This window comes from Narcine bancroftii, chromosome 7 (assembly GCF_036971445.1).
Source record: "Narcine bancroftii isolate sNarBan1 chromosome 7, sNarBan1.hap1, whole genome shotgun sequence".
Taxonomy (NCBI): domain Eukaryota; kingdom Metazoa; phylum Chordata; class Chondrichthyes; order Torpediniformes; family Narcinidae; genus Narcine; species Narcine bancroftii.
This window is the reverse complement of record NC_091475.1, coordinates 146,350,045-146,494,223: the sequence shown is the minus strand read 5'-3', so window position 1 is coordinate 146,494,223 and position 144,179 is coordinate 146,350,045. Positions and strand designations below refer to the sequence as shown.

Sequence of the window (144,179 nt, the reverse complement as noted above, 5' to 3'; positions counted from 1 at the left end):
ATACGTAACAGGTAATGCGAGGATTTCAACATATCATACCCACAGAAGTGCTTTAGATGCTTGTGAATGACGTGACATTTGCAAGTGTCTGAAAAGCCATTTTAATATTGTTAAAATTCATATCCATTTTAAAATGTTATAAAGCTTATGTAAAGTTAAATTCAAACATCTCAGTCATGAAGGGCAATTAAAAAATCCACATGTTTAAGATGTTACGAGCCCAAATAACTCAAAACCCAGTAGCAACAGAAATTCACCAAGACAAAGCTATTGAAACAAAATTGGTTTTAGTTTCTTAATACAGAATAATAAGATCACTAATTAACTTATTACTATTAACTTAACTTAACCTAACATAACCTCTTCTAATTCTAAGTGCACGTGTATGTAATATTTATGTTTTCAGGAAAGTTCTTTCTCATTGTCCAATCATTCACTTTTCACTTCTCCAATTCATTGGTATTAGACAATTTTCCATACTGTGCAGAGAATGAAACATTTATTACCAAGCTTTAACTTAAGTGTTACCACTCAGCAAGGTCTTGTAAGTTTCAGAGAGATATGCACTGTTTGTTGGAGACACAAACTGATCTCCTTTGATCAACAATTGAAGTGTCTAACCAAAGAAACTTAACTCCTCTTGAGTTTTTCCGAAAGATAACCTCTTCTTCCAGGATACCACAAAGAGTTCTTCTTTTTCCCCTATTTCAGGAGAAACACAATAACCAGTCACAACCTCTGCAAATGACAAAAGAGATTTAGAATAAGGTGCATTCAGAACTCAAAACCCGTCGTGAAATAGGGTCATGCAGCAGGTCTGCCATCTTACAGCCTTCACCACAAACTGCTGCAGAATACTCTCCCAAATAATGGATGTTTTCTCTCTGTTTGAAAAACCATATAGTCCTTCTTCAGACAACAAACTTCAACCAGAAATGTAAAACTCTGGCACGAGTTTAGCAGCCAAAGTATTTCTAGAGCCTGGACACTGTTCAAATATGCTGGTCCATTAACACCCACTTGTGAAACTCTCACAAGCACTCCTCATTGTCTCTGCAAAACCAAATGTAGACATAAAGTTTATCCTTGCATAGCTCTAGCATGGCAAATGACATGTTTATTTGTGAAATGTGACCTAATGACTAAACCTCATAATCTTACCCTTTTAATATATATTTTATTATAATTTTATTCACTCATTCCATAACAAAGATAACAAAAAAACTGTATCACCTGACATGCACCTATTTCCTTCTGACCCTCTACTCTTCATTGAAATGAATATTGGACCAAAACGAGTTCTAATTTTTTAGACAAATTCAGAATGTTGGTGCTCTGTCACTGGACTCCTTATAGAGGGTTCAGGAAGGTGCTAATGAGGACATAGGTTTCAGAGAGTGGCGAGATTTAATAAGAACTTGAGGGGTAACTCATTTACAGACAGAGTGATTAGCTTATGGAACAAGCTGCACCAGGAAGTAGTTTAGGCAGGCACTATTACAATGTTTCAGAAACAGTTGGATGGATACATGGATGGGTTAGTTTAGAGGGATATCAGCCAAAGTGAGAAAGTTGAGCCAAAGGGCCTGTTTCCCTGCTGTATGACTTTGGTTCCGTTTCAGCACTCTGCTTGATTATTACATTTTTAATATTTATTTATTGTTATAATTTAAACACAACACGGCAACAGGCCATTTCACCCCATGAGCCCATGCCGCCCAATTTACATCCAATTGACCTACAACCCCTAATATGTTTCAAATATTGGGAGGAAACCAGAGCCACCAGGGGAAAACCCAGGCAGACACGGGGAGAACATACAAACTCCTTGCAAACAGTACAGGATTTGAATCCTGGTCTCGATTGATGGCACTGTAACAGTGTTGCACTAATTGCTACACCAGGCAGGGAGGTTAAAGCCAGAAACTCGATAAACATGGAAAACAGAAATGAAGGGTAATTTGTGCACAAGAGAATAAGCATCATCAGAACATCAAAAATTCAAGTGGACCTTAGAATTATTTTCATCATGAAGAATGATTAGAATGTAGAATTCTCAGCAATATTTTTATAAAAGGAATGGAACAATATGAAAGGATGGTAGAAAGTTGGCAGGGAAATATGCTTACACCAAGTGGCTCCTTTGGGGGAAAAAAAAACAGAAACATGCTTATAAGAATATCCTCATTCTATGCTGTAACAATTTTTTACCATTTTGATTACACGAAGAGGCATGAAAAAATGGATTGACACCCACTTAAAATTTCTATTTTAGATACATCAAAGCCGAATCTCTATCCAAATAGAAAATTAAATTAGCTGAAACTGGGGCTCTCCAACATTGTCAGAGATGTGTGCGATTATAAAGAGCATTTGGAAAGAAATTGAGACCGCCAATTTTTTAGTGGCAAGCTTACTCTCTCTCTCTCTCTCTCTCTCTCTCTCTCTCTCTCTCTCTCTCTCTCTCTCTCCCCTCTCTCTCTATTTATTTATAGGTAACTGAGTAAAATTGCAGTAATTTCTAGTCCAGTGAATAGGTGAGATAAATGGAGTCATTTGTCAAAGGATGTTCCAGGTGACACTGGGCTCTTTAATTTTCTCTGTATATAAAATGGTCTGAACAAGTTTGTTGTAATTTTGGGTGGAGGAACGGGAGATTGGTGGGAAGGGGTGATGCAGTATCAATAACTCCAAAGTCTAGATTACGATTAACAGAAGGCATGTCTCATGTTGCTGACCCGATACCCAAGCTTGTTCTGAGGAAGGGGTTAGGGTGTTGCCGCATTTATTAGGGGAATTAAGGGACCCATGGGTACAATCAGCAGGGGGTGGGCTAGCCATACACCTATGAACAGTATTAATAGTAGTTCCACCATGAGGTGGTGAGGTGGGGTGGTGGGGGGTGGAGGGGGAATATTTGGTGAGGATTGTGGGAAAGGAATTTTGAGGATTAAGGTTTTCTGGCATGAAGGATGATTGGCTGAGTTACAATTCAATGTAGAACCAGCATTTTGAAGGGATGAATGTGGTCAGAACATATACCTATAATTTTTACAGGATGTAAATAAAACTATGTTGTGGTATAAGTAAATTAATATGAAGCAACAACATTAAAAATCAAGAGGCCATCAGAATTATTTTCAACAATTAGAATGTACATTTCTCCACAACAAATCTTTTCTAAAGAAATTGTGTGCATGCCTGAAAAATAGGGATATGAAACGATTGTTAAGAGTTAGGTAGAAGAATATTCTTGGAACAAACAGTTCTTTTGTGAAAATATCATTAATAGGTTGAATATCCTATTTCAATGCCATAATAATCTTTGCAATTTTCTTTACACTAAGATATAAAAAGGAATGTCAACATCTAAAAGCTTTTTCTTTAAATTCAATCTTAATAGATTTCTATTTCAAGTACTTTAAAACCAAATCTGCATTCAAAGTCTTAATTAAGCTTGATCTGACATATTTAACGATATGCTGAATGTAATAAATCTTATTTTATTATATCACTTCACAGGTATGATTATTCAATGCAGTCAACTGTCATTAAGTTAACTCAATCTGACCGAGTTAGCTTGTTGTGAGGATTGACAGTGCAGGAGGGACACATATCCTTGCACCAAAATGTATGGTGTGATCAAGGGAATGTATGATGAAAAATCAGATAGCTTTTGTTTGTTTTGTAACTCCATATGGATTCAAAATACTTAAAAAAAATAGCTTTCCATCTTGAAGTAGCAAACCCAAACCAAATAAAGAGGTAACAAAGAAAGATCAATCAATCTTACTTTTATCACCCAGCATGTCATAAATTATTTTGCCAATAACAAGAGATGCCCATTGAAAATATGTCATCATTGAAAAGCAGAAAAAAGTAGGGTTAAGATAAATGAAATGAATGAATGAATGTTCTCATTTTGGTAATGTTGCTTAAATTATATATCAAAAAAAAGCATGTGCAGATAAATGTTGAGATATTGATCTTTCATTGGTAGTTGATTTATGTTGAGGTGGTTGATTCAATATGGAAGTGGCAGTGACCCTGTTTCTGATTTTAGTTACATTTTCTAAATTTCGAATGTGGCGACTTTCAATGTTTAGATTTTGTTTAGTGTAGAAAAGGTCTTTGATTTGCTGCAGGCGTAAGCTAAAGGACCACTGCAAGGGTATCTTGGTGATCTATGGGACAGTGTGAATCTGCAAACAATAAGCTCATTATTCTGAAAGAAAATTAGAAGGTAAATTAGAGTAGGCGAAAGAAAAGTGAAAACAAGTTATAAAGGAAAATGAACTGACTGAATTTAAAGAAAATTCAAATGGAAACAAATGAAAAGGAAGTAACAATGCATTTTTCATTCATTATTTCAATATTTTTAAACAATTCAAGTTTGAGTCTCTGTGTGCCTGTTCACTTTCTAAGCAAAAAATAGATTACTGGCAGTCATTTCCAATGGCAACCTTCTTTAAGGGATAATTTCTATAGTGAGTTTAATAGGAATTTAATGTGCAAATGTATCAATGCATGAAATGGCTATTTAAATATTGTTTTTTCAAAACTAATTGGAGAGATACAAATGGCCAGCATCTAAATGAGATTTTCATTGTTCATGGTCTCCTCTTCATTGTCACAACTGGCTCCAATTTACACATTAACAACAATCTACTTCTTTTATAATTCATTATTTTTCAGCAATGTTTAACTGTTTGTTATTCATTGACCTTTACATTAATATCCCAATGGCCACTTTTGGTATCCAAATCAATTCTGGCAATGATTGCGACTTTGACTAAGAAACCAAATGTAAAAACATTTTTCCAAAGTTCCTCACTGTTTCATTCCAGCATCCATAAGAAATAGAACAGAAAAAGGCCATTCAGCTGATTGAGTCTGAAATCGAGCATCCATGGATTTGAACCAGTTTATTTTTATGTCTCCCCTTAAAAGTTTGTTCTGAAATAAAATCTGAGGTGTATTGAGATCAGTAAGGAAACTGGAATTTAGTCGTTAATGGATGTTGGCTTATTTGGTAAATGTGACAAATTCTGTCTGTCACTTTGATTTTTTGATTCCATGAGCATCAATATAATTGCAGTCAGTGATCTCTGTTATAATGTGTTTGATCAGTTTGAGAACAAGTATAAAACAGGGACCCATTGCTCCATGTAGACAGCTGACTTTCAGAACTTAATGTACAGCTGAAGATCTTTTCCTTTTTAGAACAAAGAACATAGAAAACTTACATAGTTGTGCGAACATGTCCCTACCTTAGAAATTACTAGGCTTTCCCATAGTCCTCTAATTTTCTAACCTCCATGTTACTATCCAAAAATCTCTTAAAGGACCCTAACATATCCACCTCCAACACCATTGCTGACAGCCCATTCCACACACCTACCACTCTCTGTGTAAAAAAACACCCCTGACATTTCCTCTGCACCTACTCTCCAGCACCTTAAACACTCATCCTCTTGTGGTAATCATTTCAGCCTTGAGAAAAAGCCTCTGACTATTTACACAATTAATGCCTCTCATCATCTTAAACACCTCTCTCAGGTCACCTCTCATCCTATGCTGCTCCAAGGAGAAAAGGTCAAGTTCACTCAATCTGTTTTTATAAGGCATGCTACTTAAACCAGGCAGCATCCTTGTAAATCTCCTCTGTACCCTTTCTATGGCTTCCATGTCTTTCTGGTAGTGAGGTGACGAGAACTGTGCAGAATACTCTAAGTGGGGACTGACCAGGGTCCTATATGGCTGCAACATTACCTTGTGGCTCCTAAATTCAATTCCACAATTAATGAAGGCCAATATACCATATATCTTTTTAACCGAAGAATCAACCTGTACAGCTGCTTTGAGTGTCCTATGGACTCAGACCCCAAGATCCCACTGATCATCCACACTCCCATGTGTCTTATAATTAACATTATATTCTGGCATCATATTTGACCACTTCACACTTATCTGGGTTGAACTCTATCTACCACTTCACAGCCCAGTTTTGCATCCTATCAATGCCCTGCTGTAACATCTGACAGTCCTCCACACTATTCACAACACCCCCAACCTTTGTTTCAATAGCAAACTTACTAACCCTTCTCTCCACTTCCTCCTCCAGCTCTTTTATAAAAATCACATAAAGGTCCCAGAATAGATCCCTGAGAATTTCTTCTTTGACCTTGATAATGTATCTCAACCTATGTAAGATTCTTTGGTCAGCTTATGTTATTCTATTTTACATCCAATGATGTCTGTAATTCAAACAGTTTTGTTCTGTTCCATGATGAGTTCAATTTAACATTTCAGAATGTTGCTTGCATGCATTGGTATGGCTAGCGATGACTGTCTTAGTGTTTAAAATATTATTGTTTTGGTTGACATAAAACAAAAAATTAAGTAAATCTGTTCCATGTGCAAGCTTTGCCTTTTATACTCAGCATTGGAGGGAAGAGAGAATTAATCTTTCAATGCATTTGACATCCCTGGATAATAGACAGTAAAATCAGTCAGTAAGACTTTAAATTAATTGTTCTCGATTCTTCAACAGCAGAATTTTAAAAAAAATATATATATAATCTTTAAAATATGTTTTCATATATTGTCTGTATCCAGTCATGGGAGAAATACATATGTTTGTTCAGCTGTTGATTTTAGTGAGTTGATCAATTGCTCTTCCAAATTTGGAGATACAGTTCTTCATTATTTGACTTAGTACGTATTAGCTAAGTACATAAAGAGCAATTTATTTCATAAAATAATTAAACTGATTTTAACTATTCCTGATTATTTGGACACAATTCTTTAGTGCTCAGGACATTCATAAATAGAATACGCTGAAATTGTTTGATTTTCTTCATATTTAAATTTTTTTGCCTTGAAATTTCTCTGTGGTTGCTTTCACTCCAAGTTTCATTTCACATGAAGTTCAGAGTCTTCAGAAGTTATCTTTAAATGGGACTCCTGTGGCATTCCTTGGAAGGATTCAGTGGGGGTTACTCAGGCCTAAGTACAAATTATTATATGGAATATCCTGCTGACACTTTCTTCTCAAAAGTTCAGATATACAGTATACGCCCACTACACAAAGCCTCTGTGCTGGAAGAGCACATTTATTGCAACCACCCACCTGGTGAAAAAAAATCTTTCTCACATCACCTCTCAACCAGTCACTATTAACCTCGTTATGACTTTGTCCCCCTTAGGACTCTACTCAAATTTTGAGGGCCTGCTTTTCTGTGAACCTGTTAACTTTAGATTTTTTTTTCCATACATCTCTCTTGCTGGCTACATAAAAATACTTAAATAAAAATTATGATATCATTCTGTGCCCCCACCTCTTAAATGTGCTGTGGCCCCCAGAATGGGTGGGGGGGTGCACATGGCCCCTATTGAAAATGGCTGCTCTCAATGGCATGGTTGACACAGCGGTTAATGCAACAAATTTAAGGTGCTAGCGATCAGGCCCAGACCTGGGTTCATATCCCATGCTGTCTGTAAGGAGTTTTTATATCCTCTCTGGGTCTGCGTGGGTTTCCTCTGGGGGTTCCGGTTTCCTCCTATCCTTCAAAATGTACCAGGGGTATAGGTTAATTGGGTGTAAATTTGGTGGAACAGACTCATGAGCCAAACTGGCCTGTTAGCATGCTGTATGTCTACATTAAAAAAAAACCTCTGACCCCTCATTTTAATTCGATGTCCTTTGGTTTTTGGGGGAAAAATTCCTTATTATCTATACCCCGTTTAGGATTCCCTCATTCCCTCATAGTTCCAATGAAAAACAAACTCGGCCTATCCTGTCACTTCTCATCGCTGAATGTTCTGCCCTTGGCAACATACTACTGAGTTTTTTCCGCATGCTATCCAGTGCAATCAAGTCCTCCCTTTTGTGTGGCAAACAGATCTGTATTCAATATTCCTGCTGGGGCCTAACCAATGTTTTATAAAGTTGTACCAAAACCTTTTGCATTGGTTCTGCAAATAATTAAACAGTCAATGGATCAGATTCTTATTTTAGTTGGCCTCAAAAAATCCTCAAAATCACAGGGAGACTGATTTTCATAGTATTCATTTGAAGTGTTAATATTACAAAATTGATGAATGTAACAAGGAAATTATTTCATTGAATATTTTGAAAAGCAAAACATTTCTCCTGGTCCCTTAATCAATAACAAAGTAAATACTTCCACTATTTGGAGTCAAAGAGGCCCTTCAAACAAGCCCTTCAGCTCACCACGCCCAGTCTGACCAAAATGTCCCACCCTCACTAGCCCCACCTGCTTGGATATCCTTCCAAAATCATCATATCTGTGTGAAGCCATGCTGTTTGCCAAGTTGCCTGCAGAACTTCCTTTATTAGAAAGTGACTTCCCCTCAAAAGAACATAATTCACTTTAATGAGAATGAAAATAGGTTTATTATCATACACATTGTGCAATGTGCATATGCACCAAAAATCTTACTTGTTGCAGCCGAACAAACTCTAATAATAAACTTAATTGAATAAAAAAAATACAATAAATACATTAGATTGATAGATAAAAAAAATATTCACAGTAAGTCTAGTGTTAAAAAAAGCTACTTGCATCGACAAGACCATGCTGTCATTTGAGATATAACTTTTAGGGTCATGAGATACCCTGTGATCATAGTTTGTAAATCTCACTTTGAAAAACAATGAGCAGCTGGAGAAACCCAACGGGTCAAGCAACATTTGTATGTAAGATGGTCGGTCAATATTTCAGGTTAGGACTCTTTATCAAGATGGAAAAAAAAATAAAAGGGGCATGTGAAAGGGAAAAGAAGCAGGGGAGGGGCTAAGAGGTGAAGGAGGTGTGGGATAGAACAGTGGTTTTTCAAAGTGCCCCCCAAACTCACATTTCACCTTAAGCAATCCCTATGCCATAAGTGCTCTGTGATTGGTAAGGGATTGCTAAAGGTGGTATGTGAGTGGAAAGAAAAAGGTTGAAAACCATTGTTTTAATCGTGCCTAATTGACTCGTTATGTGGACGGTTTCATAACTCCAAAGGAAATGAGCCAATGACAATTTTTTTCTAGCAAAATATTTCAGTAACAATTCGGTTTAGAGCAGTGATTCTCAACCTTCCCTTCCCACTCACATACTACCTTAAGCAATCCCTTACTAATCACAGAGCACTTTTGGCATAGGAATTACTTAAATTGGAATGTGAGTCTGGGGCAGTTTAAAAACCATTGGGATAGAAGGTAGAAGAGGTGGAGGTACCGCACGTTGGAGAGACCACTTGGAAGGGAGAGAGAAGTAAGAACATGAGTAGTTAAAGAAGAAATGGATCAGTGGAACCCAGTGGAGATGGGGTACCTAAAATGAGAGGAAAAAAAAAGTTACCAGTATTGAGTTTAAGATAATCCAGGAGGAATATGTGTTTTTCCTCAAGTTTACATTTGGCCTTACCCTGACAATGGATGAAACTGAGTACAGACATACCTGTATAGGAATGGTGTGGGGAATTGAAATAATTGACCACAGAAAGTTCATGCTTAATTTAGATAAATTTATTATTCTTGACCCACTGCAATTCACCTCCAGTCATAATCACTCCATGGCAAAAGCAATGTCACTGGCTCTCCATTCAGCTCTGGAGCACCTCAAAAACAGCAACTCACACATGTGGCTACTCTTCAGTGACTATACCTCAGCCTTCAACACCATTATTCCTTCAGTGCTTGTCAACAAGCTCCAAACCCTGAGCCTCTGCAACCCCCCCCCCCCACCCTCCTCCAAAACTTGCTCATCAGAAGACAACAATCATTATGAATTGGTAAAAAATGTCTCGTTCTCACTGATTATCAACACAGGCACACACAAAAGATGTGTGCTTAGCCACTGCTATATTCGTTATACATCCATGACTGTGTGGACTGGCACAATTCAAATGCCATCTACAAATTTGCCGATGACACCATGGTTGTTGGCAGAATCACAAATGACAATGAGGAAGTGTACAGGAGGGAGACAGATCAGCTTGTTGAGAGGTGTCCCACCAATAATATTGTACTCAATGTTAACAAAACCAAGGTGATGATTATGGACTTCAGGAGGATGTCAGGAGAATGTGAACCAGTCTCATCAAGGACTTAGTAGTGGAGAGGGTCAAGAACATTAAATTCTTGAGTATCAACGTCTCCAAAGATCTGTCCTGGAGCCTCCAAGTCAATGCAATCATGAGGAAAGCTCACCAGTGGCTACACTTTCTGAGGCATTTGAAGAAATTAATATGTCACCAAAGACTCTCAAAACATCTACAGGTATGTAGGTGCCAACACTCATGACAATAAAAATAAAACTCCACGGGATCACTAACCCAGCCTGTGACATCTTGGGCACCAGTCTTCACTCCATCAAGGACATCTACAAGAACCAGTGTGTTAAGAAAGCAGCCTTATTCAGTGACTCCCACCACCCAGCCCATGCCACTGCTACTATCGGGAAAAAGGTTCTGGAGCCTGAAGACAAGAATTCAGTGGCACAAGGATTGCTTTTTTTCCTGCTGCCATCAGATTTCCGAATAATCAATGAACCACAGACACTGCCTTACTTTGACTCTTTCATGCGCAACTTTTATTTATTTTGTCGGGTGGTTTTTATACAAATGTTTGCACTTCGATGCTCCTGTAAAACAACAAATTTTTGTGACTTGTTCATGACCACAAATTCTGATTTTGATACTGATCACCTTTGTGATAAATAGATGCTGACATTAAATATACTGTTTCTGAATGAAGAAATTGTCAGTTATTTATCCTAGATAATGAGTTTGAAATACATAACATATTTTATCCTTCTTCAGTAGTAAGAAGATAAATGGAGGTTCAAACTCTTATTGAATATTCACTCGAATGGAACTTTGACATATCTGCTTCATCATGGTCAACGATCAAGGTTCAAGGTTGCTCTTACTGTCATGAATCAATACATAAAATTGTTATTAAATACTTCAACCATTTTCTGCTGGAAGGCAAAGAGTCACTAAGGGCATTGTCTGGTGCCTCAAGCAATAAGAGAAAGAAAAGCATTAGAGGGTCCCTTCAGAGTCACTATCTGTGGATTTGCCTCCAAAGCTCCCAAACCCACTGCAGCTGCATAAATTCCTCTTCATAATATTGGCAACCTGAGCTCCAGGTCTAAACCTCTGACATGATCAGGAAGCCTTCAGTACCTCAGATACTTTGGGAGCCCTTTTTTGCTCTCAAATTTTGATTCCGATACCTGGTTCCCATGAACAAGTAGCATGCAGCCTATTTGAGTCCTTCAGCTGTTAAGCCCCTCACTGGTCAAATGCCGCCATTACCTTCCTGTAGAGTCATCTCCCATGCTTCTCCTTCTTAACAGGAGTGTGTCCGCATTTTGGGTGCTCTGCACTGCTCTGCTTCTCCACTGCAGTAAAGGCGCTGCCACCTTGGGCATAGATATCTGTGGTTGCAGGATTTTAAAATAAAAAAAGTCGGCTACTTCAACAGGCCATTTAAAGCCTATATGGAGCTGTCAGCAACTTCACCACACAGTAGTACCCCACAGAGCAGCACTGTGTCTCCACTCCCTGCTCTCCTGGGTCCACACCAGTTATATTAGAAGATTAGTACATTTAAATAGTAGGCGAGCTCTCCACTGGCCACCGTGACAGAGGTGCACCAAAGAAAAGGTACAAGGACTGCCTAAAGAAATCTCTTTGTGCCTGCCACATTGACCACCGCCAGTGGGCTGATAACGCCTCAAACCGTGCATCTTGGCGCCTCACAGTTTGGCGGGCAGCAACCTCCTTTGAAGAAGACTGCAGAGCCCACCTCACTGACAAAAGGCAAAGGAGGAAAAACCCAACACCCAACCCCAATCAACCAATTTTCCCCTGCAACTGCTGCAACCGTGTCTGCCTGTCCCGCATCGGACTTGTCAGCCACAAACGAGCCTGCAGCTGACATGGACTTTTACCCCCTCCATAAATCTTCGTCCGCGAAGCCAAGCCAAAGAAAAAAAGCTAAGTTGATAAAGTGAAACCATACCAAACACTGGACTTCATGCATTAAGTTTTCTGTAATATCTATTTTTTAGTTTAATGCTAATATTAAATTGAAGTGGACATTGTCAGCTGCAGCTGATTTGATTTGGCAACAGTATTTCATAATTACTTCATAGTTGCAATTATCAGCTTCCAATAGTCTCAAGATTTTTATTTTTAGGGCTGTCTTATGGGTGGAGTGGGCTTCAAGTGAGGCTTTGTGTCTTTAAGCAACACATCCAAAGGTCCAAACTTGTCAGTCTTTAACAACTTTTTGATGATGAAGATCAGGTTTTTTAAAATATATAGTAAGTATATTAAACCCAAATTAATTAAACATGAAATTAGCATAGTGCAATTATGATAAAATAAACTATGAAACTTAACATCCTCTAAAGCAGTGGTTCTCAACCTTTTTCTTTCCACTAACATACCACTTTAAATAATCCTGATGCCATCGATTGCAAGGGATTGCTTAACGTGGTATGGAAGATTGAGAATCACTGTTCTAGACGCAATTGTTACTGAAATATTTTGCTTGAGAAAAATTATCATAGGCCTGTTTCTTTTGGAGTTGTGAAACCATGCACATAATGAGTCAATTAGGTATGATTAAAACAGTGGTTTTCCAAAATTTTCTTTCCATCCACATACCACCTTAAAAATCACTTACATACCAAAAAATCTAGAGATCTTTCTTCTAAGTAATATAAGAAGTAAAGAATTAGGCCTCGAACTGGATGAAGTGCAAAAATATTTATTATGATAGCCTTAGCTGTAGCAAAAAAAGTGCATAATGTCATCATGTGAGCTCTGTATGAAGTTTGCAGTGTAAAAGGCTAAATTTAACAATTGAGGCAGTGAGACAGTGGCAGTGAGATTTGGATCATTGCAGAACCATCAGATACATCTACAGTTTCAAGAACAGATTTTCTCAAACAGTATCAAGTTCGTAAACATCCTCATAATATCCTCACCACAAACATAAACAATTCTAGGAGAACCAAAAGATCTGTCTGCACTACTGAAACATCATTTTTTTTTCTTGAACTTACTTAACTATTAATATTTATATATATATATATATATATAGGGTGTTATGCTTGGCTTGGCGGTTAGTGCCGCACCTTTTCAGTTCCAGTGACAGGTTTGAATCCTGTGCTATCTGTAAGGAGTTTGTACATTCTCCCCGTGTCTGCGCGAATTTTCCCTGGGTCTCTTATTTCCCCCTACCATTCGAAACATACCGGGGGGGGGGTGTAGGTTAATTGGGTGTAATTGGGCAGCATGAATTTATGGGCCAAAATGGCCTGTTACCGTGCAGTATGTATAAATTTAAAAAAAAATGTATCCTTTGAGATTTCTTGTATCTTTTTACTGTCTTGGCATATTGTAGTAATTTAATTTTTGACTATTGTAGTCGGTGTACATTATGCACATGTTTGACTGCAGCAAGTTAAGAACTTTAGTGCATCTGTTCATTGGAATAATTTGTATCACAACAGAGTGATTGAATTTTTTTTATGGGTTTTGGTTAAACCACAAAGACACATGTAGTTGTCAGAATCTAAAAAAAATCCTCACTCACGGGGAAAAAGAAAAAAAACATTAGAGAGGAGAATATGCTCCCAATTAAAAAAAAACAATTCAACAAGTCCTCTTGTGGTGGTCGAGCCATGAGAAGATCTTTAACAAAATCTTCATCCTGAATATAGTTGATGAAGAAGGCATTCTGCTGATCTGGAATAAAACCTTTCAAAGTAGCTGTGTATCACAACACAAATCTGTAACCTTTATCATAGAGAGTCTTCTTAATTGGATTGAACTCTTTCCTCCTCTTCAAAAGAGCTTGTCTCAGATCTGGATTTTAAAAAAATGATCCTGTCACCCTCGTAATTCAAAGGTCCATGTTCTTTAACTCTTCTAATTGTTAAGCCAAGTATCTTTTCTCTATCTTGATAGTTTAAAAATCTGATCAATATCAACCGAGGTCTTTGATTTGGTCCTGGTTTTGATCGGAGAGCTCTATGGGCTCTCTCAATCAAAATTTTCTCTTTGAAGTTTTATTGTCCAAATATTTGCAATATCCAATCTTGATAAAAAAAAACAAATTACATCTAGGGCTTCTTTATCTTCAGGCATTCCAACAATTTTAAGATTATTCCTTCTACTATAATTTTCCAAAATATCGACCTTATCCAACAATTTTTTATTCATAGAAATCAAAGCAGTAACAGAGACCTCATTAACATTTTTTCATTCTACTATGTGATGAATTTCTTCACGGTCATCCTGAATTCTTTCTTCTAATTTATCAATCTTTTGTGAAACTTTATTAATTGATTTGGTTAGATCAATTTTAAACAGTTGTATTTACTTAAAATTATTCTCCATTGCATTCATGTTTATCAATTTTATCCACTTCTTCTTCTTCTTCTTCTTCCACCCCTTCCCCTTCCCCTTCCCCTTCCCCTTCCCCTTCCCCTTCCCCTTCCCCTTCCCCTTCCCCTTCCCCTTCCCCTTCCCCTTCCCCTTCTTCTTCTTCTTCCCCTTCTTCTTCTTCTTCCCCTTCTTCTTCTTCTTCCCCTTCTTCTTCTTCTTCCCCTTCTTCTTCTTCTTCTTCTTCTTCTTCTTCTTCTTCTTCCTCTTCCTCTTCCTCTTCCTCTTCTTCTTCTTCTTCTTCTGCCTAGTTAGCGTAGCAGTTAGGGTAACACTGTTACAGCTCTAGCAGCTGGGGTTCAAACTTAAATTTTGTAAGCTATGGGAAATACTTGATTAAATTTACTTTACATAATTAGAGAATACAATACTGTTTTTTTTAATACTTTAAATTTTGAACTATCTTTCATCTTTTCAACATTATTCTTAATGTAGGTGCATTAGCTAGGCATTGCAAGAGTGAGTCTCAGTGAATTGTAAAAATCACTAATCCGACGTGCATGATTTCCGTAGCTGCTTGATAATGGTGATTTTACTGTATTTAATTATATAAAATGCATTTTAATCAGGTAATTCCTATAACTTAAAAAAAAATTAAATCTGAACCTTCGTCATTAGCACTGTAACAACATTGTGCTAGCGACTACGCTAACCATACTGCTGTCAAAAATGAGCCCCCTCTCCCAAGTTTACAGATAAAGCCTTACTAATATACCTAATACACATGATGCAGACTAGGCAAGGACAGGGAGACACTTTGGGAGAGTTATCCCAGGGACATTGGCCTGCTCTTCATCCTGGATGCTGCCATTTTATTCAAACGCAACTTTATTCAAACATCTGCTACGGCGGGGCACGACCAGGGTGCTCTGCTGGCTGAATGTTTGCTCCCAATGGGTTGTCTGTTGCTTGGAAGAACAATGAGATAATGGGGATTCTACTGTACTGAGGTATTCAACTTTAAGAAAAAAAACTGCAATAAAATACAGGCTTGACAATGAAAAAGCAATGGGGCAACAGCAATTCATGGTGGCAGTTTGACCGAGAATCGTTCCTCTAATTAAAATGTCCAATGAGAAGATTATTCTATTTTTTTCAGGGAAGACATATTTTTAGATACATGTAGTGCCAAAAAGAGGATAAGCTTCAAAGCCCCAGAATCATGATTTAGTTACACAGTTCACTTATTAACCAAGTCAAGTCGTCATTGATCAGTGTTGTATTAAAGTCAATAACGAGTGCCAGACTTAAGTTACTTTGCAGGAGAAAAATGCAGTATATCATAAAATGAGGTGAAACACAAAAGTCAATATGTCATGCACAGTTTGACATAGGACACTATCGGAATTTACTATCTGAGTTCCTAACAGTTAAAAATAGTGGCAGAACTGAAATCTTGGACTCAAGTAAGGCAATATATCTTACAGGAGAAAACTGCTGGTAATTTTTATGATCTACAACTGAACTTTATAAGTAAGTGTGAGGACTCAGTATTATATAATATAAAACATTTGCAGTGTATTGTGAAAGTTATTTTCTAACATTCGTATTTAACATTCTCAATAGCACCTGTAAACCATTTGATAAAATCAATGTCATGACCCAATTGACTGTGGATTGCTATTACCGACTGTGGACTTTTTGGGGGTGGGAGATACTTCACTTCTAATTTTCATCGAATTAGCTTTTTTTTTTAATAGGTGTTTTTTCTTATTTAAATCAATCTGCGTAGTTAAACAAGGATTAGTTGTAGCAATAAAATATTTGTTTTCCTCTAGACATTTTCAATGTGCCTGTCTGCACTTATAAATGGCAACAAATGCTTTTAAGAACAAATGTTGCAATTATATATTGCCATTTGAGAGTCTTTTTCACTGGACTCAAATTGAATTTCAATTCACCAAAATAAATGGAACATCCTCCTAATCTCATTTGGTAAATTTTCCTTTGACTCTGTATTATTGTTTTCTTTAGCCTGAATTAAAGGTCAAATTTATAGCTGCTATCTATCTTCAATATAGAATTAATTATTGAACAGCCATAGTGTGCATCTAATGACATGTAAAAATGCATTCTAAAAAGGAATTAAGTGCAATATACACATTAAACATGTTACCCCGAACTAACAGCTGTGTTCCTGAATGCTCATGCTTACCTGTTTCAGATACAGAGTTAAGTGCATCACATTCACAAACAGTCTATGGGGAAATGTGTGGGAATAGGAAATAAGTTCCGGGATGAGATTTTTCTGTGTGCTTGTATAGACTCAATTATCTGAAGGCTTTTCCCGTAAGGAAATCTGAAAATTAAAATTGATAGAAATAATTAAGATACCTCAAACATTTTTCAGTTAAAAGGAGAGTCAATTATGAACATGAAGGCAATAATAAATAATTTAAAATATTAAAAAGCGTAGAGGTGCCCTTTTCTCACCTTATTTTTCAATCTTATAATCCCAAATGAAATCAGCCAGTCTACAAATGCTGTGCCATCTAGGCTGGCACAAGCTTCAAGTGCCAAAAGGGAATCCAGCTGTAGAGGGTGTTTTGCCCCATTGTTCTGTTAGCTACGGACCCCTGGTGCTTGAATAAGCATGTCCTGGATTAGTTTGCTTGGAAAGATGCTGACATTATCAAACAAAATGAAGGGGAGCGAGTTGGAGAAAATTCATCTTTGTATTTCACAAGTGATGGATCTTGATGCAGAAATTGGTGGCAAATTCATTCATTTGTTGCCAGTTCAACAGAGAGAAAAAAAAATATATTTGTGGAACCAATGTGAAATAGTTACATTAATGATTTCATATGGAAACAAAAGAAGAAACAGTGGCTAAAGGCAATATATTAATAAATGGAAGGAAATGTAGCCTGCTGTAAAGGACTAAACATTGCAAATAGATGTGATGACATCTGATAAAACCACCTGATAAAATTATATCACACTTGAATACAACTTTTTAAAAATTCAACAGAATTGATCAAGATATAGGTATAATTCTCGTGGATAAATTAACTATACCAAAATTAAAAACCTTAATTTGAATTTTTTTTTAATTACTTCCCTTATCCAATTCACAGAGGAAATATTTTCCTGTTTATCCAATTAAATAAATATCTGAGCTTTTTCGGAGGAAGATCCGTTAACTGACAGCTGAGCCAGGAAGTGAGCTTTGCCACAACTGTTTGCATTGTGCCTTTCACGGCTCAGTGATTAGACCAGGGGTGGGCAACCTTTTTACCGTGCATGGGTTGGATGGTGTGTCTGTGGTTGAATGGTGGGCCACACTGATGCTACCATAAATTAAATAAATACTGAAACACAGACATTATGTAATTTAAGTTTCTGAGTGTCTCTGCTTGAAATACAAAATATACAATGTATGAAAATGACTGATGATAATTTATCAAAAAATAATCCTCAGAAATAGTTCAAGCAACAAGATCAACCATATTCCTTCCAAAAAACTACAATAATGTATCTCATCATCAGGTCAGGGAAGGCATCTTCAAATCTGGAAATGCACAAAAAATCACATTAATCATTAAAATGACAAAATAAAAAAAAATTCATTAAAGTCAAAAAGGAGGAAAATGAGTCACAATGAAAACAAAATAACTAACCTCAAAACAGGGAGTAGCTCAGTCAATGGGAAACTTGATTTGGTTTGTTGTTTGAAAGGATTTTCATATTGGGTGACATAGTTGTTGATGCCAATAGCAAGACTTCATTTCAAGGAGTTGTGCTATCAATCTTAACACCAGCAGAACAAACTACTGAGCAGGAGTGATAAAACCATCCCTTGCTGGATATAAATATTTCAGACAGACATTTGGAGTGCTGCAAACTGTCATTTAAACTTGATTGCATTTTAAATAATTCAGGAGTTTTAAAAATAATAATTAACTATTATTTTTGTGTTAAAATTGTGAACATAAATAAATTTGTGAATACAGCATCTTGAATCTTTCTCAGCAGAATCTATTGTGTATTCTTCTCAAGTACTGCCTTTGATCTAGATCTCCCACTTTTATTTAATTTCTCTGCACACTAAGGGATAAATCCCATTTCCGATTCAACAAATTTGCTTTGTGCAAAATAAGTTTTGTTTGCAGCCAGAGTCAGATGAAGGTAAGATTAGTTGGTTACATACATAAACACATTTTTAAACAGATATTATTTGAATGACTGAAGAATTCATATTCAGTAACATTGCAGGATCTTTGGAGACTTTTATGCACATTTCATAAGTAGGTGCTAAATGAAATGATGTCATGAAATTAATAGACCATTATTTGGAATTGGAGGCGGACTGGATAGTTGGATAATTACAAGGCTTCTGACCTTTCTGCAAGTGCTCACAAAAAGGTCACTTCTTGGTTTTGTTTCTCTAAGACAACAGCTTGACCAAGAGAGGAGAACCCCTGTGGTTTGCTGAAGAAGGTGATTTTTGCAAGTGAGAGAGTCACATGGCCTTTCTAGCAGTTGGCAGTTAAAGAGAGAGAGAGAGAGAGAGAGAGAGAGAGAGAGAGAGGTGTGACCTAGCTCAACAAGCTCTCTCAGCCAGTGTGTGTGTGAGACACTGAAAGAGACTGAACAGTCACGGCTGAAACAAGCCAGGAAAAGCTGGTGGGAAACAGAAAGCTCCAGAGTGATGGATGGTACAGATTCTATCCCCAATGTGTATATGTACAGATTGTAGTGTAGGATGACTGTGATTGGCTGAGAGCATAGCCACACCTACTGGCAGGTCTTTAAAGGTTGCTCCTGGCCAGACTAGGTCATTCTGGACTGGTCGACCTACATGTGATACGCTCCAGTCTTTTAGTTAATAAAAGCCTTGGTTTGGATCAACAAGTCTTTGGTTCTTTCGACGCGCTCTACAAGTGGCAAATGGCTGAATGTGCTATCTGTCTGATATTTCTCTTGGAGTAAATGGAACAGAAAGGAAATCTCTGGTGGCCTGAATGAAAGAGGTTATCATCTGGAGAACCCTGATGGGGCAAGTTTCATCAGCAAGACATTGAGGTGACTAATTATGGAAATCGTGGAACAACATATCTCTCTCTGCAAACCCTACAAGAACCTTCCTGAGCAGTAAACATTTACCTTTTGAGCACCAAAGCCTGGTGAACTTTATACATGTTAAATTCTATGCACAGTTTAAGAATTGCTTGCATCCAGAGAACTTGGAAGAAGGAGAAATGAAATTGAACTGTGAACCAAATAACTTTTCTTAAATTTACACACACATTACATACATGTGCGCTTAGAATTAGAAGGGGGTTAATTTGGGTTAGTTAAGTATAGAGATAAGTTAAAGTTTCATTCTGTTTTCATGTTTAAAGATAATTAAAAAACAACTTTTGTTTAAGTAAATACTTGTCTTGGCGAATGTCTATTGCTGCTGGGTTTTGGGGTCCTTTGGGCCAGTAACACTAGTATCAGACACCTTCAAATAAGTTATTTTGCACCATTGTGACAGAGATCAGGGATGGGTCCCACAAAGGAGTGATTTTGTCCCTGAGCACATCAAAAATGGGCAAAGACACCTTTGCTCTGAAGGTCAATAATTAGTATATTGATAAATCCAAAAAGTTAACCCTCACAATACTCCATCTCATCTTTAGGGCATCCATGTGAATTACTTTGTTCCAAAAAAAGATAGAACCATAGAACAATATAACAGAGGAACACCAGGCTGGAGACTGGCTGAAGATGTTTCAGGTATCTGTTGTTTTGGGAAGAGTAACAAGTTTGGTGGGTTTAGAGAGAGACAAGTCTGGACACAAGTGTTACAATCACATGTAACTTTAATTAACACATGGGAGACACAGGGGAGAACGTTAAATGATATTTGATCACTATTACACTTAGGCAACACTATAGACATTCACTTTGGACCTAGGATGGACTCAGGTAATAGTTAACCTATACTCATCTAGCTCACACACTTGAGAACACACACTACAAATAGGGACCCTTACACATACCCAGTTAGCTGACCGAGAGGGTGTGGGTCTCTACTATCACAATACTATGGCTCAGCTTCAGTCTAGTGCCCACCTTATCCATGACACTTACAGCAATATCCACAGTAGCATCCTGGCATGGAGCGATGTCCAAGGCTTGGACCACGAAGCAGGGAGGAAGAATAAGCTGCCTGTTGGTGTTATACACAGTGCTTATCTGTGCTTCTAGCCAATAACGACCCAAGGTAATTTAAATTAGCCAATGGCAAGGTGTGAGCTAATTGGTGGTCAGAGTCCAACCTTGATAGACAGGTGATGTGACTTCCGAATACATTTCAGACATGGAGGACAAATGACCATCCGCAATACGCACATTCCAGACAGGCAGGTTTCGTCCACACATAACAGTATAGGAACCAAGATGTGAGAGCGTGTCAAGGTTGCTAAGGGGTTCCTGATCACGTTGGGAGTTCCTGATCATGTCGGGGGTTTGGATCTGGAGCTCAGGTTCCCAATGGTTTGGATCGAAGACTGTGCTGCCGTGGCTGCGGCAGTGCAGCAGGTAAATCCATGAGCAATCAGTGACTCTAGGAGGGGACTTTCTTTTCCTTCTCTTTCTCTGACTATAAAGTGTGGTGGTGGATCTTTGCCTGCCTTATGGTAGACTAAAAGAAATGTTGTGTAACATTACATTTTCTGTTTTATTACATGGCAATAAAAGAATCATATGTTCAATCATCTGTTATCTTTGATAGATTTAAAAAAAAAGATTTACTGTATTTTGAATTATACTGAATGTCTCCAAATTGTTTGGTTACAGTCACAACACACACTAGATCAGAGTTTGCTGCCCATGGCACCTTTTTGTCACAAGCCTCTGTTGTAAATATGAAATAAAGGTTCCCAGATCTGTTGGAGACAACGTCCTGCCCAAAACCATTGTGGTTCTAAATACCGAGGTACCACGTGGCAGTGGGAAATTGAATGGCATAATGCCAGAGTGGGCATGGAGTAGGGGGAAGGAGAGGAAGGGTTAGAGGGTTAGGAAAATCCTTTCCTACAAAACAGCTGTAAAAATCTTCACCATTTGGCTGGCACATACTCATGTTAAACTGCTAGCTAAAGCTGTCAAGGATTCTGAATGCTTCTAAATATCTTTAAGATTCAAAAGCATAAAAAAACCCATAAAATTAAGTAAAACAAATTAAATATTGTATAACTTAAAGGAAAAAAGAATGTTATGTTACAAAAAAAAGGACACATATATTGTTATAACATGAGTTCACAAATTGAATTTCATCTGGTTTCATGGTGGTTTTGAACTGATGTGATTTTCTTGCTGAAAATTTCCTTCAAAACTGTTAAAATATCATCACATAAGAGCATAGATTCCCTGAAAGGTGAATGCCACAACATGTGAGTTTGCCTTGACTGAGATGTTTACAAAGATTTTCTCAGTGAAGAGAATTTAGATATAAAGCACGGTAACAGACCATTTCGGTAGCGAGCCCGTGGTGCCCAATTAACCTATACCACTGGAACATCTCAAATAGTGGGAGGAAACCAGAGCCACTAGGGAAAACCCACAGAGATATGGGAAGAACATACAAACTCCTTACAGACATTGTGAGATTTGAACCCCGGTCCCAGTTGCTGGTGCTCTAAAGGGGTTGCGCTAACTGCTACTCCAATCATGCCAGCCCGTGAAATCTATGATCTTTAAAGATGATCCAGGTATGTTCTCTCACCAAAATAAATTCTTTATATCTTGTTGCAGAACCTCAGGTGTGAAAATTCCTGTTCCTGGGTTATCACCATTAATTGCATTAAGTATTACCTGTAACCAGAAATATGTGACATCCATCCTTATTTACGTAACCCCTGTGTGTCTTTTGCACAATTGTGCAATTGTGTCTTTTGCACAATTGTACAGAATATGTAATTTCTGTGCACAATTGTGCAAAAGACCCAGGATTCATGCAAAAACACAAAACACAAAAATACAATAGGTCATACAGCGCCCATAGGAGGAAAATATATTAAACCAATGTTTTGGGCCTGAGCCACTCTCAAAGGTATGGTGATCCATGTGCATTTTACTCATACCTTAAAGAAGGATTCAGGCCCGAAACATCAGTTATATATTTTTACCTCCTATGGATGCTATGAGGCCTGTTGTGTTCTTCCAGAATTTCTGTGTTTTTACTACAATCACAGCATTTGGTGATTCACTCAGTCGTGATCCATGATTCATGATTCAAGATTCCATTATTATCATGTAATTTTTTTTACCATCAAAAAAGACTTAATTTGCAATAAATTATTTACATAGGGAAACTGTTCGAAGTTTATTTGCACCCTTATTTTCATATCCATACTTTTCTATGACTGTATATTGTTACATTCATTTCTATTGACACCATTGCCACCACTGTGGCACAGTCTAGAGTACTCCCCACCCTGTTGTTAGAGGAACTTCCCCTCAGTGTCAGTCCCTCAGTGCCCGGTAATGGGAAGATTTTAGACTGTAGTTTTTCCCCAAAGTACCTTGGCATTGGCTCAGAGCATCCCTCAGCACGTACTCCTCTAGCCTGGAATGGACCAGTTGGCAGCATTCCCAGATTGACATGTCAGTTTGCTGAAAGATCAACAGGTTCCGGGTAGGCTAAAGTGCATATTTCACTGAATTGATGGTCTTCCAGTTGCTCTGGATGTCAGACTTGGAGTGTGTCCCTGGGAACAGCTTGTAGATTAGAGAGTCCTCTGTCACTCTGCTGCTAGGGATGAAACATGACAAGGACTCTTTCATTTGTCTCTACATTCTTCACTGATCTGCATTCAGCAAAGAGGGAGGTGACTGTCTCCTCTCCCTCACAGACATCTCGGGGACAATGTGCATTATGTTGATGTTCTGATCATACAGAAAGATCTGCCTGGGAGGGATCCTCTCACTGCCAGCCTGGCCATTTCTTGGTGCTTGATCATCAGCACTGGTAATGAGTCATTCCACCAGATGATCTGAACGATCTACTTAGGGCACCACTCCACTAGGTCAATTGAGTCCTCATCTCTCAGCGACTACTAGATATTCTGTGCTGATCACTTACTGATGGCCTTGTAATCGATGGTGCTGGTCTGGATAAACATTTTCACGAAGGATAGGTGATGTGGTAAAGTCCAGCTAAATGGGACATTGCATGGCAATGGGGCCAGGCCTATCCTTCACAAGACATGGAATAGGCAAAACCTCAGCTCACAACAGCACTTGATGCCCTCTACACACAGCCTGATGCAACTACACACAAAGTGGTCATCAGGAAGAGAGACACCCTTGGGTTCACCCTTGACCTCATTACATGGAAACATATACATCGTGCCCCTTCAGACCCTATCAATTTTGAATCCCAAAATGGATCAGAAAACTGATCTGGTAACCGCCAGGGCAGAGGTGCAGGGTATGAGCCACACCTGCACCATGTACAGCATTACTGAGAGCACTGTGGACCCTGATAGCCAAGTTCTTCTCCGTTATTGAGAGGGTGCACCATGCAGACAGGCCCAATTTCTGGAGGATCTTTGTGATTTTGTCATGTAATAGTATAGAACATGTAACATTACACAAAATTGCCTTCTGCCTACCATAAGGCAGACAAAGAGTCACCATTATTGTCACCCAGCTCCCGCTACAGTATGAGAGAAAGAGAATCAAAGGAGACCCCCTTCAGAGACACTGAGTGTCTGTGGATTCATCTCCAGTGCTCTCACAGTCTTGCAGCCACACTGACTCCTGTTTGATTCATTGGCAACCTGAGCTCCATAACCAAACCTCCAAAACAATCAGGAAGCCAATGCCCTTTAGGAGCCCTTCTTACCTTCAACACCCTCTCGAATCCTGGGATTCCAATGAGCCATTCTCCAACATCCTGCCACCCATTGGGTCCTGTGACCGTGGATAGCTTCCAGTCTGTGTTGGGGCTGAGACACATGATGGCCCACTGCCAAGGACACTTTCCCTCTACCTCTCTTTCTTAATGGGGGGAGGTGCTGGGATGTTATTCCTCGTGTCTGTTGGCCTGCGCTGGTACACTGCTCCCCCATCTGTAGTCCCTTATGGCTGTTGTTGAACACAAGTACTACTATCTTGGGCACAGAACTCTGTAGTTGCAGGATTTTACTTACAAAACCACTGTCGGCTCTATTAACAGATCATTTAAAGGACATTAAGACTGGACAGCTGAACGCTTCGAAACAGTGCTGTGCCTCCATTCCCCACTCCCCCCAGGTCTGCACCAGCGTGAGCACTGCAGTTACAACAGCTCCAGCAGTGCCACAATTTTATTTTTTTTTGTTATCTATGATCTTGAATTGCATTAGTATGCATTGCCTAGGAAATTGCCAGAATATTTAAGAATAAGAACTTCCATCTCTTCCAATTATTGCATACATTTTTTTTTATGTATGCCCCTCATTTCCAATCACTCTTTTGTAAAAAAAGGAACAGCTTGTTAATTGTTTTGACTTGTGAATTCACTAAGTTCATTGAAATTTCAATGAATTAGCTCACCAATAATAAGGGAATTGCAGTCGTTAATAAGGTGCCTGAGGCACAATCAAGAAGAAACATTTCACGTCGCCAAGTCAGGACATAAAAGTAAGTGATCTTTCAAGCTGTCCATGATTTTAATCAGGTGGTGCATTTGTAAAGCAGTTAGTGCCACAGGCTACTTAATTTGACAATCTTAAATTCCAGGTAAACAGAGTCCTTTTGCTCAGTGCATTTTCAATGAAATAAATATTGTCACTCCCAAACACAATCTGCTAGACCCCTGCTTCAATTTCCAAAATGGACCATTTGGAGCTCTGCAGATGGAGTAACAACAAAAACTGTATCTTTCTATACAATCTATTCATAATGTTTCGACAATGTAATTTGGAGATTCTTCTTTGATAGTAACATATCATTTTCAAAGTCTCCCTTGAGTTCTGTTTTATGATTTTTCAGATCCTATCCAAGAATGATGTTACCCTTTAATAATAAAAAAAACAATTCTTGATGCTAACTCCTCTTTCATTTGAGAGGAGCGACTTAATAGTCTGTGGACATGAGGTACAATAATGTTTTTTTAGACTGTAATGTTGGGAAAATCACTGAAAAAAATTAACATAATTACTGCCTGTGTGGTCATTCACACTGGGCGCCTTTTTTAGACTGCAGGTACCTGATGTCACAGTCCCAATGGTTGGCCGTGCAGTTGAGTGGATGGCTGAGAACAATTTTTTTCTGGTACGATTTACACTGCAGGCTTCCTCTAAAAAGTTGTAGGGATCCTGCAGGATAAATCGCGGTGCAGGAATTGACTTAATATTCTTGCACATTCCTTTTTAGACTGCCCGTGTAGCGGCAAAGTTCCTTGTTTGTACCGTTACATGTCTGCAGTCTAAAAACCATAATTAGCATGTTTGAAGAGATCCCCTTGTTTCTCCTCTCTACCCGAACCAGGACCAGTGTGAAGAAAATAATAAACTATTAATCTGGTGGGAAGTTTGGGATGAAGGGGCAGTTAAAGAGTTGAGCTGGACCCTTCAGCAGTGAATTTAGGAAATACTTGAATGCATTCAGGGTGGAAAACATTTGGAATCTTTTCTTTCTAATGATAAGTGACACTAGGTGAATTCTTAATTTAAACCTGACATTAGTGAGAGTGATATGGAGAAGGGATTGTAAGTAAAAGCAGCTCATGGATAAATACCCTACTCCTTTACTCATGTTTTTAACAATGCTTTTATGATCTTTTAAAATTCCAAATTCTGTAATAATTAGCTATAGGGCAATATTCCACCAGCCTTCCCTGTAATTGATGTAGCAGCTTTCTGTATTTCATGCACCAAGACCTCAAAACAGGAGAGCGTTCTTCAACTTTTCTTCCCTTCAAGTCATACTTTCCTTCTTCCTTCCAAAATGAATGTTCAGATATTCTTGCATTATGTTACTTTACCAAAATATTGCCTTCTCGCTAAATTTATCAATATTTCTGTGTAAGCTGATTAACCTTTTCACAATTTCCCTTCACATCTGCAAATCTAATTACTGTGCATTCACTTCATTCCTCCAATCATTAACTTATACTGAAAATAGTCCTCCATCTATTCTTCCTGCGCGTTAACCAAACACATAATCATGCCAGTGGATACAGGATTGTTTAACAAGTCTTCAACCTCATGGGCTGTTGGAACATAACCTTTCCTCAGGCACCTCAACAAACACCTCCTGGAACATTCTGGATGTCTAAATTATTTATAGTTTCCTGAACAATTGATTTCAACACAATTAAAAAAAAAAATATTTTACTTAAGAATTTTGAAACCACAGCTATAATTATTATTAGCTGATACATTGAAAAAGATTTCAACACAATTTCAATTATAAATTTTCAGTTCCACTTAACCTCTTTTGCTCCTCTCACTTTTTGAATAGGAATCTCAGATTAGTAGTTTTCCAAACTTTTGGCACTTTGTCAGAATCTAGGAAATTTAGAGGAGCATTAATAGTGCATTGACTATCTCGGAAATCATTTCATTCAGCACCTTAGGATGTAAATCCTCTGCCCCAGGGAACTCATAAACCTTTAACTCTTAGCAGTTAGCACAATGCATTTACAGTGGCAGCAATCAGGACCAGGGTTCGAACAATGTGTTCCATTCTGTTTCTCCTATTCCAAGGGAAACACGAGACAGCCAGACCTCTCCTTTGACCAGGCTCTCTCTACTCTCTCTCTCTCTCTCTCTCTCTCTCTCTCTCTCTCTCTCTCTCTCTCTCTCTCTCTCTCTCCAAAGCCTGCTCTGCTTTCTGTCTGCAAAGATCACATGATCTACCAGACAGTAAATGCTCTTATCCAGACAAAGCTGCTACTGTCTGTTATTACACTTGTTGCCTTTTGCAAATAACAGTCCATCATGAGTCTGAAGACTCTTGCAAAAACTCCTGCAAAATATCTGTTTTTTTTTTTAAATTGTGTATGACCTGCTCTAACAAACCTTTCCCAATTTATCTACCAAACACCTCTGTATACTCTCTCACAATATGTACAGTTAGATGATAATAAGTTTGACTTGAAAATCTCCCAGAGGAATGTGTGAAAGTCAGGATTCTGATGGCATTGAAGATGGATGTGCAAGCTTGTAAAGTAACAGTGATGGTCAGAGAATAAGAGCAATATAAATAGGAATAGTTTTTTTAGATTCTGGTACATCATCTACCATTAAACAAGATCAAGACTGATTTTTAAGTTGTCATTATTTTTCTGCAGAAATCCCATATTCATTGAATATCTTAAAAATATCCATCTCTTTCATAAGAATGTTTGCAAAAGTGCCTTCGGGAAATTCTCAGTGCTCTAAATCTTTCTGAAGATTTGCATTATTGTTAAGCCATTCCAGTGCTTTGGAGACCCCAGAATGTCACAATAGTTTGGGGATTGTGCCATTAATTATGCTTGCCCATATCTTCTTAGAACTTCCACAACACCACTCTTATTTTATCAAAAGTTGCAGAAATACTAATCATAGCATCAGAATTTGGTGGTTGTGTCTTTTTTTTCCTGGTTATAAACAAGTTTTCACACTATTGTCAATTAGACTCAAAAAGAAAGGAGGTGTTACAGCCAGGTCATGGTTTTACTAATTAACTGAGATGAAAAGCAAGTTACATTCACACATTAAAAGCTAAATATTTAGAAAGTGACTTGACTCCATATAAAAAGATGTCTGCTATTTGCCAATGAATTCAGGCCATTCTATTTTGTAAGTTGATATCCACTTGCACCTCAATGTTGACTTCTGGAGATTGCTTCTGATGTATATATTATCAAAGAAAAGGTACAAGGACTGCCTAAAGAAATCTCTTGGTGCCTGCCACATTGACCACCGCCAGTGGGCTGATAACGCCTCAAACCGTGCATCTTGGCGCCTCACAGTTTGGCGGGCAGCAGCCTCCTTTGAAGAAGACCGCAGAGCCCACCTCACTGACAAAAGGCAAAGGAGGAAAAACCCAACACCCAACCCCAACCAACCAATTTTCCCTTGCAACCGCTGCAATCGTGTCTGCCTGTCCCGCATCGGACTGGTCAGCCACAAACGAGCCTGCAGCTGACGTGGACTTTTTACCCCCTCCATAAATCTTCGTCCGCGAAGCCAAGCCAAAGTATCGAACTTGAACTCAAGTGGATCATGAAGCACGGCTTCTGAATTGTGACATGGTTTTATTAATTAAATTTCAATTAAATGTAAGGGACAATCTGTTCATATATTAGCTTGCTTGAGCCTAGAAATTGGATTTCACTCATTTGTGGTAAGCCAACTGTCTGCTGAGCAGAATGCTAAATATAGGAATGCATGAAAAAAAGTTGCAATAATTGGAATATCCTTGACCTATAAGGTGCTGTTGTGGCACTATACCACAGCTTGGGTTCGGTCCTGGCCTTGAGTCTTATTTGTGTGGAGTTTGCATGTTCTCCTTGTGATCATATGGGTTTCCTTCCATATCCCAAATGAAATGTGTGCTAGTAGGAGAACTAATTTCTGTAACCAAAGTGCATAAATGAATAGTGTAATCTGCGGGGGAATTGATCGGAATGTGTGAAGAATAGGTTACTGGGAAAATTAATAAGCAACATTGTTGCAGAATAGAGAATGCTGCTGCCTCAGTTTCAGTAATCTGGTTTCAATCCTGATCTCTGGTGCTGTTCCGTATGGAGTATTTATGTTTCTCCTGTAACTGAATTGGTTTTCCCTAGGTTTTCTGATCTTCTCTCACATCCCAGAGTAAAATGTATGGACTGGTTAATCCATTGTAAATTTCCCAAAATGGTGGAACCTAGAGTCAGGGTGGAGTCGATGAAAATGTGAGGAGAATTTTTAAAAATCATTAATATTGGACAAGTGTAGATAGGTTCTGGATAATCAATGTGGAATGAATGGGCTGAAGGGCCAGTTACTGTGCTGTGCTATATTAGATTAGATTAGATTCAACTTTAGTATTGTGGTGATATGTTTCCTCCATTGTATATAGTTATTGTTCGCTACTGTATATACAGAGCTGGCCCTCCCACTGATGACTCATACCCTATTACTCCTCCCCTGTGGTCTTGGGCCATAAAGGTTGAGCCACGTCTCCCTTCCATCCATTCCTATACCTGGATCCAGGCCAACAAGGTTCTTCTGTATATTAAAGCCTATCATTCCCTCGTCTTGGCAGTTACTGATAGTGCACTACAATTATGATTGCACCAAGTAAAATACAAAGCCAATGAAATACAATTAGCATCCAACCAGAAGTTAAAAAAATAATGCGATGTACAAATAACTATGTGCAAATAAAAACAAGCAGATTCAGCAAGCAAACAATAATAAGAGTACTAGAACCACTCAGCGCTGTGATTTAAGGTTCAGCAGGGTCACAGCCTCGAGGAAAAAAGCTCTTCTTGGACTCGCTGGTTCGAGAGTGAAGGCTTCTGAGGAGCCTACAAAATAGGAGAAGGGTAAAAGTCCATATTTTAGGTGTGGTCCATCTTTGATGATGCTCTTCTTCCTGCCCAGAAAGTGTTCCTGATAGATTTTCTCAGTGGTGGGCAATTGAATTATCCAATAATCCACTGGGCAGTTTTCACCACTCATTTAATTGCTTTATGGTCTGATACGATACAATTGCCATACCACACTGAGATGCCACAGGTAAGTATGCTCTCAATCGTACAGTGGTAAAAATCCATCAGTACCCTGGGATAGAGGTATACTTTTCGCATACTCCACAGAAAATTAAGGTGCTGTTATGCCTTTTGGGTCAGGATGGAGTTGTTCAGGGACCAGGTGAGATCATCGGAAATGAGGACACCAAGAAATTTAAAGCTTGATACAACTCCATTGATGTAAATAGGGACATGAGTGTGGCTTCCACAATGATTTCCTTGGTCTTCTGAGATTTAATGGGATTGGGATTGGTCCATGAGCTGGTAGAGACTTACTTTCTGAAATGGCCTCCTTCTGTGTCTTGAGTAATGATGGAAATGAAGAAAGTGTAACTCCTTTTAAGAGATATTAAAATCCAACTTCTGTATTTCTCATAGATTGCTGTTCGAGGCAAATATGCATACTAATATGTTGAGCCATAGAAAATGGGCCAGCACTTTTAAAAATCTTTCCATGGCAGTATCAGTCAGGCACATCAGTCACATCCCCAGGAGACCTCACTTGGGGACCAGATGGGCTAATAATGCTTTGTGGCTTGGTATAGTCAAGGGTCACCCACCAGTAGCAAGAAGCCAAAGCATCTGGAGAGAACCTGAGCAGATATACGGAGAAAGTGCAAACTCCACACAGGCAGCACCAGAGTTCAGGAATGAACCATAAATGTGGCCTCTTCTGTATGGTAACAGGTACTTCTGGTGCATGATCCTGTGTATCCCAAATGTACCAATTAACTTACAATCCTAATACATTTTTGTGTAAACATTGGATCAAAGGTCCTCCTTTCCATTGTGGTAGAGAGAAGATAGTTCAGTGGTTATTTCTACCCCTAGTTTATGTAAAAATAGAATCCAAATGATAAAAAAAAATTATTTGTGACTTAGATGATATTTAGAGCAGTTGCCTTGTTCTTCATTGACAGCTTCAAAGTGAGCATGCAGGATCAAGATTAGCATGAGTTAAATGCATCTATTAACGTCTGGTGCTGAGCAGTCATGAGTGGGCCTTAGAATGCCTGTTAATATTCTGCAAGTGAATTTGTCATAGCTGCAAAAGTGTAATTCATTGAGAGTTGTGCATGTAGCACAAATAGTAATGAGGCATCATTTGACATAAAAATAATGACAAGATTAATGGTGATCTTTAATATTTATGCATAAATGGTACAGCAACTTCCACCAAGGGGCAGAAACAAGGTTAAATAAGGAAATCCATAAGTTGATTGAGAAGTGAAAGCAACATCCCAGTATTCAACTCATTAATGATATGTTTTGAATGGCATTGAATTGCTTTACCCGCATTGTCATTTAAACAGGCAGATACTTCAGATACAGTAATTCCATCTTGGTACTATTTATATCAATATTTATTTCTGGCCATCAAAATCATTGTTGCTGAAAACTAAGTATTACTATAATCTAATCTAATTCACGTTTCCAATGTAAATCTCGATAAAGTTAACTTTTCTTCCTCTTCCAAAATTTTTCTTTCCCTATCTACATTTCTCCCTTTAACGCAGATTTGACATTGACTTTGTCCACTTTAACTTGCAGTTTTCAGGCAATCCCTGTGCTGTTAATTTTGCAGTCAAAATAATTAATGCAGAAAATACACAGCTCCTTGCTCTATTCCCTCAAATCCTGGTATTCTTTTATCTTTCGTCCAATTTTGTCAACTCACACTTTCAGTAATTTGTGACAAAAAAATTGTTGTAATTCACCAAACAAGAGAACAGTTGACCAATGGTGGATGAGTTTTATTGTCCAGATTCAGCAAATTATGGCTCATTAAGTTTATTAAACTGGGTGCTCATGACAATAACCAGTAAAGACTTGCAAATTATTTGGGCATAATCTTGTATTGTTAAACAGAAAATCAAAATATGTAGCTTAAGGTGATCACTGTACCAGCTCTGTGAGAAGGACGAGACAATTATATCCCCTCTTTTGGATGTAGAGTATAATGGAATTGCAACTGGAAGTCCAAAGGGCAGCAGATGAAACTTTCTCTTCACTGCAACGTTAAGAATTAAGCAGCCATACAGAAATCTCTTTAATAAACTTGGCAATCAAAATAAGTCGGATCATGTCTGTAAAAGGACGACATTATGAAATAGTTAAAAATAGAAAATAAGAGAAAGAAAGCAGACAAAAGACAATTATATTTAAATTCTTTATTTAGTAAAAAAGTTCAATTTAAGTATTTTTCAATCATTGATTTGACATGATTTAAGGTGAAGGGGATTGACTTAAGAGGAAAAAAAATCCTTTTCACTCAGAGGGTGGTCCATATCCATGGAAACTGTAGAAGCAGGCACAATCTTAATGTTCAAAAGATATTTGGATAGATTTATGAATTGGAAGGGCTTAGGAGGGTATGGGTCAAATACAGGCAAATGTGACTAGCCTGAAATGTCAACTTGGTTGGCCTGGATGAGTTGGCTGAAGGGCCTGTTTTGTCGTACATTCCAATCATTTTTTTGTTTACATAATCTTTGTCCTGAGTTCAGATATTACTGGCACAATTGTTTTCTACAAGACAAACAGAGAAATAAACATGGTTAAATATGTATATAGATTTAGAATGTCACCTGGAAAAAAATATAAGTAACAATAGATGTTTCATGATATATATTCTGTGGACTTGGCAGGGAAACTGTAATTGTTGGGTTATTTTTCCTCCACTGATCTAGAATTTTTAGGTGCTAGAGATTGTTAGTTTAGATGATGCACCTGCAGAAACCTGAGCCAGATGCAGGTTCCTATCTACACCCAAGTTTTGGAAGGGGCACCATCTAAGCAATCTTTCTCTCTTGGATTGTATCAATCTCCCAGCTTCTGGATTGCTCTCTTCTTACTTTTTAAACTCAAAAGAATGAAAGTAAAACTTCTGACCATCTGATATTTTTTAATGGCCATTTTGTTTTCTGATGATATAAGTGAGTTTCTCTTCTTAGATACTGTTCCCCTTACAAAACTCTCTATCAAAATCATCCTTGAATAAAACTACCCAATTCATATTTGTTTTTCTTTCAATCAATACTGTGTCTACATTTCTTTTTTTCACTGAGTATTTTTTTTAATGAACTGATATTGTACATCAACACTATATGTGCCATGCAGAGGCATTCTGTTTTATTGTGGTCATGACATGTTGTTTCTCTGGAATGTATATTCAGGCTTTGATGGTGGTCAATCATCATTGAATGATCTCCTCTGCAGCTTCAGATTTCAGATGAATTGTCAGAGTACTTACACAGCATCACATATAGCCCTGAGATTCCTTTTTTTTTTCTGTGGGCATGGCAGAATTACCACTAATTGGTAGTGCAAAAAATAAACTGTACACAGTGTAAAATGTAAACAAATTGACTGTGCAATACCAAGAGAACAGAAAGAAAATCAATAAAGTGCACAAGTCAGAGTCCTTAAATAATTCTCTGATTGAGTTTGTCATTGAGGTGTCTGATGGTGGAGGGGTAGCAGCTATACCTCTTACCTGTGAGAACAGAGCATGTGCTGGGTGGTGAGGGTCTTTGATGTTTGCTGCTGTCCTCTGATGGCAGCGTTTTCTATAGATATACTGAATAGTGGGGACGGCATTGCTTGTTTTGTCCTGGGCTGTGTCCACTACACGACTTTACGCTCAGGGGTATTGATTTTTGCAGACCAGACCATGATGCAGCTGGTCAGTACACATTCCACCACACCTCTGTAGTAATTCGAGGGTTCCTGATGTCATATCAAACCTCCGCAAACTCCACCCAAGCTGAATTTCATGTACTTTCTCTCACTGAGAACTCTTAATTCCTCCTCTAACCATTCTCTCAGATCTAACTTTATACCAATGTAATCTTCTGTGATGGCTTTACTTAATTCCAATTAGATCCTCTTTTCCCCATTGGTTAACCTCTTCCTGTTTAAAGATTGGTGGCCTATATTCTTACATCTGGCAGTTTCAGGTGCCACTCCTCTTTTTTCTCTGATTCATATTATTTCCTGATCTTCTAAATATTCTAACTGAAAGTTCCTAGACTTTTGTTCAGTTTTTGAAGATATTTCCTTTTCTTTCTTTGTAGCCTGATGTCGCAAATCTTTCCCTTCCTGCTAACTCTCTGGTGGCATTTTAACTAATCTTCCCTTAAAGGTATTTTGTATCACAAGTATCTTGGTCCAGGGCTAACTTCATATATCCTCCATAAGATTTAATGGGTTGAGAATGGAAAAGGGGAATAACAGCAAAGGAAGAAGGTTGAATTACAGACTGATCAACAGATAATGAAATAAAGATTTTTTCAAAAATTAAAAAATGAATTGAGTGGAGAAAGGAGAAAACTGAGTGAAATGTTTCAACTTTTATTTAAAATAAATTTATTGCTTCCATGGCAATGTGTTCTGGAGCAGATAATTTGAATGGCATTTCAGGAATATAAACAAGGTATTAGAAGTGCCGTCACACTGCATTACACTAGCCATGAATTTCTGCTTAATTGGTAATTAAGGTACAAAATAAAGGACCTTTTCGAACTCACAAGGAATTTGAAGGTGAGCTGTTACTTTCATGTGGCTAATGACGAGACAGGTCAAATTTTCCAGTAATAGGTGGTGATTCACAATTCACTTTGAGTCACATCCTCATCGCAGGGTGGTTTTGCCACTGAAAATAATGTGCACATTAACCAACAATTCTACCACTGAATTCTGCTCCAAGAATTTATGAGCCACCCAATTTTTATCACAACAGAAAATAAAACAAATAAATGTTCATTGAGTAAGTGACTGATGGATTAGAAGAGGTGAGCATGGGTTTTTAGAAAGTTGCTGAAAGCAGAGAAGGAAGACATTTTGCAGAAGATTTTTGTGAGAATGTTACTCAGTATATGATCTCTTGCTTCAATCAAATAAAGATAAGGAAAATGTGTGTGTGTGTGTGTGTGTGTGTGTGTGTGTGTGTGTGTGTGTGTGTGTGTGTGTGTGTGTGTGTGTGTGTGTGTGTGTGTGTGTGTGTGTGTGTGTGTGTGCGTGTGTGTCGGGGGGAGGAACTGTGGGGGAATATAATTAGGGAATAAGTAGATTACAATGTGAGGGTGAAGGCATTTTAGAGAGAAGTTAATTAATAAGGATTTTGAAAGTTACATTTTGCAAAAATGGATGCATGGAATGCATTCTAAATGTTTTGTTTTTTTCTCACATTGCATCAAAACTCATTTGATTTTCAATTTTCTGCATGTTACATGTTTTCATAACCAGACCACCTTGGCTAAATATTTGAGATTGGGGGTGGTGGGGGTGAGGGTGAAGGATGAATCCACTAAACATTATGTTTGTTAGCATAATATTAGTGAAGGGGACTAGCGGGGTGTAAAGAAATGGACAAGCAAGTTATTTACCTTACAGATGGGCTAGTTTAACATCACATTTTTTTTAAGACTAATGATGGGCATCCCCAAGGAAAACTGGTCCAAATTTTGCTGCTTTACTATAAAATAAAAGGATCAATGCATGGGAAAATACATCATTACACATATTCTTGGCACTGATTGCAAGGGTGACTCACCCTGTAGATATCTAGCCTGTTTGGCAAAGGAAAATGTTGCAAATGTGAATTAATATGAAGTTAAATCAAACTTTCATTAGAGCTATGGAAGAAGATTCTATAAAATCCATTTTCTACAAAAAACCGAGATAAGTGAAGAAGAAGGTGAAGACGAAGGTGATGAAACAAAGGAGAACAGATTTGGTACTCAGCTCTCAAACAGTTGGAATGTATCCATTGCAGAGACCAATGAGGAAGATTGTGAATTAAGTTGAGAAACAAAAGATTTCAATAGCATTTTCAAAGATATGGAGTCCATTCACAGATTATTATCATGGTTGGCAGTTTTAGGCTATTTAACTGCCCTGGCAATGCTCTGACAGCCTTCTGGAGGTAGTGATCCCATCCAGTTTCATGGTTTGTTCTCTTCTCTGTGTTAGAGGGAGGATTAGATTAGTATTAGTTTAGTTTGCTTTTCTTGTTTTTTTTTAAAATAAGATGATTAATTATGGTTTATGTATGAATGTCCTAGACTATAACATCATTTGATATTTTACCAAGTTATGAATAGAATGCTTATAATGTAATTCAAGTGAATTTCATTTTTATTTAACCATATTTATTGATAATTCATAATGAAAATTGGAAATTGTTAATTAGTGTGGTTTTATATGTATACATTATGATATTTTCTTTCTGTTATAGTAATGCAACATTTATATGGGATTATTATATTGAACTCAATAAAATATTTTTAAAGAGAAAGAAATTTCAATGACATCAGCTTTAAATGGATTCTTTTTTTTCAGATATTGAACTCTTCCTGAAGGTTTAATGGTTTAAATCTAGCTGGAGAAGTATTGGCATTTTCTTATTAATGTGCAAATCAACCAGCAAAATCAGGGGATTAAGAGAAATGTCACAAATTGCAAATTTTCAGACCCTGGTGATTAATTTATTCAACTTCAACATTTGCTTTGCATTAGCCCTCAGCCCATAAAATTTAATGGAATTAAAAATCAGGGATGATGTACATTGAATGGTTGAGTTAAACTCTTGCAAAGTGATAAACAACTTCACTGAGTCTGAAATAGGCTCTTATTTGCATGGTATTTTCCTGTTATATCTTGACCATCACTTTTTATTGCTGCAAAGTTGCAGATTGATGGAAGTCTCCAATTTTCAATCTAGAATGAGTCTTACAGAAGAGAAGTTGAAGATAGCACAAATTCATTCAATTTGAATGGTTTTTAAGTCTGAACAGCTTGCCACTCTAAGCATATCCCTTGACTGAGTAACTGAATGGAATATAGACATATTCATAATCTTGTTCCAATTGTCCAGTAGTCTCATAGTTCACAAATGGAACTATAGGGCCAAACTATGACTTAATGAAATATAGATAACAGTAAAACATGAAAGACTTCAGGTACTGTGGTTAAAATAAAAAACACAATCCTAGAGAAACTCAGCGAGTCAAATAGTGCACTTTATAAAGCAAATATAACTGACATTTCAGGGTTGACCCCTTCATCAAAGTATGGAAGAATAGTGGCATGTGCTGAAATAAAATGGGGAGGCAAGGGGGGAGGACCAAGGTTGCAAAGGTAGGAGGGAATGGGTGATGAGAGAAGGTGGGGAGGCCACAGCAGCAAACAGGGGGAGGAGGAATGTGTGAATAGAGAGGGAAGGGGGTGAAGAGCTGAGGGAAAGGGGATAGGGAGATGGGAAGGCAAGGGGAAAGGAGAACAGGTTAGCAAATATAAATAGTGATTGGTATCTGTTAAGAAGTTAGACTCAACATATTTTTACACTTCAATCCATTTCATAAGTATCAAATAAAATCTTATTTTTGAATACTTTATTTATACATTTTAAACTCTAATATAATTAAATTATATTGTAAAATATTTTATTCTATTGTAAAATATTAAATTCTATTGTAAAATATTTTTTTTTTAAAATATTACATGTAGTAATATACTCCCATCCCCCACTCCCACCCTCCCAACCCCCCCACCCTCCCAACCCTCCCCCACCCTCCCAACCCCCCCCACCCTCCCAACCCCCCCCACCCTCCCAACCCCCCCCACCCCTAAAAATAAAAGAAATAGGAGGAAGAAAACTGATGAATGCCAAAGATAAAACTGTTATACAGAAAAATCTATTGGAGAAAACCAAGAAGTGAGGTCTTCAGAGAGTCAATCACATGTGCAAACCAACATTTTGTGAATAGGGGCTCCATATTTTTCAAAATATGATATTTATCTCACAAATTATAAGTAATTTTCTCTAATGGTAAACAACTACGAAGTTCAGCATGCCATCTTTCCATGCCTAAATCAATTTCTGACTTCCATGATATTGCTATACACAATTGTGTTACAAGATCAAACCAACAACCACAAAGGCATATCACACAGGGGTAAAGATGAACAATTACTTTATTAACAAAAAAAAATCACATTCAAACTTTAATTCAAAATCCCCCCTTTTATAACAATGCCCACTGGTTACTATGCAAATCTCTATAACAGTGTAAAACTAATAAATTCCCCAGCCTAAATATAACATACATAATCAAAGTCTAAGCTACACTTCCAACCAGCCCAAAGAAAAAAAAAACTTAAACACAAGATTCATAAAACTTCGATCTCAACTGAAGCAAAGATCATAAACAAAATTCAGTTTGTTTGGTAAACTGAAGCCAAAAGATCTTTGAGAGAGGGGGGGAGGGGGACAAAATTCGAAGTTGTCTTCTTGTGTTGCTTGCAGAGAGAGGAACAATGGCTTGGTCCAGATCCTTCTGGCTGCCTTTGGAATGTTAATTCCTTTTAAAATGCCTAACATCCTAAACTGTCTTCCAGACAATGACTCATGGTTTGGGCCTTCTTCAACTCCTCAGCACCCCTTGTGATGATTTATCATCCAAGTCCAGGAATTTTTTTTCATTTTCTGCAAATGCTCAGTCCTTCTCCCACTCTCTCAGCAGTCCACCTTCACTTTGGCTCTTAAAGGCAAACTGTCACTTTTTAACATAAAACCACACAACACATAGGCTAATACAGAACACAGAACTCTGTGACAATCACAATTAACACAAATTCAATTTGATATATATTTAAATGTAATTTTGGCCTTATAACCTTAATATTACTCAGTAAAAATAATATCGAATCCTCTGGGAATATATCAAATAAAATCTTGCCATCAATAGATCAGACTAACAAAACATGACGGGGAAAGATTAATTGCTATTTCTTCTCCCGTTTAGTTCAATCAGAGTAGCAACAGTTGAAGTCATAGAAAATTTCTAGGATTAGTGGATGAATAGGACATATCCTGTCAAGTTGCCACTTTAATCCTATAGGATTATTTCATGGATAGACAATGTAAAACTTACACTAAGATTAAATGTTGTCCTTATTAGTCAGAGTAAATATAAAGAGTGGAATATTTTATGGACTTTTCTAAACATTCAGAAACAAACTATTGAATATCCATACTGAAACTAAAACTGTAGATCTGCAGGCCACACATCAATCCAAGAAGATAAAAGCTATTTTCAATGACTGTATGTATTAATATCGAGCTTGAATCAAATTCTTCAACATGGTAACAGATTTTAGGACCAAGCTCTCACTCCCTTCTCTTTGTTTTCTGCATAAGTGGATTAAAAAAATTAAAGTAAATAAAAAGCATTGCAAGTTCATTAAGAGCTGCTATCAATCTAGAATTATATTCCATTTTACAATTTGCATTATGAAAGCACTATTAATTCTTGGTATCATTCCTATTGGAGTCACACAAATGATACAATCTTTGAGATGGTCATTGAAACATGGAAAGGTTTTTTTTGGATACTTCCCCCCAAAAAACTTCAAAAAGCAATGAGTTAATGCAAATATAAAGTGGCAAAAATTTGTCATCCATTGTATGTGTTAAGTATGTAATCAATGTCACGCATTGGACTCAAATTCTCAAACTCAATTATATTGACTACATCAGAACACAAGACAAAAGAGAAATTTTATCCTAAGTGGTCACTAAATATTCCCTTCATAACTTCCTAAAGAATAAACATTTCATTATTTTCCATATTAATGATTTGGATGTTATCATTTGTGACTTTAAAGTAAGAATAATATGCTGATGTTGAGGCTGAAATATTGTCATTAATGACAGTTATATATGTTTGTCACCTTCATACCTAACTCAGAATTAGATCTATATTCTATCTTAGAAATTGGCATCTTGTGTGATTATCAAAATATAAATTCTTAAATATAACTTCATATTGAAAATGTTCCTACAAATCTTTCCTTTCTGAGACATCCCTGAATTGGACCAAGCAGGAGGGCTTTCCAAATCCTGCTTGTGTTTTATCTATTTTATGGTGGGCTTTCCTATCATGTAGTTAATATTCTATTTTGGCAAATGAAAATTTTAAATCCAATATTATCAGTATCCTTCACATCTTCAAATTTTCTTGCACTTTATTAACTTACCAACCATGGAAATAAACTGAGCCCTTAAATATTCTATTTTCATGCAAAAACAAGCATTGATTTTCTTTTTGCCAGAAATTTTATATCAAATCCAAAATATTCAATTCAGTCCTTTTCCTCTTTGTTTTCTTTGGCTTGGCTTCGCGGACGAAGATTTATGGAGGGGGTAAAAAGTCCACGTCAGCTGCAGGCTCGTTTGTGGCTGACAAGTCCGATGCGGGACAGGCAGACACGATTGCAGCGGTTGCAAGGGAAAATTGGTTGGTTGGGGTTGGGTGTTGGGTTTTTCCTCCTTTGCCTTTTGTCAGTGAGGTGGGCTCTGCGGTCTTCTTCAAAGGAGGTTGCTGCCCGCCAATCTGTGAGGCGCCAAGATGCACGGTTTGAGGCGTTATCAGCCCACTGGCGGTGGTCAATGTGGCAGGCACCAAGAGATTTCTTTAGGCAGTCCTTGTACCTTTTCTTTGGTGCACCTCTGTCACGGTGGCCAGTGGAGAGCTTGCCATATAACACGATCTTGGGAAGGCGATGGTCCTCCATTCTGGAGACGTGACCCATCCAGCGCAGCTGGATCTTCAGCAGCGTGGACTCGATGCTGTCGACCTCTGCCATCTCGAGTACTTCGACCTCTTTGTAAACATCAACAAATTGACTTCTCCTTCCTCATTGTTATTGATGAAGAAATTATGAAAAAATTCAATTGGCATAATCTAACAACAAAAAGGGGAAAGATTTGAATAATTTGTTCAAATTATTATTAGATTTAGTTTTTACATTACACAAGACCATGTAAAAATAGTGGCAATATATTACAAAAATGACATAGAAGCCAACAGTTAGCACATTCCTGCATATCTTGGATAAAATTACTGGCATCTAGTTAAGGCCTAATCTGAATTTGTTTGGGCATCAGAAGGCCATTTTCCTCTCTCAATTCATAAAATTACATTCAGCAATGCAGCAGTGGGTGGAGAATTTTAGTTTTATGAGGGAGATTACAATTTAACATATTTGAAGATGCTTTTAAAATTTAAATTTAGACATACAGCACAGTAACAGGCCATTTTGGCCCATGAGTCCATGTTGACCAATTTACACCCAATTAACCTACAACACCCAGTACATTTTGAAGGGTGGTAGGAAACTGGAGCCCCTGGGGAAAACTCACACAGACATGGGAAGAACATACAAACGCCTTACAGAAAGCACAGGATTCGAAATCCGGTCCTGATCGCTGGCGTTGCAAAGGCGTTGGACAAACCATTACGCCAACTGTGCCTCCCGGCTGTTATTAAATAAGAGTGATGTGCATAAAATTCAAAGTTGAAGCTGCTGATTACCAGTTGCAAAAAAAATCAAAATTGAGAAAGGTGAGCTATCCATGGTGCTGTTCCTAAATAGAGGGAAAGGATTTGATTGAATCGCCTCATGCAAAATTAAATGTGTAGGAAGAGTGGTATGATGAATAGTGGTATGTGGGTGTGGGTGTGTGGGTGTCTGGATGTGTGTGTGTGTGTGTGTGTGTGTGTGTGTGTGTGTGTGTGTGTGTGGGCGTGGGTGTGTGGGTGTGTGTGGGTGTGGGTGTGGGTGTGGGTGTGGGTGTGTATGTGGGTGTGTGTGGGTGTGGATGTGGATGTGGGTGTGGGTGTGTATGTGGGTGTGTGTGGGTGTGGATGTGGATGTGGGTGTGGGTGTGTATGTGGGTGTGTGTGGGTGTGGGTGTGGGTGTGTGTGTGGGTGTGTGTGGATGTGTGTGGGTGTGGGTGGGTGTGTGTTTGCATGCAGAATACCCCAAGCCACCACAGTTCAAGGCACATTTCTTGAAAGGCAGTTCAAAGTCCAAAGTTCCATTTCAGAAATTCAGTGATGACACGCAAGCTTAAAATTGATGTGACACGCAGGCTTTAGATAGTTGAGACACACAGTCCTTAGATGGATGAGACACGCTGGCTTTAGATGAAATTAACAGTTCATAAATTGGGTGAAAGAGACTGGGAGAGACAGAATGTTGATCAACTTACAAAACCCTTGTTAAGGTGCTTCCAATGAAATGCCTTTTTGAACGAGTGTCAACCAAAACTCCCCTCTGGTGTAGGGGACACAAAGCAAGTGATGTTCACAAAGCTTCCAGAACCATTTTTGTGGGTCAGCCAACTCAATCGACTCTCACTCTGGTTACCATCCAAGTGCAGTATTTCTTCTGCACGTACAACACTTTCCGTGGGTCAGTTGAACAAAAGTGACCTTCACACTTTTGGTTACAGAGTGGTATTCTCATTTCTTCATAACAAACAGGAAGGAATCAGACAGATTGTCTATATATTCATTCCTCTATAACTAACAGGATTAAATCAGATAGATTGTCTATTACCATGTATGAGGCCAATCCAGCAGAGTATTTCTTCTTCAGAGAGCTGATTGCGCTTGTGCTAACTCCTTAAAATGGCTCCTGAGCAAAACTGTGCACTCCTTCTTCAATATGCTGGTCACATAGTCCCTGCACCTGGATTTCAAGGGCTTTTCTCCATATGTATCCAATTTTGCAACATGTTGTTCAAAACCTGCTGCCAGTTCACAGTCACTTTCCAAAGCCTGCAGGCTTTTGTTAAATGTGTTCTCTTGAAGTGGCAGTCCAACGCAATAAAATAAACTGTAAAATAGGAATACGTAAAACTTGACAATAATATCACATTTTACTGAACGATGATTCTGGGAAAGGTTTGCAGAAGAAGTTAATATAATCAGCTGAGATTCTGAGGCAACTAAAGGAAAAGTGCTGGTGCTAGGCTCAATGTTTCAATTAAACATTCTCCATTTGTCATACCCTTTCCATTCATAATCAAGATGTTTATTCCGTACTTCAATTTAGTTTCAAGCAGAGTTGCCAAAAAAAATGAAATGAAATTATGCCAATCAACTTCATGCCAGTCACTTGTAGATTGAGATTTATATAAACATAAATATATATGTGGAGACAAATAAATGTTACAATATGCAAACAATGAGAAATTGCTGATTTACTTCTTCATGCATGGGTTCAGAGGAGAAAGAAGAAAGGAGAACAGTGTTCAATTCTTCAGTCTTACAAAAGAGAAAATAGTGTATGTAGAAATATTATAAACTTAAATGTGGGGGATGCTGTTGCTTTGATTAGCATCTCACGAAACCAACATTTTCTTTCTCCTGTCCTAACATGCATTTCCAGAATTTTTTTAATTTCATACTTTAATCTTATGGATTATTTTTCAATTTTAATTTATCACTATCCTGCAGTATTTTTGACTTGTTCGAATTCTTTGAAAATTTTGAAAAACATGCTATATTCATCCCTTCAACATTCAACGTAATGTCCATGAAAAGTCCCTGAGGTTTGTTCGCATCTAGGCCTGAATCCGAGACAATGAAAACCTGAAGCTTATCTCAAGAATGCAAATTTATAGCATTTACATATTCATAAACAACTTTAAATCCCAATTTAAATTATTTCATGAAGTGGCATTAGCATTAGTCAAGCTATTAAGTTGTCATATAAAATGAAATGCCTTTATTTTCCTTTCCTGCACTGATTTTCTTCACTCTTCCTGCTTCCTTCATGTGTCCTTTGACAATGCTGTTTCTTTAGAATTCTTCTCTCCTCTGATCCTTTCTGTCCTTGTCTACAGTTCTTAAAATCTGTCTCTTATCCCCTTGTTAGCCATTCTGTTGTGATTTATCAGCTGTCATTGCATTATCTGCAGGTTTTTTTAATCTTCTTCATGCTGTAACAAAGCTTTACTTCACAAAAACCATTGGTTTTCTCCTGCAGTTAATATCTGAATGGCCCATTATATTCAAGAGCTAGCTGACCTGTGAAAGGTAAGAGTGGGCAATGATATATATCCACCTATCAACTGTATCATATTTATCAGATAAAAATAATAGAAGTTTCTTTTCCACCTCGGATTTTTTTTACTTCCTTTCTATTCTCATATTCTTCAAAATCAACAGCATTTTCATAAAATGAAATATCAAAATATCTCAATATTACATTACTTCTTTAAAGCAGTTTACAATTTGTTTGGTTTCATATGCACTACACATTCACAGGGAAGAGGTTCAAATCTGGTCAGTATCAAATCCAAGTGACTGGAGCTTTGTGGCAACAGTGCTACATCAGTAGAGCCAATATAATTTCTATTCAAGTTTTCTGACACTTGCTATATTCCACATACTCCAGTATCCATCACAATCTTACTAAATGATTTGACCTATCTCTTTCCAAATTGCTTTCCCTGTAACTTATGATGAGCCATTTGCAGCAAAAAAATAAATTATATTTTTATTTTTTATTTACTTTTTGGATTTGGAATATCTTTGGTAAGGCCTGCATTTAACACCCATCCTTAACTTCCCTTGAGAAGATGATGTATGACAACCAGACAAAAGAGCATTTCTACAGACCATGCTGCACACACATACACAACACATTGTTATCATGTACAGTACAACTCCGATTATCCAAAGTCGGATTATCCAAAATGCTCAGTTTATCTGAAATTTTTTTGCACCAAATTGCAGATCTTCTGAGCAGGGTATTCTCGTGATGCTATTGAGTTAGTGTTTCAGGGTTTAGACCCAGTAACAATGAAGGACCAATGACCCATTTCCAAGATGGGGTATTATGTAATTTGGAAAGAAAACAAGAGGTGGTAATGTTATCTTATGCCTACAGTCCTTGTTCATCTGGTTGGTGTAATCTGTTTAACTAACTGTTGTAGATGGTACTCATTGCAGATTACATGAGCTGGATGAGTGGATTATTAACATCATTAAAGTGGTGAGTGGTGTCAAAGAACCAAGTAACTTCAACCTGGATGAGAATGAATTACTTGAGAGCTCCTAAAGGTGCACTCACCAATGCATGTGTCGAGTATTCCATTGTACTCCTCATTTGTGGAGGTCAGGTTGAGTTATTTGGAGTATTAAGTGGTGCTCTGCTAGATGCCTAGACTCTGACCCACTTTATTGTAATGCTATCGATTGTCAAGGGTAGCTGATCTTACTTTCTATTGTTCAGGACTGTCCTTGCTTGGTATATTTAAGGTGTGACTATTACTTGCTACTTATTTGTGCATGACTAAATGATTCCTATCTTGTTGCATGAAGATGTGTCTTCATTATTTGCTATGATTGCAAATTAAATGCAACATTCTGCCATTAGTCTGTCAGTGTCCCCATTTCTGGAGAATCATTGAAAGTGTGTGAGTCTTAGGCTTTGTCCATGGATCCCCTGCACTGAATTCCTGCAGCTAGAGTTATTGATCACCAACAATGACAACCGATTTCAAATTTCCATAGTACTGTTGTGAAAATGATTGAGATTTAATAATTATATCTGGTACCTCGTATTACTTTCAGACCCAGGTTACATATGTTCTGTTTGCAGAAGATTAAGTTTCTTTATATGCATTATTATTTTTTCTGTATCTTCTTCATTGAGACTTACACTTCTTTGCCTTTCCACTCACCATGCCTGATATGCATTTATGTATTTTCTTGACTTTATTATTCACTAGCCTTCTATGTTCTCCCTAGCAGATACTTGGCTGAATGTCCATCAGTCTTTGGTCTTTGTTCTCATTGTTTGATCATCAGTTATTTTTCTATCATCATCTTCTCATCTGTCCTCAATGCATTGTGGAAGTTTTTATTCTAAAACCCTACCATTCCTGATTTTGTTTTATTGTTTTGGAACTCATTGAGGGCTCAGTATTGGAGAGGAGTTCAAATTCCTGGATGCCAATATCTCTAGGGATCTGTCCTGGATCCTCCACATTGATGTTATCACAAAGAAGGCTCAGCAGTTGTTCTATTTTGTGAGGTGTCTGAGGAGATTCAAAATGTCACTGAAAACTCTCGTAGATTTCTCGATGTACCATGGAGAGCATTCTTCCTGGTATGGAGGTGCCAACTCTCAAGACAAGAGTAAACTCCAGAAGGTTGTTAATTCGGCCTGTTACATCACAGGCACCATCAAGGTGGTGTCTCAAAAAGGCAGCCTCTATCCTCAAAGACCCCCACCACCCAGAAAATGCCCTCTTCACTCTGCTACCATCAGGGAAAAGGTACAGGAGCCGAAAGATGAGCACACAATGGCACAAGGACAGCTTCTTCCCCTCTGCCATAAGATTCCTAAATAATTAATGAATCACAGACACTGCTTTACTTTTCATGCATGACTATTTTTATTTTTTATAGTAATATTGTAAGATGGTTATAATGTGAATGTTTGCACTATGATGCGGCCACAAAACAGAATTTCAAGACTTATTCATGACAATAACTTCTGGTCGGACTCTGATTCTGAACTCCTAGAGCTGTGGTTCTCAATCTTTTTCAGTCTAAGTCCACCTGATTTATGGCCTAACATGGCAATGACTGAGGATTAATTTCAAGTCAAAGACAGCTCTGTAAGAAACAGATCTTTATAAAATTTGAAGTATTTTATTTAAAAATTTTTTAAAGAACAAAACAAAACTGCAAGTCTGCACTGAAAACAAAAAAAAAAACCTCTCAAACAAAACCAAAGCTCAAGCCACTTTAATGAAACCCCTAATCCTGAAGTTTCTCCATTAGTTTCCACATCCTTGGTTCTGTGGTATATAATGCACACTTGATATCTGCCTCCATTTCAATGTGATTTCATGCCTTTGTCTTCAAGAGTAGCAACATCAAAAAGCCTGATTTTCAAAGATAAGTGGTTGTGAAGAGCAGAATCACCTTCGCAATGTTGGGGTAGCTAGCCATCATTTTTGGCCAAAACTTAGAGATAGATGAAATCCCAAGCACATCTCTGCATCTAGAATTGTTTTGAAGGTCAACGAGTTCATCTTTCAGATCATGAGGGACTTCGTTGACTTTAACCAGAAAAGGTTCCTCATCAGTCCCAGTCCTTCTTGGCTGATTTCTGGGAAGTAGTGGAAGAATTCTTCTCGGAGGCAGTTGAGGTGCGAGACAACTTCCTTTGCAATATCAGCATCCATTCAAATAACAGCTACTGCTGAAAGAGATTCAAGTTCTTCCCTCAGCTGTTTCCAGATTTCAAGCTTTTGTATAAATGCACTGAGATAATCAACAATCTGGATGATAGTTGTATCACTGGGCTTGCAGCTTGAGATTTAATTCATTCAATTGATCAAAAAAGTATCCACAAGTGAGGCAAGATGAAATTCCCACAGCTTTTCATCAAAGAAAATTTCTAGTTCATACTTTTTTTAATCTTCAAGAGTAACTGTAATTCTTCACACAGTTCAAACACTTGCCCCACAATTTTGCTGTTGATAGCCATCACACTTTGGTGTAGTAGAGCATGTTCCTAAGTTCTGGATCCATATTTTCACACAACTGAACAACCGAAAATTCAAAGGCCTACTTTGATGACTTGACTAAGAACAGCCCGAAGAGAAGATGGAAGGAGTTTGAAGCAAAAGCTTTACTGATTTAGCACACAGTGAGCAACAATGATTTTCAGATTTCAGGTTTTATGTCATAGAGTTCATAAACGATTTTGCATACAACTCTGAGATTCCTTTTTTTTTCCTGCAGGCATGGCAGAACTACCACTAATTGGTAGTGCAAAAAAATAAGCTGTACATAGCATAAACATGTAAATAATTAAAAGAACTGTAAACAGATAAAGAATGTAAACAAACAGACAATGCAGTACAGGGAGAGCAAGGAAAATCAATGAAGTGCACAAGTCAGAGTCCTTAAATGACTCCCTGATTGAGTTTGTTGTTGAAAAGTCTGATGGTGGAGGGGTAGCAGGTGTTCCTAAATCTGCTGGTGCGAGTTTTGTGGCACCTATATCTCTTTCCTGATGCCAGCAGCGAAAACAGAACATGTCCTGGGTGGTGTGGGTCTTTGATGATTCCTGCTGCTCTTCGATGGCAGTGTTCCATGTAGATGTACTCAATAGTGGGGAGGGCTTTGGAGATAGACTAGTACAAGAGTTTTGATAGCACTTTTTGTTCCTAACATGGCAGGAGAATCGTTGGTGCACACTCCACACATATTGTTCTTTTTTGGGTCCTCAGGGTCAAAAAACACTGTGATACCTCTGGTATTTGTCTCCAGTGACAGAAAACACACACTTCTGAATAAATCTGAATCTGTCTGGTGTAGAGGTCTGATATGAACTGTGACTGAGTACTGAACACCAACCCTCTGAAATTGAGAGATGGCCAGATGACCTCACTGACCTCAGTGGCAGATTGCTCGCCACCTCACCCAAGGTCACCCGGGAGGACTGAGACATAACCTCAGACCCACCATGACCTCAGTGGGTTGGGAAGTTTCCATGGCCCACCGCATCCTATTGGTTTGGAACCACTATCCTAGAGAAAAGTAGATTGGATTTGTTTGGAATTCAAACATTAATATTGTTCTTATATTTTAGAACTCTCAGCTGCTACATTCTTCCTATATTGATATGTGGCTGCAAGTCATGGACCATCACAAATGCAATGAAAAAAAAGAATCAATGCAGCAGAGATGTGGTTTCTTAGAAGAATGCTATGCATATCATATACGGACAGTATAACAAACAGAGAATTTCTATAGAGAATGAAAACAAAACATGCATTACTGTGGTGGTACACCACCGGCCTACTGCAGGGGGAAACCTCTGTATCTGCAGGAGTGTACCACCGGCCTACTGCAGGGGGAAACCTCTGTACCTTCAGGAGTGTAAGTGGACAGGAAAACACCTGGCCGGGTGTCAATCAGACAGCCTGAACGGATCAAGCCCCACGCGGTCAGGTGTCAATCACTCTCTGCGATATAAGCCTGCACCTGCCCTGAAGACTCAATCAGAGTTACTGCAGCTACAACCAGCCTGGCTCTGTGGAAGTCTTTGTGGATTAAAACCTGTTGTACAGTCTTTACCTTATATGTGCCTGATTCTGACTAGCAGCGCACCACAATTTAATCCACAAATTTTTCCCACGGCTGCCATGGAAAAATTCCTGAGCGCAAGGAGCCTTGAAGTCGACTTATGCCACCTGGAAGCCCAGACACGCTTTGAGATTCAGCGGCACCTGGTCGAGGCAATCATTGAGGCGCACGCAGATGGCATCCTGGACTCAGATTGGAAGAGGCTGGTGCTACTCCAGTTAAAGCTGAATGCCCACGCCTTCCAGGCAAGCAAAGGCTGCTCCACATACAAGAGCACAATGGACACTCTCGAGAACTTGTACAAGCCCCCCATGAATGCGGTCTGTGCAAGGTACCTCCTCAATACAATACCCGAACCCAACAACTCGGGGATATGGCTGAGTCTTACCTGGGATACCTGTGAGAGTTGGCCCGACCGTGACTGGCTGAACTTGGGGTAGGCGCAAAGGAGGTCGAGAGGCTGATCCGGGATGCCTTTGTCTGAGTGCTACGCTCGAGGGTCATCTGGGAGAAGCTGCTGGAAGACAGTATCTATGCCCTGACCAAAACAGTGGAAGTGGTCTGAACCCTGGAAGCTGCAGCCTTGCACATCGAAGCCTTTGATTCCAGGTTCCTCCATGCTCCCTAATGGCCCTCTCACACTGCAGCTGCAGCCCCAGATTGAGCTGGGGAGGAGAACAGCACTGCGGCAGGTGCCCGACGCCCCTGAAAGTACTTGTGGGTCCTAGTGTGTATCAGATCGACGATCGCGCCAAAACTGCCCGGCTAGGATCCAGTACTGTTCCCCATGCGACAAGAAAGGCCACTTTGCTAAAGTGTGCCTCTCAAAACCAGCCGGCAGTTCAGCAGCCCTCTATGACCTCCCCACCTCCCCGGCAGATCCCTCCACGTGTGTGTGCCGGGTGGCACCATTGACCCGCTATGATTTCCACCTTCCCCGACAATGAAGGTGCAGCATTTGGCCCCTCCAGCGATGAACGCAGCGTGTGCCCTGAGCACCTGGACCATCCCCTGCCCTCGCTAGTGCCTCTCGCCAAGAACTACAGTGATGTCACTTCTGGCTCACGGTGTGACATCTCTTCCGGCTGATGTAATGCATCACTTCAGCCGGCTGCGACAACGTCACTTCCTTCAGCGCAACAAACACAGCTGGGGAAGGAGACCAGCCATGCAGTGGGCTTCCAAGTGCCGCCGCCATCTTGGGCCAGACAACGGCTGGCATGGAGGGCCCCTGATGAAGACGGGAACAACGTGGTCAACATGGGCGATGACCAGGCTGCCCCACCGATGCACCCCATGCCTCCAGATGTCATCGGTTGCCGTGCACCGCACCCCACGGCCGATGCTCCCCTCACTTCCAGATGCTATAAATCGCTGCACACAGCCAGAGAGTGATGACTCTGACCCTGAGATGGTCCTGGCTGTCACCACTCTGACCAGGGACATCCCTCACGACCTCGGGCACTCTATGATGGACGTGCAAGTCAACGGACAGGTAACAAAGTGCCTGTTCGACAGTGGCAGCACTGAAAGCTTCATTCACCAAAGCGTGGCCCACTCTCTGAGATTGAAAGTCCACCCCACCACCTGCTCGATCACCCTCGCTGCCAAGGGTAAGATTGTTGGTACCTTCGGGCGCTGCTCGGCCGATATAACTGTGGAAGGGGAGACAAACACGGGGTTCAGATTCCTGGTCATGCCCAAACTCTGTGCCCCAGTCCTCCTAGGCCTGGATTTCCAGTGCCACCTGCAGAGTGTCATTCTTGCCTTCAGAGGGGCCCCAACCTCTATTCACGTTACACAGCATGACAACCGACCAGCCCTGCAGCCTCTCCACACTACGCATCACCCCACTGGCACTTTTCCCACATCTTACGCTAGGCTGCAAGCTGATTACCTCCAGAAGTAGGCGCTATTGTGCCACAGACAGACTTCATCAAGGCGAAGGTGCAATGACTCCTGGCGGAAGGTGTCATAGAGCCCAGTAACAACCCTTGGAGAGCCCAAGTCCTGGTGGTCAAAGGGGGAATTAAGCTGAGGATGGTCGTGAATTACAGCTGGACCATTAACCGGTACACCCAACTGGACGCCTACCCCCTGCCAAGATAAGCCGACATGCAACAAGATAGCCTGCTACCGGGTTTTCTCCACAATTGACCTGAAGTCGGCGTATCACCAAATTCACATCCACCCAAAGGACAAGCCCTACACCACCTTCAAGGCAGACAGGTCCCTGTACCAGTTCTGCCAAATTCCCTTTGGGGTCACAAACAATGTCTCCGTATTCCAGCAGGAGATAGATCGCATGGTAAAGCGGCACAAGCTAAAGGCGATGTTCCCGCATCTGGATAATGTCACTATCTGCGGCCGTGACCAGCAGGATCACGATGCTAACCTGGGGAAAATCCTCCAGATGGCCGGGGAGCTAAACCTCACTTACAACAAGGAGAAGTGTGTGTTTAGCACCACCTGCCTCGCCATCCTGGGGTACATCGTGGCCTATGGGGTCATCGGTCCAGATCCAGAAACGATGCACACATTAATGGAGCTACTTCTTCCCCCCACGCTAAAGTCCCTCCGCAGGTGCCTTGGCCTATTCTCCTTTTACTCACAATGGGTCCCTCGTTTCTCAGACAAGGTTCACCCACTGGCCCAGTGCTACAACTTTTCCCCTCCCACCCGAGGCACAGGCAGCCTTCATCCACATCAGGCAGGACATCATGGATGCCACGATGCAGGCTGTGGATGAGGACACCCCCTTCCAGGTGGAGAGCGATGCCTCCAAGGTAGCCCTCGCCACTACCCTCAACCAAGGGGGGCGCCCCATCGCTTTCTTCTCTAGGACCTTCCACAGCTCTGAGCTAGGGCATTCTGCCATTGAAAAGGAGGCCCAGGCGATTGTGGAAGCGGTCTGCCACTGGCATCACTACCTGGCCGGAAGGAGATTCACCCTCCTCACTGACCAGCGGGCCGTGGTGTTCATGTTTAACACTACCCACAAGAGTATGATCAAGAACTACAAGATCCTGTGCTGGAGAGTCGAGCTGGCAACCTACAGCTACGACATCCAGTACCACCTCAGAAAGTTTAATAACTCCCCCAATGCCCTCTCTTGGACCCGCGTGTCTATGCAGGATGACAGGCTGCAGGCTCTGCATGAATCCCTCTGCCATTTGGGTGTCACCAGGTTGTACCACTTCATTAAGTACCGGAACCTGCCGAATACCATCAGGGACGTCAGGGACATGACCAAGGCCTGCTGGGTCTGCATGGAATGTAAATCCTGTTTATTCCACCTGCCCCAGGCCCATGTCGTAAAGGCCACTCAGCCCTTCAAGCGTCTCGGCATGGATTTCAAAGGGTCCCTGCCTTCCACGGACCGAAACGTCTACTTCCTCACGGTAGTGGACGAGTACTCACACTTCCTTTTCGCCTCCCTTGCCCAGACACCTCCACAATGCCACTGTCATCAGGGCCCTGGGGCAGATCTTCACCATGAGTGGTTACCCCACTTTCATCCACAGTGACCAGGGGTCTAGTTTCATGAATGTCGAGCTGCACCAGTACCTGACAGCGAGGGGCATCGCGACTAGCCACACGATGAGTTTTAACCCGAGAGGCAATGCGCAAGTGGAATGCAAAAACGCGGTGGTTTGGAAGGCAGTCCTCCTGGCTCTCAAGTGGAAAGAGAAAGCGTTGAGTACTGGCAGGATGCCCTGCCTGATGTGCTCCATGCCATTTAGTCGCTGCTGCGTACGGCTACCAACGAGACCCCTCATGAACAGATGTTCTCATTCCTCAGAAAGTCGGCGACTGGAATGTCCCTCCCAGCATGGCTCACGTCCCCGGGACCGGTGCTCCTGTATAAGCACATACGGACCCACAAGTTTGAACCCCTGGTTGAGCAGGTCTTCCTCCTACACACAAACCATAACTATGCCTACGTTAGATTCGGCAGTGGCAGGGAGGACACCGTCTCAGCCAGGGACCTGGCACCAGCAGGAACACCCATCATTCCACAGCATCCTTCAGCCCAGGACAACACCGACCAGGCATACATCCCTGTCCTCAGGCAGCTGTGGGGTTTGCAGGACCTCCTTGACCATCAGGGGCCCACTTCAGCCCTGGGTGACGAACCTGCCCCACCCACCCATCCAATAGGACTCTCACTCGTCCATCCTGGACCCCTCGGCCACCCGTCCGTGCGGCACCACACCTGACACACAGACCCCAGCCGCCAGTCCACCCACTTCCCCTCCGACCAGTGACCAGGAGCCAGTTCTACGATGGTCACAGGGACCCTGGCGACCGCCGGATCATTTCAAATCTGTAAATATTGTATTTTGTATAGTGGGTACGATTCCTTGTTACTGCCACCCCCGGGACAATTTTAAAGAAGGGTGAATGTGTCAGTACACCACTGGCCTACTGTAGGGGGAATCCTCTGTAAATGCAGGAGTGTACCGCCGGCCTACTGCAGGGGGAAACCTCTGTACCTGTAGGAATGTAAGGGGACAGGACAACACTTGGCCGGCTGTCAATCAGTTAGCCTGAACGGATCAAACCCCACCCGGTCAGGTGTCAATCACCCTCTGGGATATAAGCCTGTGCCAGTCTCCCTAAGTCTCACTCAGAGTACTCCAGCTACAGCCAGCCTGGCTCTGTGGAAGTCTTTGTGGATTAAAGCTTGTTGTACAGTCTTTACCTTGTGTGTGTCTGATTCTGACTAACAGAGCTCCACAATTACTTAAAAGAATCAGAAAACAGCAATCAGAATTCTTTGGACACATCATGCAAAGTGATACATTAGAACATTTAGTTACATCTGGAAAACTAGAAGGAAAAGAAGCCGTGGCAGGCAGAGAATTAAAATGATAGATTGATTAACATCATGGTTAGAAATGGGAGGCAACAACTACAATTCGGAGGGTCAGAGTCCATGATAGATGGAGAAATATGATTACCCATGCTGAATAATTGCAAGCCACCTGAACGAATATTTTGAAGAGATTTTACAAACAATCTAGACAACAAAGAAAACATCTCTTATAGAACATTCAAAGAACTATGATGAAGCTGTGAACATGAAATGCAAATTAAACTCTGCTGCTTGATCATGGTATTTTTAGAAAATCCATGTGTTTATCTGAAAGACTTAAATGCTATATTGTATCTGCTGTCACACAATATTTGGCAGGCTATTCCAGGCAAAGAAGGTTCTCTGCATATCTTCTTCAACCTTACCCCAACACCCAGCTTCAAATCATGTCTTTCAGTTTACAATATTTCTATCCTGTAAAAATTCAGAAAGTCCTCACTATCAGTTTATCTTATACATTTATGAACTTCTATCAGTTCTCCCCTCAGTCTCCAGAGGGAACTACCCAAGTTTGTCCAACCTCTTCCCATAGGCCATATGCTCTAAACTCAGCAACATTCTGGTAAACCTTTTTCTGGAACCTTTCCAAAACTTTTACAATCTTTGTAGTGATGTGACCAAATTGACATAAAACTCCAAATGTGGCCAAACCAAACATTTATGTAGTTGTAACATGGCTTTGCTTCTCTTATACACAATACCCTGACCAATGAAAGCAAGCACTCCTCCTTTTTTGTTTCTTTGCCACCTTATCAACTTACATTTGTGGCCGGTTTCGAGGAGCAATGGATCTGAACTGCCAGATCCATCTGTACATCAATTCTTTTAAGAGTTCCACCATCAATTGTATACTTTCACCTCAAATTTGATCTCCCATAAAACAACACCTCACACCTGCCTGCATTAAATTTCATCTGCCATTTCTCCACCCATATTTCTAACTGATCTTTATCCTATTGTGAATTGACCTCCACACTATCGACAACTCCTCCAATTTTTGTGTCATCCGTAAACATTCACTCATTCATCTATTTTTTCATCCATGAATACAGTATATAGCTCACATATAACACGGGTCCCAGCCTGTGTTCCCCTAAGCTATACTCATGCACAAATGGCCTATGCGCGCATAGAAAGGAAACCATTGCACACATGCGGTCTGTTTTGTGATAGTGTGTGAGCGCACACAGAGCATTTGTGCACACTTGCGGGTGAGATCACTTGTCCCAGCACCGATCCCTGAGGAATGCTACTGTTCCTGAACCTCCAGCCAGAATAACATGCTTCCACCACTAGCCGTTGTCTTGTATGGAAGCTAATTCTGAGTCCAAGCTATCAATTCACTGTGGTTCCAATGTACCTGTACTTTCTGAATCAGCCATCCATGAGGTACCATTATCAAATACACTAATGGTATTAATGGTCCAGCTATCAAATACCTTACTAACCTCGTAGACATCAATCAATTTCCTTTTTTTAAAATTTCTGACTTCTTCCAATGGGAGCTTCACCTGGTATGTGTTGTTCTTAAGTCACAACCCCACTTCCCTGACCCTTTCTCCTTCATATGCTTTAGTATCACACTTTCCAGTTGTTCCAACTTTTCAGCATTCAGAGCTTCTCTATGGCACACTTTTCCTATGTGTCACCAAAGCCTTCACCTCCTACTTCACATGTCAGACTCAACTGCTCTACCCGTTTGCTGTGAAAAACTTAATTGGCAACTTCAACAAATTTTGTCAGATAATTACCATTTATGGGTTTAATTTCAGTTAGTTTGCAATGTTTGTCTAACCATTATTGGCACAGAAATCATCCCCACATATTAATATCGAACTCAGTATTCATTGGAATTCTAACATATACAAAAATATGCCTGATGTGATTAAAAAATCTTTAATACAGGCCAGTTGAGAATTTGAATCAGGATAATGATTGGCTGGCATGGTTAGTGTAGCAGTTAGTGTAAAGCCTTTACAGTGCCAGCTATCAGGACTTGAGTTTGAATCCCACACTGTCTGCAAGGAGTTAGTACGTTCTCCCCATTTCAGTATGGGGTTTCCTTCCATCGTTTGAAACATACCGGAGATTCTAGGTTCATTGGGTGTAATTGGGTGGCATGAACTCATGGGCTGAAATGGCCTGTTACCGTGCTGTAGGTCAAAATGCATGTCTAAAATTAATGTGGTTTGGGTGTAAAAGGACAACATCTACATCAGAATAAGAAGCTGCAGACTCACTGGGGGTTGAAGATCACTATTTATGATCAACAGAAATGTTATTCCTTCCCAGCATATGTTTTTCATCTTTGCAAATGAATCACTTATGGAACTAATGGATGAATCCACGAATAATTGCCTTTGTGTCTGATTGTGAATAAACAGAGAGCAAATACTTATTTTCCTTTCTAAAGCCCGAGTTTTCTTTGACTTATACAATAACACACCTTTATAATGCAGCCAACACTTGACTGCCTTGAATGTTGACATCTTCTTTTATTGCTGACATGAGTTTGATCTTCTCAGTATCCTTTTCAGTTTCAATCATAAAATAATCTTATCTACATAGCAGAGTGACTTCAGTAAATACTCCCTTTCAGGCATTTCCAGTAACACTCATCCGTGGAGATTCCTCACACACACACTCATCTGTCCACCTAGTTTTCATCACCCATCATCCAATTTACTCAATCTCCACCCCAACCCCTGATTCCACCTGCCCATCACCCCCTCTCCATCAAGTTCAACTCGTCACCTACCAGTCTCTACCTCTCCTCTTCCCTCTCAGTTCTGATGCAAGTTTGTAATCTGAAACATTAACTGACACCTTTTGTCATCACAGATACCATTTGATTTGTTTCAATGTTTGATTTACTCTCGCCCTTATTCCTAAATTAATTCAAGATGCTCATTCCACATTATTATCTGCGGATGCAGCCTTGGCAGTTAGTTTCAAGACAAACTCCTTTTAAAATGCTCCTTTGCTTTAAATAAAGATGCATTCACTACCCTCCTCACCATATGCTGCACTTTGAAGAGGTTTGCTGACGTTGTCTTTCAAACAAATAACCACTAGCACATGTTTCCAATGCACATCTTCAATCCACTTGTTTAACACTTCTCTCACTGATGTCTTGTCACAAACTCTTTTTGAATATTTTATTTTAATTAACATATATATGTGATAATTATAACAAATAATAACAAATTACAATATTACAATATTTAGAAATATATGTCGATAATATATAAAAAACAAAAGGAAAAAAAAATTAAAACTTAAACAAAATAACACTCACCCCCCTCAACCTAAATTAATCCCAATGACTAAAATCTAAACATAATATACATAATAACAAAGCTATATAATAATTTGGATTGCTTCAGATGATACTCAAGGATCCAAAAAAAATATTGTTCCAGAAGTTATTATTCATTTAGGAAAATCTTCACATGTTAGGAGGATTCAAAATAATAATAATAATAATAATAATAATAAAGCATTAGTCTCATTATTCTCACATATGGGTTCCAAATAAGAAAAATATGAATATTTACCCCATAAATTATGTTTTTTTTCTAGAGGAATACAACTTTGAATCTCTGTATGCCATCTTTCTAATGCTAATGAAACATCTGTTTTCCATGTAACAGCAACACGTTTCCTTGCCATTACTAATGCTAACTTAACAAATTTCAATTGAAAATCTGACAAAGATAATTTAGGAGTAATACTTTCAAAATGTCCTAACAATAATATTTCAATAGCATATATGTTGTTACAAGAACAAACACCTATGGTTGGTTTGTTAAATTCAAAAGAAAGATCAGAACAAGATTTAAGTGTAGCAATAGATCAGCAGGTCTGGCAATATTTATGTAAAGAAGTTATGTCTAACATTATTAATGTAAAATATAGACCTTTTGTCACTGACAAAAGGCAAAGGAGGAAAAACCCAACACCCAACCCCAACCAACCAATTTTCCCCTGCAACCGCTGCAATCGTGTCTGCCTGTCCCGCATCGGACTTGTCAGCCACAAACGAGCATGCAGCTGATGTGGACTTTTTACCCCCTCCATAAATCTTCATCCGCGAAGCCAAGCCAAAGAAAGAAAATATAGACTACTCCATTATAATTTTTTATAACAATTGTACATTACACATCAGAAACTGAGATGGAGATTAAATGTATCAGATCAATGTTTAGATGTGGAAAAGAAGTTGGAACTTTTTTTTTCACTCTATATGGTCTTGTTTGAAGGTTAATCCTTTTTGGATTTCTATTAGTTAGTTTCTACAACAAACTACCGGTCTTGTCACAAACTCGATAAGTTACTTTCCACTGTTCGGGGCACTTGATGTTATGGATATCTCAATTCTTTTTCTTTCTTGTAGACAAACTTTGTTCACCCCAAACAATAGGTTAACAACTGCAAAAGTCTTCTTATCTCCTAGTTTGTATTATAACCAGCTTTCTGTGTTAATGTCACAACTTTCTTTCACCTCTCAGTCTTGCCTCAGGAGTTTCACCATCACTCATTTTTCTTTTAATGGGTCAGATAAAAAGCTATGTAGATAGTGAAGTCTCAGAGGTTGTAGCTGTACAGAAGAGGTGGTGGGTTCCACTCACTCTAGTCCTGTCATTCTATGGTTCTAGAGAAACAGCACCAGGAATGCATCAGTGTGTTTCCATTGCATCCTTGCAAAACGGCAAGAGCGACATGCAAAAAGTGAATGTTGCGTTGAAGCAGAATGTAAGTAGTGTATTAGCTGCAACAAGAAGCATATTATATCCAGTGCCAAAGAATTATTCTTTCCTTTCTGGTTGTAACTTCTTCTGGATCCTTCATGTCTATTCTACAGCCCACCCAAGGTTTTCGCATTGTGAACAAAGCCAGCATTACCAGTCTAAATTGCCATGAAAGGGTTCACTCTTATCAGTGAAAACTTTCCAAATCAGTGATGAATCGGCACAGCTTGTCACAGATCTTAAATTCAGCCTTGATATCAAGGAGATACTTTCATCCCATAGTGTCAGCATTACACCACATTTCATTCCATGTCATTACTTCCATTCAGTCATCAGACCACAACAAATATCGATTTTCATTAGTTTGAGATGCTAATTAACATGGCAATTCAACCTATCATCATTGTGCTGCCTCTTTAAAAGTAATTCTGTATTCAGTTAGATGCAGTCCCCTCTTCTTTCCCCAGTGGTTGGCAAACATCTCAATTTCTACAATGCTTTTGAGTAAGTTATTATTTAATCTGCTTCTTCCAGTCTGTCAGGCAAGCTATTTCAGAGCATTATTGTTTATTTTTAAATATTTTTATTAACATTGAAATTTCACATCCAAAAATACAGAGTACATGTTAAAAGTCAAGAAAATATATTACACTTAAATCATATCATTTCATCCAAGGTAACCCCACATTTTAATCAAACAGATTATATTGTTTTGATGTTATATTATTTTATTATTATCTAAACTCACTACCAAGAAAGAAGCTGTTTGGCCAAAAATCAGAAAGACAGAATTCTTATCAGAATGATAAGGTACCTCATTAGTCGACATTTCTTCCTTCATAACAAATGAAAGATTTAAAAATAACTCAGAAAGGGTCCCTAAAGTGTTTGAAAATTTGAATTCAAATTGGAATTTCAGCATCTAATCTTCTCTAAATTTAAACATGACATAATCTCACGTAGTCGTTGAGCATAATTAGGCGGGATAATGTCCCTCCATCTGAGCAACACTGCCCACCTAGCCATAAGGGAAATAAAAGCTAATACATGCAGCTTAGATGTCACTGTCTCCAACATTCTAAATAAAGTAGTTGAGGGATTTGGATTAAAATTAATTTTAAAATGTGCAGAGAATATTTGAAATACTTCCTTCTAATAGTTCTGAAGACTCTAACATGTCCAGAACATATGAATGAATGAAGTATCTTCATTGTTGTATTTATCACAAGATCGCTGATTACATGACTGTGGTGGGGATCATAAGCACGAGTGAGGAGAAGGCTTAGAGAGGAGGTTCAAACACCTATGGACCTGGTGCAGAGGCAACAACCTACACTTGAATGTCAACAAAACAAAGGAGATGATGGTGGACTTCAAAAGAGCCCAGGGGCATCACTCTCTGCTGACCGTCGATGGCTCCACCATCGAAGTAGTCAAGAGCACCAAATTCCTTGGCGTGCACCTGGTGGAGAATCTCTCCTGGTCCCCCACACCAGATTCATTACCAAGTAGGCCCAACAATGCCTTTACTTCCTGTGGAAGTTGAGAAAAGTCCAGCTTCAGCCCTCCACCCTCACTACATTCTACAGGGGATGCATTGAGAGCATCCTATGTGACCGCAAAAACGTCTGGTTTGAGAACTCCACAATCCCAGAATGCAAGTCCATGCAACGCATAGTAAAGGCAACTGATGGGATTATTAGGGACTCTTTCCCTGCCACAATAGACATTTATAATGGCCACTCTTTGTGGAAAGCCATAAACATCATGAAGGACTCCACACGCACCTTCCAAAATCTATTCTCCATCCTGCTATCTAGGAAGATATACCAAAGCGTTCGGACCCTCATGACCAGATTGTGAAATTTTTTTCCCCCCAAATCATGAGGCTTCTGAACTCCAGGGACACTGGGCTAGCATATGTAGTATGACATTTATAAGTGATATATTATATATAAAAAAATGTTTATGCTTTAATTTAGCCATGTAAATAACCAGCAGCATGGTCTGGAGAAACACCATCTTGTTTTCACTGTACACTGCAATGGTTATGGTATGGATGACAAATAAATGTGACTTGACTTAATATCTGAATAAAAATAAAATAGTTTGATTTTGGGCATGTGAACCCTCATGACTACATTAAATTGCAGGAAAGAGTGGTGGGCACATAAAGAAGTATTAACCAATTTGAAAATAACATTCCAAGTTTCTTCAGAAATTTTATCTGAGGGAGCCGCTCTTATTCCCAACAACATATCATAAATGTTAGATAATGAATCATTCATAGAAAGGTTATAAATTAAAAATTACATCCATTGAATTCTTATTAGTCCTATTAGAAAATATATCTAATTGAGATCATTTTAAAAATCTCTTATCTGCAGATAATGAAAAAATGAGCATTAAGATTATTGTAAGAAGAAAATAATCTCATCTTCCCTCTGGTTCCTCTGTTAACTGCCATTGATTTGGCTCCTCTTTTGCAAATGGAAACAGTAGCTTTTCGTTCATTGTTTCATACTTTTGAATATAACTGTTAAAGCTTCTGATAAGATCAGACCCAATTTCTTTGGATACAGAACAAAACACAAAAAGGTGGTATGGTTGGCATAGCGGTTAGCATAACGCATTTACAGCACCAGAGATCGGGACCCATGTTCAGATCCTGCACTGACTGTAAGAAATGTATCAGTTCTCTCAGTGTCTATGTAGGTTTTCCCCAGGGGCTCTGGTTTCCTCCCACCATTTGAAATAAATAAGTTAATTGGGTATAAATAGGGTGGCATGGATCATGGGTCAAAATGGCCTGTTATCATGCTGCACGTATGTCTAAATTTAAAACTGAAGTCCTTCATCCCTAATAACTTTTTAATGTAATCCTTGCACCTATTTTGAATGATCTTGCATCCTTGCTAAAATGCTTCCCCTTCACAAACAAACCCAGGGATACTTCTAAAAGATTGTGAACAATTAAAAAATTCCTAGTTACTAAGCTCATATAAAACTCCTGTTAAAGTTTTAAGATGGACCTTGGATACAATTCTCATTGACTTATCAAGGTTGAACCCCTTCCCTTTACTTTTCATCATGGGTGCAAGGTGTGCAAGATAAGGAAAGAATGACAATCAGAGATGTGAAGGATGCAGAGTGAGGGAATTAATCCTCAGAAAAGATTAAAGATGGTAGTCAAAGACTTCATGGACAAGCACATGTCCCGATTGGCTCCCAGAAATTTCTGTTCCAGGTCCATTTAAAATAGAGAAGTAGCATCGTGTAAACATCAACCCCATGTATCAGGAGAACACAGACGCCCTGAGTAAGTGGCAAAACGAATGGCTCACCTCAAACCTACTTGGTCTGCCATTCCAATGTGGGTCTCATTAATGGTATAGTAGCTGCAAAGCATTAGATCAGAAGTTATTAAAGAGGATTATTTAAAAAGTTGAGAAAATCACTGGGGTCTCCCTTTCCTTTATTGCCAACACTGACAGGGACTGTTGTCTAAATAGGACTCAATGAATTATACAAGACCTTTCCCTTCCAGTGCACAGTATCTTTAACCCACTACCATCAATAAGAAGGTAAAGGAGGATCAGAATCAGGACTTCCGGCTGGGTAATAGCTTTTTTCCTGCAGGCTGTGGGGCTGGTACAATCATCCCAAATAGTTACATATATTTATTTTGAGTATTTATGTGATCTTTATGTAGGATGTGTTGTGTGTTTTTTGTGTGTGCCTCATGGTCCAGAAAGGCCCTATATAGTTGGGTTGATGATAATAAACTTGAATCACCACAAATCACCAAAAATCACCACAAATCCATATGTCAAGTCAAGTCACCTTTATTTATTGTTCATACCATCCTCACGTTGTCAAGGTGAGAGAGTGTTGTTATGAGCCCAGAGGACCCCAAAACCCAGCAGCAATAGATATTCACCAAGACAAATGGTTACTTAAACAAAAGTTGCTTTTAATTATCTTTAACCATGAAAACAGAATCACACTTTAACTTAACTAAACTAACTTAACTCCCTTCTAATTCTAAGCATACAAGTCTGTAATATGTGTGTAAGTTCAGAAAAGTTCTTTGGTTCATAGTCCAATCTCACTTCTCATCCTCCAAGTTCACTGTTTGCAGGCAATTCTCATACTGTGCACAGAATTTAGCATTTATAAAGTTCACTAGGTTTTGGTGCTTGAAAGGTAAATGGTTACCACTTAGGAAGGTTCTTGTCAGTTTTCAGAGAGAGATCTGTTGTTCCAGGACAAATGATGTACTCCCATCTGCCACTTCAGTGTCTTGCTGATGAAACTTGGCCCTTCAGGGTTCTCCAGATGATAATCTCTTTCTTTTAGGTCACCACAGAATTCCTTTTTGTTTCTCTTATTCCAAGTGAAACATTAGACAGCCAGTCCTCTCCTCTTGAATGAACCACAGGGCTTTGACTAGACCATCTTCCAAAATGGGGCTTTCCACAAGCTTGCCAGCTTGTCTTATTCTAGTCCCAGCTGCCTCTGCTGCTTCTAACACTGTAGACTGATCTCTGTCTCTGTCTCTCTCTGTCTCTCTGTCTCTCTCTCTCTCCCTCTCTTTTAGAGAGAAAGACTAATTGATTATCTCTGCTTGCAAAACCAAACCAGACAGAAGGCGGCTCTGACAAGATCTTTTGTTTCATTAACATTCAGGTACAAGTTGTTGGCTCTGCACTTGTCTGTTAGTTAAGAATCCAATTGTAGAGGGAGGCGTTTACACTCAGTAGGCTCAATTCCTTATCAGGTACTGAGGCATGATTATATTGAATGCTGAACTAAAGTCAATAAACAACATTCAAACATACAGGTCTTTGTTTTCAAGATGGGTGAGGGCAAGATGGAGGGCGGTGGTGATGGCATCATCTGTAGAGTGGTTGGATCTGTAACTGTAGGGGATCCATTAATGGGGGCAGCAGGAGATTGATGTGCCCATGACAAGCCTCTCAGAGCACTTCATGATGATGGATGTGAGTGTGACAGCATGGTAGAAAATGAAACAGGACACAGATGACATCTTTGGCACAGGAACAATAGTGGTGTCTTCTCAGGGTAAAAATGTCGATGAGAACGTCTACTAGCTGAGCACTCCCCTGAGCACTCTACCAGAATGTTATCCACTCCAGCAGCTTTCTTTGGCTTGATCTTGTTGCTTAACTCTCTCTTCACATCGGCCACTGCAAGACACAGCACCTGATCATTCGAAGGAGAGGTGGTCTTCACCGCTACCTCAATTTTCACCTCAAACACATTTGGAAGTTGTTCAGTGTATCTGGGAGGGAGGAATCACCAGCACAGGAAGATGGTGTAGTCTTGTGATTGGTGATATCTTGAATGCCCTTCCATATTTTTGGCATAACCTTGCTGTACAGGAAGTGTCTATTAATGCACTGGTCATGCACATACTTGGTTTCCCTGATTTCCTCACACAGCTTGGCTTTTGTCACCTCTAGGGAAACCTTGTCATCCACTCCGAAGGAACTGGTCTGGAATGTCTAATGAGTGGTCTGTATGCAGGGATTAGTATTACAGAGATGTGGTCTGAATATCCAAGATGGGGTTGGGGGTTCTGCCCAATATGTGTCAGAAATATTCATATACACAATGTCCAATGTGTTCACCTCTCTCGAGGCAAAGCCAGGTTCGCCTGGTTGAAATCCCCAGCAACAATAATCAGTCTATCAGGGTGTGTGGTCTGCAGTTAGTTTATAGCCCCATGCAGTTCCAAGATTGCTTCATTAGCCTTAGCACTGGGGGGATGTACACTCCAACTTTGAGAACCATGGTGAATTCCTGAGAAGCATGGAGAATTCCCATAAAACTGATGTGAAAACAAGTTACTATCAATCCTTCGAGCTGGTCTAATGAGAAAGCTGAAGAATCTGCATTCTTAGATGTCAATGTTTTATATTCTCAAGCTTGAGAGAAGGAAATATAATCAATGTTGGGTTGGACTTCAGGAGTTTCCACGTCTGTCTCAGCAAATTCTACTGAAAACCAAGATAAAGTTACCGCTACTTGGGAGATTTCTGAATACATTGATTCTCCTCATATTACTTCACAGTTCCTTTCCAATTTCAGGAACAATGCTAAAGAATTCAACAGCAGGCTTATTAAATCTCAGCAGCCAGAAATTTTAATGATGTCTCATGAGATTTTGGAAGGGTTTCTAAGCTTGTTTTAACAAAACCTTGGTACAATCTTGTTTTGGAAATCTTTACACAAAACATCTGTCCAAGATAACCTCCTTTCTATTCTTCCTTTACTGATGGAAGAACCTAAAACATCTCAAATAACTACTCAAAAACTGCTCCACTCATTTTACCAGTTGCAATTTGGATATTTACTTGGTTTCTGCATTCACCCAGTTTGTAGGCCAACATTATAATATTCAGAACACAAATATCTGGATATTTTATTGAAAAGATTAAATTGACATTTTGTACAACTGGATAAATCATGTTTCATTGATATTTTACTCAAAGATTTGTTTTAAAATTTATGTCAAATTCTGTCTTATTCAAATAATATATCTCGATTCTTAATTGTGTGTTTCCTGTCTTCTTAAAATACCATGCATTTTTACCATGTGCTGACTGAATAGGATGGAAGCTCAATTATACAATGAGATGATTGAGACCTTAACCTCAGTTGCTGGTGTGAAACATGTGGGTCTTACATTTCTTCAAGCCACCTGTTTCTGTACCACTGTTTTATTCATTATGAAGTCAAGTTTATTCATGATAACACCTTCTCTATTGACCAACTTAGGTGAATCAGTGACAGTGGAGTTGGACCATATTTGGATGTGAAAATGTATTTCATTGAAATATTATTTTGGGTTCATCACAGCATCACCAAATATACATTTTAGATTATGTACCATCATTTCTTTTGCTGCAGGAAAAAAAAATCCCTGCCATTTTTCTCTTCTGCGACTCAGCTACTCAAGATTTCTTGGCCATATTTTGTCCCAAATCGTGTTCCATTCTGTGAAAAATATGCAGAAGATCAAGTTATTTTTTCTAATGATTTTTTTAATGTGTATTATTTCCTTCTACAAATGCTGAAATAGGTAAGAGGCCAACATATCCTATTGTCCAGAAGTCAAAATTAAAGCATATTAGATATATATGACAACATTTAACGTGCCATTTTCGATTCTCTAAAATTAAGTAATTTCATGTATGTATTGTCTGTGAATTCCACCTTTATTGCTTATTTGTGCAGAAACATAATGGTCTTTGGAAAATGATCTCTCAATGATTTTTTGAGATCTATTACTATGGCCAGGTTACAAGGGATAAAGCTTGTGACACCACCCTGAGAGATGGGTGCCAGATAGCACTCTGTTCCATGAATCAGCTATGGATGATCATTTTCTCCTTAATGTGATTAATGCTTGGTGGCTCTATAATTGAATTTCTTTCAGTATTATTTTATAAAACACTACTAAGCAATTCAAGAATCATTCTGTCATATCAAACCACTAGAGTCCTGCAAGGAGACATGAATGCTTGGAGATAATTAAACATCTAATGGGAGGGAGGAGGAGAGTCCAAAAATATTCCTTGTATATCCCACATTAAAAAAAAGAACAAATATAATCTGGGTAATTGGAATTTAATTAACCTATTTTTGCTCATTAAAATATTGCCACTGTGCTTTTAAGTGAAGCATCTTCAACAGTAGCTTGGACACTGATACCCAGTTTGAGTTTTATCCAGATCACTAAACTCCAGACCTCACTACAATCATAGACTATACATTGAATTCTAAAGGTATGGTGAGACTATCTATGCTTAAGATTAAGAAGTTATTGGAGAATTGGAGTCAGTGAATATCAAATGGAAAACACTCTAATATACCTTGCACATCAGAAGCTGGTAAGGCATGTTGGAAGTTAATCATTCTAGTCCCAGTACATTGCTACCAAAGTTCTTAGCCTGAACCATCTTCAGTTGCTTCATCGATAACATTTTTCCCATTATAAGGTCAGGCATAGAGATGTTCATGGATGATTCAATAATGTTCATTTCTATTCATGATTCTTCAGTAAATTAAGTAATTAATACTTGTAATTGTCAAGAATTTCAAGCATGGTTAATTCTGGAGTGTAATGTTGGCACCATGGGAGTGTCAGGTAATAACCTTTTCCATAAAAAGTGTATCTAACTTCCTACTCCTGATATTCAATACCATTACTATTGGTGACTTTCCCATCATGGTTATTCTGAGGGTGACCACTGAGCAGAAATTCAACTGAATCAGCCACATAATTAATTTGGCGACAAAAGCAAATGAAAGATTAGGTGTGATGTGCCATTATTTTGACTACACAACATTCTGCTAGTATTTATCAAATGCATGCCAGAATATACTGCTTTACTGCAGCATCTAAAACAGTCAAGATGCTGATACTATCCAAGACAGCTTGGTCCATTAAATATGTGCCTCATCCTGTAGTTGAACAATTTACTCCCTCCACCACAAGCTGCAGTGTGCACCATCTGCAAAACCTACAGTTACTCATTCTGGAACCTATTCAAACAAAGAGAACAAGGGCATTGACTGTGTAGGAATATCACCATGTACCGCTTCCATTCCAAGTTATACAGCATCTAACTTGGAAGTAATTATTGCTCTTTCATGCCAATTCTGCAACTCATGAACCAATAGCAACATGAGCGTACCTTTGTCAGAAGGTCTTCTATCATAAAGGAAGGCACTTCTCTGCCACCTTTTCAAGGAAATTAAGAATGGACAAAAGCAATTGATATATGTCAATAACATCCATGTTTTGAAAAATGAATCCAGGAATGAAGCTTGATCTTCATTTTGTTCATTGCATTTTATTAATTACAATAATAAAAAGATCATGAGAGAAATTGTCAGGACCTTTTTCCGGAGTGGCTATAGTCCATACCATTTAAGTTGAATGGTGGAAAGTGTAGGGGAGATGTCAGAGGTAAGGTTTTTACACACAGAGAGGTGGATGTCTGGAATGCATCGCTGGGGGTGGTGGTGGAGGCTGGTATATTAGAGATATTTAAAAGACTCTTAGATAGGCACATGGATGTAAGATAAATGGAAGGTTATGGACTATGAGGGAAGGAAGGATTAGATTGATGTGGAGTCTGCCTGGTTCAGCATCACTGTCTGGTACGGAGGTGCCAGAGCTCAGGAAAAGAAAAAAAAAAAACTCCAGAGGGTTGTTAACTCGGCCTGCGACATCACAGACACCAGACTTCACTCCATTAAGGGCATCTGCAAGAGGCAAGAGGCAGTGTCTATCCTCAAGGACCCCCACCACTTAGACTATGCCCTCTTTACTCTGCTATCATCAGAGAAAAGGTACAGGACCGTAAAGTCAAGCCCTCAGTTGCACAAGGACAGCTTCTTCCCCTCTGCCATCAGATTCCTGAATGATTAATGAACCAAATGCATTTCTTTACTTTGAATTTTTGTGCACTATTTCTTATATATTGTTGTAAGGTAGTTTATCTGAATGTTTGCACTGTGACGCTGCCGCAAAACAAAATTTTTTGTGACTTGTCCATGACAATAAATTCTGATTGTGATTCTGAGCTGCAGGGCCCAGATCCTAGAGCCCAGAGCCTCGAGCCCAGAGCCTCGAGCCCAGAGCCTAGAGCCCAGAGCCTAGAGCCCAGAGCCTAGAGCCCAGAGCCTAGAGCCTAGAGCCCAGAGCCCAGAGCCCAGAGCCTAGAGCCCACAGCCCAGAGCCTAGAGTCCAGAGCCTTGAGCCCACAGCCCACAGCCCACAGCCCACAGCCCACAGCCCACAGCACAGAGCCCAGACCCTAGAGCCCAGACCCCAGAGCCCATGGCCCAGAGCCCAGATTGGGCTGTACTATTCTATGTTCCATAATCTTCTCCCGGAGAAGATCTCCGGGAGATCCAAAATGAGTGGTGGACTAGCCTGGCCAAACGAACACAGCTCAGCGCGGACATTGGCGACTTCAGGGGTTTCTACGAGGCTCTAAAGGCTGTGTACGGCCCCTCACCCCAAGTCCAAAGCCCGCTGGGCAGCTCAGACGGCAAAGTCCTCCTCAGCGACAAGATCTCCATCCTCAACCGATGGTCAGAACACTTCCAATCTCTTTTCAGTGCCAACCGCTCAGTCCAAGATTCCGCCCTGCTCCAGCTCCCTCAACAGCCCCTAAGGCTAGAGCTGGATGAGGTTCCCACCCTGGATGAGACATATAAGGCAATCGAACAACTGAAAAGTGGCAAAGCAGCAGGTATGGATGGAATCCCCCCAGAAGTCTGGAAGGCTGGCGGCAAAACTCTGCATGCCAAACTGCATGAGTTTTTCAAGCTTTGTTGGGACCAAGGTAAACTGCCTCAGGATCTTCGTGATGCCACCATCATCACCCTGTACAAAAACAAAGGCGAGAAATCAGACTGCTCAAACTACAGGGGAATCACGTTGCTCTCCATTGCAGGCAAAATCTTCGCTAGGATTCTACTAAATAGAATAATACCTAGTGTCGCCGAGAATATTCTCCCAGAATCACAGTGCGGCTTTCGCGCAAACAGAGGAACTACTGACATGGTCTTTGCCCTCAGACAGCTCCAAGAAAAGTGCAGAGAACAAAACAAAGGACTCTACCTCACCTTTGTTGACCTCACCAAAGCCTTTGACACCGTGAGCAGGAAAGGGCTTTGGCAAATACTAGAGCGCATCGGATGTCCCCCAAAGTTCCTCAACATAATTATCCAACTGCACGAAAACCAACAAGGTCGGGTCAGATACAGCAATGAGCTCTCTGAACCCTTCTCCATTAACAATGGCGTGAAGCAAGGCTGTGTTCTCGCACCAACCCTCTTTTCAATCTTCTTCAGCATGATGCTGAACCAAGCCATGAAAGACCCCAACAATGAAGACGCTGTTTACATCCGGTACCGCACGGATGGCAGTCTCTTCAATGTGAGGCGCCTGCAAGCTCACACCAAGACACAAGAGAAACTTGTCCGTGAACTACTCTTTGCAGATGATGCCGCTTTAGTTGCCCATTCAGAGCCAGCTCTTCAGCGCTTGACGTCCTGCTTTGCGGAAACTGCCAAAATGTTTGGCCTGGAAGTCAGCCTGAAGAAAACTGAGGTCCTCCATCAGCCAGCTCCCCACCATGACTACCAGCCCCCCCACATCTCCATCGGGCACACAAAACTCAAAACGGTCAACCAGTTTACCTATCTCGGCTGCACCATTTCATCAGATGCAAGGATCGACAATGAGATAGACAACAGACTCGCCAAGGCAAATAGCGCCTTTGGAAGACTTCACAAAAGAGTCTGGAAAAACAACCAACTGAAAAACCTCACAAAGATAAGCGTATACAGAGCCGTTGTCATACCCACACTCCTGTTCGGCTCCGAATCATGGGTCATCTACCGGCACCACCTACGGCACCTAGAACGCTTCCACCAGCGTTGTCTCCGCTCTATCCTCAACATCCATTGGAGCGCTTACACCCCTAACGTTGAAGTACTCGAGATGGCAGAGGTCGACAGCATCGAGTCCACGCTGCTGAAGATCCAGCTGTGCTGGATGGGTCACGTCTCCAGAATTGAGGACCATCGCCTTCCCAAGATCGTGTTATATGGCGAGCTCTCCACTGGCCACCGTGACAGAGGTGCACCAAAGAAAAGGTACAAGGACTGCCTAAAGAAATCTCTTGGTGCCTGCCACATTGACCACCGCCAGTGGGCTGATAACGCCTCAAACCGTGCATCTTGGCGCCTCACAGTTTGGCGGGCAGCAACCTCCTTTGAAGAAGACCGCAGAGCCCACCTCACTGACAAAAGGCAAAGGAGGAAAAACCCAACACCCAACCCCAACCAACCAATTTTCCCTTGCAACCGCTGCAATCGTGTCTGCCTGTCCCGCATCGGACTTGTCAGCCACAAACGAGCCTGCAGCTGACGTGGACTTTTTACCCCCTCCATAAATCTTCGTCCGCGAAGCCAAGCCAAAGAAGAAGAAGATAATCTTCTCCAATTATTTTGACATTTGATTTTTCTTTTGGTTTGCTTCTTGTTTTTTAAGCACTCTCTTTGCACCAGAGGTTTCCATCCTGCTGCTTACTTCAGCGGCCTTAGCATTTAGGTCAGCATTTCTTTCCAAACGACCTGCTGTTCTGCTTGAGTCCACTTGCACACTCTTTGTTCCTGAGCTTGTAAATTTTGAGCCAAAAATGTGGCTTAGTTTTAAGTGAGAGAAGTTAACAGTTGAGAGCTGCTGGCAATCATAATCCTCTGTGCACTCATGAAAAACCATACAGGGAGTTAATTCTAATTAGGGGCATAAACTGCTCTTCCAGATTCTGCCAACCTAATCTGTTGACTTCTGCCTCACAAAGCACTGAGGGAACACAATGACTGAAGCAGTAATTTTGTTATTGTTGCTGGGACTTTGGCATTTATTGATATCTGAGGTTGTAATGTGATCCGCTTATTAATTATATCGATGAGACAACCTGAAACATCCACAAGTGAATAAAATGTGTATATCTAATTACGCCATATAAACCTCCCAAAATTATAATTGACATCAGTGGGAGCATTTATCCTTTCTTCATAAAAGAAGGCCGTGGGTGGAATTCCCAGCCCCAAGGAACATTACGATGGTGCACAAAATAGAAATTTTCACAGCAATACAATGGAAATTGAGCTACTGTGGTGTTGGTGAGGAAATTTCAAATGATAGGTTTTAAAATGGACATTACATTGCGGTTGACTAATTGATAGAAAAAATGTTGCAAGTTATGAAGTCTGACTGAAGGATGAATTGCTGAAAGGAAAGCGTGAAAAACTGCATTGGCACTTCCGGAGGTCCACCTCCAAATGCCCATGGCCTGACCCAAAAAAGGCACAGGAATGTCTTTCAGCAGTCGGACCCTTTTTCTCACCTGCCATTTGCTGTACATAGGGCAAAGAATGGAGGCTGATAAATTTTGGCCAGTGGTGCCACTTTTTAACCCCTCAACCAACAAACAAGAGTGTAAAGTTTTGTCGGTAATTGTTATTGTATTACGTTTACATCGAGCAAACCCAATATATGTAAAATGAGTTAATTGCTTGCATGTTATTATCAATTTGAATCCCATATCACACATAACATCCGGTAGATGGTTGCTATAGGAAACAAAACAAAAATTGTGTTATGCTTCAAAGTCTATAAAGGGTCACCTACCACAATAAAGGGATCTGTTCTCCCTTGGTCCTGCTTTAAATTTATAGTTTACAATTTACATGATGAGAACTCAATACACTGCCACATCTCTGCACTGGAGATACACCAGAGACTGCAGATGCTGGAATCTCAGCTGCTCAAGCAGCGTCAGTGAGAGAGAAAAAAAACTAGCAGACATTTTAGGCTGAACGAAGGACTGAGGAAAGGTAGAAGAGAAACAATGCAAAGAGAACAGGCCCTGGCACAGGCGAAGAAGTAGTTCATATAGGTGGAATAGGTGTTTTGAGGACAAAGTTTGGCGGTGTTGGAATCTCATATCTAGAGAAGGTAAGAATGGTGGTAAATGGTGGTCATGGCAGTTTCTAACCCAACACCAAAATATGGACCTTCAATTTCTGTTATCCCTCTTGCCCTGTGTCTATCTTACCATCATCCCTCTGTCTCCCTTTGCCCAGCTCCCCCTTCTTTTCCTTCATGAACTATGAAGAACTATCTTTACCCTGTGTCCTCTCCCCATTGTATCTCAATTCTATCCTCCCACCTGCAACCACCTATAACCTCTCAAACCACTCACCTGTTAGCCTGTTCTCCTCTCCTCTCCCTTTCCTCTCCTTCCCTCACCTTTTTATTCAGGATTTCACTTGATTTATGACACTCCTGATGAAAGGCTCAATCCCGAAACCTCTACCTCCTTTTAATTGCTTTGGATATTGCATGACCTACAGTTTCTCCAGCACTTTTGCATACCAAACTAAGGCGAGAATAGTGGTGTAAAGAGAAACCAGGAGGAATGATGGGGTGTTGAAAGAGTGGAGAGAGTCAAAGAATCCAGTGGGGAGATGGGAATGGGATGATAAGAATGGTTTTTGTGCTGGGTCTGAATGGTTGGGAAGGGGGAACAAAAGGGAGTACTGGGAAGAGAGAGAGAAAACTCATTACCTGAAATTAGAAAGTGTTGTGTTAATGCCATTAGGCTATAGACAGCCAAGGTGGAATATTTGGTGTTGTTTACATTGGGCCTCACTCTAGCAGTGGAGAAGGTCCTGATGAACATGTGTAGTGGGACCAAAAGCTGGAATGATCTCTCCAGGGTGCAAGCCAGGGAAAAGTTTATATGGAGATCTGTCTGTTGCACATGCAGTGGGATGCCCCTCTCCATCCATGCTAATGACAGGTCCAAAGAAACAATGGAAGTCAATACAGTTTGGTGCCAGCAGCATTGCAGGAGTTGCCATGGTGGTGCTGGGTGCAGAGTAAGTTGCCTTCAGGACTCTGACGCTGGATTATACTTTGAGATTTACTCCCAAAGCTTTTCCCATGAGCGGATGTAGCCACAAGGCAGTGGAGGTTTGAAATTGGAGTTTTCCCTCTTCTACATGAGTTACAATCTGTGATTAATGACTGCCTGGACCAACTGGTTTCTAGGTGCCAGTGGCCCGCCTTTTCCCCTTCGCCTGTCAGTGTGAACAGCTCTGCCGGGCATAAGAACTGTGGCACACATGAAGGCCAGGAATTGGTCCTGGGTGTCAGAGAGTCCCATGCCATGAAGAGCATTTGTATTTCAGTGGGAGCTCATCCCCACTATCACCCTTTGGTTACAACAAACTTTAGAGTTGGGACAGGGAAGGGAAGTTGAAATTGCATGCAACTGAGCCAAGAATGCTCTTCTAAGCATTATCTGTTGGTTTACTGAAATTCAAAGAGATAATCAATCACTTCCTGTTTTGTTTCTGATTGACTCCTACCGAATATGGATTTCTTGATCATAGTTGCAGAAGGCAGATGGAAGATAGAGTGGATGGTAGAAGTGAAACTGGATCCTGTAATCCATGCATCTTCAAACTTTTGTATTGAGGGTTTTGGTAAATGTTGTGATACAAGGTAAATGAAGGGGGAGAACTCATACTGTCAACCAAACTCAGTTAGATGGATAGATAGATAACCTTTATTGTCATTGAACAAGTACAACAAAATTGGCCACACATCATGATGGCACACACATAGATCAACCAATGAAATGTTAACTCTGATTCTCTCCACACATTTTGATTGACCTGCAGAATTTATCCTGAATTTTTTAAATTATTTCAGCTTTCTAGGAAATACAATGTTTTGCTTTTGATGACTCCAATACTGAGAATATTTTTCATACATATAACCCCCAGGAAGATCAATGGTTGAGACTGTAGCCACAATTGCAACCACACATTTTAATGTTCACGTTTTAATGCACATTCTAGAGATTCTCCTGTGCATAGTCTCAAACCCATACCTGATCCAAGATTCGGTGACCACTTGAAAAAGCAGCTTCATTCAACCCACAGGACAACCCTGAACTTCCTATTGACAGTGACTTTAATTTACCAACTCACTCACACTGCAAGGTTATTATCAAGCTCTTGTACCGCCCCTTGTTATACGAATCAGGGACTGCTCTGACATGTTTAAAGGATTTTCTGCACTTTTGCTAAGTCTATTTTTTGCACGAGGTTAACTGGGAATATTTGTCATATTTTTGGTGATTATAATCTCTTTTTAATCTAATTAAGTACATTATTGTAGTTGTTTTTGTGGTTTTTTTTTACAAAGCACCTGTTAGTTGCAGCAAGTAAGAATTTTACTTTGTACAATATAAATGACAATAACTTGTTATCATTATTATAAGGCAGAACCTCATGACTCATGTATAACTACACCTCATCCTCTGCCTGGGCAGATTTGATAATGAATTCAACAATTCAGATGACTCACTTCTTTATTGATTTATATGTTCTCTCTACATCTTGATAGCCTAATCTGAGGCCATTTTTTTTTCCCCCAGCACTGAATTTCACAGCTTGAATGTATTCCTTTCTGTTCATTATTTTTGACATTCCTCATGACTTGTAAATCAGATCACTTCATCAGGTATTTGCTGCAAGAGCACTTCTGGCCTCATCCTACCCGAGCTAGCCCCAGTGTCCTGTCCACCTCTCCGCAATGAAGAAAGTGAGAAAACAAGTTTGTTTTCAGTTCTGACAATTACCTTTGATCTAAAAAATATACTATGTTTCTCATTACATGAATCTTGCCTGACCATGAGTCCTCTTTTGAATGTTTTCTGTTTTTAATTCCAGCATCTATTGTTTATTGATTTTAAAACGTATATCTTGCAGCTTTCACATGCTGCTTGCTGTTCAATTATAATTCCGTCTGGAATGTGTTTGAAAGCAAAATGGTGTAAAATGGATGCAACTTGTATATGAGACATAGGAGTAGAAATTCAGCCCATCGATGCTGCCCCATCATTCAATCATGAGCTGATCCATTTTCCCACTCAGCTCCACTGCCCAGCCTTCTTCCCCTAACCTTTGATGCTCTGGCTAATCAAGAATCTATAATCTCTGTCTTAAATATACCCAGTGACCTGGCCTTCATAACTGCCTATGGTAACAACTTCCACAGATTTACTACCCACTGGTTGAAAAAAATTCCTACACATTTCTATTCTAAGCACATGCTTTTCAATCCTGAAGTTGTGTCCTCTTGTCTAGACTCTCCCACCATGGGGATCAGCCTTTCTACATCTTCTCTGTCTATTCCTTTCAACATTCAAAATGTTTCAATTTGATCCCCCCTCATTCTCCTAAATTTCAATGAGTTTAGGGCAAGAGCTGTCAAACGCTCTTCAAATGATAACCCTTTCATTCCCAGAACCATCTTAGTGAACCTCCTTTGAACTCTCTCCTGTCAGCATATCTTTTCTTAAATGATAAGCCCAAAATTGCTCACAATACTCCAAGTGAGGTTTCACCAGTGCCTTATAGAGCCCCAACATCACATCCTGCTCTTATCTAATCCTCTTGAAATAAATGCCAGCATTGCATTTGCCTTCTTCAACACTGTCTCAACATGCAAATTTGCCTTCAGACTATCCTGCAGGAGGACTCCCAGGACCCTTTGCATCAGGTATATACAATTTTCTCCCCATTTAAAAAAAGTAGTTTGCCCATTTATTTTTTATACCATAGTGCATGACTGGACAATTTCTGACATTATATTTCATTTGCCATTTCTCTGCCCATTCTCTTAATCTGTCCAAGTCCTTCTGCATCCTCCATGTTTCCTCCACACTACCTGCTCCTCCACCTGTCTTTGAATCATCTTCACATATGGCCAAAAAGCCATTCATTCCATTATCCAAATCATTAATACATGAGATAAAAAGATATGGCTTCAGCATCAATCTCTATGGGAGCCATCCTTGCTTTCTGATTTTCTGTTTCCTGCCAATCAGTTCAACCCATGCTGGTATGTTTCATGTTACATCATGGGCTCTTAACTTGTGTAGTAGCCTCATGTGTGGCACCTTGTCAAAGCTCTTTTCAAAATCCAAATTTTAAAAATCCATTGTTATTTCTTGATCTAGCCTGCTTGTTGCTTCTTCAAAGAATTCCAATAGATTTGTCATTAAGTTTTCCCTAAGGAAAGCATACAGGCTTTGGCCAATCCTATCATGTACCTCCAAGTACTCTGTAACCTCATCGTGATAATCAACTCTAATATTTTCCCAACCACTGATGTCAGGCTAACCAGCCTATCTGTTTAGATAGCTAACCAGCCTATCCTTTCTATTTCCTCCCCGTTTCTTGAATAGTGAGATGACATTTGCGATTTTCCAGCCCTCTGGGACCATGCCAGAATCTATTGATTCCTGAAAGATCATTACCAATGCCTCCATAATCTCTACTCTTATCCAAGGATGCAGTGCTAATTTTTTAGGTGCCAGAGTTCATCAAAAATGGCGACAAGGAAGTCTCATGAAACCTGGTCTTGGTGGTCTCCATGATGTATTTTGAGTTGAATAATGAAGAGTGTTGTATAATATAATAATATAACAAAGTATTGCAAGGTTGTATTTACTCAATTTTAACACTACAGAGAATTTGTCTATAACATCCACTAATCACATTAACTATAGATCCTGCACTATTTACAGTAACTTAAAAATATATCAGCTGGAAACATAGAAAATTTATAATTAAGTAAGAAGTCCATAGTCTGAATAAAGTCTGCAAGTCTCTACATCTAGTCTTCTAAATGTATTGAAGGATGTCCCCCTTTCCTGGATCCCCTCATGGATAAAGAACACCAAACCCGAGCATGACCCTTCAACTTTTCTGGAGGTTTTAGCCTCTCTGTCATCCATTGACTTTGCTGGCGCTGTAAAGGCATTGTACTAACCACTACGCCAACCATGCCTCCAGTAGCAACTGCCATTTCAGTCTGTTTTGGCTCTCAAATTTAAAATAATCACTGAAAACATTGAAGAATGTGGAATCATTAGAACTGACAATAAACAAAACAGTAACTTGCATGGAATCAATGGATGACCCCTTTTAAACAGTGCAGGTGTTGAGTAGGTGTGAGGGCCTTTCAAATCCTTCATTGTTGTTTAGCAATGTAAACTTCAGAGAAAAGATCAACTAGAGCATTAAACTTAAAAACACAGGGTGTCTGCTGACAAAGTAGCATGGTGATGTTAATCAAGTTTAAATTCAAATTTATTTTTACATGCACCAAGATGCAGTGACAGACCAGTAGACACTGCATCACAGTACATGTAAGTCATTGTACAGCAGTGATGCAAAATACAGAGAGAGGACAGATGATACAGAGCAAAGGCAACAGAAGTTTACTATTTTGAGGTTTATCAATGCCTGATAATGACCTAAAAGAAATTGTCCTTGAATCTGGTGGTCATGCTCATGAATCTTCTTCCTCTCAGTGGCGGGGGTGGTGAAGAGAATATTTACATCACACTTTTGTGCTCTGCCTTGGCTCCCAATTTCAAGTGGACGTTGACTGCATTTAATAATGCCTTTACCAATATGTCACCTTGTGCGCCAGTTATCAATAACTTGCACCAGCTAATCTCTGTTGCTATTCGTTTCACTGAGCCTGATTCTACCTACTGGTCTCCTCCTCTGGTTACTAAGTAATCCTCCCAGTTTTATCCTTTTGTTCTTTGCCAACTAAAATAATATTAATGCCAGACAATTTATAAAGTGCAAAGATACGAAAATAGTTGCCCAACGTATAAGTCTGCTTTATTCAGCTCTATAACTATACTGTGCAAATGTACATGTATCATTCAACTTTGGACCAATGGAGTGAAACAAAAAAGTCTCCAGATGCTGTGATTGATGTAAAGACACAGAAAAAAAATACTGGAAGAACTCAACAGATAATGCACCATCCAGAGGAGGTAATGATATATAATGAACGTATCAGTCTTGAGCCCTTCTTCAATGTATGATGAACAATCTTGGACCAATGATTATATTGTCATTAAAGAGGATATGGCATGCTATAAAGTTACAACGATGAAAATCTTGGTGATTTTAGGATATATAGTTTTTTTTAAATCAATTTAGTTTCTACCTTCCCAAAAGGCTGTACTGTCATCAGTAACTTTGGAATAAAGTAAATTCAAATGTTGATGGTATTCCTCTGATCTTCTGACAGATCATTGAATTGTGTTTGATAGAAGTTCAATACCATTTGCTTCAAAGGAAGTATTAGATTGTTAGGGCAGAGACCATTTATTTCTGATAACACAATATCCTGGCTAAAAATTCACCCCTTGCAGGAGCAAGATTTCCATACTACGTCAAGTCATCCCCAAATGCTGCTAAATTCCTTGGGTAATGAGCTATCTTCCTTTGGATGGATCATTATGAGAAACATAAGTTTAGAAAGGTAATCGGGGAAACCACATGGGTTTTTGGGGTAAATAATGATGCATTCTGTAGATTTATTTAATCCATATTCATGTTAATCAATGGACTGTTTAAATTTTTATTCAATAAGTGTACTTGCAGCATGGAAAGAATAATTAGTGCAATAAAACAAGTAAAACAATCTGTCCTCCAGGAGCTAATGATTTTTATCCTGCAGCCATTATATATAGAACATGTAAATTCAGGCCATTTTGTTTTACACAATCAACAGAAAAATCAATTAATATCAGCAGCTTTAGCTTTTCCTAATCCTTTAGTTTCCATGGCTCCACAGAGCAGTCATAGGTGTAAAGCGAGTGGACAGGGGGCTATAAACACAGCCCTGTGGTGCTCAGTGCTCCAGTACTGATGAAGATTGATCAAGAGATATTCTTACTAATCCTCACTGATTGGAGGTGAGGAAATCCATGATCCAATTACACAGTGGGTTATTGAGTCCTAGGAATTGGAGTTTGCTAATCAGTTTTGCTGGTGTTAAATGCCAAACTGTAGTCAATAAAGAGCATCCTGATATATGTGTCTTTGCTCTCCAGGTGTTCCAGGCTTTGTGCGGAGCCAGTGAGATGGCATCCGCAGTAGACCTGTTGCTATGATAGACAAATTAGAATGGATCCATGTCGTCACTCAGACAGGAGCTGATACGCTTCAACACCAATCTTTCAAAATACTTTCACCACTGCTGATGTGAGTGCTACTGGCTATATTAATTTAGGCAGAAAACCACACTCTTCATGGGTATCAATATGATTGACATCTATTTAAAACAGGTTGGTACCATACTCTGCCAGACTGAGATGTCGAAGATATTTGTGAATATATTGGTAAGATGGTCAGCACAGATTTTTAATACTTGACTTGGCACTCCATTCGAACTGAATGCTTTCCTCAGAATCATTCTCCTGAAGGCAGCCCACATGTCATTCTTGGATACGGAAAATATAGTATCATGTTCTTGTGGTTGAATCAGGCATAGTGGGCATTGATTTGGTCTGGGAGTGAAACTTTGCCATCCTCCTGCACAGGATTTGATTTTGTAGCAGGTTATGTCATTTAGACCCACTAGAGTGTCAACTATCCATTGTGATCCAGAATCTACATTTTGCCCAGGAGATGGGTTTCAATATGTCGTACCTGTTTGGGGAAAGCCCTGAACAATGTAATGGGGACACACATGCCCACAGCTGTTTTGATGAAGTGTGTGACAGCTGTGGTGTAATCATTTAGAGCCTCAACTGAGTCCTTGATTCAATCCAATGACTCTAGCAAGTCTTGCAATCTTAAGAGCCTAAAATGTTATTTGTATACCACCAGGAAATTGTCATCCTGGGAAGCCCAAGTTGGGGGCCAACATATTCAAACCAATCCAGATCATATGGCATTGAAACATTTAGGTTTCCATTGATATTTTAGCACTTCATTGTTTAATTTCCCATTACTTATTGAATAGATTATCACCAATGTTCATCACCACAGAAGCATAGACTTACAGAGCATAATACAGTTCAATGGAGTTAAACAAAAGATATATACAAATAGAGGAGTCTAGTGCAATATACAATCGTGCAGAAAAACTCAGCAGGTCACACAACATACATAGGAAATAAAAATTCATCAATATTTTAGACTGAGCCCTTCATCACACATGTGGAATAGCAGGTTGATGCCTGAATAAAGTGGTGTTGGGAGACAAGATGAGGAAATGGGGAAGAACACAGGCTAATGGGCAAGAAGTTATAGGTGGATACAGGTGAGAGGGTAAAACAGAAAGAAACAGATGATGGGGAGAAGGCAGAGGGCTAAGAAGAGATGAGAAATCATTGGAGAGCTGGAGGAAAGGTGACAGAGGGGTATAAAAAGAAAGGGATTGGGGCACTGATGCACAATCAATTGCACAAAGACTTAGGTAATCAAAACTGAAGGCTTTTATTTGCAAGAGATGGACAGCATCCCTTGTGCTTCTGGCTCACATTGATCCAAACTCAAACTGGGTCAGGCTTATGGCATGACAACCTTTAAGGGGAGGAGTCACAAACCACCCAGTGAGAGCAGGGTCAAATATAAAAGGTCATGTCACTTACAGATGCAAATAAGTACAGCAATGGTTTCACCACAGGCACGTGTGATCAATAATCGGAGAAGTTGATGTTCATGCTGTCTGGTTGGAGACTACTGAGATAGAATTTAAGGTGCTGTTCTTCCAATTTGCAGATAAGCTCGATTTAGATGCACATGGGCCATGGAGAAACATATCAGTGAGGCCATGGCATGTGGTATTAAAGTGGCTGGCTACCAGGAGGTCCTTGTTGTTGCAGAGGACAGACCAATCTTCGATTTAATATTGGTAGATGGAATCTAACCTAAACAATTGTGAAGTAATGCAATTTCAGTTGCCTAATACTGTCAGGACTTATGCAGTAAATGAAAGAGTCCTGAGGAGTATTGATCTGCAGTCGGACTTTGAAATACATGTTTTTATTTTCCTGGAAATGATGGCTCAGTTTCACTACTCTGGAGAAGGTGTTTGGCTTGCTTACTTTCAAATGATATCAATTCTAAGTATTGGTACATCAAATGATGGTACAATGGTGCAGTTCTGACCACCACATTAAAGAAAGGAGATTATAACATTATCAAAATAAAGTCATAGTGATAGTTTTGCAGCACAGAAAAAGCTCCGTCAGCCCAACTCCCCCATGCCAACCAAGTTTCTTATTTAAACTCATGCCATTAGTGTTTGTTTAGTCTAATGGTTCCCAAACATTTTTGGGCTGCTGCCCCCTTGGCTCCCAGGCCACATCCCTAGTGCCACCCCCCCCACCCAGCATCCCCTCTCACATAAAACAAACACACACCTCTTTTCTCTTCCTTTTCTACTCACCGCCTCTCACCTCCAGCCTCTCATTCCTCAGCTGGTGCCGCTTGCAGGCCTCTCTCCTCGGGCCAACTCCTTTCACCCCAGGCCTTTCCCACCTGAGCCCCCTGTGCTTGGTACCTCCCCCACTCTGTCCACCCTTCCTCCTTCTCCCGTTCACTCTCAACTTATTAAAAGGCTGAAGCAAAATACAATATGACAGCCACTGAGGTCAGCTCTCGTGTGACCACCCTGTTGCCGTTTATTTTGCTCACTATTGCCACCCCAACTCTGGAAGCAACAACTGACAGCCCTTCCAGAGACTGATATGCCAGAAAATTACTGCACTGGCTTCTTCTTTAAACTTTTCAGAGGAATGAATAGTAACAAAACTGAAGGTTTGGACCATCTCCTATTTCCTCACTGCCCCTTGGAATTTTCCACCACTCCCAGGGGGGTGCAGCCCCACCCACTTTGGGAATGATTAGTTTAGTCCATACGCCTTTAAATCCATATGTCCAAATGCCTTTTAAAAATGCAAAAGTGATTGACTGCGATGATTACTTAAATGAGGCCTTTAGTCAAAAGGATAAACTTGGATTGTTCATACTGCAGCTCAGAAAGTTGAGAGAACTTTCATAAATGCCTTTAAAGACATTTATAAAATTAGAAGGCTAAAGTTTAAACAGTCTATCCCCCAAGCATAGGAGATCTAAAACAAGGAGACTTGTTTTAAGGTGAGAGGGGAAATATTTAAAGGAGATCTAAGAGTTCGCATTTTTCTACATTGAGGCTCATGGGTTTAAGGACCGAGCGGCTAAAGGAGGCAGTCAAGGCAGGTGCAATTTGGACGTTTATGGATAGAAAAGGAAAAAAAAGATATAGGCCAATTGTAGATAAATAGGAAGAGTGTGAATCAGCAAATTGATTGGCATGGACTATTTATTTACAAAGGGTCTGTTTCAGAAATGTAGGATTCTATGACTCCATGTCTGTAATTCTCAGAGCAATGGAATTGATTGCCCAGAGAAGTGTGTGCAAATTCTCCATTACAATCAACATTCATACACTCCAGTGCAGTTTTTAAAAGCTACCGAATAGTTGGTAAGTTAAGCAACATCTATGAAGAGAGAACAGATCCTTCCTCTCCAGATGCCATTTGCGTACCTGGTAACTCAAGCATTCCCTGGTTTTGGCTTGAGTATTGTTGTCCTGAATAGGCCCTTTGGCAAACAGGATGCCTAATAAAATAAAAGTCTTCTGCCTCTGCATGATCCATATCTCTCCACTTCAGTGGTTGCCACCAGCTATACTTTGCCTGAGGAGATTTGATATGTCACCGAAAACTCTCGAAAATCTCTCAGGTGTACAGGCTGAATGCACGACTGCCTGGTTTGGAGGCACCAGCTCTCAGGACAAGAATAAATTCCAGAGAGTTGTTAACTCAACCTGCAGCATCACAGGCACCGGACTTCACTCCATCGAGGACATCTACATAAAATGGTGTCATAAAAAAGCAGCCTCTGTTCTCAAAGACCTTCACCACCCAGCGTGGTAAACAACCGTAATGCTGTGACTTGCTACTACTGGCTGGACTCACCTTGATCTTACCGACAAGCCCTTGCATGAACTCCATTCATTCTACCAGGATCAGTCAATGAGGCTCGCTGCTGCTACAGTCTATACTCAATAAAAGCCTATCGGTTTACAGCTTCAGTCGTTTGTGGTGCAGTGCTACTCCAATTATCTGAAATTGGATTCTCCGAAATAGTCAATTATCTGAAAAATTTTTTTTAAACTATCCTAATCCTTTTAAAAAATTCAGGTAAATGAGGATATCCAAAACAAATAAAAAATCCTCATTTATCCAAATTTTTTTTGAGCTGAAATGACTGGGGACAGTGGGCTGCCAGTGGCAGCAGAGACCTTGGGCTCCTGGTGGCAGCAAGGACATCAGGCTCACGGCATCAGTCTCTGGGTGGTAGTGGGGATGTTGGGCTTCGGCTGCAGTGGGGACATGGGTCTTCCAGTGGACCTTGGGCTGCCAGCGGCAGTGGAGACTTCAGGATCCTATCAGGAACGTGGACCTTGGACTCCCAGGCGGAGGCATCGGGCTCTGGTGGCAGCCAACATTTCTTTTAGTGAGGATTAAACATCATTTTAATGCTTAAAAAGGCTTCACTTGTTGTTTGTTGTTGTTTAAACATTGATATAAGTGATTTGCTTGTACTACTGGTCTGTTTTTAAAAAATGACCAGTTATCTGAAAATGTCATTTATCTGACATAGATCATGTTCAGATAATTAGAGTTGTACTGTAATTGATGGAGCATCAATTTTATCAATTTTATATGTTTTCTAGAAAGATGGAGCAATACCTGAAACCCAATAAACTCAACATAGACCCTCAATTGTCTGATGCTCCAAACACATTCAAACACTGGCTATGGTGCTTTTGAGAACTTCCTGACGGTGACTGCAAATGTTGTTAACAAGGATGAGGACAGACTGAAACTTCTCTTCTCATATGGCAGACCCCTGGTCTTCCTAATGCTCCAAAAAAGATAAGCGTATACAGAGCCGTTGTCATACCCACACTCCTGTTCGGCTCCGAATCATGGGTCCTCTACCGGCACCACCTACGGCTCCTAGAACGCTTCCACCAGCGTTGTCTCCGCTCCATCCTCAACATCCATTGGAGCGCTTTCATCCCTAACGTCGAAGTACTCAAGATGGCAGAGGTCGACAGCATCGAGTCCACGCTGCTGAAGATCCAGCTGCGCTGGATAGGTCACGTCTCCAGAATGGAGGACCATCGCCTTCCCAAGATCGTGTTATATGGCGAGCTCTCCACTGGCCACCATGACAGAGGTGCACCAAAGAAAAGGTACAAGGACTGCCTAAAGAAATCTCTTGGTGCTTGCCACATTGACCACTGCCAGTGGGCTGATAACGCCTCAAACCGTGCATCTTGGCGCCTCACAGTTTGGCGGGCAGCAACCTCCTTTGAAGAAGACCGCAGAGCCCACCTCACTGACAAAAGGCAAAGGAGGAAAAACCCAACACCTAACCCCAACCAACAAATTTTCCCCTGCAACCGCTGCAACCGTGTCTGCCTGTCCCGCATCAGACTTGTCAGCCACAAACGAGCCTGCAGCTGACGTGGACTTTTTACCCCCTCCATAAATCTTCGTCCGCGAAGCCAAGCCAAAGAAGAAGAAAGATGGAGCAATACCTGAAACCCAATAAACTCAACATAGACCCTCAATTGTCTGATGCTCCAAACACATTCAAACACTGGCTATGGTGCTTTTGAGAACTTCCTGACGGTGACTGCAAATGTTGTTAACAAGGATGAGGACAGACTGAAACTTCTCTTCTCATATGGCAGACCCCTGGTCTTCCTAATGCTCCATGATGCTAAATTGTATACAGAATCCATGAGTATCCTGAAGGGCCAATACTGCAGAAAGGTAAAAAAGGTCTACACAAGGCATCTCCTGGCCACCTAAATGCAGCGACCTGGTGAGCCGAGCATCGAATACCTATGGGCCCTCCAGCTCATTTGCAGGGCGTGCAATTGCAAAGTTGTGTCAGCCGCCCTGAACATGGAGAACCTCATCTAGGATGCCTATTTGGATGACAACTGCTCCAGATACATAAGGCAGACTCCTGGAGCAGAAGCTACTCAACTTTCAAGGGGCGGATGAACTAACAGAGAAGCTGGAGGTAACTCTCCAAACTTGGATGACTACTCGGCTGCCTTGTGACTGCCATGGAAGCTACAATCTTGGGATGGGGAATTGTCCAATGCCACAAGTAACTGGTCGCAGGCATCTTCGCAATCCTCTAGTAACTTGACCTTGGTCGCTGTGGCAGATGATTGAACCAAATGCTACTTCTGAAGGCAGGGCATGAACCCAAGGAAATGCTGCCCTGCCAAGGATGCAGTATGCACTAGGTGCGGGAAAAGAGGACATTATGCAAAAGTCTGCCAGTCTAAACTTGCCCGTGAAACCTAGCAGAGCCACGTGCGGACAGTTGCTACCCCAGACAGTGTGATTGGCTCCACTTTCTCTGCGGACCAGCGACGCCATGTGAAAACTGTGGGGGGTCACCATCTTGGACTGCGTGGTAAGCAGGATCTTCTCAATTCTGCACCATTGGGGAATGAGTAAAGGTGGCTATCTTGGGACCAAGCACCTGAGAAACTCGGGTCTTTCTCTAATTCAGACAGAAAGTCTACATTGGCTTCCATCACCCTGGACCAAGTCAAGCCATAGAAACTCACCAGATCGATGTATATGATGTCCAGGTATATGGGTGCACAACAAAATGTTTATTTAATAGCGGGAGTGCAAAAAGCTCGATACACCCCAATACAGCTAAGTGCATATTCCTGGAAGTACAGTTAGTCAGCCATAAGATCTCTCTTGCATCCAAATCCCATACAGCAGACATCCACGGGTCCTGTGTAGTGTCTATATTGTTGCTTAAGTGAAATAGTAATCGAGTACGATTTAACGTTCTCCCATGTGTTAATTAAAGTTCTGTGTGATTTATGTTCAGACTTGTCTCTCTAAGAACCCATCAAACCTAATACTCTTCCCAACCTGATAGGGGTGGGGGCAGGGTGGTTCTATTTCAGAAGTTTGACTCTATTTACTAGTAATGGCAATATCAGTGCCCAGAAGCATATGATTGTTTTATTATTTAGACATAGTAGTTGAAATAGCAAGGAACAGCAGAATGCTATACTTGACTGCCCCTTACTATTTATTTAAATACACTTTAAAAAAAAAAAAAATTTTTTGATTTTAATATGGAACTTATACAAGTAATATAATTAAATAAAAAGATATGGATAATTATACAAAATTAATAAAACATTCAGTATAACTAAAACATACATAAGATGTAAATCATATCCATAATTTGTAATCCATGCTATATATAAAAAAAAGAACTATAAAAAAAATAGAAAAAAAGTAACAAGCAAAAATGAAATGAGAAAAGAAAATAGTAAAAAAGAGAAAAAATCAAAACAGTTGTTAAAATAAACATGAAGGTAGAAAAAATGTGAAAAAAAAAATCATGGAAAATATTCAAGCTAGGAAATTTAATTACATTGAGATAAAATTATGTTAACATAATGAGTCATAAATGACCCCAATAATGTCTGGAATCTTATATCTGAGTTATTAAATGAATTACAAATCTTTCCATATTCAAACAGGACATGATGTCACGCAACCACTGATCATGAGTAGATGGGGCAGCATCCTTCCAATCAAGTAAAATTGCATGTCTTGCCAAAAAAGTTAGTACGACTCTGAACCAGAGACAGAAAACATTTGGCATTTTCCAATTTCCCTCTCAAGCCTATCGCATCCAATCACTTTTTACAACTTTCTCCACATGATACTACTTTTCAGAGATGGTGCAGAGAAGGTATTCAAAGCTTTAAGGATCTGTTTATTGATGGATACTTTGCATAATTTGAACAGCTTTCTGCTAAATTTAACCTTCCAAAATCTCATTTTTATTTTAGAAATTTACAAGTCTAGATTTTCTTGAATCACAACTATCCAATTTTCCATTTCTGAAAAGTAGTATCATGTAAAGAAGGTTGTAAACAATGATTGGATGCAAAGCTTTAAGGATCTGTTCATCTTGTAAAGGTAGAATATCTATTATTTACGAGAAATTGTTAGTTAGAATTAAAAATGCTTGGTCATATGTGCAGGTGGATGTAAGTCACATAGGGTGCAAGTCAAGGAGTTCCTGTATATTAAATGATTTTTTTCCCCTAAGAAAAATCTTCCTATCTAACTAGACCAGATGTCTCCAAGGAATGATTAGTATCAGTAAAAAAGTTATCTGTTCCTCCATAAATTTAATAAAGTTCTTATCTGATAATAGGACTGAATTAAAGTGACAATGTCTTTTATCTTAATGAAAATTACAAAGAGTCAGTAGCATTGTTACAGGGGTGTGAACAGATACTGTGGTATTCACAAGAATAAATTAGTGGAATTAAATTATTATCAATAAAAAAAGTAATCAATACATGAATAAATATGATGAACTTGGGAAAATAAAGAATGCTCTCTATTAGCAGGATTTTAAAAAAATGCGAGACAACTGAAATGCCATTATCTGATAGAAAATAATGTATTAACAAGGCAGATTTGTTTAAAAGTAGCCTGTTTAGAAGATTGCCTATCTCGCAGTTGAAATCCCCACCTAAAATAAAGGAGTATAAACTTAAATCTGGCAAGGAAGTAAAAAAAAATTCAAGAAACCTGGGTCATCAACACTGGGAGCATAAACATTAATGAAAACCACAAATTTACCATGTAATTTCCTGGAAAAATAACAAAACAGCTGTTAGATTCCAAAACAACATTATGTATACTAAAGGAAATATTCTGATTATTGAAAATCAATACACCTTGAGATTTAGCTTGAAAGGAAGGATGATACTGTGGCACCTTCCATCATGACATCAGGTGCAAAATATCACTGCCATGCATATAAGTCTCCTGTAAAGGTAAAATCACAGCTTTAAGTTGTTTTAAATGTGAAGCCACTTTCTTTTATTTTACTGGATGATTTAGGCTTTTCACATTCCAACAGGAACTTAATAGGATTAACCAAGATCACTCTGTTTTAAAAAGTAAACAGTAAAACTAATTTCAGAAATTCCAATGCACATGTATCAAGTTGCATCATGCACAACAACCTCCAGCTTGTAGATGGCCTTACTAAATCAGAGAGTATGACTTCTTAAGATGGAACCAAAAAAACCATAACAATAATAAAGCACCATGGCATTGCCGAACACCCATAGACCCACCCCCATTCTTCTCCATTCCCACCATCCTCAGTCAAATATGCCAACAGTGTGCTAATTAATTCTAGAAAAACAATTATCTTCCAATTGAGATTAGATGTTACTGCTCAAAAGTGAAATAATAACAATTCCCCCACAGCCACACATATCAGAACAAAATAAGCTATGTAGCTATGTTTTGTCTAAATCACAGTACAGGTACACAATCCTTTATCTGGAACCCTCAGGGGACTGTGTGCTCCGAATTTTGGATTTTTCCAGACTTCAGAAAGCCCATCTGAATTGTGCTGCCATGTCCACCTCCAACCCTTCCAGTCACTTGGCCATTTCCCCCAACTGCCAGTCCCTCAAACACTTCCCCCAAGCACCAGTCCTGTGGCCGCCACCCCAAGCGTCAGTCCCGCAGCTGCCTCCCCCAAGTACTGGCCACCCTGCTGACTCCCCCAAGTGCTGGTCCCGCAGCCCTTTCCCCAAGCGCTGGCTGCCCAGCCACCTCCCCAAGCGCCGGCTGCCCGGCTGTCTCCCCCAAGTGATGGCTGCCCTGCCAACTCCCCAAAGTGCCGGTCCCGCAGCCACCTCCCCCAAGCACCATCCACCCGGTTGCCTCCCCAAGTGCCGGCCATCTGGCCACCTCTCTCCCCACTTACTGGATTTTGGAGCTTTCCAGAATTTAGATGTCCGGATAAAGGATTGTGTACTTGTATATGTCAAAAAAAAAATCAAACATTTCTCAAAGTTTTCTTTTAAATGTATTAAAAAATACAAAATAAGATTTTTTTTAAATCCCATCTTGGTAAAATAATCTTTACTGTAAATGCAATCAAAGTGTGTCAAATTATTTTCCTTCAACCACTCCAAATTCAATAATTCCCAAGAACAATGCTTTCTCTGTGAAAGCCCTTAATTTAAAAAAAACAATGAATGAAGCCTTAACATGTTAAAATACAATAATCAGTTCAAAACAGCTATTCAACAGAAAAATAATAGTATCATTTAATAACTGGAGCAGGAAGGTTACAAATGTACTCTCCTGCTTCTTCCACTGATCCAAACAATTCCTAGTTCCTGTTTGGAAGAGAGATGCAAAGTTTTTCTGGGATCAGCAGTGAAGGCTTACACCACCGCATGTACAACACCATCATAATTTCCCCGTGTTCAGCCCACTTCTTCCTAATTTTGGGCGAGTAATCTCAACAATTCTAAATTGTTTGCCCTGATATTGCAGTGTACATTTCCAATGGACTTCACAAATCAGTAGTTCCTCCATTTGATAGTGAGGTAGGCGTATAACCACCAAATGTGGTTTTTGCCCCGTTTATGCTTGTCAAGCTTTGGTGGTTTTGGAAACAAATCATCCCCAAACACCATTACCAACTCAGAGAAAAATCTGGTAAGACTACCAGTTTCAGTATCTTCAGCCAAGGTTAAAATATGCAGTTTCTGCTGCCTACTTCGATTTTCCTGATAACAACTCTCGCTGTTATCTTCCAGGTGGCTGACCTGGACTTTCAAATCTTTTGAAGTAGATTCTACCGAGATTAAACACTCACCTTGTTCTTCAGTAGAATGACAAACCTGTGCAAGTCAATTCTCCAGTGCCAAAAGCTTATCTTCTAGATGTTTAAATTCTGCAGCGATAAACACTTTGATTTATTCATCTGCTTTGGAGAAGCCCTCAGAAATCAGGTTTGGCTGTGGATTAGCTAGAGATTCTCATTTCTTCCTGTTTTTTTTCCATTTCTTCCAATCTTTCCACATCTCGTATTCATTTCAAACATGAAATATAAAATTTGACACAACTTTGCAAGCTTTTAAAAAACAGTAAACAGAGGGGAAAAAGTATGCTGAAGGTATAGAGATGTCTGCTCCATATCACACACTAACCAGAAGTCTAAATACTCTTGAACAAAGTACTCCATGGCAGCTTAAGTCTCAATTCTGTGCTGAGGAGAAATTGTGAATTGTTGGCACTTTGTGTTCTGCATTGCAAACTTACATTTATGGAATCCAAAATAGTGCTCATGCCCATGGGTGTTCAGCTGTTGTCTCAATAGCAGACAATTTGCTGAATCTACAGTTCAAGTTGCATGCATTTGCCTTTTTTTCCCCTATGATAACTGACGTTTTCATGAAAACATTATCAACAGAACAGGAGATATAGATATTGGTTTAGCTGAAGAAAAACGCAAATCAAATAAGATGCCTTATAGGATGAATGTTTCCCATGTGCTAAAATACATTTCCTGTGAATTTCAACATTGTCGACAGGGTTCAAATAAAAGAGGTGGGTAACGTTCATCTAATACATGTCACACCTTCCTGAACCTCTTTCATCGCACAAAGTTTTTAGGTGTCGCTTGTCGAACACCTTGATTCTCAGGCATGCTTGTGCATCTAAAGTTTAGGCAGTTAATGCATTCAGCTACAATATTTTTTACTCTACTGCCATTGGTCACATAAAGCAGGTAGACTCTATTATGCACTTGTTGTTGTGATAAGTACATTTTGTTGTAGAGCAGTGGGAACTCATTTAACATGACTCTATCTTCCTCCTCCCATGACATTGTAGGAGAAGGTGCTTTGACCACGTGAACAGACCACTTGAATTGTGATGGTCCATTAATGATTAAATCTGACTTGCCTCACGACTGCAAGAATTGTGCAAAAATAGGAAGTTGCCTATATGCGTTAACATAATACATTCAAGCTACTTTGGAAAGAAAGTCCAAAGTTAATTCTTAAAAAAAAAAATTGTATTCTAAGAAATCTGCTAAGACATTTAGTGCAAATAGAAGCTGATAAAATACTATGATTTTGCTTTCTTTAATTCTGCATTTCTTTCTTTTTCCTCTTTCACCAAACCCTTTTTAATGTTCTCTTCCTCTCCTAGATAGGAGAAGTCAAAAATCATGGGTTAAGATGGGGGGGGGGGGTGGGGGGGAATTTAAAGGGGACTTGAAAGACAATTTATTGATGCAGGGGATAGTGAGTAAATGGAATGATCTGCTGGAGCAGTGCTTTTCAACCTTTTTCTTTCCACTCACATACTACTTTAAGTAATCCCTATCCCATATCTGGTTGTTCTATAATTAGTAAGGGATTACTTTAGGTGGTATGTGAGTGGAAAAAAAAATGTTTGAAAACCACTGTGTTAGAGGAACAGTTTTTTTAGAAGACATTAAGAGAATTATTTGGATAAGAAAGTAAAACACGAAAATCTGTAGACACAATGCTTGAAGTAAAAACAAACAATGCTGGAGAAACTCAGGAGGTCAGTGTACTCTATATAGCACAGGTAAAAATACATACCCAACATATTGGGCTTGAGCCCTTCTTCCAGGTTCAGTTATGTATTTTTACCAGTGCTACATAAAGGACACTGTTTGACCTGATGAGTTTCTCCAGCATTGTTTGTTTTTACTTATATGGATAACAAAGGTTCAGACAGATAGGGGCCAAACATTGGCAAATAGTTAAAGATAAAAGTAAAGGTGAAGGTTCCATTATAGTCACATAATACAACATTGTAACATGAAATTCTTTAACATTTGTCCACCATAAGGCAGATAGAGTTGCCACTTTGTCCAGCACCTGCTTAGCTTCCAAAATCAGACAATGTTAGGCATATTCAGACTATAAGGTGGACAATTTGATGCAAATGGACAATTTAGGCTGAAGAGCTTGTTTCCATGCTGCACAACTATTATGACTTCATGACTCTATTTCTCCCTCACTCTCCTATTTTATGTTTTCTGCCTCCTTTTGCATCATTATGTACGATGGCACTACTTTTGGTCAAACCTCTTTCTCTCAATGTCTATATTTTGAACATCAATATAACATTATGTTGGTGTTGGTACTACACAATTGCTCATCAATGGGAAGTATAAGACCCTTGTTCCTTCCAATAGCCTACAGGTCACCCCTGGGGAAGGTGTAGTATCTGTTTAGCCTCCCAATCCGGATCACATGAAGCCATGGATTGCAAATGGTGGATGTATTTTACAGGCAAATTCTACAAATTGGAATTTATGGTTGTAAAACTAAAAACACTGGGCAGATTAACCTGCTGATCAATGGCCAGGCTGACCCATCCAGTATGGACATTGCATATGAAGAAGGCAACAGGAAAGCTCTTCAGTATTTTTCCCTTGTACAATAATGAACTCAACAGCGGCAATGGTCTCAGCTCAAAGATGTTGTGTTCACCAAACGAGAATGGGGAGGCTTCAATTAAGAGAGTCAGAGATCGTGTCGGATGGAGATGGACATGATCGCCCATACTGAACGGCAATGCACCTGTATGAATAAATGAGAACATTTCAGTGCAGTATGGGTCCTTTGTCCCATGATGCTGTGTTGACCTATGTAAGCCTACACTACAATACTCTAATTGTTCCCTACCTCACAAGCATAACCCTCTATTTTTCTTATATCCAGCTGCCTACATTAAAATTTTTTTAAACATTCTTCTTGTACCGGACTCTATCACCACCCCAGCATGCATTCCAGGAGCCCACCACTCTCTGAATGAAAAAAAACATAACTCTGACCTCTCCCCTGAACTTTCCTTCATTCACCTTAAATAGATGTCCTCTGATATTTGTCGTCGCAATGGGGAAAAAAAACTGACTGTACACTCTATCTTTTGCCTCATAATTTTATATACCTCAGTTAAACCTCCTCTCATCCTTTGTTGCTCCGCAGAGAAATGTCCTGTCAACCTTGCTTCATATGACCTGCTCTCTAATCCAGGCAACATCCTGGTAAATCTCCTCTGTACCCTCTGTAAAGCTTCTACATCCTTCCTGTGATGAGGCAACCAGAGCTGAATGCAGTGTTACAAGTGCGTTCCAACCAGAGTTTTATCGATGACATTGCATCTCCCCTTCACTTCAACTCTTCCTTTGCCATTTGCTTTCATTTCCATTTCACTTGCTTACAAAACTAATTCCCCAGAGTCATGTTGAAAGACTTACTGGATCAGAATTCAGAATTGAGGCCATCATTACAACAAGTGTTATGGACCATGGGCTGACCTTTTGGACAGTGGACTGTCATTATAAAGGATGGATTTCTGCTAAGAACTCTGTGAAACTTGTGGTACAGTTGAGTGCTAACTCACCAATTGCTTGGAACATTCAAGAACAAAGGGAGCTGTGAAGCAGAGAGTGGCAGATGAGTGACAGAATGGCAGATGGAGCGGCAGAGAGCAGCTGGAGAGCTGTGTGAAATGCCTACACTTCTGAAGTGAGTATTCACAAGTTTACTGCAACACATCAGCCATTTCTCTCTTCAACGTTCAATACGACACCCTTCGTTATCAGATAAAGCACTGAACTTGTACATTGAACTTTGAGATTGAATTTTGTGAACTGTTCCTTTTTGGATTGACTTACTTGACTGACGGACCTAGGGTTTTTGGAGATTTTTCCTTTATGAATATTGGGTATAGACTATAATGATCTGGGTTTATTTCACATGAACACTGTTTATAAATATATGATATCTGTACAATTGTTATAGATACTTATAGTGGGATTACATTGTTAATAGTTATTAATAAATATAGTTAAAATTTAACCCTTTTGAATTGTGTTTTCTGTTGTTGCTGGTTTGAGACGTAACACAAGATATAAAAGAAAAATGGATTCATGCTTGAAACAAACAACAAAATGATACAGGAAAATGATGTACATGCCTAGTTACACACTAACAATCCAAGTATTTGGAACTCCCAATAATTCAGCATCTGGTTCATAAGCTCCTCTTTCTTTCCATCCTTTTAAACTCACTTGGGTCATATTTCTTGCTTCCTTTTAAACACATTTTCCTCTTAGGTAGCTCACTGGCACCCATCCTCACAATCCTTTTGGCAGAGTTTCACTGCCTCAGCTTTCTTATTTAGAATGAGATCCACCAAATATATCCTTCTGTGACGACATTTCCATTTTAATTATGGCCAAATACTGAATTGCAAGTAGAAAACTGTTTTGTTTTCAAAAGAAGCTGTTTATTCTAAAATCACAGGTGTCATTGCTTTACTGCTGAGGACAACAAAATTTTACAAAAATACAAACATAAAATAAACAGTCTTGGTGATCTAACAGAGTTAGTATCCTGGGGCATAACAATTCTATTCATTTATTAGGAGATTTCTTGTGATTATAACTAAGCAGCTGTTTTCACAAGAAGAATGAATCACTTATAAAGCAGATATTATGTCATTCATCTTTGACAGGCAGATATATAGATTTCAGGAGGAAGTCGCACATCAGATCAAGTTAAGTCCAATTGGAGGTTAGAGATTGCCAACCACATTCTGCTATCAGCCCCTACAATGTGAGCCATGACACTAACACAGTGTGAGCAGGTTAAATTGACAGGACAGGCTACTTCACCATTAATTTGACAAGACATGAATATCGCCTTCTTTGGCTTTCATTAAATTCACCCCTTCCCCCCCCCCCGCCTCTTCTTCCCCTGTCACCTTCCCCCAGCTCTGTCTCTCTCCCTTTTCCCTGACTCCTTTTTCACAGACATAATCAATTCTCTCCTTTCCCCTTATCATATCCAATTTCTTTTGTTGGTCTGGATTCCTCTGCCAGCCAAGCACTGTCTGTATTCTGAGATTTCCTGCTTCTGGCTCATTCTGCTTATTCCTTGAAGAAGGCCTCAGGCCCGAAACATCAACATCTCAAGTGGGTGCTGAAAGGCCAGCCAAGTTTCTCCAGCATTTCAGTGTGTTTTTACCTCAATCACAGCATCTGCAGACTTTAATGTTGCCTTAGGCAAGGCTACTTACAGAGGTAGGACAATTAATAAGTTATACTTTGAGCAAAAGTAACTGATCTGTGTTAATGCAAACAGTTTTGAAAGTCTAAATGGATAGATTTGTTCTTTTGGTTAATGCCATCATCTTTAAAATGCAATTCATTTTTATGGCATGATTAGGACTTTCCTGCACTAATAAAGAGGGAAAAAATGGAAGAGTAGTTTCTCAGTCATTGAACGCCATTTCCTTTGATGAAGCAGGACAACATGGAGATGATATCATTAACTATATTTGGCTAAATTGGTCTAAAAATGAGCAAAGGGAAGTTATTGCTCAGTGATATCACAAAATGTGGCCGAACTTTTTAGAGCAAAGATATGTTCTAGAGTTATTTGAAATATGTTACCCCAGCCAATAAAAGTGATTTTATTTTTATGTTTTCCAATTAATTGTGAATCAGCACCTGGTATACAATTTAGCAAACTAAGAACAAGCTTTAGGCCCAGGCATTTAAAAAGAATATCATGGAAAGTATTCATGTTAACGAGAATGAAACTGAAATGTGTCAGGAATTAAAGTATTAGTAAAATAGCCAATCTATAATTACCATCACTTTGCCAGTTGCAGTGAAACTGACATTAGCTGTTAACATCCATGACACTGATTTCTTTCAGCCTGCGTGATAATCGTGCAGTGTTCAGCCAACTATGCTGTATTGCTTCAAGCAAGTTACAGACACCTTATTCAAAAAACAGATCACCACACATGTCTGCTTTGAACAAATAAATAGCAAATTGATTTTGAACATGTTCTAAAATTCAGGTATTGGTCTGGTCCACTGCAAACAGGAGAAAACATAGGTAAATGCTCTGTATTCCTGTCCTGGAAAACAATTGTTTGAATTAATACCAGACTTCATTGAATATTAAAATTTCAAGCATATGCCAGTTCCTCAGTGTTCTGGGGTCATTTTTCCATTGTCTGCCAATCTGCTTTTATATGTGAAAGTTATAGCCAGTTTTGTACTGGGCAGAGGCTAAATTGGACTGTTCAAGGACTTGGCATTCATTGCTACCACTTTAGACAAACCAATCATTGTATTGTGAGTTGACACTGCCCTGATTATCAGAAGTCTCCATGCAAAGATCTGTGCCTTCAGAAAAAATAATAATTTTCATGAGGCCTGAGCAATGTTAGCTGAAGGACAGATTTGTTTGATAACAAATACTTATAATCCCCCCAAATAAATGTGGCTGCCTGAAGGGTTAATCCGATAAATTAGTTAGATGTAGCTAATCTAATTTAAACCATATGACTTTACAATCTCCTCCTCACACCACATGCTGAAACCATGGGTATATCATAGTGTGCTAGTTGATTTTATAGTGGATAAGATTACTGAAAGTCTAAGACAAAAGGAAGCAAGTCAAGATCTTTTACTGATAACTAACTACTCTATATAATGAGATTTTAGACGTAGTTCCAATGAAGCATTCTTTTTTTATAATTATTATTCAATGTTCTGTCTTGTCATGGTCACATTCCCTGCTGAATAGAGTTAAACAAGAAAGTCTACAGATGATGGGTTTGCGTGGAATACCAAAACATGCTGGTGAAACTCAACAGGTCACACAGTATCTGAATGCTTTAAACGTAGTAGCAAGCTCACCACTACCAAGGCAGGAAACTCCATTTGTGTGGAAGATGGATGTCTGCATGTCGCAGCAGTCATCAGCTTCTGGAAAGTGCCCATGGTTCATAGTTTTGGTTCTAAATTAGCTTGTGCTTTACCTCCAAGAGCTGGAAGAATGGAGAAGTCCCAATGGGTAAATTAATCTTATAAACACAGGCACAAAACAAATGATGGCAAATGTGTATCCTTTTACAGCTTACCTAATATTCTGCACCATTGAATATTTCAAAACCAAAAATGGATAAAATTGTGGGCTGAAGGCCCTGTATTCTTCTATCCATATGTAAGTAGTCAGCTGATCTGGCAGCATGTAAATTTAAATATAAATGTAATTACTTAAATGTTTTTATAAATTGTCATAAAACACAGTAACAGGCCATTTTGGTCCATGAGCCTGTGCCACCCAATTACACCTGATTGACCTACAACCTGAAGTATATTTCCAACAGTGGGAGGAAATGAGAGCACCCAGAGAAAACCCATGCAGACACAGGGTGAGCATTGAAACTCCTTACAGGTAGTGTGGGATTCGAACCCCTGTCCCAATCAGTTGGCATAGCTGTAGCGGCATTGCATTAACTGCTACTCCAACCGCCCCACCCCGCTAAGACAACCGTGCCACCTCTGTTGGGAAAACAACAGAGTTAATGTCTTTGAGCAATGACCTTGCATCAGAACTAGTCAAATTAAAAAAAAAGAAGAAATAATTAATCACGGCAAAGGTGGGGAAGGAGAAAGAAAAGTTCTGTGACGCTAGGTGAGATTAAATAACACCGGTAGTGAAAGTATCAGCTAGAAATGTATATCTGATGTATTTCTAAATAGAATGAAACAAATGTAATTTTAAATAATTGAGAGGTCATAGACCAGCCACAAACCAAATGTCTACTGAATTCAGCATTGCATTCTGATGACTGTCATTGTTTTAAGTTAGACGTTCAGGGGCTGTTCCTTGCAGAGTCCATAGCCATAAAAGTTATAGTTGAAATGGAATGATGAATTAAACTGGCAGGTGATTGGAAGCTGATAGCCATTTCTGTGGAGTGAGCAAAGATGTTCTGCAAAGTGATTATCCAAACTGCATTGAGTTTCTTGATGCAGACGAGACCATCCTTTGAGCATTAAATGCAGTATACTAAACTGGAAAAAAGGCATAAGTCAATTGTTGCTTCACTAGAACATTTGAGTTTAAAATTAATGGAATGGAAGAGGCAAAAAGGCAGATCTTATAGCTCTGTGGCAGCATGGAAGGGAGGTGGGGTTTAGTAAATAGGACCAGAGGGTCATGGAGAGAATAGTCCTTCTTCAATACTAGCAAGCAAGGAAGGGAAGATGTGTCTGGCAATGGTATCATGTCGAAGTATCATAAATATAAGGTGATCATTGATGGATTACCTGCTGGAGTGGGTGAAAATGTTATGCATATTCAGGGTTGGAGTTTAAAATGGGGGGGGGGGGGGTAGAAGAGTGGGAAATAGATCCAGCATGGTTGAAGTCCTGTTAGCTAAGGTGAAGGAGAAACTACAATTAATGGAAAAAGACAACACAACAGAAAAGCTCATTTTTCTTTAACCAGAGAGTTTTCATGAAATAAAACCTAAATTCCTTAAAGAAATTCAACAATATATAACTGCAAAAATTCACCTAATAGCAGATAACCATAATTAATATGAATGCATGAGCCAACCCTGGCGATGTCAGTTAATTGGATATGTAAAGGATCATATTTCTAACTTAGGTAAATGAGAAATGTGCAGTCTGGTTCAAGTGCAGGGAAATTTATCCACTACTTCTGAACATTTCTAACTCAGTTCTGAAGATGAATGCAAAGAAGCTGCTGTAATTTCCAGATTCACTTCTCAAACTACTGTTGAAGGGGAGATGGCAGATTGCGTTTATTCTAAATTTGTGTAATTTGCAGATAGGAGAAAATATTTCAGGAGATTTATGTTCACAGTTATCAATCACTTCAAAATTTTGAGATAGGTGATGAAAGGATCCTATTACTCAGGCCATTAAAACATTATATGAATAAATAATACAATGATAATAAGTGCTACATTTGATATGATCAATTAATCAAAAACCAGGTGATGGATTAATCCATTTTCTCATCTTTCAAAGCTTCACATTCAATCAGTAACAACACATTTGCATCCCTTAGAAATCTGCAGATATATCAGATATTCAACTGATTCATTAATGTTATTTAAGAAAAGAACAAGTTAGTTAACAAGTTAGTTAACAAGTTAGGCTACAAGAAATAAGAATCTATCTGCCAAAAGCAATTAAACATTTGCATTTTCTAATGTATTTGAATATTCATGACTTTAATATATACTCTGGATTTCAGATTGTTGAGGCTGATCAATAATTAGTTTGCTTTATGTTTTGATTTCAGTCAGAGTACCTCACGTTAGTGACATTGCTAACAAGGTCGCATGCACTGCCCATCCCTAACAGTACTTGAGAACATGAGATTAGCCAGTTTCTTGAAACGATGCAGTCAGTTTGAGAAGGTACACTGATAGTACTGTTTGGGAGAATCGGATGCAGTGATGCTGTGCCTATTAGAGGAAAACCTGCAGGGGGTGGTATTTCCAAGCTTCTGCTGCACTTGACCTTCCTGGTGATAGGCTAGCAGTCTTCAATCTCATCTCAATGGCAGCACATTGTTAAAAAAGAATTAGATTTAAATAATCTCAAAAAACCTATTCTTCAAATATATTAAAACCTACAACATGATAGCTCTTCGGATTTAACTAACATCCATCAATGAAGGCAGATCGCTTTTTGTGACAAACTTTTAGCTTCAATTTCTGTTGCATTAATCATCTATCCTCATTCAAAGGACTGTATAGTTGTGAAGTCAGCTTTCTCTGGCATTATTTTGATGACCTTGACAACATTTCATCTTAATGGAATGGATACTTTCTAAATGTGTCTGAGACTTTGGAAGCTTCAAATTAATCCTGTTTTCTTCTATTAACATACCTTAGGCCCCAGCAAACCTTTATTGGCTTGTCACGTACTGTGATCAACCGTGACAGTGAATTCCATGTGTTTAGTTATCGTTCCTGCTGCCTTCTATTTCATTTATCTTTGTATTTATCTTTTTCTATTTTATTCCATTAGTGAAATTAGACATTATTTTAACCCCAATTTCCTTTGTGTTACAGGCTATAGGAGGCGAAGGGGATATTACATTCTCAATGATATGAGAAGCACATCCCGTTAATATCCTGGCCGTTTTTACTGCAAAAGGGTGAGTGGTTAGAAACAGTGAAGCATTGTGCAGGATATTGGCGATGCCGTGCCTGAGAACTGTTTACAGTTTTGTTCCCCTTGATGAAGAAAGGATATATAGGCATTGGAGGCAGTCCAAGAGATTCACTCGGCTAACAACTTGGATGAAAGAGTTCTCCTATTATGAAGGCTAAAATATTGGATTCATATTCTTTGGAATTTAAAAGTATGAAGGTGATCTTATTAGAATATACTTTGAGGTCATGAAGAGATATTTCCTAGATGTGGGACAATCTCAAACAGGGGGACATTGTTGCAATATATGGAAGATGTCATTTAAAATTCAGGTGCAATGAACATCTTCCAGATGCTATTGCAGCTCTGGAATTCCCTGCCTCAGATGGTTGTGGAGGTCAATTCATTGGGAATATTTAAAGAAGGATCTTGCATCAGTGGGTAAGTGAGATGAAATCCAGGGAACTTGGGTAAAGGTTAAAGGGGAATAGTTCAAAGGGAATATTAGGGGGAACTTCTTTATGCCGAGAGTGGAAGGAGTGTGGAATGAGCTGCCTGCTGTATTTGTAAATGCCAATTCGGTTTTGACATTTAGGAAAAAAATGGATAGATACATGGATGAGAGGAGTATGTTTTTAAATTTATACAGCACAGTAACAGGCCCTTCTGGCCCATGAGTGCATGCCACCTAAATACCTCAATTACCTTATGGCCCCGATATACACAGAAGGGTAGAAAAAACCGTAGCACCTGAAGGAAATCTATGCTGACACGCGAGGCGAATATATAGACAACTCCATATTTGAATTCGGATTACTACTGCTGTAATAGCATTGTGCTAACCACTCTGCCAAGAGTATATAGAGGGATATGGCCTGGGTCCAGGTCAGTAGGACCAGACAGAATAATAGTTCAGCGCAGACTAGAAGGGCCAAAGTGCCTGTTTCTGTGATTTAGTGTTCTATAGTTCTATAGTGGACGAACAATTGGAGAGGATTCTTAGGGGAAAAATGTATGAATCATAGTCTTCTCATGGATAATTGGCATGTTTTTGTGAAGGACATGTCAAGTCTCACAGGCCAATTGAGTTTTTTGAAAAAGTGGCAAGAGAAATTGATGAAGATAAGGTGGTTTATATGGTGTCCATCAATTTTAGTAAAGCAACATGATTAACAAGGTCTTCCATATCATTCAGAAAAATATGAGGCATAAGATCCATGGAAACCTGGCTATATGGTTTCGAAATTGGTTTACCTTCAGAGCAGAGGGTGGTAGTAAGTGGAACGTTTTTTTGCCTGGAGACTAGTGACCAATGGTGTTCCATAAGGACCCCTGCTGTTTGAGACTTTTATAAATGACACGCATGAGGAAGTGTAAGGGTGGGTCCTTAAACTTGCAGATGACAGGAAGATTTGAGGCTCTGTGCATGGTAAAGAAGATTGTTAGAGATACAACAGGATATAAACAAGATACAGATTTGAGTAGAAAAATAGCAGATAGAGTTCAATCTGGATAACTGAAGTAATGCACTTAGAAGGTGGAACTTGAAGGCAGAGTACATGGTTAATGGCCGAATTCTTAACAATATGGAGGAACAGAGACTGTTCAAGTTTGCTGTGCAAGTTGATAGGGTGGCAAGAAGGTATATGGTGTGCTGTCCTTCATTAGACATAGAACTGAGTTCAAGAGCCATGGAGTAATGTTGCAGGTCTATAAAACTCTGGTTAGACCACAATTAGAGTATTGAATTCAGGTCTAGTCGTCTTATCCAAGGAAGGATGTGGAAGCTTTGGAGAGAGAGCAGAAATGATTTTTCAGCATGTTGTCTTGATTAGAGAACATGTTAAAGGTGAGTGAACTTGGGGCTTTTTTCTTTGGAGCATCATAGGATGAGAAGTGATCACAAGGCATAGACAGAGTGACAACACCTTTTTTTTCCCAGGGTGACAATGGCCAATACCAGAGGATTTTTTTTAAGGCGACAGGATTTTTAGGGGATATATCAAAGTGGAGGGTACATGTAATACTGGGGATAATGGAGGGGGCTGATACAATGGGGACATTTAAGACTAAGAAAGGCACATGGATGTAAGAAAAATGTTTTGGCCTGAGAGTTTGGGAAGGAAAAGATTGATGTGGAGTAGGTTTGTGTAGGTTGGTACAATACTGTGGCCCAAAGGGCCCAGGCTGTGCTATACTATGTGTGGTGCGCTGTTAGACAGAATCAGACGCACACAAGGTAAAGACTGAATAACAGGCTTTAATCCACAAAGACTTCCACAGAGCCAGGCTGGCTATGGCTGCAGCAACTCAGTGTGAAGCCTCTGGAGACCGGCGCAGGCTTATATCCCAGAGGGAGATTGACACCCGACTGGGTGGGGGTTGATCCATTCAGGCCAACTGATTGGCAGCCGGCCAGGTGTTGTCCTGTCCCCTTACATTCCTGCAGTTACAGAGGTTGTCCCCTGCAGTAGGCCGGTGGTGTACCACCACATTATGCTGTGTACATCAGTGAATAGAAGGTTACTGGGAACAGGGACAAAGGAGGAGATGAAGCCAGGGGCAGATAAACCATCATAGCATTGAATGGTGAGGTAGGTTTGAGAGATCTAATAGCTTACTCCATCCCCTATTTTCTTGTGTTCTCATAATCTTGAAGGGTAGCAGGTCATAGAATGCCCCATCTTGGATAGGCATTGCCTTTTATGAACAATTCTTATAAATATCTCATAGTTCACAAAACACTTTATGCATTTATGAATGTACAGTATACTAGGGGTGGCATGGTGGCGTAGCAGTTAGCACAATGCTGTTACAACACCAGCATTTGGGACCTGGGTTCGAATCCTTTACGGTCTGTAAGGAGTTTGCATGTTCTGCCCGTGTCTGCATGGATTTTCCCCGGGGGCTCCGAACCCGGGTCTCAATCACTGGTGCTGTAACAGCATTGCACTAACTGCTACACTAACCTTGCGGCAGACATAAATAGGTTCTTGATTAGTAAGGATGTCGAACGTTATGGGGAGAAGGAAGAGAGTGGGTTTGTAAGGAAAAATGCATCTGTTATGATTTAGGTGCAGAGCAGATTCAATGTGCTCCATAGCCTTATTCTACTCCTAAGTCGTGATATTATTCAGGTAACATATAAAATTATGAAAAGGATAGATAAAATAGAGGCAGGAAAATTGTTTTCACTGGTAGGTGAAATCAGAACTAGAGTCAAGATTCAGGGGAATAGATTTAAGATGGAGATGAGGGAAAACTGTTGTTCCCTGAGGGTAGTGAATCTGTGCAATTCTCTGCCCATGGAAACAGTTGAGGCTACTTCATTAAACATATTTAAGGTTCAGTTAGATAGATTTTTATATAAAAAAGGAATTAAGGAATATGGGGTAAAGGCAGGTAGGTGGAGTTGAGTCAATGATCAGATCAGCCATGATCTTATTGAATAGCAGAGCAGGATTGATGGGCTGGATGGCCTAATCCTGCTCCTATTTCTTATGTTCTTATGTTTTGAAGAGTGAAACTTTAAATTGTAGAAGTACTGGTCAAGGCCTGGTGTATCTTTATGCATGGTTGTATCCAGTATGAAAGGCATACCAGTTTATGGATGAAGAGTAGCCAGTCCAGATAAAGATGTGTTTGTGAAGGGAGGATTATATAATATTCATTCAGTACCCCTTTAAGAATTGCAGCACAGACCTGATTGCGGTTGTCATACATAATGCCACATCAATGATGTCAGTCAGGTTTAAATCCAGTTTGTCTGTAGCAGTCAGAAATGAAATACACCCTGTTCTTCTGTATGCTCCTTTATTTAGCAAAGTGCTTGACAATCTAACAGATGGGATGATAAATGAACAGTATGATAATAACTAAGGAACTGATGTAGGGCTTGAAGGATATTCTGACAAAACATCTCTGCTGGACTTGACATTAAAATGAAGCATGCAGCAACTGCACAATTGTTTTGGATAACTTTTTATAATTAAAGAAAGGATAAATATGGCTTGGATTATGTTGTGGGTATAACTGTTTAAAAATTGTACTATGTCAAGTCAAGTCACCTTTATTTATCGTTCATACCATGCTCACACGGTAAAGGCGAGATAGCATTTCTCCAGGACCACCGAGCATATTCACATAAATATAAGTTAGAATAGAAGTTAAATACATTAAAATATGTGACCAATTGCTCACATTGTTACAGTTTGAGTTGTACATTCTTTTTCTCTCTCTATCTCTCTCTCCCTCTCACTTTCATTTAAAGAAAGCAGTTGTTTTTGCACATTGAATATGCATAGGTGTCTTGACATCCAGAGGATTTCTGACCTCCAGCTATTCCCCGATACTCTTTTGGTCGGTTCAGTGAATTTGAAAGTTTGTATGTCAGCAGAGATGTGCCTGCCACAGGTTGATAACAGTACTTTTCTTTGTTAATTGTCTCTCTCCCTTTGAGAGTAAATGACATCTCAGTGGGCTGAAGCTTTACAATGTATAATGCATTCTGTTAATTTGTCCAAGATCATTGCTTAAAGATGACGGATTCCAGTGCCTTTAAAGAAGTGGAAACTGATTCTTCCAGAGGCACTAACTTTCATTGATATCAGTAAGAGCTGCAGAAAATTTTCTTCCTAATTTAGGACTGCTTTGCCATTTGTGAAGTTTCCATCACCACTTATAAGCTCACTCAGCACGTCCAAACATCGGACAAGAGATTTTCCTGCTCTTATTATAGCTCAGCTCATCTGCTAACTGCATCAATTTGCTGAGCTGATGAGAAATCTAATTTTAAACCTACATAGTGCAGCAATTTTCTCTTGGGCTGTAAACTATGATGGACCAGCAACATATTACAATCATTTGTACATCATTACCATTTTTATTTTTTATATTATTGCTGTAAGATGGTTCATAATATGTATGTTTGCACTAAGATGTTGCTGCAAACACCAGATTTTGTGACTTGTTCATGCCAATAAATTCTGATTCTAAAATTGATATCGATAATGAGTTTACAGTCCTATAAATTGGACAATATACATATGCACTGAAATTCTTGCTTACTGCAACTAAACAGGTATATTGTAAAGAAAACCTGCAAAAACAACAAAATGAACTATAATTGTATACTTGAATTTATATCTATATACAAACACCAACAATTATGCGGACAGTCTTTCTGTGGTGTTTGGAGAAGTCCTTGATTCGTGTAACAAGGGGAAGTTCAAAAGTCCCATAGGTTTTGCAAAGAAACTGTTCTTGAATCAAGAGCTACTGATTTTTGGGTTTCTGTACCTTATGAAACAGGTGATCCGCCAACTGCAGTCATGTGAAACTGCTCTCAGCCAATTTAATGTTCCAGAAGTAAGCATTCCACTTTGACTTTGCAAAACATAAGCTGAATATCTGGAAGATGAACAGGATGTTCCTGGATATTCAAATCTGTATAATCATGCTGTTTCTCCATTCTGCAGTTCAATCAAACGGCAGAGCATTTGGCGAAGAATTAGTGGTTAATATCTAGCATATTACAAAGTCTCATCATGACTATGGAAAGGGAACTGTTTTCACCTGAATAAGTGAAGGTTGTTGATATTTGTAGGACTGGAATTTCAGAAGTAACAAACTTGTGCCTATTGCATCCATACTTAAATTTTCCAATAATTACCATGGGTGAATCTTCAAATAATAGAATCCATAATTAACCCAGCTCTGACTTGTCATCAACAGTCGGTTCTGAACAAGCCCACCTCATCTATGAAGGGCACACACTGAGTTTAGTCAAATTGAAATGGAAGTTGGTAGGTGCTCTGGGCGAGCAATTCGAGAGAATTCATCAGCAAATTTGCCTTTGTTCTATAGACATTTTGATCAGAAATAGGTGGCTGTCAATTAAGACTTTTAATGTAATTTGATTTTTCAAGAGTGAACTGATATGTGCTTCAATTATGTTTAAATCATTGCTGGTAGTTTTGCTGCAGTCATTGTTACAAATTCTTGGCTATCTCTATTATCCTCTCCTTTCACCCCCGGATCCTCTCTCTTACCCTATCAGTTGCTCAGTTCTATTTTTAGTTATTAAATTTTGGTCAGTCTTTTATTGTATCTCATGCTTTGTTGCGTTTTCAGTCTTTCAGTATTTTGGCACCTTTGATTCATTATCTAATTCTGTTATTCAGGGGTGGCATTCAAAGACGTCAAATTAAATATTCCATGCTTTTCTTCCTCTCCAAGTTCTGTCAAAGGGTCTGCTGACACCTCCTACCCAGCTGAGTGTTTCCCATATTTTGTTTCACATTCCACATGTATGCCGATGACACCTCTAACTATCTTGGAAACCATTCAAGCTGCTCCATTTTCTCAGATTTTTTTGCTCAGTTTATCTGGCATCAATATTTGAGGAACGTCCTATATTTGGATATATTTCCAGTGCCGATGTCGTGGATCAAATAAATTATTTCCTCTGCTGTATGCTCTAGGTCTGAAGCCATTTACGGAGTGGAAACAGGCCATGTTGGCCTTTCGGGTCCGCACCGGTTCACTAGAACAACTCCACTAGCTCAAACCTCCCGCTCTCCACCAATAACCCTCCAACCCCCTCTCCTCCACGTACACATCCAACTTTCTCTTAAATGAGGGACAAAACCATTGTCTTCTGTTTCACAGCATGCTCGGGCCATAATTATACAGCTCAATAACTGTCCCTTTTACCTACCATATGCATGTTGACCATTTCTCATCCTGTTTGACTGCCTCAGCTTTCTGATGATCTTGCTTATTTCAAGAAACTGATGTTCAGGTGATCTTGTGTTTTACAGAGGGACAATTTTTCAGCTACTGATCTGCTCCATTTACTAATACAGAGTTTCCAATTTATGAATGACCTGACTTTTGAAAAGCCAATTTCATACTAATTCTTCTGTACAGTTTAAAGCAGTTTAAAAGCTAGTAACAAGAAGAAGAAAAAAAAAATGTTTCCTATTGGTCACTATTGATTGGCTACAGAATATATTCATTGAGTTTAATTATGGGAACCACCCTAAGGCTGGTTATTCAACAAAAGAAATGAATTGTGACAAGTGTGTGAAGAACGACATAAATAAAGGACAACTCAGGAGGGGAAGGGGAGATTGGGGATAAAGAAGATAGAAATAGGAGAATAAGGAAAATGTTGGATGTTGTAGGAATGTTGTCTTATAAAGAGTTGAAAATAAGAAAACAGAAATGGAAAAGGAGGAAAGGTAATGATGGAAAAACGGAAAGAGAAGATAAACAAAATATAAAATGGCTACGCTGAACTATATGACTTTAAATATTAATGGAATACATAACCAAATTAAAAGGAAGAAACTACTAAATTTAAATGAATAAATGTATTCCATTAGAAAAAATAACATATAGGTTAAGAAATAATATTGAAATATTCGAACAAGTATGGGAGCCTTACATTAAATACAATAGCGAAAACCTACCGGGGACAAACATTACCTAAGTTGATGGAAGGAGAAGGAAAGAAAAGAATGGACTCAGTAGAATTTCTGGTGTATTTTTGTTGAATGACAACATTGTCTGACTGGCTTAATGCAACTTAGATTGTATACCTAAAATGGATGAGAGGGGGGGGGGGGGGGTGCGGGGTGGCTTGGGAGGAGGGAGGGGGGGGGAGAAAAAGTCACTGTATATGTGTGAAAAAGAAATAGTGTATATCATGGCTAATGTGATTTATGGTGTGAAAAATAAATTTTTTTTTAAAAAAAAGAACGACATAAATTGGCTCAATTTTGAGAAAAAAATCAGTTTATAGAAAGTGCTCAGGAATAGGACCCTTGTATAACCTGGGGTAACCCTATTTTGTTAACTTAACCCTGGCAATATTCCTTGGATTAATCTAAATAGAAACGTCAATAACTATTGTCTGCAAAAGACTTCATGAAAAGAAATACAGAGGCAAACCCCTAATTAGCCAGAGAAACAGAATGGGCAGATTACAGTTTGCTATGAAGCATTTAAAAGCCTGCAGACTTCTGGAGAAGGGTCTTGTGGACAGATGAGACCAAGATTAACCTGTATCAGAGCAATGGCAAGATAAAAGTGTGGAGGCATAAAGGATCCAAAGCATACCACCTTTGCCTTGGCTTGCATTTTGCAGTACATTCTCTGTATTTCTGTTCATTGATATTTCCATACCTAGCTCCTGAAGAGTATTTTTGATCTGTCAGACACAAGCTTGGGGATTTTTCTTCACTATGATGAGAATTCTTCTGTCATCAGTAGTTGAGAACTTCCTTGGAATACCAGTTCCTTTTTGATTACTGAGCTTACCAGTAACAGTTGATTTTCGTCACTCTAAGGTTGGGCGATGTCTCTTACTTTATATGTTTTTCAGCCTCAAAATGTGTTCTTTGACTTTCATTGGCTCAACTCTGGTCTTCATGTTGAAAAATAGCAACTATAGACTCTAAACATGATTAAAAGCTTAGAAGCAAGTCTATCTCTCTCATGCCTGCACCAATGAAGCATTTAAATATACCTGAGTACTCTCAAACTAACTTCAAATAAAATCTGAAATGTTCAATTCAATCACATGTGAATTGTTTGATTACAAAGTTAAAACTGGGGAAAATAACAAGGAAAAAAAAGTGACATTGTCCCAAATGTTATTGCTGGCATTGTTTAATCTTTATTGTTGAGAATGATTGCTTGATTTATTTTGATGATTAGGGGATTGTTTCCAACATGCAGTTGCATGTTCAGTCTTTTTATTCACAAAATCCCAGTAATTACCCAAGCAAGTTATTACACAAATACGCAATAACATCTGATTCTACTTTTTGTACTTCATAAAGGTTCAAGAAACTAATTTTAAGTTTCAAATTAAAATGGAAAAAAAAACACCGAATTATGGATCTTTCAGCATCTATGAAAGAAGAAACAAAGATTAATCTTTCAGGTTGAAGATTAACCTCTGTTTCTCCTTTGGGTTGGCACTATTAAACATTTTTACAGCGTCAGTGATCAGGACCATGGTTTGAATCCCACGCTGTCTGTAAGGAGTTTATACATTCTCTCCATGTCTGCATGGGTGTTCCCTAGGGGCTCCATTTTCCTCCCATTATTCAAAACATACTAGGGTTTTAGGTTAATTGGATGTAAATTGGGCCGCACGGACTCATGGGCCATAATAGCCTGTTACCCTGCTGTATGTCTACATTTAATAAATTAAGTATTTACCATTTACTTTGGATTTCCAACATCTTCACATTTTTGAATTTCATTATATTCCAGTTCTTTGCATTTCTGTTAATCCTGTGGAGGAAAAATTGCAAATTTATTATTCAAAACAAATTATGTTCATGATTTGGTATGAAATAAAATCATCAACATTAAGTACATTTCACTAGACATAAAATAGCATGCTCATCAACCCCATCAAATTAATTCTTAATTAATTCATGAACAAATTTTATCACTTTCTCAGGTAACATTATATTTTTCTTTATATCTTGTTTCTATCAATAGCTATCTCATTTAATACCCAAACAACTTGACTGTTTTAACAGAGCAGGAGGAAGAAAACAGGTTAATCATTAAATTATTGCAAGAAAACAACATGCTTTTATTTTAACGATAATTCTTGCCGGAAAAATAATTTTATTTGGAGAATGAGATACAGGATATAGTTAAGATGGGAAAAAAATAAGTCTGTGGGTGAAGAGGTTGAAATGAGATTTAATGCCACATCATTGAAGAACGGTAAATTGATCATTTGCTCTCTTTAATTGCATTAAGAAAGCTTCAATGCTAAACTTTCACTGTAAATCTATGATATTTCCTTTTAGTAATTGTTGCCTTTTTCTCTTCTTTGCCATCCACTCATTGCTACATTGCATGCTGGAGAATATGAATCTATTCTAATTGCTGTAAAATTATTTCATTTTAATTCAGTTTTACCTTTCTGAAAAGTTATTAGAATTCCTCCATGTAAGTGAACTGAAATACTTATATCAGTAGAAAGTTCATGCCCTTTGGCACATAACTGGGAGATGCACGAAATTATGTACAATTCACATGAAAAACCAGAAAAAAATGATCCAATCAAAGTTATTCTTTGGAAACATGAATAACTTAAATTGCTGTAATTATCTTTTAACAGAACATTCAGGACGATAACTGACGTTATTTTACTGATTAACATGTTGAAAATTAAACCATTCTCTCTCCCATCTTAAGTACTCTGAATGCTATCAGATAATTATGATAATTTTGCTTGTTTTAGGTTCTCATTATGAAGTTAACTTTTAAAAATTTATAAATAACCAAGGGATAAATTGAAAAACTAGATTTGAAATGTCACAATTTAAAAGTAACTTTCTTCTTAAAATCACTTTGTAATGATAGATGCTCACTACTTATAATGTGTTTTGATCACCATGAAAGAAAGAGTTAAGTTAGAAAATGAGATTAGAAAAAAATTGAGAACTGTTTTTACCTCAGAATTCACATTACAGTGTCAGATTTGGCTTTGAAAATCATAATGTCCTTGATTCCATCAAAAAATAATTTCCTCAAATAGAAATAAAGTTAGATTAATATCAATGTTAAACTTTAAAACATATGAATCTACCATGTCATCAGTAATATCCAGTAGTACACTTAACAGTTCCTGACATCACATATTTTAACTCCTGCCAGTTAAGTGCATACAGACTAATATAATTTTGTCAGGAGTGACAGTAACATGATGAACAGCCTAGATCTCACTAAGTTCAACTATAATTCAGCCATATTAAAAGACAATGATTATCTTGTGCATTAACTGAGATAAATTTGTGGCTGTCATAAATAAATCACTCCAGAAAAGCTTTAACTCCTGCACTGTATAATAGTTAAAAGCAATGCCTTGTGAAAGGTTTGTTAAGAGGGTCAGGAAGACTCTCAATTACCCAGCCCTACACATCCATCTGCATGTTGTAATATATGTAATAGTAAAATGTGATTATTTAATGAGTTCAAGATGTAGCATATTACACAGCGCAGGTTTTAAAATATTACATCTTGTTAGGAGGTCAAATGCAATGGGTTGGGTCAAGCTGATGGCTTCCTGGAGAAATGCCATCATGCTGTGATCCCCATATCAGTGTATTCTGGACCAACAAAACTGCGTACTATAGTAGAAGCAAAGAGCATTTCGGAAGTTAGGTTCTTTACCTTGTTGATTTAAGGGGCTTCATACTGTCTCTGTATATGTCTTATCAAACCTTGGCAGGTTTGTCAAGCTCAGATCCAGTTTATTTGAACCAAATCTCCATTTTAACTTTCACATATGGGCATCTTTCCTATTGCTGGTTTCCATGCTCCACTCTCATGGCTCCGCATGAACACACATTTTCGATTTGGACGCTCTTTGATACTTTGTTCAAATGCTAATGCTTTGTTGGTGATAGATGAGTGGATAAAAGGACAAGACATGCATCATACCAGCTTTGGGCCATGGAAGGTACATCAGAATCAGAATAAGAATTTATTTTAATGAATATGTCATGAAATAGATTTTTTTTTTTGCGGCAGCGATCATAGTTACATGTTCATATTATAAACCATCTTACAATGTTACTATAAAAAATGTTTTTTAAAAAGTAGTGCATGAAAAGTAAGGCAATGTCTTTGGTTCATTGATTATTCAGCAATTTGATGACAGCAGGGAAGAAGATGCCCTTGTGCTGCTAAGTGCTCGTCTTTAGGCTCCTGTATCTCTTTCCCGGTGGTAACAGAGTGAAGAGGGCATGACCTGGGTGGTGATGGTCTTCGAGGAGAGAGGCTGCTTTTTTAAGACACTGCCTCATGTAGATATTGCTGTTACACCATTCAATAAGCTGATAATCTCCCTCCTGTTTGCTTCCTCGTTGCCGTTTGTGATTCTGATGTCATTAGCAAAGTTGTGGGTTGCATTGGAATTATGCCGGGCTGCACATTCATGGGTGGAGCAGTGAGTGGAGCAGTGGGATAAGCACACATACTTGGAGTACGCCTGTGTTGATAATCAGTAAAGAGGAGACATTGTTTCCAATTCATACTGACCGTGGTCTTCCGATGAGAAAGTCAAGGATCCAGTTGCTGGAGTGAGGTACAGAGACCTAGAGTTTGTAGCGTCTTGACCAGCACTGAGGGAATAATGGTATTGAAGGCCAAGCTGTAGACTATGAAGTGCAGCTATATGCATGAATTGCTGTTTATGAGGTGATCCAGAACTGAGTGGAGAGCCAGCGATATTGTATCTGCTGCGGAGCAATTATGATGAAAGGCAAATTGCAGTGGATCTTTGCTTAGGTGCAAGTTAATTCTAGCCATGACCAGCATCTCAAAGCATTTCATCAGAGTAGAATTTAGTGCCCCTGGGTGGTAGTCATTGAGGCAGCTCAGACTACTCTTCTTGGGTATCGGCCTGCTCCCTTAAATCTCAGATAACACAGACTTCATCACAGTGGTGTCTTCAAAGAGATTTCCATGTATCAGATGCATTGCTCCTTCTAATGCTGGTCATATTACACGGTTCCTGATATTGGAGGACATTGCAGTCATAAGTCAGAAATCTTATCCCCCCCCCCAACCAAAATATTCATTGTCTATTTCCAATTATATTCAAAAAGGTGACAATGAGGTGCTTCCAAGCACTGCTATAGTCAATATGGTGAAGGTACTCCCTCAGTGATCAAAGTTCAGATAATCCACCAAGCCAACAACTTTGAAGAATTTCATTCAGAAATTTGGAGGAAGGGCCCAGGTGATGCATCAAGACACTGCTTTATCAAAAGATTCTAGTGAACACTTTAGTCGTACAAAGAGAACTCTCTTGACTTATCTTATCAATTTTAATCCACTGAGAAAGGTCTACAGCCGGGAAAGAATTTGACACTCCGAGTAAGAATCAAGGGAGATGCGAGTATGGTTTTTTTTTCAGAGTTGGAGACATAGTTTTAGTGTCTGCAGGAACAACTGGCCAAGTTTCTAACTTTTAATTGCCTAGACTAATGAAACAGTCTGAAGAAAATTCTTTGGAAATTGTTGGGAGTAATCAGAACCAAATTACTTACTTCCAATTACTTTTTACTTGTTTGAATGTGCATTGACTGCAGTTTTACTGTCAAGTTTTGGATTCCTTATTGCATATATTATTATTATAATAAAATCTCAGCTTGGCCGCGAACCAGTGCCTTTTTGCCTTTTCAATATATTGTTTACAACACAGTCCTAACTTCTCCATTGAACAAGGAAAACAATGAGTAAATATTTTGGTGGTCTCAATCACACTGTGTAAGGATGGAAGACTTTTCCCCTCTCTGCAATCATTTATAAACCACATAAAATGTTGGCTTAAAACTTTATGGTTTAATGGTCAGCACGATGATCATTTTTGGTCTCAGTTTTATTTAATTATTTATTAGCTGTAAGATTAGGATTCAAAGATCAGAAATTTAGGTTTTGGATACGTCTTTCACTTGATAAGCAAATGACCATCTTTTAGCCCTCTACATGCAATATTTCTGGAACTATTTCTGCCATAACTGCAGAAGATCTCTGGCCTTTCCTGCTGCATCATTTGTGTGTGGGAATAGGACAAGATGAATGGATTTTTAGCTCCCAGAAAAGAGTCTCATTTCCACAATGGGATTTAAATATTTCCAGGATACTTCCACTGCTTGGAATCAGGTGTTTAGCATTGTCTCCACAATTTTTGCAGGCATGCTGAAAGCAAGCAAGAAAACCTTACTATCAATGAACAAGCCCAACTGTAAAGACGGAGATCCTCTGCCCTTACATCGGGGGACTTACCTTCTTGAATGTGCCTTGGCCGGCCTGAGATGCTAACTGCGATCCCTCTTGGAGAAGGATAATCAGTGGAGTGCTGTGCTCTGCCACATGGCTTGAATTACAGCCGCTTTTGCGGCTGGTTGGGGCGGGTTGATGATGACTCTGTCGGCTCCAGAGGCATAACGAGGCAACACTAGACATGAATGTGGCGCAAGAGCAGCCTTTTAGGGCTACCCCATGAAAGGCAAGATCCATGTTTCCCCTCCGTATTATAGCCGGCCTCAACGTGGAGACCTGACGCGAAACGGCCTACAAACAGAGGATATTTTCTTCTCGTTAAAGGATTTTTAATTTTTCTAGACTATGTGTGCTGCTGAATACTAAAGTGAGATTTACAGACAGGAATGTTGTTGTAAGAAATCAGAAATGTGGCCAGCAGTGTTTTCAAACTTCTATCCAGATTGAACTGTGTGATTGCACATCCTTCAATCATGCTCAAAAAGTTATGTTTTGTTTGACAACTGTAAATTAAGATGCACAAAGTTCATCATAATGTAATGAAGAAAATTAAACCTCCTGCTAATAAATCCTTGCTCTTCCTGTGACATCACCGGATCTTTCTCTTCATTCATGCTTCTTTGTGATTTTCCTCCTGCATCCTCCTGTACCTGTGAGTCCTTCCAACAGTTGGAGCAATCAATGACCACTTGTAGATACAAAGCAAGCAGTCAAAGGGTTTATTAATCAGAAAACCCAGGCATGCCTCTACATGCTGCTGGCTCACGTCCAAGTTAGGTATGAGGGGAGGAGGCTAGGACTCTCTGCCTTTATTAGGGGATCTTATAGGGAGGGGCTAAAGATATAAAAGGTGGGCCAGGCTGCCCAGCCCAGTGAGAAGATGCCTGCAGAGCTGTGTTACAGTATTAGCAATCAAGGTGTTCATTTTGTGAAATGGTAACCTCATTAGAAAAGGCATAATTTGGTTAACTCAGTGGTTGCTAAACAGAAGTTGCCCTTCTTCACCTTTTATGTGTGTCTTCTGGACACTATAAACAAGTTTCTGCTGAATTTTTTTTTCTCTCTGTGGTCTACCCTCTCCAAACAAGTGCATTACTTAAAAGCCAGCGCACAAAATTTATGGTGCAGAATGCTTGCATGCCTCTACAATTATTGCCCTTTAAAAATACAATCCTTGCACAGCATTGTAGAAGCTTGCAGCACTAGTCTGCTGAGTGAATGCCAACCATCAAAGCACTAATTCTTATTAACTCGTTGTTCCGCTTATATCCCTTCAGATTGTAATACTCACCTGTACAATCTAATGGCGACATACTATGGCCAATTCATTCACCAATCTGCACATATCTTGGATTTGGGAGGAAACTAAAACACCTGGAGAAAATGAGCATGCTTGCAGAGAGAATAAGGAACTGCCAGAGGTTAGGATTAAACCCAGGTTGCTGGAGCAGTGAAGCAACATCTCCATGAGCTGTGCTGTTGTGCCACTTAAAAGTGGTGTGTCCTGCTGCCATTGTGTTCCATCGATAAGATGCAACTGCAGGATACATTTAGTATTTCTTCAAATGAAGAGAAGTTGCAGGGTTGCATGTTTTCTGGAGAGGTTCTTTCATGAAGATTATATGCATATGAGTGCAGTGAATTTCCATCTACTATTATTCTCCTTTCCATTGTTCTATAGCATGAATCACACAGCAGGAAAACGAGTTCAATGCGACCATGCTATCAGTCATCTATTTACAATAGACTCACAGATTCATAAGGTCACACTTTGTCCTGACTCGACTGTATCATCTAAGATGCCTGTTACTGGTAATCCCATTATAGTAGCATATTTACACAATGTTGTGAATGTACCAACGATCAGGACTCGCGTTAGAATCACGTGCTGTCAGGAAGGAGTGTGTACATTCTCCCCGTATCTGTGTGGGTTTTCTCTGAGGGTTATGGCTTCCTCCCATTGTTCAAAAACTTCCTGGGGTGTAGGTTAATTGGGCGTAATTGGGCAGCATGAGTTGGTGGTCCTTAATACCGTACTGTATGTCCAAATTTAAATTTTAAAATTTTAATTAGCCTGTGTTTGACTTCATCAACTTTTCCTATCTATATATGTGCCCAAAGGCTTTTTTTTAATTGTTGTTATAGTACCCACCTCATTCCATGTGAAAATGTATCCCTCACATTCCTTTTAAATATTATCCCTCTCTCCTTAAACCTGTGGCTTCTAAATTTAGACTCCTCTATTCTGGAAAAATGAATGTGACTACTTATTCTATCTTTGCCTATCATAATTTTATAAGGTTAAGGTCACCACCTATCCTCCTTTGCGTCCAGGAAAAATTCCAGTCCATTCACAATCTCCTTGTAACTCAAGCTTTCCAGTCCAGGAACATCTTTGCCAACTTTTACTGCATGCTCTCTAGCATATTCACCTCCTGTATTCACCATGTAGCCATTCAGCTATTGAAATAGCAGTCGGACAACCAATAGGGTGACCTGATTGGTGTAGTGGTTAGTGCAACACCTTTACAGTGCCAGCATTTAGGACTTGGGTTTGAATGCTGCTCTGTCTGTAAGGAGCTTGTACATTCTCTCCGTGTCTATCTGGGTTTTCCCCAGGGGCTCCGGTTTCCTCCCAATTTAAAAAAAAAATACATATAGGGCATTGTAGATTAGTTGGGTGTAAATTGATTGGCACATATTCATGGGCCAACATTGCCTGTTTCCATGCTATATGTCTAAATTAAAAAAAAAAAAAATCTCTTGGGATTTCATTGTCCTCAGTGCAAAAAAGGACTGAAAACAATAACTCTTCAGTGAAAATGAGTTGACATCATTCCCCAAAAGAAACTATTTTTTTTTAATTTAGAGATACACCACAGGAACAGCATCTTCCAGGTCATTACTCTGCACCACCCAAATACACCCATGTGATCGATTAACCTACTAACCCCGTAAGTCTTCAGAACATGGGAGAAAACTAAAGCACTGGGGAAATCCACACAGACACAGGGAAAACATACCAACTCCTTACAGACAGCACCAGATTCGAACCCTGGTCTGTAATAGCCTGGCACTAACTACGCCAATCTCGTAGAAACTCAAAACTCAACCTTCTGCTGTTTTCTAATGCGATGTGATTTTGAAAAAAAGTAACTAATTTTAGGTAAGAATGACTGTATGAGGAAAGTTAAAGATGCAATGACATCTTGCCCTCATGGGTATCAGTTATGTTATATTGCAATGAATGATTATAAGGCAACTCTTTATTATTTTGTAAAATGATGCTAAAAGCCAGCAATATTCCCAGAGCATATCTCCAGTCATTTCAATATTGCAAATGCTGCTATGTTTAGTCATGCCAATATAACCTTCATCTATCTTTATGAAAACAAATTTTACTTTCTGAAAACAAAATGTTAGTGTTCTGCAATTTTTCTTTCTGGTAAGGAAGGGGAGTGAAATTAATCTCATGTTAGTTAACCATATCTGTGTGTGGCTATCATGGCATGGGAATCTTGGACTCTAACTTGCTAACCTGGAGGTAACATGAGCTACATTTTAATGAAAATGTGTGCTGAAGTGATTGCTTAATTTATATTGTGACCTGCAATAGTTCCTAAAGGCTTCTGACAAACACAAAGAAAAGATTATTTAAACAGATTTTGCATTTCATGCTAATCCTCTATTTGACAACACACCCAAAAAGACAAAATTTAAATTGGATCAATGTGTTTAAGGCAGAAATGATGTGGTTCCTGCTGGCTTCAGAGATCACAGCAGCTGTATGTGTGCCACTAAGTTTCAATGGAAGTGAGTCAGAGCATGAAAAAGGCAATTTCCATGGCAACCAGAGTTATTATGGAAAAGGTTGCTTTGGAAATGAGGTGAAATATTGGCGAAAGAGAGTCACATGTCTTCACTGTTTGTGGCAACCTTCACATTCCCAAGTCTGCATTTGCATTGTAGTTCCAAACTCTTGTTCCAACTGAATGCAAGCCTTTGAGGCATGGGATGGTCACCCTGCAGAGATCGCAGCCATTCACTAATGCTCCTGCAATTCACAGTTCCTTGTTGATTAACTGCAGATTTTGAGTTTTGTTTTGTGAGCTCACAACAAAGTTGTAAGTTGCAGATTACTGCAACAAAGTTTGTTGGAGAGGAATGGACTAACATCATACTTATTGTTGATGTTCACTCTGTAAATATAATTTGAACGATTAAAATTTCACTCGTTCTCTTGCACTAATTGCAACTATTTATTTACCTGTCCTTTTGCTTTTATTTATATTTATTTATTTATGCCACGTTGTGGTAATTTAATGTATACTATTGTACCTGGTGTTATATTGCATTCCTGTTTGGCTGCAGCAAGTGAGATTTTCTGTATATTGTATGTGCTTGGCCCAATTTGCCAACAGAAAATGGCCACCGCTATGCTAAAACGCACAATAAACTGCATTGATCCATGAGTTGAGAATAGGTGGAAATAAGGACAATTTTGGGAAGGAAAACAAATCAACATCCTGACAATAATTCAAGTGACAACTGCAGCTGGGGGAAAAAGACTGAAGTAAAGATTGTCAGGACAAATGTTCATGCATCATCTTCTCGTGAAGGATTCAAAACTGAGAGAAAACACCAAGGAAAGACAGTGGATGCAATATTTGTGGCTGTTCCTCTGCCGACACAACACTGACTGCATCTAGCAAATAATGAACTAAAAATATTCATACCTTGTGAAAAGCTGTGTAGGAAACTCTAAAGCACCTGGCTACATCATTTCGTGCATTAGCATTTATTGCAAAAAATCCTTCTCCTCATTCAGTGATAGTTTTGCATGCAATGTACAGTCTTGAAAATGCAGAGGAATGTCAGTGAGGTATTAATTTGCTACAGTTTTGAACCCACTAGTTTGGAAAACTTTCCAGAGACAAATGGTCCATTATCCCAAAAAGGTGACCACTTAATGATGTTTCTACCGATAAATTGAGTTTCCTTTTTCTCAACTGCAAAGGTCATCATATGACACTTTCTCTCTTCATTCTTGCATCAAGCAATGGCAGAGAATATGTTGATTGTTTGAGAAAATCTTTTGTGCCATCCCTTTCCAGAATGAAGCAAGAAGTAAAACACAAAAAAATCTGCAGACACTGGGGTTGAAGTAACAGCACAATGCTGGAGAAACTCAGCTGGTCAATAGCAAAGATAAAGATATATACTGACATTTCGGACTTGAGCCTTCTGATCTTTTCCCTATACACCACTACTGTAGGGTCAAGTTCAACTCCAACACAATGTATAAATTTGGCAACAACAGCATTACTGTGCGAGTAATGGGTAATGATGAGTTAGATTACAGGACTGTATTTGAAAATCTCACTAACCAAAGACCTGATGGCAGACATATTGAGGTAACTGTGAAAAAGTATCACTGGCATCTTTACTTTCTATAGAGTTTGAGGAGAATTGGCATGTTGTCGAATACTCCATAAACTTCTACAACCATATTGAAGGAAGTATATTGACTGGTTGCATCCTAGCCTAGATTGGAGTCTCTAATGCCCAAAAATCCAGAAAGCTTCAGGAAGTTACAGATGTGGCTGTCCATTATGGGCAATGACCTCCCATTGATTGAACCCATGTGTGTGAGGTGCTACCTCAAGAAGGCAACCAACGTCATAAAAGATCACATCACAAAGACCATGTATTCTTCTTATTGCTACTTTCAGGGAGGAAGCATATATGCCTGAAATCCAGGATTTTGTGTTCAATATTCTGTGTGAGAAACTCACTCAGCTAATTTCTAGTTTTTACCCACAGTAATCAAGTAAAATCCAGGAAAATTTCTAATCATCCTTAACTTTGAAAGATTTGTGCTTCTGTATTAATTTAGCAAGATTTCTGTGACATACATATGGACTAACATTATGTCAGTACAGTATTGTAAAGTGTGGACCCAGGAGAGTGGAGAGCGGAGACAAAGCATTGCTCCAAAGGTTCAACTGTTCTGCCCTAATGTTGGCATCTCTGTACATGTGCTAAACAGCCAGTGAAAGGAGTCGATGGTATTTTTAAACTAAAATCCTGCAACCTCGGGTCTGTGCCCAAGATGGTGGTGCCTGAGCTTGATAGCAGTCACAAAGGGTTGCAGACTCTAGGGAGCAGTGGACTAGCACAGGGCACCAGAAATTGGAAGATCACCCACCAGATGAGAAGGAGAAGCATAGGCAATGACCCTATGGGATGGTAACCACGGTGATGGACCAGCAAGGATATCGGCAGCTGAGGAACCCAAACAGGCTGCAGCTAAACTGGTCAAGGGACCCACATGGCCTGTGGGCTGCTGGAAACTTATAACCAGATATCAGAGTCAGGGTTCAAGAGAGAGCTTCTAAAAGGCCTCGGATGCTGAATTCTTCCTGAACGTTTTAGAGGTATGAATCTGGATCTTGGGTGGCCAATAGTTTGAATGGAAGTCTATGCAGCTGTAGAGGCTGCAGGAGTCCTGGTGGCAAATCCACAGTCAGTGACTCTGAAAGGACTCTTTTCCTTTTTTTTATATACATACAGCATGGTAACAAGCCCTTCGTGTCCACGAGCCCATGCTGCCCAATTGCACCCAATTGACCTATAACTCCCATACGTTTTGAAGGGTGGGAGGAAACTGAAACCCACGGGGGAAACCCAAGCAGACACGGTGAGAACGTACAAACTCCTTGCAGATGGCACCAGACTCCAACCCAGATCACTATAGCAGCAATGTGCTAACTGCTACGCTAACCATGCCACCCTTTCTTTCTCTCTTACTCTAAGACAAGTTTATTGTCAACTGATTGCACAAGTACAACCCAGTCCTCAGTGCAAAACACACAGACGTGCAAGACATAACACACATACAGACATATGATACATATGCAGAACCAATATTGATAAAAATAAATAAATCCATACCTTTTCATGAATATAAGATTCTTAGATTGTTAGTGTGAGTAGTTCTTTGGTTGTTCAGCCTGTGGGCTGAAGCTGTTCCTCAGCCTGGTGGTGTTGGCTCTAATGCTCCTATATCTCTTCCCCAATGGGAGCAGCTAAAAGATGCTGTGTGCAGGGTGGAAGGGGCCATCAATTATTTTGCATGACTTCTTCAGACAACTATCCTGGTAGCTCACATCAATGAGGGACTCCATTGATTCTCTCTGCCACTTTTATGGTCATATGGATTGATCTCTGATCCATTTCTCTGCTGCAACAATTCCAGACTGTGATGCAGGCAACCAGGATGCTCTCAATAGAGTGCCTATAGAAGGTTAATATAATGGTGGCCAATTGCCTTGCCTGCTTCATTCTTCTCAGAAAGTGCAGTCACTGTCGTGCCTTCCAGACAAGTGAGGAGATGTTGAGTGTCCATGATAGGTCAATATTTAAGTGAACTCCAAGGAATTTGGTGCTCTCCATTCTCCATCTCACAAGATTTCCCACCTATTCTCTGTAGTGTGAATGTATCTGTTTTACGGCGGCTGAAGGCAATTTCGGGTATTATTATATACTCTGTACTATTACATGACAATAGGGGAATCTTGAATCTTGTAATTGGCTTGTTTAAGTAGCTGGAAGCAGGCACATCCAACGCAATGTTGATTTATTCAAACCCCACACAAAAGGTATAACTGGTAAAACATCCTGTTCAATAGTAAATAGTAGAAAAAGTAAATGGTTTTAAGAGAAATTTATAAATCAATGGTATGTTAACCTAATTGGATCAGTATTGTAACAAAACTTTGATTTGTTTGCAGATAATAAAAATCATACTTTATTTGTGTCAATAAGTCAGTTGCTGAACATTTTGTTATGATAACTACAAAATCTATTTAAATAGCATTGGTAAATAAACTTAAATATAGATCAGCAGATATCCAGGTCAAGCTGAATTCCATCAGGTTCGTCTGTCTATATTAATGCTACACTTTGTTTTAACAAGGCTTTGGATTCATTTTAGATTCTCCTTTGGTTTGTCTGAAAGTTGCTTGCATTCTGTTCTTAACAAAGCTGACAAATATTACAGAAATGTTCCCTCGAAATAAGTTTGGATCCCTTTGAGATGTGATGAATTCTACTAAATAGAATAATACCTAGTGTCGCCGAGAATATTCTCCCAGAATCACAGTGCGGCTTTCGCGCAAACAGAGGAACTACTGACATGGTCTTTGCCCTCAGACAGCTCCAAGAAAAGTGCAGAGAACAAAACAAAGGACTCTACATCACCTTTGTTGACCTCACCAAAGCCTTCGACACAGTGAGCAGGAAAGGGCTTTGGCAAATACTAGAGCGCATCGGATGTCCCCCAAAGTTCCTCAACATGATTATCCAACTGCACGAAAACCAACAAGGTCGGGTCAGATACAGCAATGAGCTCCCTGAACCCTTCTCCATTAACAATGGCGTGAAGCAAGGCTGTGTTCTCGCACCAACCCTCTTTTCAATCTTCTTCAGCATGATGCTGAACCAAGCCATGAAAGACCCCAACAATGAAGACACTTTTACATCCGGTACCGCACGGATGGCAGTCTCTTCAATCTGAGGCGCCTGCAAGCTCACACCAAGACACAAGAGAAACTTGTCCGTGAACTACTCTTTGCAGACGATGCCGCTTTAGTTGCCCATTCAGAGCCAGCTCTTCAGCGATTGACGTCCTGCTTTGCGGAAACTGCCAAAATGTTTGGCCTGGAAGTCAGCCTGAAGAAAACTGAGGTCCTCCATCAGCCAGCTCCCCACCATGACTACCAGCCCTCCCACATCTCTATCGGGCACACAAAACTCAAAACGGTTAACCAGTTTACCTATCTCGGCTGCACCATTTCATCAGATGCAAGGATCGACAATGAGATAGACAACAGACTCGCCAAGGCAAATAGCGCCTTTGGAAGACTTCACAAAAGAGTCTGGAAAAACAACCAACTGAAAAACCTCACAAAGATAAGCGTATACAGAGCCGTCGTCATACCCACACTCCTGTTCGGCTCCGAATCATGGGTCCTCTACCGGCATCACCTACGGCTCCTAGAACGCTTCTACCAGCGTTGTCTCCGCTCCATCCTCAACATCCATTGGAGCGCTTTCATCCCTAACGTCGAAGTACTCAAGATGGCAGAGGTCGACAGCATCGAGTCCACGCTGCTGAAGATCCAGCTGCGCTGGGTGGGTCACGTCTCCAGAATGGAGGACCATCGCCTTCCCAAGATCGTGTTATATGGCGAGCTCTCCACTGGCCACCGTGACAGAGGTGCACCAAAGAAAAGGTACAAGGACTGCCTAAAGAAATCTCTTGGTGCCTGCCACATTGACCACCGCCAGTGGGCTGATATCGCCTCAAACCATGCATCTTGGCGCCTCACAGTTTGGCGGGCAGCAACCTCCTTTGAAGAAGACCACAGAGCCCACCTCACTGACAAAAGGCAAAGGAGGAAAACCCCAACACCCAACCCCAACCAACCAATTTTCCCCTGCAGCCGCTGCAACCGTGTTTGCCTGTACCGCATCGGACTTGTCAGCCACAAACGAGCCTGCAGCTGACGTGGACTTTTACCCCCTTCATAAATCTTCGTCCGCGAAGCCAAACCAAAGAAATGGTTAGATGCACTTAAAGGCTGTTCAGACTTGCCCTTCGTTGTCATGTCAGTTGTGCTGAGTGAGTTATTTTCAGATCCAGTGGCATCTGAAGCACAATCATTAGTTTTGTGACTCCTGGGCTGTGAAACACAACATATTAAAAGAAAGGACCAATCAAACTCTAACCTCAAGATTGCTGTAGCATGTCTCTGTGTAAGTCTAGCGCGTCAAATGACTCAAAGACTTGTTGACTCAAACCAAGACTTTTATTAACAAAAGCATAGTACATTGAGGTCGACCTGGATCTGGTTAGGTGCAGCCCTTTATGACCTGGCCAGTAGGTGTGGCTACGGCTCTCAGCCAATCATTATCACTATATGCAAATATATACAGTGGTGATAGGATCCCATATTATCACAGTAAGGTAAGGTTTTTTTGTCTTCCAGTAACTTTAATGAGGAACTGTCAGATTTTGCACACAATTTCTTACACGTTCAGGATCAGCAATATTAAATACTGTATATACTCATGTAATAGTTGAACTTTGGGGACAAATATTTTGGGTCAAATTTGCAGGGGTAGGTACTAATTTTGACAGTGGTAAGTACCTGTGTCGTTCAAGGCATAGGGAGCTCAGATGGTCAGGCTGCTAGGACTTGGAGAGGATATGTGACTGGGGTGTCAGGAGCTCTGTGTTTGAGTGGCTAGAGTGAGGGTTCATGGTTGTGGCACCGGGAGCTCAAATGGACAGGCAGCTGGGGTGAGGCTTTATGCTCCGGTCGTTGGGAGCTCAGATGGCTGGGAGGCCAAGGTGAGGGTTCATCGTGGGAGCTCAGATGAGTGGGTGACTGAGATAAGGGTTTGCAGGCAGGATGTCGGGAGTGACCGAGGTAAGGGTTCACATTTGAGGTGTCAGGAGCTCAGATGGACAGTTGGCCGGGGCATCAGGAGCTCAGATGGGTGGGTGACTGGGGCATTGTGCATTCAGATAGGCAGGTAGCCAGGCTGACGGGAGCTCTGATGGGTGGGTGGTTGGGGCCAAATTAGGAGCATAGACTTTTACATAGGTCATATGGCAAACACACAATTTTTGGGCAATAAAATGGGGGGGGGGGGGGGATGTTATCGACTATTACACAGGATCGACTATTGCACAATTTCAATAATCGGAGACAATACTCAACACATTTGTGTGATACTTCTCAGATTCCTCATTTAACTGTGACGTACAAAAAAGGATAATACAGATAGAGTACAAGGTTATCTCGAACTATTGACATGTTATTTATTCTACATAGAAAGAGAAGATTTGTTCCCCTGCTTTCATGTTTGAGGTTGATTTGACAATGTTCAATCATTTTTCGTTGACATGAAAGCATTACAGCTCTTGTCAAAAACACAAAGGAATATGTACAATAAGTGATAAAGACTCTTGAGTTTACTCTTCTTTTTAATAAAATCACAACTGAACTGATCATTGGTTATATGTTCTATTTTTAACCAAAAATTTACTTTGTTCACAATACATTATTTACAAAAGGAAAACTATTGAAAAATATCTTCCCATAATTAATTTCATATAAATACATTTCTATCACTGTACATTGTTATTTTTATTTATTTTTACACCATGCCCACCGCTGTGGCAGCTTGTTCTTATTCTCCCCTCTTTTGTTTGAGGTGACTCCCCTGCATCTCAGCCCCTCAGTGTTCAGTAATGGAAGAATTCTGGACTGTTGTTCTCCACAGCACCCTCACATTGGCTGTGACAAGCCTCAGTGTGTCCTTTAGCACGTACTCCTGCAATCTGGAATGTGCATTCCCACGGTATGCTGAAAGACCCAAAGGTATCGGGTTGACCAAAGGTTGTCCTTCACCGAGTTGATGGTCTTCCAGCAGTTCTGGATGTCTGACTCTGTGTCTGTCCTTGGGAACAGCCCTCTGTCATGCTGCTATGTGGACAAACTGTGTCATCCTTCTCCACACACACTTAGCAAATCTGCCTTCTCCAAAGTGGATGGTGGGGGGAGGGGGGGGGTGGGGTTGATACTCTCCATTTAATCGCAGTCATCTTGGGACCAATGGGCATTGTGGGCAATGTTCCAGTTGTACAAGAAGGATCTCACTGGGAGTTTTCCCCTCACTGCCAGCCAGACCATGTCCTGATGCTGGTTGTGAGCATTGGTGATGAGGCATTCCACCAGATGACTTTGACGGTCTGCTCACCCATCGTGTCACACTTGTCTGCAGACGTTTTGTGCTGACTACTGCCTGATGACCTTGAGGTCGAAGGGATATGAGGGATAGGTTGTGTGGAAAAGTCCAGTTAACTGGGATATTGCACAGCACCAGAGCCAGGCCTGTCCTTCACAACACAGTACTGTTAGTGTAGCAGTTTGCTCAATGCCTTTACAGCTCCAGTGATCAGGACTGGGGTTCAAATCCTGCACTGTCTGTAAGAAGTTTGTACGTTCTCCCTGGTCTGCATTGGTTTTCCCCAGGGGTTCTAGTTTCCTCCAAGCATTCGAAGCCTAAATAGGTTGTAAGTCAATTAGGTGTAAATTGGGCGACATGGACTTACGGGCCGGAAGTGTCTCTTACCGTGCTGTATGTCTAGAAAACCTGGAACAGGTAGAACCTCATCACATTACGGCACTTTGTGCTCTTGTACTTTGGTTCCATGCACAGCCTGATTCACCCAACATGAAGATGGTCATAAGGATGAGGGCAACTTGTATATGTCAACTGGTCAGATCTTGGATCCCCATATAAACTGGAAGACTGCTCTAGTAAAACAGCCAGGGCAGAGGTTCAGGGGTGAGCCCTGCTATGAACAGCAGTTCCAGGTACACCTTGTACCGATGACTAGATTCTTCCCTGTTAATGAGTGGGAGTCCAATGCTCACAGATCCAATTTCTTGTGGACATTTTCGATCCGTTCTTACCAATTTTTGTTCCACATCTCAATCCCTCCAAACCAGATCCCCAACACCTTCAGGTAGTCAGATCTGACTGTGAAGGGCAGGTTAGACAGGTTAGATCCATAACCAAAGAGCATTGTCTCGTTCTTTTCCTGGTTTACCCTCGCAGCCAATGCAGACCCAAATTTGTTGAAGATGCTGATCAGTCTGCGGATAGAACATGTGTCCATTGTCCATGTACAGGATTTACTTGACTTGAATAGCTCCACTACCTGTCAGCTTCACTCCTCTTATGCCCACATCCTTCCTGATGCACTACACATATAAGACTGGAGAGAGCAGGCATCCCTGCCTAACTCCAATTTTGATGATCTGTTTATCACCTAGTGATTGGGACTGTACTATTGATGTCTGTAGAGCAGTTTAGTTCGATTGCATAATCCCTCTTCAAAATCCATTTTGGAGAGCACATCCAACATGTATGTATGCAATATCTGGTCAAAACCCTCCTGGTCTCAGCTGACCTGCACCTAGGTCATTTTTGAGCAATACGAGGATGTCAGAGATTTTCCAGCCCAAAACTGTACAGACTTGACTTGATTGGTGATGGCCTTGGACAGAATTTTGCAGTCAATGTTTAACAAGGATATAGGTCTTCAATTTTTGATATCTTCTGTTTGAAAAAGAGGATGAAAAAAATGTGATGGAGCTGCTGTAATAGGAGCGCTGACACTGAGCAGGCCTGCAGAGAGCAGGGAGCCGAGACACAGTGCTACCGCAGGGTCCAAATGCTCAGTCCGACTGATATCAGCTCTGTATAGGCTTTTAATGGCTTGTTAAAGGAGCTTACGCGGGTTTTATTTGAAAATTGTCCAACTGCGGGGCTTGCCCCCCAAGATAGCAACACCTTTGATAGGCACAGCCACGAGGGTTTGCCAGCTCCAAGGAAGTGGAGAATTGGTGTAGGACACCAGAAAATGGGGAGACCCCCACCTCCCATTTGATAAGAAGTAGCAGAGGAGATGACTCATGTGACAGCAGGCATGACAGCAGACCAGTGAGGGATTCTGCAGTTGAGGAAAAGAGGTTGCAAGCTTTTGGTGACTTGAGGCAATAAACCTGTGCAGGCTGAGGGCTGCTGGTGACTACAGTCGAGGAATTTGTGCTGGGCGGCGAGCTGGTGGAGACTAACTTAGGATTGGCTGAAGAGGTCCGAGCTGATGGAGTTGGGATGCAAGAGGGTGCCGAGGGTGCTGAAGGGTTCCTGATAATGTCGGAGGTCTAAATCTGGAGCTCAGGTTGGAGGCGAATCCATGGGCACTTGGTGAGTCTGAGGGGAATCTCTTTTGTTTCCTTCCTCTGTCTGTAAGCGTCACTTCAGGCAGTTTCTGGTGATCATGAATCTGTCTGCCTTACGGCCAACTAAAGGAAATTTCATGTAATATTACAATGTTTTTAATACATGACAATAAAGGAATCTTGAATCTTGAATCTTCATGCCCTTCCTCATTAAGTATGACATATTGCCTGCCAGGAGCATAGTGTTGTATACTTTCAGCAAGTCCGGCCCACCCAGTCTTATAGAGCCATGTACAACTCAGCTAGTAGGCCATTGTTTCCAAGAATTGTACTCGACCTTAAGGAAAAGATGGAGTCTTTCAGCTCCCCCAGGGTCATTGGCTGATCCAGACTCTCCCTCTTTCTGTTGTCTAAGACTTCCTTGATAGAGGAAAGAAACTTTTGCGAGGCGATTTTGTTTGTAGACTTAGTGTCATACAGTTTACCCATCTGCGGGGATGTGACTGAGCTGTCCTAAGGCTGTGGACCACAGAGCTCCCTCTCTGAACCATTTGGAAGAAGAAACATGAGCCTGTCTCATCCTGCTCCATTGTGCAAACTCTAGGTTAGAAGATGATCTTAGAGGACTCCAAGGAGAATAACGAGGCTTGCTGGCTCTTCACCTTTCAGAGTTCCTCACTCACATCCACCCCTCTCGACTTCAGGAGGACGAGTTGCTGCAGGTCAGTGTAGAGTTGGCTCAGTTCCTTGCCTCTGTCATGCTCTCCGAACATTCTTGAGAATACAGAACCTCTTGATGTTCTCCTTGGTCACTTCCCAACAGTTCACTAGGGAGTCAAAGAAGGGTTTCACAGTTCTCCAACCGGCATACTCCATCTTCAGCTCCTTTACATTTTCTGGGTTCAGCATCTTCATGATAAGCTTCCATGTTCCCCTGCCTGCTTTCTGGTCCTCCTGTCAATGACAGGAGGTGTAAAGGGGGCAGTAGTCAGAGAAGAACACAGTCGTCATGTCGATGGTTCTGACTGTGATGGTCATTGACACAAAGACAGTCTATCTGAGACCAGGTTGAGTCATCCAATCTCAACCAGTTGGGCTGCGTCTGTACTTCATTAGCATAGTACCTGAAGGCATTACATAGCTGTACGTCTTTTCCATCTTCATCAGGAGTCTGGAGGAGCTGTCCAGCCTGCTGTCTGCATTTCTTATTTAACTCCTTTCCAAGATATTCTATATCCTAGAGATCAAAAATCTGTCACTTGCTTGAATTTATTAAATTAGCATCCTCAGCTCACTGAGGTCTAGGTCTTTGGCAAGGTTCCTCATGGTAGGCTCATCAGGAAGGTTCGATCAGGTTGAGCATGCAATTGGATACAGAATTGCCTTGATAGTAGTTAGAAGGTGATAACAAAGGGATGTATTTCAGATTATTGGCCTGTGTACGTTGGCAAGATCTGTGCTGGGACCACTTATTTGTTATCTTCTTAACAATTTGGCTGATAATGTAGTTTGCATTGTTAGTGAGTTTGGTGGTGATTGCAAAATTTGAGGTGTAGTGGACAGTGCAGGTTATCTGAGATCCCACTGGGTAGTAGATTAAGGAGTGGCTGATGGAACTTGGCTCACACAATTGTAAGGATTTATATTCTGAACACATCCTTTTAACACATCTGTCCCATTAACCACCTCAGATCCTTGTATTTCAATGTAATAATTTCTCATTCTTCTAAAATGTGAGTTTAAGCTCATTCCACATCTGCTATTTATAAATATGCTGATGAAGATCATGTCACACCCTTAGGAGGTTAATTGTTATCAACATTTTGGCCTAGGCCCTTATTTAAGTATAATCTCATTCCACATCATCTTTCTGCACAAGAGAATCTCTTAGTTCAAGAAACCAGCCTCATGATTATTCATTGCTACATAGCTCGGACATGTATATCCTTGCCAAGATGCAGATGCCAAGACTGTATGCTGCACCTCTGGTGTGGTTTGAATGAAGTCCCATATAGTTATTTATTCCATTGTCCTTGGAATAAAGGTTGGCATTCCATTTATTGCAGAATTACTTGCTATATAAGTATGCTAACTCTTTTTTTATACATAATGACATCGAAATCTGCCTGAAAGTCAGTAGTTCCATATTATTCAAATAAAATTCTGCTTCCTATTCTCTTGCCAAGATGGACCACCTTATTCCCTCCCTCATAATATTCCACTTAATAGCTTTTCCCCGTATATATTTTTACTGAAATCCCTTTTCAGGCATCAATGCATGCTTTAAATTTAATTTAATTTACATTTTAATTTAGACATAAAGCATTTTCAACCCACAAGACAATGCCGCCCAATTTAGACCCGATTAAACTCCACCCCCAGTACGTTTTGAATGGTAGAGGGAAACCAGAGCCACTGGGGAAAGCCCACACAGAAACAGAGAGAATGTAAGAACTCTGTACAGACAGTGTGGGATTTGAACTCCGGTCCTGATTTCTAAAACTGTATAAGCGTTGCGCTAACCACTACATCAACAATTCTGCCCAAGAAGTAAAACATGAAAGTCTGCAGACATTGTGACTGAAGTAAAAACACAATGCTGGAGAAACTCAGCAGGCCAAACAGTGTTTTTTATATAGCAAAGATAAAGATATGCAACTAATGTTTCCAGCTTGAGCCCTTTAACAAGGTATCAATGCATGTTCAACTTGTCTTATTCTCCTTCCAAAATGGAATGATCAGCTTACTTGAACAAATTACATTTTCCCTCTTTATCTAAATTAACCATGAATGTATGTAACTAATGTATCAGCACTGATTTCCATCCAACAAAGCCTTCCAAATGGAAATAAAAACCCAACATTTATCTCTATTTCTTTCAGTCTATGAATCAATCGTACATCTATAATAACTTCTGGCATTGAACTTCACGATGATTTATCTTGCACAGTAGGCTCTTACAAAGAACTTGATTGAATATTTTCTGGCAATTTAAATATAGGCTGCCCATAGTTTTCCTTGCATTTGCAATGAGCTCCAACAGATTTGATGGCCATGGTCAACCATGAAAAAATGCAAACAAAAGCCATTACTTTTCAAGGAGTCTGAGATTTAGCATGTTGTCAAATACATTAAAATTTCTACAACTTTATTTTGAAAAGGACACTGATTGGTTGCATCAAAGCCTGGCTTGTAAACTCAGTTGCCCAGTCAAGCAGAAGGCAACAGAAAGAGACAAACCTATCCCAGTCCATCTGGGGAAATAACCTGATTTGAAGGTGAGGTGCTGCATGAAAAATCACCACAAGAAAGCAGTCAGCGTCATAAAGGATTTCTGTCAGCCTAGTCACCCTCTCTTCTTGCTGCTACACTCAGGCAGAAGGTACAGACACCTGAAGTCTGGCACTTCAAGGTAGGATACAGTATTTTTTTCCAAACAGATATCAGATTCTTTAACCTTCCTGTACTTTCTTAAATTAGATTAGATTAGATTCAAATTTATTGTCATTGTGCCAGTAAAATACAAGACAAATGAAATACAATTAGCATCCAACCAGGAGTTAAAAAAAATAGTGCTATGTACAAATAACTACAAGCAAATAAAAACAAGCACATTCAGTAAGCAAACAATTATAAAAGTACTGACAGTACAATGTGAGTACAGTAGCACTCAATGCTGTGATTTAAGGTTCAGCAGGGTCACATCCTTGGAGAACAAAGCTCTTCTTCAACCTGCTGGTTTGAGAGCGAAAGCTCCTGTAGCGTCTACCGGATGGGAGAAGAATAAAAAGTCTATAGTTTGGGTGAGATGCATCCTTGATGCCGCTCTTCACCCTGCACAGACAGGGTTCCTGATAGATGTTCTCAGTGGTGGGCAATTGAATGCCGATAATCTGCTGGGCAGTTTTTACTATCCATTAAAGTGTGTTTCAGTCCGATACAAGACAATTGCCATACCACACTGAAATGCCATAGCTAAATATGCTTTCAATGGTACAGAGATAAATATCTATTGATATCCTAGGACAGGATAATTTCTTCATGCAGATTACTCCAGGAAAACCAGCATTTTGTCGGCACTGTTATAACATCAGTTTATTGCACTGTGCTCTGAGGATCTATCCTTTTATACCCTTTTGCTCCATGTGAGCATTTTGATCGATCAATATCTCCCAAAGCATGTTTTAGCCAGGTGCTTTGCACATTCAAGACAAACAAAAGGACACAATTTGGGTACCAGTACAAACACACACACACACACATGCACGCACGTGCACACACACACATACACAAGCACATACAATCAATTTCACACACACACACATACAATCTCACACACACACACACACACACACACACACACACACACACACACACACACACACACACACACACACACACACATAATCAACCATCTCTAACTATCTGTCCAAATTCAATCACTTTCTGTCACACTTGGGGCTGGTTACAGACTTCTTCAATTGACTCCCAGAGTTCAGGGTTCACTGCCCTTCATGAAGATTAGGCTCCTGACTCAGATGGGGTCACTGCTGTTTTAACTTCCTTGGTCAGAATAGGCTGGTTCTCGTCTTTGCTGACTTCACTGATGGAATTATCACTGCTCTTCACTGACCACCAGGGTGGAGCTATAACTCCTTCTGCTCTTCACTGATCATCAGGGTAGACCTATCACTCCCTCTGCTCTTCACTGACCACCCAGGTGGAGTTATCATCCCCTCTGCTCTTCATTGACCATCATTGTGGAATTATCACTCCCTCTGCTCTTTACTGACCAGTATGTTGGAGTTATCATCCCCTCTGCTCTTCATTGACCATCAGTGTGGAATTATCTCTCCCTCTGCTCTTTACTGACCATCAGGGTGGACATATTGCTCGCTCTGATCTTTACTGCTGATCGGCAGTGATTTTGTTCCCTAAGGGATTAGTTGTACTCCTGCTGTGGCTTTACAGAGCGTTTTCATGGCTTGACCAATCAGAGGTTCGGAAGGCTAGTACAGGTTTAGGGGAAAACTTGAATTTCAAGTGATTCATGACTCCATTGTGTTTGGTTTTGTATTGTCCAGACCATGCACTGATACCTGTTTTACATCTTAAATAACTAGTAAATGATGATCATTAACTATAGTTCTGTTGGTTTGGGCTCATATCTGGTTCAGCAAATTGGTTGATTGGAACTTTCACCAATGTCCAGGATCAGTTTGGTCAATTGTCCCATGATTCTCTCCAACCCATTCAACTTGGCCATAAGTTATTTTCTTTTTTTTTGTCTTGTGTGATAACTTAACTTACACCCTAATTTACACCCCATTAACCTTCACCCCCTTGTACATTTCAAATGGTGGGAGGAAACTGGAACCTCTGGGGAAAACCCATGCAAATGAAGGAAGAACATAAAACTTCTTCCAGAGTGCATGGGATTCAAGCACCAGTCCTGATCGCGGGTGCTGTAAAGACGTTGCGCTAACTGCTACACCAATAAATTCTGTGACATTCAGGAGACATTTTGACAGGTTTATGGATATGAAGGGCTGTTGGGCACTACCAGTTGCCCCAGTAATTACAAAGACTAAGACTGAGGGGAACAATAGGCTTTATTGTACTTAAGACTTGAGCTGGCCTGGATCCAAGCTAGGGAAGTGCAGGGAAGGCTCAACCTTTATGGCCTGGGCCACAGGGGAGGATTCCAGGGGAGAGTGTCATCAAGGGATGGGCCAACCCATGCTTTTACCAGCCAATGGGCACATACAAGCTATACCATTACTAGGGCTTAGCAGGATATAGATCAAATGCAGGTAAATGGGACAGGCCCAGAATGCTAAATCGGTTGGCTTGGATGAATTGGGTTGAAGTCTTGTTCTCTGTTGGAGATCTCTAATTCTGTCACTCTAATCATAGTCACTGCTGCTTACCTCCTATTGTACCTTTTAATCTAATTTTTTAATCTAGTTAGCATAGTGATTAGTGCCACATTATTACAATGTCACAGATCTGGGTTAAAAGCTATTGTTGTCTTTAAGGAGTTTATATGTTCTTCCCTTGACTGCATAGCTTTCCTCCACATGCTCCAAATTCCTCTCATGTTCTAAAGACGAACAGGGTTTGTGAGTTAATTAGTACAGGGGAGTATTTTGGCAGCACATATGCTTGTGGAATAAAAGGGCCTGTTACTAGTCTCAAGTTTATCTCTTTTAAACAGTACATAAAGTTCTACCACATTATGAACATTCATCCCCAGAAGGTTTATTGTGATTGCAACAAATTCTATTTCATGGCATAAGGTATCATTGTAATGACTGTGACTAAAGCCACAAGGAGAATTAAGCCAGTGGATATAAAAGGTTTGTATTCATTATAAAAGACATTCTCTTGGAGATGTTCTCAGGAGAATCTTTTTGAGCTTAAAACATGTTATTCTCTTCAGATCAAAGGTAATGAATATAATTTTTTACTTTTAAAATTATTTTTATTGAGTTTTATCAGAAAAAAACAAACAAAAAAGCAGTAAATCAATTGCAATGCAAACTTTGCAGATTTACAAATAACATATGGAACAGTAGCAATACAACTTAATGCTAAATCCAATAAAAGGTAATACATAAAATATTATAAAAGATCAGAAAGACAAAAGAAAAAAAAATCAAATCACAGCAATCAAGGTTAAAATTCATATTGTGTATAGCATTAAATCCAAACATGCTGCCTCAAGGAATCCAAATAAGCATGCCCAGTGACATTTATCATCTCACCTCATTAGTCAAATGATGGAAGGAGCTATAAATGGGCTCTGTCTTTTCAAAAGAAATCTTGATTTTTGTGACATTATGTCTAATTTTCTCCAGATTTGTTTAGGTGGGAACCCATCTTTCCATTTTAACAGAAGTGCTCCTCTTTCTATTAAAGAGGAGAATGTTCTAACCTGCCTTTAGTTAGAAGATAAAATATATTTATATCTTTAGTAAAATCCAATAGTGCAATTATCGGACATGGATCTAAAGTGGTATTATGGGTAAAAAAGTTCTAAAGATGTCAGTCCACAACATATGTAACAATGAGTCATCAAATATTTTATATTTGTCACAAAGTGAACTAATATTGGAATAAATTTGAGCAAGTTTGAGTGGAGAAATGTAGTAATTTGAATTGAATAAGACTATGCCTAATGCCCAAAATTAAAGTCCATTCATCTCCTGAGAAAGAAATATTCAGATCATTCTCCCATTCAGTTTTAATTCCACTTAAAGAAATTGCTCTCATATTCAACAGTCTAGAGGAAGTATTGAACATATGTTCTCTCTTTATGCAGATGACATTTTATTGTTCATTTCCAACCTTGAGTTATCCATATTCAATATACTATCATTACTTTCTCATTTTAGCAGATTTGCTGATTATAAGATCAATCTTCATAAGACCAAATTACTACCACTGAAGGGTTCACCAGAGCTTTATTGTAAATATCCATTCAAAATAGTAAATGAACAATTTAAATACTTAGGCATAATCATAAGTAAGAATTAAAAAAATATATTTTTAAATAAAACTTTGCACTTTTGGTCAACCAAACTAAATTAATTCTTACAGGATGGTCACCACTCGTTATTGACTATGATTGGTCATACTAATTTAAATAAAATTAATATTCTACCAAAAATTTTAAACCTCTTTCAATCATTTCCGATATTTATTCCTGTCTATTTTGACAATTTTGAATCAATTATTATGTCATATATATAGTAAAACAAGAAACCTAGATTAAATCAAAAGTAAATTCAGAATATTAGAAATAAATGTGATTAGCTCTACCCAATTTCTGTTTTTTTGGGGGGGCTATAAACATAAGAAATATGTTAATTTTGTTGCAATGTGAAAAGACAGATGAGTATCCTAATTGGATTGAGAAGGAGTTGAAATCCTTTAGAAATACCTCCCTATGGGCGGTATTTGGGTAATCTTTACCTATCTCTATTCAAAAATTGACAAATAAATTAATAATGACACATAGACTGAATATCTGGAATCAATTCAGAAAAAATGTTCAGACTTCTGGGATTTATAGTTACAAGTCCTATAATATCTAATTATTTATTTCAACCAGCTATTTTAGATACCGGTTTTCAAGAATGCAACTTTTTAGGTATTAATAGATTTAAAGATCTTTTTATACAACAATATTTTATACCTTTTTAACAATTGGGGATGATGTTTAATCTATCAAATAGACATTATTTCAGATACTAAATAATTTGACATTTTATTTGCTCTAAGCTTTTAATATTACCTATTCTTCTTGACCCAAATTTTATCGATGAACTCTTCATTACAATTTACTCATAAAAACATGATATCTTGCTTAAATTTTAAACTATTGAATATTGAATATAATTTCAATATTCATCAGTATTAAAAATCTGTGCAGACCAAGATATTCACAGATACATTCAGCATGTCACTCTGGCAGGGCTTGGTACCCATATGTTTCAGACAGGCATCAATCAATCCTGTGCCCAAGAAGAGTATGGTAAACTGCCTAAATGACTATCGACCGGTGGCATTCACGTCAACAGTGATAAAGTGTTTTGAAAGGCTGGTGTTGAAGCATATCAGCTCCTGTCTGAGAAGTGACATTGATCTGTTCCAATTCACCTATCATAGCAACAAGTCTAAGGTGGATGCCATCTCACTGGCACTACACAAAGCCATGGAATACCTGAACACCAAAGACGCCTACATCAGGATGATCTTTATCGACTACAGTTAGGTATTTAACATCATTATCCCCTCAAAATAGATCAGCAAACTCCAAGACCTGGGAGCTTATTCCCCACTGTGTAATTGGATCATGGATTTCCTCAACTCCAGATCACAATCTGTAAGGATTGGTAAGAATCTCTCCTCCACATCTCTATCAGTTGTTTCACAATTAAAATAATTTGCATGAAATTGGAGACAGTTGCTCTCTAAAGTTCTTAGTCCAGCAAACACCTAATAATAAAATATCAGATTGCTATGTTCTAGCCCAAGGGTTCTTCACATTTTATTTTCACTCACAGAGCACCTTAACTTTTCCCTTACTGTGGACCACCTATAATAGGTTCATGAGCCACCAGTGGGGAGTGGGATGTGAGCTATCTTGAACCCCTTCCCAGAACACCAGCATAACTTTGTTTGTTTTGATGGAATAAGCTTATATAAATTTTTAAACAATGTTTCTTTCCTCAAATTTACAAGCATGTTTTACATATTATTAATGTATTACATCAGTCATTTTTATTTCTGCTACCTTGTTGAGGACCACCTAAAAGAAATCTATGGACTATTCAAGCCACTTTTTATTTTTCCACCTTCCACATTCCTCAGTGTGTGCTATCTAAACCCTTGGTTAAATCTCTCTCTCTCTGCAACAGGATCCTAAACTTCCAAATGGAATTACCACAATCCATCTGGGTCAGTGGTAGACATCGAGACTGTCATGCTGAGCATTGCCGCACCTCAAGGCTGTCTGCTCAGTCTGGTCCTTTTCATGCAACTGCCTCGCCAGATCCAGCATCAACCACAATGAGTTGCACTACAGAGAAGAGGTGGAAAATCATGTGAAGTGGTGTGAGAAAAACAACCTGAGTCTCAAGGTGGACAAGATGATCGTGGACTACAAGAGGATGAGGAATGGCCAGGAGTGACCAATCATAGACACTCAACATCTCCTCACTTGTCAGGAAGGGGAAAACAATGACTGTACTTCCTGAGAAGACTGAAATGAGCAAGGCTACTGTCCACCATTATGTCAACCTTGGATAGGAACTCTTTTGAGAGTGTCCTTGCCAGCTGCATCATAGTTGATGCAGAGAAATAGATCAGAGGTCAATCCACAGGACCATAAGAGTGGCAGAAAGGATCATAGGAGTCTCCCTCCCACTCATTGATGGGATCTATCAACTTCATTGCCTAAATAGGGCGTGCAAAATCATTGAGGATCCCTTCCACTCTGCACACAGCATCTCTCAGCTGTTCCCATCGGGAAAGAGAAACAGGAGTATCAGAACCAGCACCACCAGGTGGAGGAACAGCTTCTTCCCACAGGCAGTGAGAGTGCTGAATGACCAAAGGAATTGTTCACATTAAATGTTCAAGACTCCCATATTTACTAAACAATATTTATTTATTTGTACAGATGAATTGCTTGGCCTGCATATGTATATTTTGTTTGTATGTGTGTTATGTCTGGTTGCTTGGTTTGCACAGAGGACTGGAGAGTGCTGTTTTGTCGGGTTAAACTTGTACAATCAGATGACAATAGACTTGACTTGAATCAACTTCAACAAATTAAACAGTTGCTGCTGTGTTTTCTCAAATTTAATCTCATGTTATGGATTCTGATCAGAAAGACAGAAACAGGGCTGGTGGAAAACTCTTGAGATCAAAGATCCTTGGAGGTCTGATTCAAGAAGGCAGACCCCGTGCTTGGGAGTCCAAGGTTCAAGGTTTGTTGGCTTTGAGGAAACACCAGAGCAGGTATTTCCTTCCTCATACCAAGAATGAAAAGTCTTGGAGTCACACTACTGAGTAGAAAATCATAGGAGTGGAGCAGGCTTCAAGCTCTGGGGTTGGTATACCAATCTGCTGGCTCCTGGTCACCAGATATTGAGTCCAGAGTGCATGAGGGTGCTGATGAAAAACAGGGTTCATGAAGGGCCTTGGGGGCTTACATCATCTTAATCACTGTGGGGGGGTTTGAAACCAGAAAGAGAGGAGGTGTGACTTTGATGTCCTGGGGTAAAGTTCACTGCTGGATTGGACAGGGATTTGTATCTAAATGAACTCCTTTTCACTTCCCTTTATTGTTTTGATAGATGTTGCTGCACTAGTGATGCCACTTAATGTGGCTACACAAAGAAATCAAAGGAAAATGGATTTTCTGTGTCTTGTATACAAAATAATAAATGGAAACTTAAAAGTTGATCTCAAACAAAAAAAGTGAAATAAATTACTGTGAAAATACTGTTAGAAAGTATAGCTTAACCATGAAAATATGGCATGTATATATTCTGCTTCAAAAACTGATCCAATTTTTGATTGGTTTTGATGCATTGTTATTGACTTGCAACATAAACACTATTTTCTTCTTCATAGATGCTGTTTGGTCTGCTGAGGGTATTCCAGGATGCTTTGATTTTACTTTGGTTTACCTATTTCGGCATTTTTCCATGTGAAAATATCTGGCGTTTCCTCCACTGCTGTGGATTATATTTCTAAGAGGGTGAAGCAAACATCCCCACAGATGCATGAGTGGCATACTCTCATTTAGGCAAGTGCTGGCCACACCTTCTCAGGAGAAACCAGAGATTACCCGTGGTGAGGTGGTTCCTGGCCCTCTCCATCTTTGCCAATTTCCATTTGAAGAACTTTTCCAGCACTGTCCAATACAGTTCAATCCAGGCAAGTGAGAGGTGATGTATTTTGGAAGGTCAAACCTGAAGGCAGAGAACATGATTAATGGTACAGTACTTAACAATTTGGAAGAACAGAGGGACCTGGGGTCCAAATCCATTGATCTCTCAATATTATCACATAGGTTCAAATTTCACATTTTGACATATAGCATGGAAACAGTCCATTTTGGCCTATCATCATGTGCTGCCCAATGACACCAAATCGACCTACAACCCCATTTTGACTGATGGAGGAAATCGGAGCACATGGAGGAAACCCACGTAGACATGGGGAGAACATACAAACTCCTGACAGACAGCGCAAAATTCAAACCTCAGTCCCGATCACTAGTGCTGTAATAGTATTGCGCTAACCACTACTCCAACTATACCACCCAAAAGAAAATGAGATGCAGTACACCACTACCATAAATTCTTCTGTCGAATATCCCGCATTTAGAGACATTGCAGGCATCAGCACACCCAACCACAATGGATAGCTTCGACCTGGGACATCAGCCATTATGACCACTGATTCTCCCCTGACAGGTAAGGTTAATATGATAGTTAATATTATGTCTCTGTGTTACTTGGAAGGCTTCTTAAATAACTTAGAGATGCAAGATTCATATAACAAAAGAGAATTTACTTACTGATACCTTCCACCATCTCAGGAAAAGGTTCACACACTCACATATACATATACATATGCTCTACAGTGGGGCAGTGCAGTTACCATGGTGATATTGGTGTATTCTTACACGGTTACAAAATAGTTCACATCATTCTGACTATATAACAGTTAAGAAGCCTTATGGAATACTGGGGGATTAAGTTCTGGACTCATGAGTTAGTGTTGCAGCTCTATAAATCTCTGGTGAGATCACACTTAGAATATTGTGCTCAGTTCTGGTTACCTCATTATAGGAAGAATGTAGAAGTCATATAGAGAGTGCAGAGCAGATTTATTAGGATGTTGCCTGTTTAAGAAAATGTATCTTATGAGTTAAGGACTCAGTGACTGGTGAGTTTTTGGAGCTCATTTGTGTTTGCAGGACATTTAAAATGTAAGGTGATTGCAACAGAGGCAAGGCTCAACCACTTATGGGGGTAGGGAGCTGAACTTTGTTTGCAGGATTGTTAAAAGGCAACTTGAGCTCAGAAGGCTCTAAAAGGAACCAGGAATAGTAGGTTGTCTTCTAAATTTCTCCATTAGTTAATCAGCTCTATCAAATAAAAAGAGAGGTAGCACAGAGGAGTGGCCAGTGTGTTGGTTGGTGTAAAGGAGAGGTACATTGAGGCTTTGTCTCGAGTGGCTTAGGTGACAAGGCCCAGCTGAGGAGCAGGTACAGGTTTTGTAGAGGTTAAATATAAGTCAAATTAGAGATAAATAATTAAAGTAGGCATGAAGGATTGGGTGATGTGTTGGAGCTGCCTGATGTGGGAGCAGAAGGACCATGTTGTGGTTCCTGATGACTGTATCTGGAGCAAGTGTTGGTTGCTCGAAAAATTCAGGCTTCAAATTGATGACCTGGAATCTGAGCTTCAAACACCACCACACAACAGGGAAGGGGAGAGGTACCAGGCCACATTGTTTCAGTAGGCAGTCACACCCATTAGAACAGCTGCCTCAAATTCAGCCTATGGTAATGGACAAGAGGGTGTGACTACGAATGAGGCAGGTAGAGGTATCCAAATCCAAGAGAGAGATCTGGAGGAGCTTCAGCCATTTGATTTTATCTCACGTACAAGATTCTTGCCCCCTGTGTGAATGAATAGGGGCTGTATGAAGGATGATACACCATGGTTCAAAAACCCATTGAAAAGTGGAGGAGAGAAGACAAATGCCATGGTAATCGGGGCTAGTACAGTTAGGGGAGCAGGCAAAGTTCTCTGTTACAAGGGTAGAGCATCCCAAAGGCTGTGTTATCTGCCTGGTGCCCAGGTTTTGGACATCTTATCTGACCTGCAGAGGAATTTGCAGTGGGAGGGGAAAGATCCAAATGTTGTGGTCCAAGTAGTACTGATGATGTAGGTAAAACCAGGAAAGAGGTTCTACTAAAGGAATTTGAAGAGATCAAAACCAAATTCAAAAGCAGAACAAAATTGGTGGTAATCTCTGAATTACTATCTGAGCCATGTGCAAATTGGTACAGGGTCCAGAAAATTAGAGAGTTAAATGCATGGCTCAAGGATTGGTGTGGGAGGAATGGATTCCAATTAATGGAAAATTGACAACAGTATTAGGGAAGGAAGGAACTGTTCAAAAGGAATAGGCTCCATCTAAATCATGGTGGGACCTGGATCCTGGCGAATTGCATATTTAGGCTTTAAACTAAATAGTGTGGGTTGGGTTCAAAAGACTGGAGAGAGATGTATAAAGTAAAAGAGAAGAGTGTAGCTAAAGTAAAAGCAAAGGTTAAAAAAGAAAAGTAAGAGGAGAAGGGATAAAAGTCAAGAGGCAAAAGAGGCAAAGATGACTAGATTTTAAAAGCACAATGGGTATAAGGGTACTTTATCTGAATTCTCACAGTATTTGAAACAAGGTCAGTGAACTTGTTGGCACAAATCAGTACAAAGGGGTATGGTTTAATGGCCATTTCTGAAAGATGGTTGCAGGGTAGAGAGGATTGGGAATTAAATATCCAGGGATATCAGGTAATCAAGAAGGACAGACAGAAAGGTAAGGGAGGTAATGTAGCACTCTTAGTTAAGGATGGGATCAGAATAATAGTGAGAGATCTAAGGAGCAAAATGTTAAGTCCATTTGGGCAAAGATTAGGAACAGTAAAGAGGAAAAAAAATCACTGGTGGAAGTTGTCTATAGTCCATCCAATAATAACATTATAGTGGCACAGGCAATAAACCAAAAAATATTGGAGACATGTAAGGATGGAATAGCAGTTATCATGGGGGACTTTAAAATGCATGTAGATTGGGTGAATCAGGTTGGTCAAAACATCCTTGAGGAGGACTCCATAGAATACATACTTGATGGCTTTCTTGAACAGCATATTACTGAACCTACAAGGGAACATGCTACTTTCGATCAAGTCTACAATGTGACAGTGCTGTGTGTCTAAATTTAAAAAAAAATATATATATTTTTTTTAAAATCTCTTTTTTGTTGATTAGGATTGGGCAGTTGGGCCCTGCAGAGGAGTGCTGTGTCTCTGGTCCCCAAGTCCACACCATTGAGAGAACTGTTATTGCAGCAACTCTGGAAGTAGTGTCATTATGTACACTGTGACATATTTATTGTTATTATTGATATTTAGTTATAAAATATATATATTTTAAGTAAAGTTATTTTGTGGGTTTGGACAGGGTCCCACACAGAAATACAATTGCACTCAGAGAGGAGCCATTTTCAAAGTTGCAAAATGTTGTAAGCAACCCCAATAAAACTAGATGTGTTTGTTCACTGGAAGATCTAGGACAATGGGGTTGCTCAAGGAGAACATCTAATTAAAAGGTTTTTGCTTGTTTACCTATATAATTAGAATGGAGACTCAGATGGCATCTATTCAAACAAAAAATCAGGCTTTTGCTTGGTCAACAAACTTTTCGAAGAGATGAAGTAATGCGCTTTTTAGTATATAGATATGAAGTAACTTTGAAAAAAAAACTACAAAAGACAGGAAAGATGTCAAGTCATATGATAAAGACACTTCAAGACAGATATCATTTTTGAATATTAAGGAACAAATTTCAAACTGAAGTAGAAGGTGCCTTACCATCCTGTATTAACACAGGTTTGAAGAAGGTGTTTGACCATCCAGTAAGTCACTCAGGATTGAAATGCAGTAACAAAAGGCTGACTGTGTTCTCCTTATGAAAAGGAGGAACACCGAAAATGTGGTTTTGAAGAATTTATCCACTTCCAACTGTCTCTTTAAAAGAGAGAAGATAGTCTCCATTGAAGTTGTCACTTTTGATTAAGAACACAAAAAAAATCTTGCATCTGAAACATCATCGTGGAAGAAAAACAAGTACTGAAACCTCCATGAAAGAGGGGAACTCATTTGTAGGAAGAAACAATTCCCTCAAAACTACCTCACAAGAAATTTGTGAGTTTTGAGAAGTCTAATGCCTCACACCTACTCCAGAATTGCTTCGAGCAACAATTTAAAGAATCTGAGTTTCCAAAAAAACTGACAGAACTTTAAAATCATCTCTTCAGAATTATACCTGAACTGTAATCGTTTTGGTTTTGTCGCACACACACGCACGCACGCACGCACGCACGCACACACACCCTCACTTTGTTTCCACCTCACACCTTCCCTTATCTCCTATTTCCATTTTCACCCATCCTATTTGTTCATCATTCTGTACCCTCTCCTGGTTTATCAATTGTCCTGCAGGCACCCTATCTCCCCATTCCATGATCAGCCTTGATCCAAAACAGCGACTATCCTGTCACAGCCACAATTTCCTCTCACTGCTCCTGCTCATTGCAAGATTTCTTCCAGCGGATTGTTTATTAACACATATTACCAGGCAAAGTATTAAAAATCTGTCCTGACCATCTTAGAAAGGTACTCATGGATATCTTCAGCATCTCACTCCAGCAGGGTGTGATGCTCACCTGTTTTAAACTTGTGCGCAAGAAAAGTGTGGTAACCTGCCTTAATGACAACTGACCAGTGGCTGATCATTAAATAGTGATGAAGTGCTTTGAAAGGCTGGTGTTGAAGCATATCAGTTCTTGTCAGAGTAGTGACATGGATCTGTTCTAATTCACCTATCTTGGCAACAGGTCTACAGAGAATGCCATCTCACTAGCTCTACACAAAACCCTGGAACACCTGGACA

General features: G+C 39.7%; 1 long non-coding RNA gene and 1 other non-coding gene across 6 annotated transcripts; both read right to left on the bottom strand.

Annotated features, from left to right (window-relative positions):
- Window positions 1-32,506: 32,506 nt before the first annotated feature.
- Window positions 32,507-123,963, bottom strand: LOC138739961 (uncharacterized). Of its 5 annotated transcripts, none has more exons than XR_011342612.1 (6): window positions 123,881-123,963; window positions 109,493-109,567; window positions 96,974-97,104; window positions 65,709-65,815; window positions 34,720-34,844; window positions 32,507-32,719 (listed from the first exon to the last, which is right to left on the bottom strand). It is a non-coding gene; the product is annotated as an uncharacterized lncRNA (long non-coding RNA). The 5 variants fall into 5 exon arrangements; XR_011342615.1 differs by having other exon boundaries at window positions 96,980-97,104; XR_011342613.1 differs by lacking the exons at window positions 32,507-32,719; window positions 34,720-34,844 and having other exon boundaries at window positions 65,537-65,815.
- A 15,796-nt stretch (window positions 123,964-139,759) lies between these two features.
- Window positions 139,760-139,918, bottom strand: LOC138740178 (U1 spliceosomal RNA). The gene has a single exon (XR_011342724.1). It is a non-coding gene; the product is annotated as a U1 spliceosomal RNA (small nuclear RNA).
- Window positions 139,919-144,179: the final 4,261 nt, after the last annotated feature.